Genomic DNA, 112,602 nt, shown 5'->3' on the forward strand with positions numbered 1-112,602 from the left:
TGATTACGCCACCCTGGATCACCTTATGTTGAGTTTTGAGAACCACTGATGTAAGGGAAGACTTGGTTGACCATCCAATGTCCCAGTTATGGATTAAGTGAACACTTGTTATATGTCTGGCACATATTGCCATTTCATTTGTAAAGCAAAGTCTGTAGGTAGTTCTAGACGATGAAGCTGACGGACAATGAGATCTTTCCCAGGGCAAACTGTCCACGTGGAGAAATAGCCAAACCAGTTCTACTTGCTTTCAGTGTCCAAACTTTTCACACAATGCCTACGGCTCTGTCACCTAGACTGTGCTATGGCTACCATGTGTGGTAATAACAGTAACATCTGTCCTATGAGTCCATATGCCATAGAATTTAGATCTAAACCTTCTCATAACCCAAACTGGTGAACTGGTGCTCTTGCCACATCATACACAACTAACATGGAGTGATATTTATACAGGATTTCAAAGTGACCTTCAACCCTGTGGTAGTTTGCATAGATGCCCCCCCAATATATTCACTGTTTTATTAGTTTGCAGTTTGCATCTGCAGCCACCTGGCTGGAGGCAGTGTCACTGGGCGGATCTTAAGGTGTGATGGTGTATTTAAGATTTCAATCTAAAGGTATGCAAAGTGTGCCTAGCTGGAGTTCCTGAAGTGTGCTATGCTGTGTGGCTTTTGGCTTGTGCCTCTCTCTGTGTGTTTGGGCCTGTGAAAGCAGGCCAGCTTCTCATGCCATTACGGAACTTCCCCTGGATCTGTAAGCTTCAATAAATCCCTTCCTCCATAACTGTGCCTGGTCTGGACGTTCATCTAGGGGAACCTGAAGCTGTCTGCTACAAACCCACTGGGAACAAATTTTCTTTCAGTTTTATACATGACAGTTTTTAAAATCTTTTCCAGCTCTGCTAGAACTTCCTTTCCTTGGTGTAATGTATCCCAAGCTTGGAATGGCACACGATGAGCTAAAATTCTAGCCTTCATTTCTAACAGACACCACATGTGTTTTTTGATGGCACAAGAATGGAGAGCGGCTAGCTGAAGTGGAGAAGAAAATGTCAATTGCTTGAATAACCTTCTGCTGATCTTATGACTTCCAAAAGACAACTTCATCATGGAAACCTCTCCTGGGAGGGGAGAATCACACCATCCCATGTGAGAGCTCCTTCTGGGGTGTGCATACTTGTATCATAAATCATTTTCAGGGAGCATTATAAGGCCCAGGGAAACCCAAGCAGACAGTGGGACAAAGGGTTGTGTTCATTGGTGACTCCACCCTAATTTGCCTTGAAGCTCTCAGAAGGGGTTTGTGAAAAAAAGATAATACTCTCTTTCAAATGTGATGACAATACAATTCATTCAGAGTACAATTTAATACAATATAGCTAGAGCCAAGTCAATGTGTGAAACATTTCACCTAATGATATTCTCCAGGGAATTTATCTCCAGAAAGTAATGCAAGAGAAGAAAACAAGCTGTGTGAACAACAACAAAAGTGTTTCAGTGGCATTATTTTTTAAGAATAAAAAATCCTTAGCCCAGTGTTGTGGTACACACCTTCAATCCTAGCACTTGGGAGACAGAGGTAGGAGGATCGCCATGAATTTGAGGCCATCCTGAGACTACATGGTGAATTCTATCTCAGCCTGAACCAGAGTAAGACCCTATCCTGAAAAACAAAACAAAACAAAAAACCTTAAGCAAATTAAATGTCCAAGAATAGAGGCTGGATGAGTGACCATGGCCTAACAGTAGAATAGAGTGGTATGTCATGAGTATATAGAAACAAAAGCTGGCATGGAATCTCATGCCTTTAACCCCAGCCCTTTGGAGGCTGAGGTAGACATTTTCATATACCCTATTTAAGAAGTGTGCACATGTTGTTGGATGTGGGGGCTCATAAACTCAGAAGGCTGAGATAGAAAGATCATTGTGAGTTTGAGGCCTGGTTGAGTTTACAGAGTTAGGATCAGGTTAGCCTGGGCTACAGCGAGACCCGAACTTATGGGGAAAGTGGGGGGGAGGGAGGGAGGGAATTACCATGGGATTTTTTTTTATAATCATGGAAAATGCTAATAAAAATTTAAAATTAATAATCATTTTATTTATTTGTTTGAAAATACAGAGAGAGAATGAAGATGGGCATGTCACTGCAAATGAACTCCAAACATATAAGCTGCTTTGTGCATCTGGGTTTACTTGGGTACTGAGGACTCTAACCTAGGCCTTCAGGCTTTGCAAGAAAGCACCTTTAACCTCTGAGCCATCTCTCCAGCCTGAAATGAAATATTTTCTTTAAGTCAATTCATACTGGGTATGCTGTCTGAATCAAATATTGTGTTTGTCAATTATGAATAGATACAGACTGAGCCAGTTGAAATATGTTTCCAAAATCAGGCTTCAGAATCTTCCAGAAAACTTCCACTGCAGTAATGTTGACATAGGAAAAAGAATTGGTAAATTCAACATGGTGCTGCAAACCTAAAATTCCAGCACTGAGAAGGCTGAGGCAGGAGGATTGTGAATTTGAGACCAGCTTAGGCAGTATAATGAGATTCCATCAAAAAGAGAGACAGAGGGTTGGAGAGATGGCTTAGCAGTTAAGGCGCTTGCCTGCGAAGCCTAAGGACCCATGTCCAACTCTCCAGGTCCCATGTAAACCAGACACACAAGGTTGCACATGCACACAAGTTATTGCACACATCTGGAGTTCCATTACAGTGGCTGGTGGCCCTGCCTCACCAATTCTCTCTCTCACTCTCCTCTCTCACTCTCACTTTCTTGCACAGCCACCAAAAGGCCAGTTTGTTGGGCTTGCCTCAAAAAAAAAAAAAAGAGGGCTGGAGAGATGGCTTAGCGGTTAAGCGCTTGCCTGTGAAGTCTAAGGACTCCGGTTCGAGGCTCGGTTCCCCAGGTCCCACGTTAGCCAGATGCACAAGGGGGAGTTCGTCTGGAGTTCGTTTGCAGAGGCTGGAAGCCCTGGCGCGCCCATTCTCTCTCTCTCCCTCTATCTGTCTTTCTCTCTGTGTCTGTCGCTCTCAAATAAATAAATAAATAAATAAATAAATAAATAAATAAATAAATAAATAAATGAAAGAAAGAAAGAAAGAGAGAGACGGAAGAGAAAGAAAGGAAGGAAGGAAGCAAGGAAGGGGAAGAGAAGGGAGGGAGGGATTGACAGGTTTTCATCTACCTATCTTTCTGTGTCCAGGATTGGCCCAGAGAGTTATACCTATTGTGAGGTGATTCTAGGAGATTAGGAAATAAATGAAGACAACTCCAGCTGAACTGTCAGGTAATATGGTGGACAAAAGAAATAACTATTCAGACTTGGAAAAGCAATACTAGTCTACTAATCTTAGTGATGAACTATGGCAAAACTATGTCCAGGGCTGCTTCTAGAAAGCTCTGGGTCATTTACACTTAATTTTTTTTTTTGAAAATCTTATTCTCCCACTTAGCAGTAAAATAAAGATTATCGCTGTTTGAAGTTATATCAAATTCTCTTTAAGTGATTGCTTTTCCTCCCCAGGCTCAGCATACTCACAGCCAGGAATGCCACTGATGAAATATTCAGCATTGGGATGATACTTGATGTATAATTAAGTAGGGTGCATTTAGAAATTCAATTTTACATAGACCTTTAATCCTCAGGTTAATATTTCTTCATGTAGACAATCTCATAAGCAAAAACACAACCTTGTAAATATTATATCCTTTTGAAAAACTATATATACTTCTGAATGAGCGTAATTATTATAAATAGAAAAGAAGACATTATTAAGCATGCCTTACTTTAATACATTTTACTCTTCAAAACCCTGGGAGATAGGTACTATTGACCCCTATGTACAGGTGAAGTGATTGAAGCTATGGGAAGTTGAATGATTTGCCTAATATCATGAAATTAGTACACACCCCATCTAGGACTGGAGCTCAGATTAGATTGTCTGTGACTCCCTTGCTTTTCTGCAGATTCTTACAAGATTTATATTTCTAAAAACTTTCACATGCTATGACTAGCTTATTCTCCCAACAGCTTGGTAAGGTTGAGTACAGGTAAAGGATTCTTTCTTTTCTTTTTCATTTTTTTCTTAAAGGGAGGTAGGATTTACTTTGGCTCACAGTTTTGGAGGCTTCAGTCCACAGTCCTTGGCTCCCTTGGTTATGGGCCTCTGGTGAGGTGCATCATTGTGGTGGGAGCATGTGGCAGAGGCTATTTACCTATGGTGGATAGTGGGGACAAGGGACAAAATGTTCTCAAGCACCCAACTACCAGTGACCTACATCTCTGGCTGGGTCTTGTCTCTTAAAGTTTCAAGCACTTACTCCCCAAACAAGGTCACCAGCTGGAACAAGCCTTCAGTATATGATCAGCTGTGGAAGAACACTTCCTATGCAAACCGTATCATTCCTTCCCTGGCCTCAAAAGGCTCATATCCATCTCATAGCGTGTATGCATTTAGTGCCTCTCTAAGAGTCAATATCATAGTCTTAACAGTTCCAGCATTGTTGAAAAGTTCAAGTTCAAAGTCTCCTCTGAGACTGGGAACCCATACCAATGAGAAGAAGAAGAGGAGGAGGAGGAGGAGGAGGAGGAGGAGGAGGAGGAGGAGGAGGAGGAGGAGGAGGAGGAAGAAGAAGAAGGAGAAGAAGAAGAAGAAGAAGAGGAAGAAGAAGAAGAAGGAGGGGGAAAAAAATTGTCTCTGAGAATCCTGACTTTCAGTTGACCATTTTTGGCCTTACAATCTTTCCGTAGATCAAGATCGTGTGACCAAGTTTTGGTCAATGAGGTGGAAGTAGAATCGCTGTATGCAACTACTAGGGCATGTTCTTAAATAGCACTGCTTCTCAAAAAAAAAGATTTTTAAAACAGGGCTGGAGGATGGCTTAGGGGTCAAGGCATTTGCCTGCAAAGCCAAAGGACCCACGTTCAATTCCCCAGGACCCACGTTAGCCAGATGCAGAAGGGGCACACACATTTGGAGTTTGTTTGCAGTGGCTGGAGGCCCTGGCATGTGCCCATTCTGTCTCTCTCTCTCTCCCTCTTTCTCTGTCAAATAAGTAATAAATAAAAAATAAAAATTTTTTTAAAGTTAAAAAAGAACCAAGTCACATGCTCCCAAGACACAATGATACAGGGTAAACATCTACATTTCCAAAATCAAGTAATGGGGGAATAGAATGGATCAGATCAATTCCAAACCAAAATCCAGCAGTGCCAACATTAAATCTTGTACCTCTATGTCCAGCATGTTTGGGTAACGCTGTCTCTGTGTCCTAGCCACATAGCCTCTCTCTTGAACTGGCTTCACGTGCTGTCTATAGCTTTCCTCAGAAAGCATTCCATGTTTCTAGCATCTCCACCTTCCTTGGCTATCCACTGAAGCGTAGGCATCACCATCGCAGTTTTACACATCATCCATCGGGGACTGCCTGGAGGGATCCTCACCTTGGCACACATTTTGCCTGGTCTACCAAGCCTTCCTTTGAAATTTGGGTGGAAGCCTCCATGACCCCACAACTGTTGTATTCTGCCTATCTGCAAAATCAGGATCATGCAGTTGATGCCACAGTCTGCCACCCGCTTCTCAATGGACCATAACTACATTTGTTTCTGGTGCCTGGGCATTGAGCACCAGGAAAAGAATCCTGGGGAAACAGGTTCCTTGGTGTTGTGATGGGAGCTCATACTCTCAAGAAAGTATTCCAAATGACTTTACCCTGTCATACCTTTCAGCTTGCAATGAGTTGGGCTAATGCTTGAGACACTGTGAGGCACCTTTCCTGTCATTCTGATGGAAAATATGTGGCTTTCTTCTTATGGCACTAATCTTTTCAGAAACCATGCCTTACTTGCCTTTAACTTTACACAGATTTTTCTCAACAGTTTCTCAAGTCTTTCTTCTCTATTTTTTTTTCTTTTCCTTAAAACATTGCATTTATTTAGTTGAGAAAGAGAGAGACAGAAAGAATGGGTATGCCAGGGCCTTCTGTTGGGGCCTTCAGTTGCTGCAAACAAATTCCAGGTGCATCTGGGTCTACATGGGTACTGGGAAATCAATCCCAGGCCATCAAGCTTTACAAGCCTTTAACTGCTGAGCCATCTCCCCAGTACCACCTTCCTTTTGAGGTAAGGTCTTACTCTGGCCCAGGTTGGCCTCAAACTCACACTGTAGTCCAGGATGGCCTCAAACTCACAGGGATCCACCTAACTCAGCCTTCCATTTGCAGGGATTAAAGGCATGAGCCACCATACTAGACTTTCTTTTTTTTTTTTTTTTTAATTTTCTTCTACTCCTCCTCTTCCTCATTCTTTCATCTGCCTCCTTCTTTTATATGGTCTCATGTGTCCCAGGCTAGCCTCAAACTTGCTATGTGGCCAAAGATGACCTCAAACTTCTAAGCTTCTTGCCTCATCTACTCAGCGCTGGGATTGTAGGTTTGTATCAGCATGTCCACTTCATATGGTGCTGGGAATTGAATTCAGGACTTCATGCATGCTAGGCAAGCACTCTACCAGCTGAGTGACATTCCTGCAACTCCTCTGATCTGCTTTGATTCTCACTATAAACTGGCCAAGAGCAACCAGCAAACACCATACCACACTCTGAATGCCAGCATGCCTTGTAATTTCCTGTGCCAGATTTATTAACCTTTAAATTGAGCCTCCCTCAAAGTCTCAAAGCATGCATACAATGTAAACAAGTTATTTGCCAGAATGTAACACGAATGACCTTTATTCTTTTTAAAAACTGTTTTATTGACAACTTCCATAAATATAAACAATGTAACATGATCACAATCCCCTCCCATAACCCTTCCTTTTCCCCCTCCCCAAACCCCCACCCACTGAATCCCTTCTTCTTTCCAACTACTCTCACTTTTATTTTTATTTTTTTATTTTTTATTTTTGAGAGCAACAGACACAGAGAGAAAGACAGATAGAGGGAGAGAGAGAGAATGGTGCGCCAGGGCTTCCAGCCTCTGCAAACGAACTCCAGACGCGTGCGCCCCCTTGTGCATCTGGCTAACGTGGGTCCTGGGGAACCGAGCCTCGAACCGGGGTCCGTAGGCTTCACAGGCAAGCGCTTAACCACTAAGCCATCTCTCCAGCCCTCACTTTTATTTTGATGCTACTATTCCCCCCCCCCCCTATTATGCAGGAGTTGTGTAAGTAGCATCAGCCACTGAGAAGTCATGAATATCAAGGCTACTTTGTGTCTAGAAGACGCTGTTGTAAGCTCCTCTCTTTTCTTTAGGTCTTACGTTCTTTCCACAATCTTCCACATTGGTTCCTGAGCCTTGGAGGGTAGGATATCTCATTTAGTGCTGAACACTCCACTGTCACTTCTCACACTTTGGTGAGTTTTTAAAAAACATTATTTGAGAGAGAGAGAGAAAATGAGGACATGCCAGGGCCTCCAGCTACTGCAAATGAACTCCAGATGAAAGCACCACCATGTGCAGCTGGCTTAAGTGGGTACTGGGGAATCAAACCTAGGTCCCTAGGCTTCACAGTCAAGCAAGCAACTTAACTGCTAAGCCATCTCTCCAGCCCCACTTTGGTGAGTTGTGAGTGACCCCAGTGGTCACCACCATCTGAAAAGAGAAGCTTCTCTGACCAAAAGTGAGAGTAGCATTAATATATGGCCATATACATAAGTATTTAGAGGACGGTTTGGTGGGCATAATGTATCTATTTATCCAGACAACAGTAGTAGTTCTCCTCCTAGGGCTTATGGCCTCCCAAGCCATAGGCTGGCTTGCTTGCTTGCTTTCTTTCTTTCTTTCTTTCTTTCTTTCTTTCTTTCTTTCTTTCTTTCTTTCTTTCTTTTGAGGTAAGGTCTCACTCTAGTCCAGGCTGACCTGGAATTCACTATGTAGTCTCAGGGTTTCAGTAACAGGCATAAATTTCCTCCCATGGAGTGGACCTCAAGTCCAAACGACAGCGCCATCATTTTCCCCATTACAGACATGCCAGCATTGCGCCAGATGGTACCTTTGGCCTGGCTGGCTAGGTGTAAGCTTGCAGGGTACTCTGCTGATTAACATCATTAATGACTTTTCTCCCCCAACAGGCTGCATAGATATTTCCAGCATCATGACAACTAGTCAATAGGAAAGAGGCTTTTAGCTCAGCTCCAGCTTGACTCCTCAGGGCCCCATAGCCCAAGAATGTGGTGTCTTTAGCAATAGGGTCTTGTCATCTAGTGCTGGTGGGCAACTAAGAGCTTTGGCAATAGCCTGTAATGTTTTGGGGGCATCAGTGGCCTTCCTGGCCAACAACTCACTGGCAGGTATGCCACCTCACCTCTGGCACTGAGGTTTTTCTACTAATGATCTATGGCTTCTGGGTATAACAGTATCCACTATCCACTTTGGGAAGATATTTTTGGCCCCCGAATAGCCTCTATTCTAATACTAAATAGCATCCTCATTTCTACATGAAGCCTCATAAACAACTCTTTATTGTCTACATACCCATTAACATTCTGGTCTTCTGAGCTCCCACTGTAGGCTTTCTCTAGCCTGCTTTTCCAAATTCCTCCCACTAACCAGCTCCAAAGCCTTAAGAACCACATGGTAGGATTTAGTCCCAGTAACAACCCCACTTTTCTAGAACTAATACTTTTCATAGTCTTTTCAGCTCTGACAAAATACTTGACATAATTTCCGGGGAACTTATTTCTGAAACTCTTAAGTTTCAGAGGTTTCATTCCATACTCTGTTGATTCCAGATCCTTACTGAGGCAGAGCGTCACAGTGGCTGGAGCTTGTGGTAGAGGCTGTTGACTGTACCGTGGACGGGAAGTAGAGAGAACAGATTCTTCCTTTCAGCAGAGGCCACAGAACTAGCATTAGACCCCAAGTTCTTCCTTCTCCTCCTCCTCTTTGTCATCATCATCATCATCACCATTATCATTGCCATCTCAGTTCCTTTTACTCTGTGATCTATGGACTCCAATTTGGGCAGCATGGATGTAAGAATGCATTGCAGACATCAGTGAAGCCTCATGGTTAAAGAAATATGCCTGACACTTAAAGAAACCTGTATTTAAGTCCTAGTTCTACCCTCTTCCTATTTGTATGCCCTTGGAGATGTCACTTATTTTCTGAGTCTTAGTTTCTTACCTGTAAAATGGGAATAATAGTATTTTCCTTAAAGAATAACTTTACTAGAAGAGCAATGCCTATTCATTTCAAAGTAGGCCAAGATATCACTGGGGATTGTTGAGGAATAGCAGCTCCAGGTTGAGGGAGAGACCTCATCTCAAGGAAATATCAAAAGAACCATAAGAGAAGGACACCAGATGTTCCCCTTTGGCCTCTGTGCATGCAACTCACACATGTGGGGTACATGAATCTACATACATACACACACACACATGGGCAGTGTGTGGTGTAACTCACCACACACACCACACCACACACATACTCTACACACACACAAACAAAAACTCATAAACAAATAGCTGGGATTGGTGGCACAGTCCAGTAATCTCAGCTATGGGGGAGGCTGAATCAGGAGGGTTGAATGTTCCAGGCTTACCTGGGCAACAAAGTGACTTCAAATACAATCTGGGCAACTTGGTGATACCCTGTATCAAAACAAAAGGTAAAAAGAGGACTGGGTAGGGTCTGCAGAGAAGGCTGAATAGTTAAGGCATGCTTGCCTGCAAAGCTTAACAACCCGGGTTGGATTCCCTAGTACCCACATAAAGCCACATGCACAAAGTGGTGCATGTATCTGGAGTTTGCACCTATGCCCATCCTCTCTCTCTCTCTTTCTTGCTCTCTCTCCCTTCCTCCCTCCCTCTCTGTTTCTCTCTGCTTGCAAATAAATAAATAAAATTAAGTTAGAAGAAGAGGACAGGCTATATTGCTCAGTTCTAGAGTGCTTGCTTAGCAGGTGTAAGGTTCAATCCCACAAAACAAACCAAAACCCATTTGTGTGTGTGTGTGTGTGTGTGTGTGTGTGTGTGTGTTCTTTTCCTCTTTCATAATTTCTTGAATGTTCAGAAATGTCTACAAATGAACATTCATTCTTCCAACAAATATCTAGTGAGCACCTACCAAATGATACTTAGCAGGTGCTGGCTTAGATGTTGGAAATGTAGCAGTGAACAAAACAGATTTTAAAACATATCACTGTTCTGAGTCTTTCTTCCTAGCTAGAGTCCTTGAAGAAGACACCTCCAGTTTCCACTTTGGTAAGTAAACATTCAGTAGCCAAAAACCCAGGAACTGGATGGACAGAGAGAATATTCGATTTCTTTCTATCCAGTTACCCTTTCTATTGAGACAGAGAACTCCTATGTAATGCTATCTGGAGAATAAATCCTTCTGTTTTCTTTGGGCCTCAGCACTTCAAGTACCTAAGGCTTCTGCTGCTCTTGAACAACTTTCAAAATCCTTGTTTTAATTCCTGACTCTAGTCCCTGAACAACCTATACTTCCCGAGTGGCACGAGGGGCTAACTGCCGCCACCTCCTAACCCTTGGGCCTCAGCCAGCCTCACTCTGTGTTTGGGGTTTACGTTTCTGTAGGTTTGTAACTCAGGTGAGACTTGGCCACTTGCTTTCCACCTTTTACTGATCTTTAATTTTTTTAAACTCCTGGCCACCCTTATTCTTGTGACTTTATGCTTGTAAGAAATCTCCTTGAGGTAGGCCTGGTGATACTTGGGAGGCTGAGGCAGGATTAAGGGTTCCAGGCCATCTTGGGTCATAGTGAGTTCCAGAGATCACAGATCTCACAGAACTTAGTGAGATCGTGTCTCCAGCTTTTTCTCTTTTTGTCATTTAAATGGCATTCTAGGAGGAAATCTGTATTTATCTCCAGTAAGTGTTTAATTCATCACTTTTTTTTTGTTTTGCTTTTTGAGGTAGAGTCTCACTCTAGCCCAGGCTGACCAGGAATTTACTATGTAGTCTCAGGGTGGCCTCGAACTCATGGAGATCCTCCTACCTCTGCCTCCCAAGTGCTGGGATTAAAGGTGTGCACCACCATGCCCAGCTAATTCATAACTTTTAAAATTTTATTTATTATTTTTTATTAACAACTTCCATGATTGTAAACAATATCCCAGGTAATGCCCTCCCTCCCCCCACTTTCCCCTTTGACACTCCACTCTCCATCATATCCCCTCCCCCTCTCAATCAGTCTCTCTTTTATTTTGATGTCATGATCTTTTCCTCCTATTATGATGGTCTTGTGTAGGTAGTGTCAGGCACTGTGAGGTCATGGATATCCAAGCCATTTTGTGTTGGAGGAGCACATTGTAAGGAGTCCTACCCTTCCTTTGGCTCTTACATTCTTTCTGCCACCTCTTCTGCATTAGACCCTGAGCCTTGGAAGGTGTGATAGAGATATTTCAGTGCTGAGCACTCCTGTCACTTCTTTCCAGCACCATGATGCCTTCTGGGTCATCCCAAGGTCACTGCCATCTGAAAAGAGAAGGTTCTCTAACCAAAAGTGAGAGTAGCATTAATATATGGGTGTGAACATTAACAGAAGTGCTTACTGGGCAGTTTCATCACTTTTTTTATACTGACAAATCCGCTCTTCTTCCCATTAAACCTTTATTTCCCTCATTTGTCCTTTGAATTAAGTATTTGCATAAAATGTTTACTTTTACTGGTCTGGTAGATGGTTATATATGAAAAGAGTTAACTATTGCAGCGTTTCAGATTTTAAATAACAAAGAAGACTGATTTCTTCAGATTAAAAGTAGCTGTGAAGGGTTGGGTAAGTGGATAAAACACTTGCAGCTAAAGTTCTATTGTCCGAGTCCAATCCCCAGACTCCAGGTAAGAAATAAAAATAGGAAGCCATGGTGGGCTTCAGCACTCCCACCATGAAGACACTGAAGGAGTGGAGGAAGGTAGAGACAGAGAATTTCCTGGAAGCAGATGAAGAACAGAAAAGTGAGAAGAAGCAGTACAAGAAACTGCCTCTAATTGAGGTGCGTGGTGATGCATGCTGTGGCATGTACGTCACCCACACGCACACACCGTAAAATTTAAAAATGGTACTAAGCTGCACTTACACAAATTCAAAATGACGTATGTTAGGTTAGTTACTGTAGCAAAACCCCAAAGGTCCATCAACAAAAGACTTGGTCAATCAAACAGGCCAACCCTATGATCAAATACTATACAATTCAGAAGAATGAAGCCAGGGCTGGGGAAATGGCTTAGCAGTTAAGGCGCTTGCCTGCGAAGCCTAAGGACCCTGGTTCAATTCCCCAGGACCCACGTAAGCCAGATACACAAGGGGCGTATGCATCTGGATTTGTAGTGGCTACGGGCCCTGACATGCCCATTCTCTTTCAATCTGCCTCTCTCTCTCAAATAAATAAATAAAATATTTTAAAAAAGAATGATGTTAAAAAAAAGAATGAAGCAAATTTTTAGGTTTTGGTGTGGAAGTCTTCAAGGTCATAACAGTATGTGCAGTGTGCTGTCATTTATGATTAAAATACATATATAAAGCCAGGCGTGGTGGTGCATGCCTTTAATCTTAATCCCAGCACTTGGGAGGCAGAGGTAGGATGATTGCCATGAGTTCGAGTCCAGCCTCAGACTACATAGTTAAGGTTAACCTGGGCTAGAGTGAGACCCTATCTTGAAAAACAAAACAAAACAAAAGACATATATAATCTCTACAACAGTGGTTGCCTTCTGAGGGGAGCTAGGTGACTGGGAGACTTAAGGGACAGAAAAGCTAAGGGAAGCCAGGCTTGGTGGTGCAGCACCAAGCATTACCTCTTCAAAAAACAGTGTGTGTGTGTAATATGCACACGTGTGTGTCCTGTGCCTGTGTGTATGGAAGCCAGAGAAGACTGTTGGGGGTCTTCCTCTGTTGCTGTTCCATAATATTTCCTTGAGATAATGTCTCTCACTGAATCTGGAGCTGCCAGTTTTTGATCAGACTGGCTGACCAACGAGCACCAGTCATTCTCTGTCTCTGCTTCCCTCAGCACTGGGGTTTCAGGCATTTGTGGCCATGCCTAGTTTTTTATGTGGGTGCTGGGGATTCCAATTCAGGCCTCATGCCTGTGCAGCAAGTTTTCTTTCCTACTGAACCATCTCTCCAGCCCCATCTCTTCTGTGTGTGTGTGTGTGTGTGTGTGTGTGTGTGTGTGTGTTGTACCATATGCTCAGCTGCAGCAGGGCACACATAACTTGCAGTGGCCAGAGGGGAATGTCAGGTGCCTCTCTGCATTGCTCTTCTGCTAGCTCTTCTATTTTTTTAAAATATTTTTATTTTTGCGGCTGCAAACAAACTCCAGATGCATGTACCACCTTGTGCACCTGGCTTATGTGGGTCCTGAGGAAGTGAATCTGAGTCCTTTGGCTTTGCAGGAAGGTGCCTTAACTGCTAAGATATCTCTCAGGCCCTAGCTCTTCTATTTTTAAGTGTCAACCTTCTTTTATTGGAATTCCTATTTTATATTTTCATTTGTGTTTTATTGGCCTTTTGGAGTGGTGCATGGGGAATACAGTCTTGCAAAGAAGAGGAATGGCCATGGAGAATACGCCACCACTGTGAAAGAGGAGTAAGTGAGAAGCATAAGCTTCCCTCCTTGCTACCAGCCTTTACATCACAGGTTCACAAGCTTCATTTGAATTAATGACCCCTTTAAAAATGTGCTAGAAGAGCTGGAGAGATGGCTTAGTGGCTAAGCGCTTGCCTGTGAAGCCCAAGGACCCCGGTTCGAGGTTTGATTCCCCAGGACCCACGTTAGCCAGATGCACGAGGGGACGCATGCATCTGGAGTTCATTTGCAGTGGCTGGAGGTCCTGGTGCTCCCATTCTCTCTCTCTCTCCCCCTCCCCACTTTCTCACTCTGTCTGTTGCTCTCAAATAAATAAATAAAAATAGCCGGGCGTGGTGACATATACCTTTAATCCCAGCACTGGGGAGGCAGAGGTAGGAAGACTGCCATGAGTTCAAGGCCACCCTGAGACTACATAGTAAATTCCAGGTCAGCCTGGGCTACAGCAAAAACCTATCTTGAAAAACCAATAAAATAAAATAAAACAATAAATAAATAAATAAAAATTAAAAAAATTTTTAAAGTGCTAGGAATCTCTGGTACGACTTTCACATTTTATATTGAATTGATCTGAATATCATGACATGGTTTAGTTAAGAGCCACAGTTACTTAAGATGAAATCTGAGGTGAAGATACAGAAGGTACATTTTTGAATTAGGAGTCATAGATCTGTAAGGGCTCAAAGAAGCCCATAATAGGGCTGAAGAGATGGCTTAGCAGTTAAGGTGCTTGCCTGAGAAGCTTAAGGACCCAGGTTTGATTTCCCAGTACCCATGTAAAGCCAGATGCACAAGGTGTTACATGTGTTGGAAGTTTGTTTGCAGTGGCTAGGGGCTCTGGTGCACCCATTCTCTCTCGCGCTCTCTCTCTCAAAATAAACAAACAAATAAGTAAAAATAAGCCCATAATGGCGAAAGCTTATAATCTTAGCACTCGAGAAGTGGAGGCTGGAGGATGAGTCCAAGGGTCATCTTTAGCTACATAGTGAATTTGAGGCTAACCTGGGATACTTTACTCATTGTATTAAAATAAAAAGGACTTAAAGATCAGATAGTTCAAACTTACTTTATACATGATACATGGTCTTGCCCAAGGTTATAAGACAAGGCCCGTGGGGAGGGAACATCCAGATGCAAGCTCAACTCTCCTCTTAAATTCAGTTGAGTAACTACATCATCCAGGCTCTCAGAGAAACAAGAGGTAATAAAAGATGAGCCGGGCATGGTGGTATACACCTTTAATCCTAGCACTTGGGAGGCAGAGGTAGGAGGACCACTGTGAGTTCAAGGCCAGCCTGAGGCTCCATAGTGAATTCCAAGATTCCAGGTCAGTCTGGGCTACAGTGAGACCCTACCTCAAAACATAAAAAGAAAAAAAAAGAGGTAAAAGATGGGTCTTGCCATATGAAAGACACATGGGCTGGGTCCATGTGGTGGTGTAAGTCTGTAATTCCAGCACTCAGAAGGCAGAGGCAGGAGGATCACAAATTGAAGGCCAGCCTGCGCTCTATGTTAGATAGACTTTGTCAAAAGAAAAGGAGGAGGAAGCGGAGGACTACAAAGACAGACATAGGTAGTGGGCTGTGTGCTCGGTGAAGAAAGGTGGAGGAATGGGGAGAAGTGCAGAGGTGACTGGTGTTAAGTCCTGTCACCTTCGTGATTGTGTCCTGGGTTCCGTGGACAGTCTTTGTCAGTGGAAGTCTTGCATATTGTCAGAAGTGTAGTTAAAATAACCAGAAATGGAAGATTACAAACCTCAACTTCCCCTTATCCAGCCAGCTCTCTGTACTTCAAGAAGTCAATTGTTCTTTCTGTTAGGTCTTACCCAGCCCCCCACATCCTCTTTCCACACCTGGAGCAGGAAAGTCAGGAAAGGAAAGCATGATACAAACAGGAGAGATTTCTCTATTCCCAGGGTCTTGTCAATGGATCCCCCAGTATCTGCTGTGTCAGGAAAGTGAGAGACATTTAGGGTAACCATAGAGATATTACTGGCCTTGGTCTTATTTCCTTCCTTTTCTTTGCTATTAATATCTTTGGCTCTGATTTGAGGCAAGCCACTTAAATTTTTTTTTATTGCTAATTTCAAAAATTTCATTTTTTAATCTATTCAAGAGGGAGAGAGAGAAAAAGGGGGAGAATTTTATTGCTAATTTTTATACATGCATGTATATACAATGTATTTGGTCATAATCACCTCCCATTACCTTCTCTTTTCCCCATCCTCCCGAATCTCATCCGCTTGTCCTTCTACCTTGATGTCACTGTGTATGCTTGTGTGTGTGATGTGGGGGGAACTCACTGCATTTAATTGGGGTTGTTGCATGAGCATGTGTGTGTGGGGGAGTTACCAGAGTACATGCAATTTACCAGTTTCTACACCACTGAAGAAAACGACTTCTCTTGCCCCAGCCCCTCCCCCCGCAACCACTGACTGTCAATAACTCCTCAGGGTGGGATGGGGGCCTCACGCCCTCTTCCACCATCCATCCATGATTGAATTTTGCTGGGCCCAGTGTTGAAGGCACAACAGTTTTGCTGACGTCTAGATTCCACAAGTTCCTCCTTCTCCTCCAGGACTCGTGCAAGAACACATTTTTCCACGAGGGCAGAGTGTTAAGCACAAGGATAGGTTGAAGTTTCCACCAAAGGAGGGATCAGTCCCATCCACTGTTTCCCGAGTTTCACCATTGGCATTCCGGCCCTCGGCCTCAGCGCACACTACAAGTCCCAGGAGCCCACGCGGCGACAGCGCCCTCCTTGAGTTTTCCCCTCGCTCTGCCGCAGCGCGGAGAGGAAGGTTCCGTGTGCGTCGTGCCCAGCTTGTTTGTCGAAGCCGTGACGAAGGCTGGAAGCCTGAGCGTGCAGGCGGGGGCGTCGGGAGGCCGATTCCGTCTTCCTTGAGCACTAGGGGGCGGGGAGGAGGGAGGCCGGGCCAGCGGCGGGGAGCGAGCCGCGGAGACAGCGGGCTTGACACCGGCGATGGAGGGCGACGGGCTGCCGCGCGCCAGCGAGCCCGTGTCGGGTCCCGGCCCGGGAGGAGGCGGCGGCGGAATGATCCGCGAGCTGTGCCGGAGTTTCGGTCGCTACCGCCGCTACCTGGGGAGGCTGCGGCAGAACCTGCGCGAAACCCAGAAGTTCTTCCGCGACATCGAGTGCTCCCACAACCACGGTGCTCCCTCCTCCCCCACGGGCGGCGGGCCCGAGCTCGGCCCTGCCGGCGATGTCGCGGAGACCGGGCTGCCGGCGGGTAAGGAGGAGGACAGGCCTTGCGGGACGGGGGGAAGCTGGAGCGTGGCCCGGCCACCCGCGCCCCGTGCAAGACGGCGAGAGGGAGGGCGGGCGTGGCGTGGGGCCGCGTGGCGGGGCCCGGGCCTGGGGGACCGGCGACGGGGCGGGAGGACATCCCTGGGGGAGGGCCGCGGGCCGCTGGCGCCCGGGCAGAAGCCGGCTTGGGGGCTCTCCGAGGGCGTGTGTTCAGCGGAGGAGTGGGAACGTCGCTCTGAGTTTGGGGGTGCGGGACACAGTTGTGGGTGTGAGCCCCATGTAGGCGGGGTGACCCTGGAGCGCGAGGAAGCCTTGATGCTGTGTGTGCGCGTGTGCATGTGTGCGTGTGTGCGTGTGTTTAAGTGTGTCAAATGCTTGACTCCCCCACACCCCAGGCACAGGGCAGCCCCGTGAAGAGGGGATGTTTTTTAAAATAGAGTTGAGAGTTGTCAACGGAAAACATTGCTGATGGGCGCCAGGGAATTAATTGCCCAGAGATGTTATTTGTGCTTATGGTGAAAAAGTTAGAAAAGAAAGGGACCTTTAAAAAAAATTTTTTTTTTTTTTGGATGGGGGCGGGAGGCGTCCTGAACCCTTGGAAAATTAGCTACTCTAGCCCATCTTGATGTTCTTTTTTTGGGATATGCCGTAGGTCCCAAAGCACTTTAAATCCTGCCCGGTCTTTTATCTTTCCCGTTCCCTTTTAAACTGCTATTGGCGGGGGAAGTAGACAGTTTAACTACTGTGTCTTATTAGGAAATAGAATGGGAGGGAGAAACTACCGGCGTCCCATACATATAGATAGTTTGTGGCCAATACAGCAAATAGGTCCATGGGTTTTTATTTAGTGATTCTCAAGTGAAAGTGTGGATTGAAACAACTCCAGGAGTGCATTAAAAATACCACATCCCAGGCCTATCTCACAGATTCTGATTGTAAGTGGGTCCTGAGAATCTAATTTAACATTAAAAAAAATGCTGGAATTCTGATGCAGGTGGTCTGCAAACACACTTTCAGAAACATGGATTTAGATGCTGATAACAAATCTGGAGTTGAGGTGAGTTTGTATGTTGGACCCTATGTCCCCAAAGGTTCATGTTTAATATCTTAAAATTTGTCCGAGATTCTGGAAGTGGTGATAAAGATGAGCTGGTAAGATTCTGAGATTGACACTGTTGGATGATACTATCCCACATATTTGTCCTGGATATCAATGTAAAGGCTTTTATTTTATCTCAGGGAATAAAAGATATAAGGTGATGACTAGCATTTCTGAAGTTATGGTTTCAATATCTTATGCCAGAGCTTTACTATCCTTGAGATGAATTTGTGGAGGGAACCGGCTTTGTGAAGCTTTCAGAAAAACAACTGGTGAAAAGGCTCCCCAGGATATGGACTTTCACCCCTAACAGTTTATTTGAAGCTGCTTTCCCTGCACAGAAGTTTCTCCCATAGGGTGTCATAAAAAGCACCCTCCTGTTTAAAATTATTTGAAAACAACTAATTCAAAGTTAACACCTTAAACAAAATCAGAGGATTTACCTTACATGGACATTTTCGAATTTTCAGGAATCTTGGTTGGCTTTTTTTTTTTAATTTCTTAAAAGCCAATCTAAGAAATACAAGTATCCCTTTGTATTTTTGCTTCATAGCTTTTCTGGTTGATTGCATCATGAACTAATTTTTGCCTATGTAACTCTTCACCCTTTGGAGTGTGTCCATCCTAAATAAAATCTGGGAGGGTGCCGATAACACGATCAGGAGCAGTTTGATTTTGTTCTATATGATACTTCCCTCCTGTTAGACTGGAGGATTCTATCTTTGGGAGTGAAGCTGCACCAGGGAAAATTAGGTGGCTGTTTCTGTTTGTGGGGTGCCATCTTCCTAGCTGCTTAGGTAATCATGTTAGCAAGTAGAATCACTGGAGCTGGGGAGATGGCTCAGTGGTTAAAAAACAGGTACTTGCTTGCAAAGCCTGGAAGCCTGGATTCATTTCTCCAGCACCCACGTAAAGCCAGACACAAAAAGTAGCACATATGTCTAGCATTCCTTCGCATTGGCAAGAGATTCTGGTGGACACACACACACATTTCAAAAGACAGTAGAACCACACCATAAAAGCTCTTGTTCTCTTCCTTTGCAGGAGAGAAACTTTGTGAGGTCAAAGTCACTCAGAAACTATCTGAACTTTCTTTTGTGACTGTTGGTTTCTGATTAATAGGAACCTGGAATGTGAAGGAAAGTAGTCAATTCTTAACCTAATAAACCTTTGGAAGGTTATGATCATTTCAGAATGGCAGTTCCCTTCTAAGTTAAATGCAATATAACATTTGTGCAGCTGAATACGAGGGACTAGCTGTAAATTTGAAATTGGAGAATAAGGATGACAAGAGCTAAACAGCTTTTCTTTTTCTTTTTTTTATATATGTTTTTTATTTTTATTTATTTATCTGACAGAGAAAGAAGGAGAGAGAAAGAGAGAGAGAAAGAATGGGCACATCAGGGTCTCCAGCCATTGCAAACAAACTCCAGACATGTGCGCCCCCTTGTGCATCTGGCTAATGTGGGTCCTGGGGAATTGAACCAGAGTCCTTTGGCTTTGCAGGCAAACGCCTTAACGGTTAAGCCATCCCTCCAGCCCTCTTTTTCTTTATATATTATTTATAGTGACATACCAGAGCTTTGTATTTTAATTTCAATCATAGAGAACTGGAAGAACCCTAAAACAATATTTATCTCCTAAATTTGATAGTTTTTTTTTTTTTATTTTTTGGTTTTTCCAAGTAGGGTCTCACTCTGGCTCATGCTGACCTGGAATTCACTGTGCGGTCTCAGGGTGGCCTTGAACTCGCGGCAGATCCTCCTACCTCTGCCTCCCCAGTGCTGGGATTAAAGATGTTCGCCACCATACCCAGCACTAAGTTTGATAGTTTTATTATCCCTCATGTCAGTGTATAGAATATAATGTCCCCAATGTTTTAGAAATTAAGAAGTTAAAAAAAAAGTTAAGATGGAAGGCCAGGCTTGCTGGTGAATGCGTGCAGTGTGGTCACTAAAGGCAGAGTAGGGGATCACTGTCAGGAGAATCATTGCAAGTCTGAGGACAGCCTGCACTCCATAGAAGGTTCCATGCCAGCCAGGTCTATGTAGTAAAGCACTAGTGAAAAAGGAGATGGAGGGGCTGGGGAGATGGCTTAGTGGTTAAAGGCATTGGCTTGCAAAGCCTGTAGGCCTGTATTAAATCCCTGCCACTCACGTAAAGCCTGACAGGCATTCGTTTACAGTGTATTTACTTAGAGTGGGTATTGTCTTAGAAATTTATATGAATAAAATAGTTTATCCAGGCATGGTGGCATGGTTCTAATCCCAGCACACTGAAGTGGCCGAGGCAGTGGGATCTTGGGTTCAAGGCCAGCCTGAGCTATACATCGAGAATTCCAGCTAGCCTCTGCTATGTAACTGTCCCCAAAAGTCACAACAGCAAACAAACAAAACAGGGTTAATGAAGGCTGGAGAGATGGCTCAGCGGTTAAGGTGCTTTCCTATAAGGTCTAACAACCTAGATTCGATTCCCTGATATCCACATAAAGCCAGATGCCCAAAGTGGAACATGCATCTGGAGTTTGTAGCAGCTGGAGGCCCTGATGTGCCCATTCTCTCTCACTGTTTCTCTTTATCTCTTTCTGCTTGCAAATAAATAAATTATTTTTTAAAAAGAGGGTTAATGAGCCAGGAATGGTGGTGCACACCTTTAATCTCAGTACTTTGGAGGCAGAGGTAGGATTGCTGTGAGATTGAGGCTACCCTGAGACTACATAGTGATTCCAGGTCAGCCTGAGCTAGAGCGAGACCCTACCTCGGGAAAAAAAAAGGCCAGTGAATCTCAATGAAATTTCAGTGATAATGCCATCCTTACAAAGTTGAGACATTTAGCGACCATGTACATTACAGCTCAGGTATATAATTTCATATGTAATATGTGTATTGCATTAGGGAGTTGGAGCATGGGTTTTGGGGAAACTAAGGCAGGAAGATGGATTGTGGGACAGAGCAGTTTTGCATGGAGCCAGATCTAGACCCAGATCCCCAGACTTGCAGGCCATTTCCAACTCTGCAGCTCCTGGTCCTTTCCTGCTGTGGCAGTGGGAACACAAAGGCCCTCTGCAGTGGAGGCTTTGTTACAGATGAGTCATTCACAGGCTCCCTTGCTTTCTGTGAAGCTCTGATTTAGTGGGAGACTTGATCTAATTCAGCGAATATAAATGTGACATGGTCTCCTTAGTTCCCTTACTCCAGGTTCCACTCCCTGACATTCAGAGCATCCATTGTGTGCCTCTTTACTCATCAGAAACTTGGGAGGAAATAACCTTCCTAAACACAGTAGCTCTCGGCACCTTCCCCTTTTAGTCTTTCTTCCCCTCCCTTATTTTCCTTTCCTGAGAAAATCGGTTCCTCACAGCACAGGGCACTATGCTACTAAAAACGTTATACAGGGCTGGAGAGATGGCTCAGTGGTTAAGGCACTTGCCTGCAAAGCCAAAGGACTCAGGTTTGATTCCCTAGGACCCTTGTAAGCTAGATGCACAAAGAGGTGTGTGTGTCTGGAGTTTGCAGTGCATGGAGGCCCTGATGTGCCCATCCTCCCCTACGCCCCAAATAAATAAAATAAAATAAAAAGGTTATGCAGTTCTGCCTGCTCTTAGCAGAAAAAGCCTTTAAGTTTGTTATCAGTTGCAGTATGTTTTGTTTTAAAAGTCATTATTTCTGTTATTGTTATTTTATTTTACTATTTACTTGAGACAGAGAAATAGGCATAGAGAGAGAGAGTGAGCTTAAGTGAGCATGAACATGCCAGGGTCTCCGGCTGCTGTAAACAAACTCCAGATGCACGTGCCACTATGCGCATCTGGCTTTATGTGGGTACTGGGGAATTGAACCTGGGCCATAGGTGTTGCAAGCAAGTGCCTTTAACTGATGAACTATCTCTCCAGCCCTGTTACTGTTATCTTTTGAGACAAGATTTCCTTATGTAGCTCAGGCTGGCCTCAGACTTTCGGTAATCCTCCTGAACCTTGAGTGATCCAGTATGGTTGTGAAATTTTGTTTTGCTCTTTCTCTTTTCCTCACCTCATCCTGTGTTCTCTGCTTCACTAGGTTGAGAGAAAAAAAGTCTCTTCCTGTGATAAGTGTACCTCAGAAACAGTGTTCTGGGCCCAAGGATGTACCTCATTAGTAGAATACTTGCTTAGCATTTGCAAAGTTGTGGGTTTAGTACTCAGAATTAAAAATAAAACCTCAAAAAATGTGTCACTGAAGGTGGGCATGGTGGCGCACACCTTTAATCCCAGCACTTGGGAGGCAGAGGAAGGAGGATTGCCATGAGTTCGAGGCCACCCTGAGACTCCATAGTGAATTCCAGGTCAGCCTGGGCTACAGTGAGACCCTGCCTCGGAAAAAAAAAAAAAATGTGTCACTGGATGGGAGTGGTGGTGCATGCCTTTAATCCCATTATTTGGGAGGCAGAGGTAGGAAGATCATCATGGGTTTGAGGCTACCCTGAGACTATGTAATGAATTCTAGGTTAGCCTGGGCTGGAGCAAAACCCTACCTTGAAAAAAAAATGTCATTGAAATAAAGGGAAATAAAAATTTCACATTGTGCATATTACTTAATTCCTGTAGGTTCTGTCTTAGAATTCCTTCTGCCTCTGCCTCCTGAGTGCCGGGATTCCAGGTGTGCCTGTGCATGCTGGGCTAAAAGGCCTTACTGCTTCAGTGTGATTGTTTTCTTCCTTGCATAATAACTAAGATACATTATCTTATTCATCTGGCTGGATTATGAGCCCCTAAGGATGAAGACTGTTTTACACATCTCTATAACACCTGTAATGTTTCATATAATAGAGACATAATTAATTTACTTCCATTTCTAGTAAATATTGCAGTGATACTTTGAAATTAAAGACAATTTAATATTTATTGCAGAAGAGCATTTTTCTCCCTATAGAAGATACAGCATTTTGTAAAATCACCCACATCTTACTGTATGGACCCCTAGAAAAAGAGCAGTGATCTGCATTCGGTAGATGGTTAGACCTGAGGTATTCTTTTATCTTAATTGTTTTGAGATGGCGTTCAAGGCCAGCTCAGACAAAACAGTGAGCTCCCCATCCCCCCCCCCCGCAGTGATAAGGAGTTGAGTGCTGACTGTGCAAGACCCTGGCTTTCATCTCCAGCACTGCAATCAACAAATAAATAAAGAAGAATTGAGTCACTCTTCTCGTTTGGTGACTGAGTGTAAGAATGAGCTCTATTCTCTGTGGTAGAGTAATGATAGTTGTCTTGTTTTATGGAATGCACTGATAACTATTACTTTTAGAGCGTCTTTCATCTCTGTGTCTTCCTCAGAGGTTATTTACAGAGAAGCCAATAGCAAGAGTGTGAAGTGTGTGCAAGGATGTGTGTGTGTGTGTGTGTGTGTGTGTGTGTCTGTGTGTGTGTTTCTAACAGTTGGAAGGCTCATTGAGTTTGCCCTTTTTGTAGGAAATTAGCCTCTTGGGATGGTGGATTTGCTTCCTACTTGGTGCTGGGATAGGTGTATAGAAGATGTAATTTTTCTTTCTTAATCTCTCGGAACTGTCTAGAGTCCCCTGTGGGGATGTCCAGTGTCAGGATAGGTCATTTCTATATTTCAGTAATGATTGAGTTCTTTGCCAAATGAAGAGTTTGGTGTTTTGGTATCCTGGTCACCTGACAGAGAGCAGGGATCCCAGCAGTGGTTGAGATATGTGTCCCCCTGCTTTGAGATGCATAAATCAGGCTCTGAGAACAATGTTCATCTGAAGCCCAGAACAAAACTCTGAAGGAAAGCCAGTCATAGCATGGGGACCCACTGGTCCCCAGTTGAAATGCCCATCGTGTGCAGTATGTGTTTCTGTCTCTTTGCTAGGTAATGTGAATGGCTTGGATGTATTTCTCAGCTGTGGGCCATGTGGCAGTAGGAAACTTTGAACCACAGCTCTGTCCCATGGGGGGCCTTTCTCTAGACCGGAAGGTAGAAAGTGGGATTTGAGGATTGTTTGCTTTTCACATGTCTAGCTAAATGAAGTGTCAGAATTGTCTTGAAGAGTCATGTCTAGTTATTTATTCATAAAAGCCTTTGATTTTTAAAATTTTACATTTCTTTTTTAAAATATGCTTTTATCTCTTTCTTTTACTTGGACAGAAAGTATCTAAATTTAGCTTCAACAGATTAAGGGCTTTAATGCCTTATTTATGTCAGGCAGCTTTCACTTTGGTTTTTTTTTTTTTTTTAATCCTTTCCAGTCCAAATAATGGGGAATAAAACAGAATTAATTCTCATTCATTCACTCTTTTTCCTTCCCTCCCACTCTCCTTCCTTCCCTCCTCTCATTCTTTAAAGTAAAACCACACTTTCCAGATCAAGGACCCAGGTTCTGTACTCGATGCAGCTACGTTACAAGTCTAGTTTCTATGAAAACTCCCTCTGTCCAGATTGGGGAACTGACTGAACTGTGATGGATGTTACTTTTCAGAAATATTCCAGAAAATATACTAGTCTAGCTCTTGTTATTTTGAAGATATGGAAATGCAAGGAAGGTTGTCAGGAAAAATAGCTAGTTGGGAGTAGTCATCCTTGTTTTTTGGCATAGAAAACCCAGCTAGGAAAGCAGTTTCAGTTTCTGCTGGCTAAAGAGCGGGCCAGATCTTCTGGTACTTGTTCCATAGAGTTCTATCACTTTAACTTGGAAAAGTGGTTTGTTAGCGTAGACTTAAACTGGTTAAATGTCATAGGGAGGAGGTCTGCGACCTTGAAGAGCTGGTGAATTGTTTCTACGCTGGAGTACACAGAAGGCGCCACTGTAGGCCCTGCAGGGTCGTTTCCTCCACTGCTGCCTTTGAGCTTATAGGAAGCTCTGTCAGAGTGCCTGTGCCGCAGTGATGCTGCTCAGCGTGTGGACTTGGATTCGAAATCTCATTCTCAACCACTGGTGTCCTGCACTCTCCAGCCAAGAGGCACCAGTTAGCTGCAGGATGATTGAAGCCATGGACAGGAATATACCAGATCCTGTTATTGTATTTAGTGTTTTCTGAGATCCAGATCTGACTCTTTACTAAACTATTCCTTTGGATCATTAAAAAAAAAAATATTTTGAGCTGGATGTGATGTCACACATCTTTAATCCCAGCACAAAGGAGGCTGAGGTAGGTGAGTTGAGGCCAGCCTGGGGCTATAGAGTGAGTTCCAGGTTAGCCTGGGCTAGAGTGAGATCCTGCATTAAAAACAACAACAAAAAATTGAAATAATTACAAAGATACATAAATGCTGTCAGAACAATGAAAAGTGTTCTCATATGTGCTTCATACTGATTTTCTGGTGAAAATTTTAATAGTTTGATCCATAACCAACCCCTCCTCTCATATAAATTATCTTTTCAGAGTTGTTGCAGTACAAGGTGCAGTCTCTAAGCATTCCAATGTGCATTTGTCCCAAACAAGAACCTGCTTTTGCATATCAGCAACAACTCTCGTCAGGAAGTTAACACAGATTCTTTGCCACCATCCAGTACTCAAATTCTGCTCACTATCCCGGTGAGCATCCCTGATGTTTCCCCAAAAGCATGTCACATTTATTTCCATGTCACTCCAGACTTCCAGACTCCCTTTGGCCTTTCCCTGATGTTCATATCTTTAATAAGTTTTAAGAGTTGCATTCTATAAGATGACCTACACCTGGGTCCATATATTTGAAATGAATAGATTCAGTCATGAGTCCTTACCAGGATTTGCAGAGAAATGGCATGATGTTCTCCACCCTAGAGAGCACATGATACTACTCCCATGCCAGAGATATTAAGCTTGGTCACAATCAGGCGAGTGTCTTCTGGATTTCTCCTCCATAACTTTACCATTTTCCCCTTTGCACTTGATGAATCTTTTGTGGGAGGGTCTTCTCAGAGTGGTGGGTTTCATATCCTCCTTTACTAGTTTGTATTCTGGTATGAAGAGCTTTCCTTTATTCCTTGTTTAGATCAGCTATAGACTGGTGAATTTTTTTTCTGGTGGTTTATGGCTTTTAGTACCATTTTTATTTTTGTCCATAAATTACTCCTTGTTTGATCAATGATCCCCCCTTCAGGCTGGTTCCAGTATCGTTTTGACATATCCCTACTTTTGAATCATTCCTAATTGTATATGCTTTCTTGTAAAACCATTTAAAATGTTAACAAGTAGGAGTCAGTATGAAGCGCATTGTTCCGACAGCATTTATGTTTCTTTGTAATTATTTCAAAAAATTTTTTGAAGCCCTCAGTGGAGCATGGGTTTGGCTTCCTTCAGAAAACTGCTTCCATTTCTGCATCCCATAAATGACAGCCTCAGCTGCCAGCTGTGTTTCTGTTCCCTCTCTAGCATGACCTGCCTCTGGAGCATTTTGCTTTGAAAGGAATTTGTCAGCAGGCTGCTGCCTTCTCATCTTTCCATGGCTCCCAAGGAGTGTAAGCCTCTAGGGAGGCTCTTTCTTACCAGGTACCGAAACAATCTACTTCTTAAAAATAGGGTCTGAGGAGATGGCTTAGTGGTTAAAGAGCCTTGCTTGCAAAACCTGCCAGCCCTAGTTCAATTCCTTAGCCATCCATGTAAGCCAAATGCAAAATATGGTGCAAGCGCCTGGCATTGGTTTGTAGTGGCAAGAGACTTGGCCTGCCCTCCCCACCCCATGCACCTGCACCTATGTGCCCATGCACAGAAATAATTAAATACATAAGCGGGGCATGGTGGTGCACACCTTTAATCTCAGCATTCAGGAGGCAAAGATAAGATCTCTGTGAGTTTCAGGCCAGCCTGAGGCTACATGGTGAATTCCAGGTCAGCCTGAGCTAGAGCGAGACCCTACCTTGAAACCCCCCCCTCCAAAAACTTAAATATATAAATAAAAATTAAAAAAAATTTAGTCATCTCTCCTGAGCCACCAGATACTTAGTTTGATGAAGAAGGAAGAGCTGTGTAGAAGTATGATTAGACAAGGTATAATAATCTAGTAGAATTCATCTGAGGGTACCTAACAAGGCCTGTCTTCTTGGACTTTCTTCCCAGGTATGGGCAGTACCCTACTAGAGTTAAGAAAGAAGGGAGATGAGCCGCTGTGGTGGCTCACACCTATCATCCCAGCATTCAGGAGGCTGAATGTAGGAGAAAGTAGAATTGCCATGTTCAATGTTAGCCTGGGCTATGTATTGAGATCCTGTTTCAAAACAAGAAATGCTGACACCCCCCCCCAAAAAAAGAGGGGAGAGTGAATATTCTAGGTTTCATGGCTGGCTTTGAGATAACGGGTTGCTAACTTTACATGACAACCTTGGGGAAGAGGATTTCTGGTCTCTGTGACTCACTCTGGGGGAGAAAGGAGGATGACATACAGGAGGGCAAGAGAAAATTGGAAGAAGACTTTATTTCAGAGGTCTTCCAGTCTTCTTTCATTCAAAGTATTCAGCATGCTACAGTGCCATACTTTGGGCACTACTTTTGGGTTCCAATAAGTTGTAATTGTATACCAAGGCAAAGGTGCAGACTTGTACTTCCTCCAAATAGTGCCTTCCGGCTGGAGAGAAGGCTGTGTGGTTAAAAGGCACTTGCTTCCAAGTAGTGTCGTGTCTACCTTGGCCACAGGCTGTCCTTGCTCTGTCCTTGGCTCACCTTTCACAGGCATATATTATTGATTGGGATGGAAGATAGGCGAGAAGGGGTGTGCATTGGTATAGTTGCCATTACTGCAAAAATCAGTGTTCTGCTGGGCGTGGTAGCTCACACCTTTAATCCCAGCACTTGGGAGGCAGAGGTAGGATTGCCATGAGTTCAAGGCCACCCTGAGACTCTACCTTGAAAAACAAAACAAACAAAATATAAAAGTTTCCTAATAGGTCACTAGTGACATAAATATGTCATTAGCATTTCTTTGAAACACTTCTTTTTTTAAAAGTCTCAACTTCAAATGCAAATACTAGTATAGCCTGGTTGATGAGTAAAATGTTAAGAACTTCTTGGAGGGGTGGGGCGATGGCTCAGAGGATAAAGTGCTTGCCATGCAAGTGCGAGGCCCTGTGTTTGGGTCCCCAGGCCCCATATACAACTGGACTTCGGTGCTTGCAGCTGTAATCCCTGCGCACCCTAGGGCTGGAAGGGAGATGGAGACAGGAGAATCGCCTGGAAGCTCACAGGCCAGCTAGGCTGGCAAACACAGTGGTGAACAAGAAATGAGTGACCCTGCCTCAAACGAAGTGGGAGGTGAGGACTGACACACAAAGTTGTCCCTTGGCCTCCACAGACATGCTGTACACGCACACTCACACAACTTCTTGGAAAAGTACTTATAGTTTCTTTTACAGAAGTGACTAGAAATTTTGTATAAAATAACTTAGCCTTTTTTTTTTGCTTTTTGCAAGATAAGGTCTCACTCTAGCCCAGGATGACCTGGAGTTCACTATGTAGTATCAGGCTGGCCTCAAACTCACAGCGATCCTCCTTCCTTGGCTTCCTGAGTGCTGGGATTCAAGGCGTGCGCCACCACACCTGGGAGAGAGAGAGAATGAGAATGGGCACACCAGGGCCTCTAGCTGCTGCAAATGAACTCCAGACACATGTGCCATCCTGTGCATGTGGCTTTACGTGGGTAATGGGGAACTGAACCTATGTAATAAGGCTTTTGTAGGCAAGCACCTTAACTGCTTGAGCCATCTCTGCAGCCTAATAACCTAACATTTTTGAATGTACATCAGCTAGTAGAAATTCTGATTTGTTGTTGTTGTTGTTGTTTGCTTGCTTATAAGACAGGATTTCATGTGGCCTGTGCTGGCTCAGACTCCTGCTCCTCTTGCCTCTACTTCCCAAGTGCTGGGATTACAAGAGTGCACTACCATAATTTGTTGGCTATTCTGTTTTTCTGCCCAGGTCTTATTCCTTATTGTTTGGGGCAACTTTCATAGGGCTCATGTTGCAGTCCGGTTCACATTGCTGGTAGAAATCACCCAACCAAGAGCAGCTTCTGGGAAAAAGAGATTTATTTTGGCTTACAGGCTCGAGGGGAAGCTCCACGATGGCAGGGGAAAACGATGACATGAGCAGAGGGTGGATATCACCCCCTGGCCTACATAAGGTGGACCACAGCAACAGGAGGGTGTGCCAAACAATGGCATGGGGAAACTGGCTATAAAGCCCATAAGCCCGCACCCAACAATACACTCCCTCCAGGAGGCATTAATTCCCAAATCTCCATCAGCTGGGAACCTAGCATTCAGAACACCTAAGTTTATGGGGGACACCTGAATCAAACCACCACAGCTCATATCAGTTAGTTTTAGATTGGAGTCCAACAACTATTAGAACTTTTTTTCTGTGGTTAGCCCTAGACTGGGAAACAATGTGCTGGGACATTTTCTAGTACCCACTGAGATCAAGGTGCAGTTTTTACATAGCCCTGTTGTCTTCTTACGTAAGTGGAGAAGCCACCTGCCTAAGTGGGCTTTTTTTTTTTTTAATCTTCTGTCTCATTTATAAATGAGGACCATAGTCTTTGGTAGAATCTCATGCATTGAGATGAGGCAAATAAAAAAAAAATCAACGTTTAGAAACAGATCAAAAATGGTATGTAGAACAGATAAACCGAATGACTTGCTTTTCTTCCTTCTAACTTGAACCTTTATTTATAAGGAACTTGAGTCAAGATATTCTGTGTTTAAGAACCACCACCACAAGGAGAGAGACTAAGCCTTGATTTGCATTTAGGAAAATTTCATATGAATTTTCCTGCAGCCAGAGTTGGCAGGGTTAATGTGCGCCAGCTGAGAGGCCCTGCTGTTACCTTCTGGCAGCCCATATGCAGATGCTGTTGTATTAATTACAAAGGAAAACCTGATTAACTCAGAAGTCCTTTAACTGTCAGTGAGGCAGTTCTGAAGCAGGTTTCCTTCCTCCCTCCTACAGTCAGTCTACAGCTTTAAGTTTCTTCTTTAGAGTACTCCTTAGAGCACCTGGCTAGTCCAGTTAACTTTGATCTGTTCTTCCAGTAGTCCAGGGGGAGCTTGCATAATGAAGTTTGCTTATAATTTAAAAAACCAAAACAACCAGATCCACCTTCCAGCTCTCTGGCATGTTACTTTTCCAACAGTTGAAACTAGATTTGAGAAATAGAGAAAATGCTGAAGATGGTCTAACTCCCTCGGTTACTGGATGAGCAATTCTAGGACCAGCAAGATCAGGTGGACCATCAGGGTCACTAGCATCAGAAAATGACCAGTGCTGTTCATGTTGCCATGCACACACTTGTCACAATGCAGTGTGCCTAAAGGAAGAGTAAAGCCGTCTGCCGTCAGCTTCATTTCTCTCATGCTGTTACTCAATTCTTAGACATGTTGGAGATGGTGGAAAAAGCTAAAGAAAGCTTCGTGGGAGGAGGAGCACGGGGGGGGGGGGGCTTGGGTAGTGGCAGGCTGGAAACGCAGAGAGCTGCGGTGCCTGTGTTGAAGGCTTTCTTCAGAGCCGTAGTTTGCACTGGCACCCGACGGAGTGCCTGGAAATGGGAGCTCCAGCTGAGCTCAGCCTCAGCCCCTTTCCATGGCAATGGATTTTGGCTGCTTCAGTTGTAGCAGCTTTATTTCTAGTGACTGTTGTTGCAGACACGGAGCAGGGGAGGAAGGTGATAATTTGGCGGAGATGAATAATGGGGTGTGCCTGCTGTGGTTTTGCTGATGCAGCATGTCTTATTGGTTTTCCTGCTGCTGACACTTTGTCTCGGAGGTGTTTACTCCTCTCTGTGCTCCTGAAAAGTGGTTCTGTTGGCTTTCTTCCCTATTATCTGCACGCCTAGTAGTAGCAACAGTAACAGAGCTCACTTGGATTTTTATAAAACTGCTCTTATAGTAGGAATTCTTTTCTACATTTTTGCTTACTGACAATTTAAAAAATGTTTATTTATTTGAGAGAGAAAGAGGCAGGGAGAATGGGCACACAGGGCCTCTAGTCACTGCAAATGAACACCAGACGCATGTGCCACCTTGTGCTTCTGGCTTACATGGGTACTGGGGAATTGAACCTGGGTCCTTAGGCTTTGCAGACTTTACAGGCAAGTGCTTTAACCACTTAGCCATCTCTCTAGCCCTGCTGACAATTCTTTAGCATGTACATAATATATTTTGATCATAATCACTTCCCACTATCTCTTTTTCCCTCTCCATCCTGCTGCACTCCTTCTTTCCTCTTGTACTTTGACATTCGTGTGTGTACGGGAGAAAGACCTGGAGTTTAATTAGGGCTGCTTGTGTGAGCACGGGTGAGGCAGCATTTGTCAGAGCACATGCAACTTAACTAGTGGCTGTGTCACTAAAGAAGATGTATTCCCCCAACCCTAGCAACCATTAACTGCCATGAGTCCTCAAGGAGGAATGAGGGTCTCATGCCCTCCCCCACCACCCATGACAGAATGTTGATGGGCCCAATATTGTGCAGGTAACCACAGCAGCTGTGAGCTGTGTGAGATAGTGTTCTTTAGCACTCATCCTTATCCTCTGGCTCTTACATTCTTTCTGTACCCTCTTCTGCAATGTTCCCTGAGACTTGGGGGGCGGGGGTGATATACACATCTCACTTGATGCTGAGCATTCTACAATCACTTATTTAAACATTTGAATAAATTTTGAGTAGTAGTCACTGCCAACTGCAGAAAGATGCTTCCCTGACCGAAGCTGAGAGCAGCACTAATCTATGGGTATGAACATACATATTCAAATGGCAGTTTGATGTGCACAACACATCCATTTAGCCAAACATCAGGAGTAGCTTCCCTCCTAGGCTTTATGACCTCCGTAGGCTTTTGAACAGGTTTTCAGTACCAAGCATGAATGCCCTCCTGTAGAGCAGGCCTCAAATTCAGTTAGAGTATTTGTTTATTGCCATAATAGTCATGCCACTATTGCACAAGTGGGCACATCTTGCTTGTATGGTCAGTCATATAGCACGCAGAGTATAGTGCTAGGTAAGAGTGTTGATTTTTCTCCCCAGCAGCCTGCAAAGTACCTTCCAATACTATGAAAGGGAGCCAGCAGGGGGAAGTTTCCAGCTCAGTTCCAGTTTATCAGTCCTGCTACCAAAGTGTGTTGTGTCTTCAGCATTGGAGTCTTACCATCTAATTCTGGTGGGCAGCCAAGAACAGTAGCAATAGCCTATATTCTTTGGGGCCTCAGGGGACTCTGCCCAGCAAGCAACTCACTGGTATCCCACTGCCCTGGCACTGGGACTTTAAAAATTTTTTTCTTTGGTGTTTTTTTTTTTTTTTTTTTTTTTTGAGGTAGGGTGTCATGCTAGCCCAGGCTGAACTGGAATTTACTCTGTAGCCCCAGACTGGCTTTAAACTCATGTGAAACCTCCCACCTCAGTCTACTGAGTGCTGGAGTGAAAGGTGTGCACCATCATGCCTGGCTTGATCAAGCTACTTAGAAATTTTTTTTCAGCTGGGCTTTGTATCAGAGGTATGAAGATTGCTATGAGTTTGAGGCTAGCCTGAGGCTATAGAGTGAGTCCAGGTCAGTATGGGCTACAGTGAGATTACCTCGAAAATACCAAAAGAAAAGTTTTCTGTTTTTATTTGTGAAGGGAGAGAGAGAAAGGAGAGAGAGATAATGAGTGGGTACACTAGGCTTTCTTGCTGCTGCAAACAAACTGCAGATGCATGCACCGCTTTGTGCATCTAGCTTTACATAGGTACTGGGGAACTGAACCTAGGCTGGCAGGCTTTGCAAACAAGAAAGTGCCTTGAACTTCTGATCCATCTGCCTAGAAAAATAGCCCTCAAGCTATTTTTTTATATGTATATGTGTGTGCATATATGTGTGTGTGTGTGTGTGTGTGTGTATATATATACATATATATGTGTATATATACATACACACATATATACATATATGTATGTGTGTATACATATATATAACTTACGTCAAATATAAATATATATATATGCATTTATATTTGAAACCTTACCTCAAATATATATATGTGTATATATACATGTATTTATATTTATATTTGAGGTAGGGTTTCACTGTAGCTCAGGCTGACCTGGAATTCATTATGTGGTCTCAGGATGGCCTCGAACTCACAGAGATCCTCCTACCTCTGCCTCCTAAGAATTGGGATTAAAGGTGTATGCCACCATACCCGGCTTTAATTATTAGCTAACAAAAGAAGTAGGTTTTCATATGGCTTTTTTGTCTATCTTTAGTTTTTATTAACCTGCCCCTAAACCCCTCCTCTCCTCTACCCCCCACCCTCATCTCGCCTTAAACCTTTCCACTCTCAGTCCCTTGGCTTTCATATCACATGACTTCTACCCTTCCTTAAGCACCCTTTCTCCCTTTTCATGGCTTCTTTCTAGATTCCTGGCCTCTACTGACTCTCACTCCAAACAACAACAACAACAAATCCTTGTTCTGCTTTGAAGGTCTGGTGAAATTCACCAGGGCATCCATCTGGGCATTTTTCAGTTGGGAGATTGTTTTTATATAACTGCTTCTTCAGTCTTACTGCTTGTGTAAGATTTATTTAAATGATTTATCTCATCATGGTTTAATTTTGGTAGGTCATATGTATCTAGAAATTCATACATTTCTTTTAGATTTTCCACTTTAGTGGATTATATGTTTTTTAAGGCATATCCTTATGAATTTCTGATTTTCATTGGTATCTGTCCTAATGGCTCCCTTATCATCTCTATTTTTATTAATTTGGGTCTTCAGGCTTTACTAAGGATTTATCAATCTTGTGTACCCTTTCAAAACACCAATTCTTTGTTTCATTGATTCATTGTATTACTTTTTATTTGTTTCATTAATTTCTGCCTTGATCACAATTATTTCTTTACATTTACTGGTTTTTGGTTTGTCATAAGGTATATCATTAAATTATTTATTTGAGACTTCCATGGTTTATTATCTTTTTTTTTTTTTTTTTTTTTTTTGAGGTAGAGTCTCATTCTAGCCCAGGCTGTCCTTGAACTCATAGTGATCCTTCTACCTCTGCCTTCTTAGTGCTGGGATTAATGGCATGTACTATACCTAATGCTCTATGATTTCTTAATATAGGTACTTAAAGCTATAAGGTTACCTCTTAGGACTCTGTTCATTGTGTCCCAAAGGTTTTGGTATGTTGTGTTTTCATTACCATTTGGTTCTAGGAATTTTTTTTTTTCCCTTGGTTTCTTCAGTGTCCCATTGATCATTCAGTCATGTACTGTTGAAGTTCCATAAGTTTGTGTATGTTCTATAGTCTCTCTTGCTGTTGACCAGTAGTTTTATTCCATTGTGATCAGGTAAAATACAAGGAATTATTTCACTCTTCTTTGTTAAGGTTTGCTTTGTGTCCTAATACATGATTTATTTTAGAGAATGTCCATGTCCCGCTGAGAAGTATGTGTATTCTGCAGCATTTGGATGGAATGTCTTGTATATGTCTGTTAAATTCATTTGTTCTATGTCATTTATTCCAGATGCTTTTCTGTTTACTTTTGGTAAGACAACCTGTCGATAGGTGAGAGTGGAATATTGAAATTACCTACTCTTATTGTGCTGGGGATAAGACTTTACATGTGGAAGTGTTTGTCTGATGCAATTACGTGCACCCATGTTTAGTGTATGTGTATTTAGAATTTTAATGTCCTCTTGTTGGATTGCTCCCTTAATCAGTAAAGTAGCCTACTTTATCTCCTCTGACTACTGTTGGCTCGAAGTCTCTCCGGTCAGATATTAGAACAGCAACACATACTTGTTTCCTGGCCCCATTTGCTTGAAGTTATTTTCCATCCTTTCACCCAAAGGCACCTACATCTGTCTTCTATGGAGAGGTGAATTTCTTGGAGTCTTGGAGATCAGAAGCTTCCTGCCTTCAATCCATTCTGTTAGCCTTTGTGTGTTTTGATAGATTCATGGTCATTACTGAAAGGTGTGTATTACCTTCTATCATTCCTGTTGATTTTATAGTGCCTGGTGTCTTTCTTGTCTCTTGACATCAACTATTATTCATGCATCTTACATTAGTGGTGAAGAATTGAATTTGGGCAGTCCCAGGAGTTCTCAGGACCTCATGCTTATGTGACAAACATTCTTACCTGCTAAGCCATCTCCTCAGCCCCAATAAATAGATTCTTACACAGAGCAGACATATGTAACTTTCAAGTACTTGCTGTGTGTTGGTGTGTTAGAATCGGAGGTGCAGAAAGAAATAGGGTGATTATTTATGCTTTTGATAATTAGAGACAGATATTAACATATAATTAGAACAAGCTGTGCTGAGTATAGTATGTAGTGAACAAGGTACCTTGGAGGGATTCAGGACTTTCTTGTTGTTACTTGCCATGTGGTCACACAGACAACTGGCTTGGATTGTTGGCCAGAGGTTAGACCAGTATCCTTGTGCTTGTTAAGTACCTTGCATATGCTTAGGCCCTCAGGGAATGCTCTTCTTTTTTTCTTTAATGTAGGGTCTCACTCTAGCCCAGGCTGACCTGGAATTCACTATGTACTCTCAGGGTGGCCTCAAACTCAACGTGATCCTCCTGCCTCTGTCTCCCAAAGGCTGGGATTAAAGGTGTGTGCCACCATGCCTGGCTTCTCTTTACTTTTTTTTGAAGTGGTCCATCTCTTTCTCAGAAGAACAGGTTGCCTTGCTCCCTTTTTTGGTGTTTCTGGTATGTATGAACGTACATACCAGGGCAATACACTTGGAGATAGACATGAGAGAAAGGACCATAATGAGAGGGGCCTACATCAGCACAGACCTTTTTGGTGGTGCCACTTGTGGAAGAGAAGGAATCAAGGAATTGAAATAGTAGCAGGGCAGGTACATTCTGAAGTAGAACTACCATTTTTAAGAAAAAAAAAAAAAAACCAATAACAACAATTGTGAGGCTGAGGTAGGAGGATCACCGCAAGTTTGAGGTTACCCTGCGACTATATAGTAAATTCCAGGTTAGCTTGGGCTAGAGTGAAACATTACCTCGAAAAATTTAAAAAAAATTTATTTATTTATTTATTTATGAGCAGGAAGAGAGAGAATGAGAATGGGTATCCCAGGGCCTTTGCCACTTCAAACGAACCTCAGATACATGCGCCCTTTTGTGCATTTGGCTTTATGTCACTACTGAGGAATCTTGATAAAGTCAGATGCACATAAGGGAGCATGGCCTGGCAGGCTTTGCAAGCAAGCACCTTTAACTACTGATCTATCTCCTTTGCCCAGACCTTTTAAATGAGTCAGGCCTCTTGCTTCAATTATATGAACAACAACAACAACAAAAATCAGCCTATAAATGGTTTAATGTGATTTATGGTTATGTGACTAAAGTGAATAGTATTTGAGTTAGTAATACCACCTAAAACTGCAAGTGTGATGTATGTGTTTGGCTCAAAAATTAGCTTTTCTGAATCATAGATGTTGGCAGATTATGGTGCTGAAGAAATGGGAGAGTAATTGAGTTCTGTCCTGAGAGTGTAAGGGAACTTTTCCCCCAAACAGGTTCTCATTGCTTTAGAAGCAGTTAGAGAATGTTTTTTGTTGTTGTTGTTTTTTGAGGTAGGGTCTGGTTCTAGCCTAGGCTGACCTGAAATTCGCTCTGTAGTTCAGGCAAGCTTTAAACTCACACAGTGATCCTTCTACTTTTGCTTCCTGGATGCTAGGATTCAAGGCAAGCACCACCACTCCTGGCTTTGAAAAAATATATTTATATTTATTTATTTATTTATTTGTAAGCAGAGAGAGATAGGGAGGCGAGAGACAGACTGGGGGTGGGTGGGTGGAGAGAATAGGCGTGCCAGGGCATCCAGCCACTGCAAATGAACTCCAGGTGCATGCGCCACTGTGCACACGGCTGTACGTGGGTACTGGGGAATGGAACCTGGGATACAGCGAGACTCAACCTTGAAAAAATAAAACAAAAAAAAATAGAATAAATTATTGAAATCTGTTGAGGAAGTGAGTTACTTAGATTAGTGGTGGTATCCTCTAATAGTACTTTTTAGAAATATTATTTATTGTGTGAGGGTGGGGCGGGGCGGGAGGGAATTACCATGGGATATATTTTATAATCATGGAAAATGTTAATAAAAATTAAAAAAAGAAATATTATTTATTTATTTATTATTTGAGAGAGAGAGAGAAAAAAAGAAAAGAGAGGCAGATAGAGAGAGAATCGGCACACCAGGGCTGCTAGCCACTGCAAACGAACTCCACATACATGCATCAACTTGTACATCTGGCTTATGAGTCCTGGGGAATTGAACCTGGGTCCTTTGGTTTTGAAGGCAAGCACCTTAACCACTATGCCATCTCTCCAGCCCTCAAGTAGTGTTTTTTTTTTTTTGTTTTTGAGTTTTTGAGGTAGGGTCTCACTCTAGCTCAGGCTGACCTGAAAGTTACTCTGTAGTCTCAGGGTGGCCTCGAACACATGGTGATCCTCCTACCTCAGTCTCCCGAGTGCTGGGATTAAAGGCATGCGTCACCACACCCAGCTTCAGGTAGTATTTTTGAGAGGTCTCATCTCTTCCTAGATTTGCCTAGATGTTATCCTCTGCACACTTCTCTCCCTTTGTCTTGCTCAGGGTCTTGTCATCTATAAACAGAAGGGACATGACTTGATAGGAAGTGTAGGAAGACCACTTGGCAGCTGGGATGCTGTCACCAGCTATCAGACAGATGAACTGGAACACTCTCTGGAGCTCATGTGGTCTTGGAGATGTTCTCACTTCAGTATGTATGTGTATGCAGTAATGAGGAGCCTAATCAGCTAAAGCTGCATCGGGTAGGGAGATCTAAAAGCGCTGTGCGTTAGGTATTAGGTCTTCTGTCAGAAGGAAGGTTTTAACATTGTGACATATTCACATGTCATTTCTCCCTGGGCTCATGTCCCAATTATTGCCATTTTGATAACTGTGTTTGTAATGGAATACTTACAGACTCTTTAAGCTGTCTTTCCACTGGATGACAAAGAAGGCAGGGAGACTGCAGGTCACTTCTACCTACCTACCTTTCTTCCCCATCCCCACCCCCTCTCTTTCTTTCTTTTTTTCCTGAGGTAGGGTCTTGCTGCTTAGCTGGAATTCACTATGTAGTCTCAGGCTGGCCTCAAACTCACAGTGATCCTCTTACTTTGGCCTCCCGAGTGCTGGGATTAAAGGTGTGTGTAACCATACCTGGTTACTGCCCCCCCCCCCCGAGGTAGGGTTTCATTCTAGCCCAGGCTGACCTAAAATTCACTATGTAGTCTCAGGTGGCCTTGAACTCATGGTGATCCTCTTACCTTTGCCTCCCAAGTGCTGGGATTAAAGGCATGCACCACCATGTCCAGCTCACCTTTCTTAATAATTATAACAGTTTTGTTCCCTGAGGATAAGCTGGAGAGATGATTCTGTTTGATATTTGAAGAACCTCTTTCTTTCTCTCTCTCTCTCTCTCTCTCTCTTTCTTTCTTTCTTTCTCTCTTTCTTTCTTTTTTTCTGTAGTCTTAGGGTGACCTTGAACTCATGGCAATACTCCTACCTGTGCCTCCCAAGTGCTGGGATTAAAGGTGTGCACCACCACACCTGGCTTCTTTTGCTTTTTAAAAATATTTTTATTTATTTATTTGAAAGCAAGAAAGAGGCAGATACAGAGAGAGGGAAAGAGAGAGAGAGAGAATATGAAGGGCTCACTAGGGCCTCTAGCCACTGCAAAGAAACTCCAGATACATGTGCCTTCTTGTATATCTGGTTTGCATGGATCCTGGGGAATCAAACCTGGGTTTTTAGGCTTTGCAGGCAAGCGCCTTAACTGCTAAGACATCTCTCCAGCCCCCGAAGAACCTTTTTTGAGAAGTACATTTTCCCAATATCTTTTTTTTTTTTAAAGGCAAGCCCAACAGACTGGCCTTCTTTTAAATGTGAGGTGGAGGGGGAAAATATTGGCACACCAGGTCCTCTAGCCACTGCAGTCGAACTCCAGGCATGTGTGTCACCTTGCTTGCACACATGTGCAACCTTGCATACTTGTGTCACCTTGTGTGTCTGGCTTACGTGGAGCCTGGAGAGTCCAACATGAGTCCTTACACTTTGCAGACTTTGCCTTAACCAGTAAGCAATCTCTTCAGCCCCCCAATACCTTTTCTTTTTATAAACTTTATTTTTATTTATTTATTTGAGAGAGAGAGAAAAAGGAAGAGAGAGGGAGAGAGAGAATGGGCACACCAGGGCCTTCAGTTACTGCAAATGAACTCCAGATGCATGCACCCCTTTGTGCATCTGGCTTACGTGGGTTCTGGAGAGTCGAACTGGGATTCTTTGGCTTTGCAGGCAAGTGCCTTAACCACTAAGCCATTTCTGTATCCCCCCCCCCACTCCAAATACCTTTTTAAACCAAGAGTTTCCTGTAAGTTTTCCTCTAGGACTCTAAAATCTTAATGGAATCTGTAGTGATCCTCGTTTCTATTCCTTTCTCACTCTTCTCTCTACTCCTTTCTCTTCCACTCTCCCTGTCCCCCAACTAGGCCAGCTGAGCTGCATTTCCTTCCCACCCAAGGAAGAAAAGTATCTCCAGCAGACTGTGGACTGCCTGCCCTGCATATTGATCCTTGGCCAGGACTGCAGCGTCAAGTGCCAGCTATTGAACCGGCTGTTGGGGATGCAGGTGCTTCCCACCACCAAGCTGGGCAGTGAAGAGCGCTGCAAGCTTCGGCGTCTCCGCTTCACCTATGGGACTCAGACTCGGGTCAGCCTGGCGCTGCCTGGACAGTATGAACTAGTGCACACGCTGGCTGCTCACCAGGGCAACTGGGAGACCATTCCTGAGGAGGACTTGGAGGTACAAGAAGACAGTGAGGACGCTGCTCATGTTTTAGCGGAACTGGAGGTGACAATGCACCACGCCCTCTTGCAGGTACCAATCTTAAACATCAGTTGTATGCATCTGTATCAGCTTTTCTTTTTTTGACTTGAAAAGCAGTCTCAGCCTGGCATGGTGGCTCACACCTTTAATTCCAGCATTCAAGAGGGCAATAGCCTTGGATGTAAGGTCAGCCTAGGCTTGAGTGAGACTTTGCCTCAAAAGAAAATAAACAAACACACAAATAAATGTAAAAAGTAGTACTTTGGGCACTGGACAGCAACTGATGGAGCCAGAGGCATGTAACCCAGGAAGCTGAAATCAGACAAGCAGTGCCATCTCTGCCTATGCTCACCATGCTGCAGGACGCTGGCCAATGTGCCCGTCTCTCTGCTGGGCAGGAAAGGACATTTGATCATTGCACCTTGACAAGCTTTTTACAAAAGAGCTGTCATCAGAGTTAGGAAGCTTTTTTCATTTCTTAGTAGGAAGATGATGTTGAATCTGCCTCTAGCCATTCTTTTCTGAAAGGATGATAAGTTGGTGAATAATTAATATTCATACTTGAGTTGAGACCAAGTGAAAAATTTTGTTATTTTTTCCTCAGATCTAGCCATTAATTTACTGAGTGGGCAGCTCATTTATCCTACTTTATATGGAGTCCAGTTCTGGTTCAGTGTAAGGAGACATAGAACCCTGTCATTTGAGAATATCTTGGCTTTGGTCTTAAGTAAACTCTCAAAGAGAGCACAGATGCTATAGTATCTCCTACCAGGTCATGTTGTGTATCCCCTGTTTCTCTTTCTACTAGGAGGATTCCTCATTTTCCTCCTTTGCTACTGGGTAGCCAGGTTGAGGCCAGTTGGTTCGAATGAAATGGGGATTGGCAAAAGATACTGGGTCAGGAAGGGGTAGAAATAAAAGAGCAGGATCATGGTCAGATTTGGGTTCATTGCTTTGGGTGGCTATGAAGGAAGAATGGGCTAGTCTGACAGATTTGAGGAAGGATGATCTTGTAGACTCTCCATCTACCCTTCTTCTAAGAGACTTAGTCTCTAGTCAATGAATGTGTCCTTTGGTTGTGACCATGCCTTTAAGACTAAACAGAAACTGTCTTCTCATATCCTTTCACTTGTTTCTCTTAACTTTATATGCTAGAGGGGCATATGTCACAAGACACTGTTTTCTCTCATTAAGTTTTAGTGGTAGGTGTCTTACAGCTCAGATTGAGAGTTCACACTTCTAATCTCTAAGACAATGTGGACATTCTTGGATGACTCTGATACTATGTGCTCACAAATAAATATATATGCCTAAGAAATAGTCAAATGTTCAGAGGTAGAGACTGAAAACTTGTTCTGAGGGGTGAAGACTAAGGTGGAAATTGGGAGAAGCACAAGAAATACAGGTTAGCCGGACATGGTGGCACACGCCTTTAATCCTAGCACTTGGGAAGCAGAGGTAGGAGGACCACTGTGAGTTTGAGACCAGCCTGGGACTACAGAATGAGTTCCAGGTCAGCCTGGGCTAGAGTGAGACCCTACCTTAAAAAAAAAAAAAGAAATGTAGGTTAAAGTGTATAAAGTAGGTACATAGGATAAGCAAGTGAAGAGCTAAAGTCTGATCAGGAACTTGTATTAAGAGCCTTTTGTCAAATAACTAGACTTTAGGCGTTCTTATAAAACATTTATGTAAGACGACAAATATATTGATTTGCTTCACTATAGTAAATTTTTATTTTATTTGTATTTATTTGAGAGAGAGGCAGAGAGAGAGAATGGGTGTGTAAGGGCTTCTAACTGTTGCAAACAAACTCCAGATGCATGCACTGCCTTATACATCTGGCTTATGTGAGTCTTGGGGGCTTGAACCTGGGTCCTTCGGCTTTGCAGGCAAGCACCTTAACTGCTAAGCCATCTCTCCAGCCCTATAGTAGCTTTTTATTGTGTATTTACCCCATATGCAATATGTTGTAAACCTTAAATATGCACAGCAAATTAGTTTTTAGGAGAAGTACTTTACTTTTTTTTTTTAAGGTAGGGTTTTACTGTAGCCCAGGATGGCCTGGAATTCACTGTAGTACCAGACTGGCTTCCACTTATGGTAATCCTCCTACCCTAGTCTCCCAAGTGCTGGGAGTAAAGGCATGTGCCACCACACCTGGCTAAGCAGTAAATTTTCTATCATGATCCAATATAGAAATATGTATCTTTTTCCTTTCTTCGTTGGGGGAAGAGAATAGTACTAGGGATTGAACTCAGAGCCTCACATATAGTAGGCAAGTACTCTACCACTGAGTGGCATCCTCAGCCCTCTTCTTTTTTACTTTGAGATAGGGTCTCACTAAATCACATAGGCTGGCCTTGAATGTGACAGCCTTCCTGACTTAGCCTCTGTAGCTGGGATTACAGGCCTCCTGGGTAGTGTAGACACTTGAAGGAAAAGTTCCATCACGTAGTAGTGTTTCCGACAATATATCCTGACAGTTCCTTCTCTGTTTGACTTCATTTAAAAAAAATGGTGGTAGCTGCTCAGTGAATTGATGCCATGACCTGATCCAGTATGTCTTTTAGCTTAACAAACACATTAAATAGCTGAAATGACTGCTGTGCGTCCAGTAGTGATTTCTCCCATTCTTCCTGGGAGCTCACTCTGTTTGCTTTGGACAGGTCCTATGCATGCAAACTGAGAACTCGATTGAGGAGGACACTGAGATTACAATATCAAATTAGCTTTTGTTTTGGCACAGCTAAAATGTAGATTCCCACTCTTCTTAAGGAATTCTCTAGCCTCTCATGTTTCCATGTGGTTGGTGAGGCTTTCTCAGGCTGTCTCTCCGGATTTGCTTTCTTCTCCAGTGGTTTTGATGTCCAGCCAGGAACCGACCCCAGGGGTTCTAAGTTTAGCACCCTGTGATGTGGAGTTGCAGGGGCCCTTGCGGCCTTCGTGGACTTGGGTACTACCCATTCACCACAGTCAGGCTTCTGTGTGGTGAACACACCGGAGATGCTTAACTCACTGCTGGGAGCAATGCACGGCCACCTCAAAGTTGTTCATGCCTGTGAGAAAGATCTTTTTGTTTAGCTCCAGCTATATTTAGGACCAGTGAGTTCCCTCTAAATTGTTCTTCTCTTTAATGTGGACAGGGGTGGCAAAGAAAGGAAACATTTAGCTAAAGGGAAACCAAGATTGAATTAGGGGAAATGAGATGTTCCTTTTGAACTGTCAAGTTATCAAGGCAGAATTTCCCTCTGCCTTCGTATACAATGGCCATTCTTCTATTACTAAAGCCCTCATGAGCTAGCCTTTTTCAGCTTGTTCCAGAATAGGCCACCTCATGTGGACTCAACTGCTTGGTATTCCCAATTTGTTAGTTCTGGGTCCCCTGAGAGTATTGGTTCATACTTCAAACAGAGAGGAACAGTGTCAAGCTCTTAGTATCTGAGACCTTGTTTAGTGTTAAAACACGGTATTTTTCCAGCACATTTCATCATTCCTGATACTAATTCTATCTTCATATGTAAAAGTTCTTCCCTTCCCTACCCTCACCTTCTTTCTAGCACCTATTCCTACCCACCTGTTGTTTTTTTTTTTTTAATTTCTTTTTACAGGTTTATTGTCTGCCTCGCACTTTCTTATTCTGGTGTATGCGTGCATGTCCCCCTCTCCTCAGAACACCTGTCAGGAAGGGAATGCAAGACAGCAGAGGTGACTACACTTGCTCAGCCTGAGGGAGGCTCCTGCAGCCTGGCCTCGTGCTTCACGCACTGTGGCAGTTGCAGAGCTTCCATTGTTCTGCTGCTCTTCTTCATCCCCTCATCATCATCATCATCGTCAGATCTGGGTAGCCCAGACTAGCAATCCTCTTGCCTCAGCCTCTCAAGTGATGGGATTATAGGCATGAGCAACCATGCCCAACACTGTTGTTCTGCCCTTTTCAGTAGCTTGCTCATCCCACCAGGTACTTCCTGGCCCTTTGGACATGCCACTTTTATACGTGACACTTGGCAAACAACCTGCAACCTAGCTGACAGGATTATTGGCTCATCTTGATGTCCGGCAAGGTATATATATTTTTTAAATTTATTTTTATTTGAGACAGAGAGAGGGAGAAAGACAGTGGGCATGCCAGGGCCTCTAGCCATGTAGATAAACTCCAGACACATGTGCTACCTTGTACATCTGGCTCACATGGGACCTGGAGAATTGAAGCTGGGTCCTTAGGCTTCGCAGGCAAGCACTTTTGCTGGTAAGCCATCTCTCCAGCCTCCTTTTTATTCTAAAGTTTAAAAATTTTATTTTTATTTGATACAGAGGGAGAAAGAAAGAGGGACAGAGAATGGGTTCCAGCAAGGAATATTTCAGGGTACTGTGGAAGACTAATATTTTCAGACAAGGTCCATGACTTACAAGTTACTTTTTAAAAAAGAAAAAAAAATTTTTTTTGAGGCAGGTTCTCATTCTACTCCACACTGACCTGGAGTTCACTTTGGCAAACGTGTATTTTTTTTTTAAGGCAAGGTCTCTGTAGCCCATTTAGACCTCTTCTGTAGCCCAGGCTGGCCTGAACTTGCAGTGATCCTCCTACCTAGCTTCCTGAGTGCTGGGATTAAAGGTATGAGCCACCATGCCCAGCTTTATAGCTAACCAGTTAAAGTTACAAAATCTTCTCTGTATAACCTTAAGTTAATAGCTATCAGTAGAAATAACCTGTCCCTGTTTTCCTTTTCTTTTTTTTATTATTTTTATTTATTATTTTAAAAATTTATTTATTTTGTTTTTTTGAGGTAGGGTCTCACTATGGTCCAAGCTGACCTGGAGCTTTGAGTGCAAGGTTGGCTTTGAACTCTCGGCAATCCTCCTATCTCTGCCTCCCTAGTGCTGGTATTAAAGGCATGTGCCACCATGGCCAGCTCTTTTTATTTTTTTAAGGCAGGGTCTAACTATATCCCTTGGTGACTTGGAACTCACTGTATAGCCCCAGGCTGGCCTCAAACTGACAGTGATCCTCCTACCTTGGTCTCCTGATTGTTGGGATTATAGGCATAAGCAACATACTGGGCTTATAACCTGTCTTTATTTTATCATATAGATACTGGTTAAAATTTTTTAAAATTTATTTGAGAGAGAGAGAAAGAGGCAGATAGAGAGAGAATGGGCATACTAGTGCCTCTAGCCACTGCAACAAACTCCAGGCACATGTGCTACCTTATGTGGCTTATGTGGGAACTGGAGAATGGAACTTGGGTCTTTAGACTTCACAGCAAATACCTTAACTACTAAGCCATCTCTCCAGTCCTGAGATATATATATACATACACATACATACACACACACACACACACACACACACACACACACACATAGCAGTTACTGTTTTAAAAATTCAAAATCATTATAAATGAGTTTAAAATGACAAAATCTTTGAAAATTTAGCCCCTATATTTCCTTAAATTGTTTATTGTTAGAGAATTAGCTTTTCTCGGTTTTTATATAGCTATTGACATTATGATGCTTTGTAAAACAAATTTTATGTATTACCTTTAGTTAGATATTGTATAGTCTTTAGAATATAGTAGTAGGTTAAAAGATAAGTTGAGGGCTGGAGAGATAGTTCAGTGGTTAAGGCACTTGCCTGTGAAGCCTAAGAACTCAGGTTCAAATCTCCAGGTCCAACATAGCCAGATGCACAGTGATGCAAGTGCACAATATCACACATATGTTATAAGGGAGCACATATATTTAGAGTTCATTTGCTGTGGCTGATGGCTCTGGCATGCCCATTTTTCTATTTCTCTTTCAAAATAAAAAAGATTTATTTTAAAGTGAGTTGAGTCTCCTGGTTCCTTGACACCGAGTTCCCCTGCTGCTGGTGTGGGGCTGCTGGGACTCTGTGCACATGCAGTGTGAGTAAGCCTGGACTCTTGGTTCCCTGTGCTGGTGGGTGCACACATGCAGCAAGGCAGCAAGACCTGAGGAGATAAACCACCCTGTGCACATCAGCCAGCACCCAGGTGAAACCACAGAGGAACTGGAGAGACAAGCAAGAGTGCTGCTTCCTCAGCAAGCCTGGCAACCAGTGCTAGGTTGATAAAGACAGACACTGAGGACACTCAATATGTACCAAAGTAAGGTCCAGAAACTGCTGAAAGCACAACCCTAGTACACTTAAAATACATCCACCACGGCTCAGGGAACTTTGCAGAAGAGGAGATGGAAAGATGGTGGAAGGGAATGTCCAGAGGCATTCTTCCCTGTCCCCCTTACCATGACTGACTGATGCTCTCACAGCTCACATCCACAGCTCCAGGGAGAATACCAGCAATCCCACTAAGGAGGGCCCTCAGCAGAATGGGAGCAGAGAGGAGGGAAATGATGGTACCAACACATGTTGAATCCAAACACAGTGTCTACCTAATTTAAAAAAAAAAAAAGATGAGGCACACTCTCCTGTTGCTGTTTTCCCCATTTGATTTTGGCCAGGAGGTGATGCCCATAACAAAAAAAAAAAAGAAAGAATGTTTAATTGATAGTTAAGAAGTAGGAAAGGTTAGGGAAAGAGGATTCTGTTGGGAGGAGGGAATATAAGGAATTAGGCTCTGAACACTTATTTCAAGAGAAAAGAAACATGAATATGATAGGATGTACAAGGCAGAGAAGTAAAGAATGCTATCTTATAGGCATAATTAAAGTATTATTTTATGAGGCAAGGAAAGAGAATTCAGAGTGATGTATCATAAAGGATATGGGAAGTTTAGGCAGACATTAAATCATAAATACCTTGTTAGTGGTAATCTTGTGTTCTTGGAATTTAGCTGTCTTACCTTTCTCCTAGTATACACTAGCATATAGTAAAATGTAGCCAGTTATCTTACATACATTGTCCTTTGCTAAACAAAAGCTGGTAATCCCTCTTATCGTAGACTGTACCTAGTGTTGCAGTTGCTCCTTGTGGCTGGGACACACATACAACCGGAAGCAGTTTATGGGAGGAAAGGGTTTATTTTACATTTACAGAATCCAGGGGCAGTGCCATCATGGCAAAAGAAGCTGGCTCACTTCCACAGATCCATAGCAGAGACACCATCCACAGCTAGTAAACACGAACAGCCAGAGCTCCAACTCTTCATATGCTTTAGGGCTGGACTAAAAGATCCACTGCCAGGGACACCTCCTCCAGCAGGCTACTGGAAACTTCAGTTGCTAGCTTAATCAAAAATACCTCAGGCTATGGGGGACATGCATTTATATTGAAAGCACCACAGCTATTAAGGACATGTATGGCGTAGAGGCAGGTGTTTTGCTTTGCTGCTGGGGATGGAGCCCAAGACCAGAGCATGTAGCTCTCTTCTAGAAGTTGGGAATACAACTTAGCTGACAGTGCTTGCCCAGCATGCACAAAGCCATGGGTTCTATCCCCAATACTGCAGTGACATACACCGTAATCCTAACACTCAGGAGGTTGAGGTAAAAGTAGAGGCAGGGGACTCAGAAGTTCAAGATCAGAGTTGGGGAGGAGCTCAGTCAGTAAAGTGCTTGCCTTGCAAACATGAAGACCTAACTTTGACATCTAGAACCCACATGAAAGCCTCAGGTGCAGATTATAGCACTTGTAGTACTGGCATTGAGGAGGAAGAAATAGGTGAATTCCTGGGATTTACTGTTCAGCCAGTCTAGTCTAATTATCAAGCTCTAGGCCAGTGAGAGACTTTGTTTCAAAAAAGGTAGATAGTGCGTAGGGGGTGACACTCAAGATTGTCCTCAGGCCTCCACACACCCGTGCTTGCATTCATGTGTACACACTGAAAAATGCTCATGATCATCTTCAGCCAACATAGCAGGTTTGAGGCCAGCCTGGTATACATGAACCCTGTTTCAAAAAAAAATCTTAACAATTCTTATTCATACCATAATTGCTTTGATGTCTCTGATAAAGAATAGTACAGGACCGACGCCTTCTGTTCTCAGTGTGAATGAGTCATTCACCACTGGCCTTCCAAGATAGCTCTTTGGGGTGAAAAATCTAGCAGAAATAGCAGTGGTGTGTGTGTGTGTGTGTGTGTGTGTTCATATGAGTGAGTGCAGATGTGCATGTGCCATGGTGCATATGTGGAGGCCAGTGGACAACTCTCGAGGTCAGTCCCTGTCTTGTACCTCATTTGAAGTAGAGTCTCACTTTTTATTTTTTGCTCACTGCTGGGTTCTCCAAGCTAGCTGGCCTGTGAGCTTTTCAGGCAATTCTCTCTCCACCTGCCAACTTGTAGTTCGTATGCTGGGATTATGGAAGCTTCCCCTAGTTTCTGGCTTTTACATGGAGTCTGGGTATCCACACTCAGGTACTCATACTTGCATGGCAAATGTGTTGTCTACCGAGCCATCCTGCTAGGCCATGGTGCTAATTTTTTTTTTTTTCAAGGTAGGGTCTTACGATAGCCCAGACTGACCTGGAACTCACTATATAGTCCTGGGGTGGCTCAAGGTGATCCTCCCTCTGCCTTTTGACTGCTGGGACTGAAGGCATGTGTCACCACTTGGGGCTCAAGATTATTATAATTTTTGGGGGGGCTATTTTCTAGGTAGGGCCTCACTCTAGCCCAGGCTGACCTGGAATTCACTATATAGTCTCAGGGTAGCTTCAAACTCATGGCTATCCTCCTACCTCTGCTGGGATTAAAGGAGTGCACCACCATGCCCGGCCAGATTATTATAATCTTAATCCTTCACTTTTGCTAGGATTCTTATCTCCCACTCTCCTTTACCAAATGGGCTATTTCTTCTCTGTGAAGAGAGGTCTGGGGCATGGGGGAGTCTTCCCAATTCAGTCTCAGAGACTGAAAGGATTGTCAGTAGACACAAACTTGATTTGGGGGGGATCTGGAAAATATTTTCTGTGATTTCTTTCATGACCTCTGTCAGTCCTTAGAAATGTTATCTTGCTTCATAGTAGAGTCTACTTTGCAGCTAACATACTTTTTTAAAAAACAGAACCCTAGGATTTGCTTAGTGTTAAGTTTTCTGTTTATTGTTTCTTGTCCATCCCTAACTTCTCATTAAGAACTTTCTTGACATCAGATCAGACAGTTCTGATGCACAGTGGACCTTCATTGACTCACTAAATCTGGATTTTGTAGTTAGGTAGCTATCTTGAATTTGTCACTTAGCTGACACTCTAAACCCTTATTTGTAAGATAAGTTTAGGCAGTTATCCCTATCTTTGGGGATTGATAGGAAGTGAAAGTGAGGCAATATATGTACAAAGCTCCCAGAATCTAGCACATAGAAAGCAGTTCCTTCTTCCTTGTAAGAGGCTTTTCCTACTCTGTTAAGTCATTCTTCCCTTAACTGAAGTCTTGTGCCAGGTAACTTTTGGTTTTTATCCAGTCTTACTAGAGATAAAATTCCATATAATTCATTGTGACTTATTTTTGTAACAATGTGAAAGGAAATGTTATAAAAGGGCAAATAATTCACAAGTGTGTAAAAGTTAAAAAGCCAAGTCTGTTTCATTTCCATCTCTTATTTTCTCTTTGTCCTCTAAGAGTCTAGTACGTGGTGTGATAGGAGAATAAAGCTTCAGATTCTACTTTATTTGCCTCCATGGGTACCTGGGTGTGTGCCTGTTCTCCAGGTAGAATGCCTAGAGGTTATACTTTGTTAATGTCTTGTCTGTTACCTAATTGGTTATAGTGTGAGTCAGAGAAGAGGTGTCAGATCCTTAAGGCTCTGGGTGTTTGGGAGGATCAGTTTGTTTCTACTTCTAGGTTGATGGTCTCATGCTTCCTGTGGCTTGTTCAGAGCTTGATTATGGTTGCATTTCCCCAGGTCTTTTTTTCTGGCATCAGCATGTGATGGTTTCATTAGGTACAGAGATGAGCTTATATCCATTCTGTGTTGTTGGGATAAGGCTCTGGCTTATTCCTATTCCTAGTTTGCTAGAAGGCATGTTATAGATTAGAAACCCATTTATTTGCAGCTGCTCTGTGGAGAGTATTTATACTAACCATAATGGAAGCATTTTCTATAATGTAACCAGAATAGAGAGGTATTTTGTTTACTATGCAATTAATACTTAAAGTGGAAGTGAATTCAGGAAACTATATGTAAAAATGAAAAAACAAACTGAAAAAACAAATAGGAAAAGTTCTACATGCCCCGTGAGAATGGCATGGGAGGAGAACTGGCAGGAAAGGAATAAGATGGAGGCCTGCAAAAGTCGAGGTAAGAGAGTTGCTGTGGAAGGGCAACATGTTCGCTGTGTGCTTCTTTCCTGTGCGACATAAACCTGGAGGTTTGGAATGGGAGAGAAAGCAAAACATTTGCTTCCTCCTGACTTTTAGCCTGAGTGTGTAACTGTTTTCTGTTTGAATCATCAGTGTGCTCACCCTTTGCTATAACTGAGCTTTATAATGTCCTGTGGGCTCTAGAGTCCCCACCAGTAGGAGCCAATATTCTTAGGAAGCAGTCAGCCTTCTGCAGGGATTTATTACTTATTGCATTTGTCATTTAAAAAAGTAGTGATTTATTTATTTGAGGGGGGGAGATAGGGAGGGAGGGAGGGAGAATGGGCACGCCAGGGCCTCTAGCTGCTGCAAATGAACTCCAGACACATATGCTCTTTGTGCATCTGGCTTAATGTGGGTCCCGGGTAATCGAACCTGGATCCTTTGGCTTTGCAGGCAAGTGCCTTAACCACTAGCCATCTCTCCAGCCCTGGTATTTTTTTCTTAGATAAAATGACAAATGCCAGGGCTGGAGAGATGGCTTAGCGGTTAAGGTGCTTGCCTACAAAGCCAAAGGACCCAGGTTCAATTCCCTAGGACCCACGTGAACTAGATATACAATGGGTGCATGCATCTGGAGTTCGTTTGCAGTAGTTGGAGGTCCTGGTGTGCCTATTCTCTCTCTCTGCCTATGTTTCTCTCTCTCTCTCTCTCAAGTAAATAAACAAAATAAAAAACAAAGCCATTCCAGGCATGGTGGTATACATCTTTAATCTCAGTACTCAGTGGGTAGAGGTAGGAGGATTGCCATGAGTTTGAGGCCACCCTGAGACTACATAGTGAATTCCAGGTCAGCCTGGGCTAGAGACAAACCCTACCTCGAACCCCCTCTCCCCGATAAATAAAAATAAAAAACAAAATATATAAATAATAAAGCCAAAGAGGTGGTATTCTGATATTTGGAGTATAGCAAGTACCTTTCTATTGCATTCTCTTAATCATGCTAGGGAGATTGATGATAACATCAGCTTCTGAAATTCCATGGAGTTGTGCAGAATGTATTCTGCAAGAGAAATTTCTTATTGTGATTCAAAATGGAAATTAAAGGATGCCATCATGATTCTCTGAGATTTTTTTTTTCTTGATTTTAGCAAAATGCTTATTCTGCTGCGTTCTTGGAGTGGAGGCAAACAGCAATTTCAGATAAGTGTGTGGGATGTGGTTTGGAAGGTACTTTATGTGATGATCGTATATGGCTTTGGGCAAACAGTAAAGGTATCTTTTTTTATTAATTCACTCTACACTTAATTAGTGGATGCTTACTAAGTTACAGGCACTCTCCTGGGTGCTAGGATGGTGTATAGCCTTCCACGAACTAGACAGTGTGAGGTCAGACTTCTGGTTCAAGATAGCTGTGGTTTATCCACTTGATACAAATTTTTATTTCTTATTCCCTATCTCCAGGAGACAGGGATGGCTTCTCTTTTTGGCTATAACCATCAAACATGAGTCGTTTCTTAGCCATCAGTATTGCACAGTCACAAATCACATTCTGTCTCGTTGTGTTGCTGCCAGATCCTCAGCCTGCATCTCCGAGTCTTGTTACAGTCATGACAGAACAGTGAGACCAACTGCACAAGTGTGTTAACCGGGGAAGGGAGAAGAGAACATTTTATTTGCCCATTTTTGATTAACACTAGAGATAGACATGTTGGGCATAGTAGTACATGCTTATAATCCCAGGACTGAGGACAGTAGGATTGAAGATTTGAGCCCTGCCTCTGTTACATAAGTGAGTTCAAGGCCAGCCTGGCATACATATGGAGAACCTGTTTCAAATAAATAAATAAACAAATAAACAAACAAAAACAAAACAACAAAAATATATATTTAGGAGTATAGACCTTTTTTCCTAGAGGCCAGTATATTAAGCTATACCCTAACATTAGAAAGCTCTTAATCCAGGTCTGGAGAGAGAGCTCAGCTAACCTCTGAGGTGCTTGCCTGCAAAGCCTAATAACTTGGGTTCAGTTCCCCAGTATGCATATAAAGGCAGATGCATAAAGTGGCATTAGCAGTGGCTGGAGGCCCTGTCATGCCTTCCCTCTCTGCAAATATGTATGTATGTATGTAATATACATATACATACATACATATCTCCATATCTTTTAGTCCTGTTGGCTTGGGTTTGATTCCCCAGTGCCCATGTAAAGCCAGATACACAAAGTGGCATGTGTACATTTGGAGTTTGTTTACAGTGGCAGGAGCTCTTGGTACCCCTATACTCACTCTCATCCTGTCTTTTTCTCAAATAAATAAATAAAAATATTTGAGCATTTTTTTTTTTTTTTTTTCAAGGGTCTTGCTCTAGCCAAGGCTGATCTGAAATTCACTATGTAGTCACAGGGCGGCCTTGAACTCATGGTAATTCTCCTACCTCTGCCTCCCAAGTGCTGGGGTTAAAGGCGTGCACCACCATGCCCAGCCTGCAAAATATTTTGTAATATTTATCTTTATTTCTATTTATTTATTTGAGAGAGAGAGAAAAAAAATGGGCACACCAGGGCCTCCAGCTGCTGCAAATGACCTTCAGACACATGCACTACCTTGTGAATCTGGCTTATGTGGGTCCTGGGGAATCAAACTTGGGTCTTTTGATTTTATAGGCAAGCACCTTAACCACTAAGCCATCTCTCTAGCCCTCAACAAATGAATTTTTTTTTTTTTGATTTTTTGTTTTTTGAGGTAGGGTCTTGCTCTATTCTAGAGCTGACCTGGAATTCACTATGTAGCCTCAGGTGGCCTTGAACTCATGGTGATCCTTCTACCTCTGCTTCCCGAGTGTTGGGATTAAAGGCATGGTGGCAATCCTCCTACCTCTGCCTCCTGAGTGCTGGGATTAAAGGCGTGCGCTGCCACAGCCAGCTGGAACAAAATATTTTTTAAGAAAGCCCTTAGTCTGGGCTGAAGAGATGGTTTAGCAGTTAAGCACTTGCCTGTGACACTTAAGGACCCCGGTTTGAGGATTCATTCACCAGTACTCACGTAAGCCAGATGCATAACGTGGCACATGTATCTGGAGTTCATTTGCAGTGGCTGGAGGCCCTGGTGTGCCCATTCTCTCTCTCTTTCTCTTTCTCTGTGCCTCTTTGTCTGTCACTGTCAAATAAAAACAAATAAACAAACAAACAAAAAAAGCCCTGAGTCGACTAGAAGTGGTGCATGCTTGTCATCCCAGTTCTTGGAAGTCAGAGACAGGAGCCTTACCACACATTTAAGGCCAAAACCCCTTAATTCATTTTTTTTCTGATTTTTTTAAATGTAAGATTTTGTTTTGTATTTATGATTTTACCATACTTTTATTTTTATATTTTTATTATCTATTTGTAAGGGGGGAGAGAGAGAGAAGAAAAGAAAGAAAGAAAGGACACACCAGGTTCTTTTACCACTGTAAATGAACTTCAGATGTGTGTGCCGTTTTGTGCATCTGGATTTATGCGAGTACTGGCAATTTGAATCCAGGCCATCAGATTTTGCAAGAAAGCACCTTAAACCATTGAGCCATCTCTCCAGCACACCCCCTTTTTAATGACTTTGTACATACTGAACAAATAAAGTCAACTAGACTCTTAAAAGGTTGTTCAAAAGGCCTTGGCAGCTTTGGCTGATGGCTCTATTATTCCCAGAGAATGGTCCTTTAAAAGCTACTTTTAGGGCTGGAGAGATGGCTTAGCAGTTAGGCACTTGCCTACAAAATTAAAGAACCCAGGTTCAACTCTCCAGGACCCAGATAAGCCAGATACACAAGGTAGCACATGCATCTGGAGTTCATTTGCAGTGGCTGAAGACCCTGGCACACCCATCCTCTCCCTCTCCCTCTCTCTCTCTCTCTCTCTCTCTCTCTCTCTGTCTCTTCCTCTGGAATAAATAAAATGTTTTTATTTTTTTAAGAATCATCTTTAAAAAAGTAAAAGTTTATTTTAGAATTTAAGAACACTTATAGTCCAGGGCTGGGGTGATGTCTCAGTGGGTAAGAGCACCTAGTGCACAAGCATGAAGACCTGAGTTTTATGCCTAACGCCTGTGTAAAAGCCAGGCATGGCCCCACACATCTATCACCCCACCACTGATGATGGCAGAAACAGGAGAATCACTGGGGCTATCTGGTCAGACCAGTCTAACTGAAAAGTGGCTAGCTGTAGGTTCTGGGAGAGAACCTGTATCAAAGAAATGAGGCAGAGGAGTGATGGAGAATTCCTGATGTCCTCCTCTGACCTTTGCATGTACACATACGCATGTATGCATCCTACACATGCACAGCAAATAAGAAGGAAAATAACTAGTTCAACAAGTAAATAATTTTTTTTCTGAAAATTTTCTACATTCATTTTGAGTAATTGAGATTTCCTCCTACAAAATGATTAATTGATTTATGGCCTTCAAAATAATAGATATTGGGGACTGTAGAGCTGCTTAGTCAGTAAAATGCCCACTGTGCAAGCATGAAAACCTGAGTTCAATGTCCGGCAACTTTATAAAATGCTGGTTGCACATGTTTGTAAGCTCAGCTCTGGAGAAGTAGAGATAGGAGGATCTGTGGGACTTGCTGGCTAGCTAGTCTAGCTAATGGAGAGACCCTAGCTGAAAGGTGTTGGATGGCATTGCAGAACATACCAAGGCTGTCCTCTGGCCTCTGTATGTATACGTTAACACAGATGCATTAAAAAAAAAAAAAACCAAAGGGCTGGAAAGATGGCTTAGTGGTTAAGGCGTTTGCATACAAAGCCAAAAGAGACCCTGGTTTCAATTCCCCAGGACCTATGTAAGCCAGATGCACAAGGTGGCGCATGTGTCTGGAGTTGTTTATAGTGGCTGAAGGCCCTAGCACCTGTTCTCTTTAAAATATTTTATTTTTATTTATTTATTTGACAGAGAGAATGGGTGCGTCAGGGCCTCCAGCCACTGCAAACAAACTCCAGACACATGTACCACCTTGTGCATTGGCTAATGTGGGTCCTGGGGAATCAAGCCTGGATCCTTTGGCTTTGGAGGCAAACACCTTAACCGCTAAGCCATCCCTCCAGCCACACCTGTTCTCTTTATCTACCTGCTTCTTTCTCTTTCTCTTTCTCTCAATAAATAATAATAAGAGATAAAAAGTAAAATGTATATATTGAGCTGGAAATGTAGTTGGTAAAGAAGTAGATCAGTTGGTAAAGTGCTTGCCTAGGATGCATATGAAAACCGTGGGTTTGAGCCTAGCATTTAATAAACCCAGCATGCTGGCGTATGTAATCCTAGCACTCGAGAAGTGGAAACAGAGGGATAAGGAGTTCAAGGACATCACTGTACATATTGAACCCTGTTTCCAAAAAAAGTGTAGTATTTAGAGGAATGTGTAGCTTTTTTTAAATTTACATATAATTTTCTACTTAAATAGTTTTTCATTCTTTGTTTTTTTTAGTCTTTATCTCATTATTACATTATTACATCTGATTATGATATTGACATTTAGGCAGTTGTATACTCCATTCTGAATCTTGTGTACCTACCAGCTTTTTGAAAATGCCTCTCTGAAGTGACTCACATTCTAGCATGTGTGTCTCAGGGTTAGTGAACAGGGTTGTTTTGAGCAGTGAGATGCCCTGTGTCAGACTAGTTTGCTAACCAAAATAGATGCCCTGAAATTTGAGGCACAGATGAAACAGCAAATTCCTCTTGGGTGAAGTGTGGGCAGATTTATGCAGTGTTTGCTCAAATTACAAATGGGGAGATGCTGAAAGGCCTTGCTCTTTTCTAGAGTTCAAAGTGCCTACCCAAAATGAAAGTCATGTGACCTACCTGAAACTAGCTTATTCTTTGCTGAAAAGAAGGGGAAACCTTTATGCTTTGCTTGGGAGAGAAAAGAAGAAGAGAAGAAGAACAAGGCAAAAACAGTTCACTAGAAAATAAGTATCCGTGTCAAAAGAAATAGATGGTAGATGTGGCAGGCCAGCAGTTCATCCTTTCTTACCTTGAGAAAGATAGCACAGAGGGAAATGTTTGTGGATTTTATTTTTAAAGTCTTTTCATCAGCCAGGTGAGGTGGTGCATGCCTTTAATCTCAGCACTCAGGAGGCACAGGCAAGACAATCGTCGTATGTTTGAAGCCATCCTGGGAGTACAGAGTGTGTTTAAGATCAGCCTGGGCTAGAGAGATGTAGAGGAAGACCCTACATCAAAAAAAAATATTTTTTTTCTTTTTTTAAAAAATTTTTTATTTATTTATTTGAGAGCGACAGACACAGAGAGAAAGACAGGTAGAGGGAGAGAGAGAGAATGGGCGCGCCAGGGCTTCCAGCCACTGCAAACAAACTCCAGATGCGTGCGCCCCCTTGTGCATCTGGCTAACGTGGGACCTGGGGAACCGAGCCTTGAACTGGGGTCCTTAGGCTTCACAGGCAAGCGCTTAACCACTAAGCCATCTCTCCAGCCCTTTTTTTTTTTTAATTCTTTTTATCAAAAGTATCGAAGCTGGGTGTGGTGGTGCACGCCTTTAATCCCAGCAGTCTAGGAGGCAGAGGTAGGAGGATAGCTGTGAGTTCGAGGACACCCTGAGAATTAAAAGTATCAACTGGGCTGGGAAGATTGCTCAGTGGTTAAAGACACTTGCTTGCAAAGTCTGCTGGCCTGGAATTCCCCAATACCCACGTAAAGACAGATGCACAAAGTGGTGCATGTGTCTGGAGCACCCATACTCTCTCCTATCTCTCACAATTAAATTTTTTAAATGTTTTTAAAAATTTGGCTTCCAGCCAGGTGTGGTAGCATACACCTGGAATTTCTTGGAAGGTGGAAGCATGAGGATCAAGAGTTCAAGGCAAGCCTCTGCTACATAGTATAAGTTAGAGGCCAGACTGGGCTACATGAAACCCTGACACACATACACACACACCAAATGCAACAAAACCAAAATACAAATGTGTGTTTCTCAAATAAGGTAAGGAGTGAAAGATACTGCTTTGAAAGTAATAAGCAAAATTGCATAATTTACTTATTTAAATTTCAAATATTCATGTTCTTTTTAGGTTTTCTGAGGTATGGTCTTACTCTAGCCTACACTAACCTGGAACTCACCCTGTAGTCCCAGGCTGGCCTCGAGCGCACAGCTATTCTCCTACCTCTGTTTCCTGAGTGCTGGAATTAAAGGCATGTGCCACAACATGTGGCAAGTATTAAGTTCTTAAATTTATAACTCTGTAAGGTACTCTCAGGGTGCTGTGAAGAGCTGGCTTTGGGTTGGTACACTTTGGGAGACATCAGTAGTTTGTTCATACATACTAGTGATATCGGATAGTCCTGGCCACACCTTTACGTAGACACTTTCAGAACTAAAAGGACTATAGAAATATATGATACTCAGGAAAGAAGTACAGACCAAAAGTATAAATTCTAGGGTAGGGAAAGGACCTGTCGAAGGTTATCGAAACCAGAGATAATTCCAGAAACTCATTTTACAAACTTGGGTTCTGTTGTGAGTAACAGATCATCACAAAAACAAATGCTTAATTCTCTCACATTGCAGAAATCTGCTGATAGGCAGTTGAGAGCTGGCTCACTGTTTGTGTAGACTTGCTCTCCACTCTCTCTTGCTTCAGTGTGCTCAGAGCTGCTTTTATCTGCAGGTTTGTCTAGGTCAGCTGCTTGGTGTTGCTGTTCCAGCTGTCACATCTGCACTCCAGGCAAGAAGATGAACAAGGCCAAAGTGCCCATGTGCACACACGCGTGCATGCACATACAGTCGGGGTGGGGCTTATAGAGGAGCTTGCCCTCCTCAAAATATAAAGGCTTAATATTGGTTAGGCAAACATTCTTCCAATACAAGTGATCATAGTTTGAATGGTATTATCACAATTTAAATGGCTGAGATTTTAGGATACCTGTAAAATGTTAGAATAGGACAGAAATAATGGTTGGTGAACTTGGTTATTAGTTTACTGGTTACTTGGTTATTAGCTGGTTCGACAACCAATTCTATGAAGGGCTTATTTGTGCTAGGTATTGGAGCTCCAGCAATGAATAAGAAAATGAGGTTCCTATCTTCAAAGGGTTTACAGATTAATGGGGAGCAATATTTCATTTTTGTTTTGTTTTGAGACAGGATCTCACTAGGCTCTGGCCCAGGCTAGCCACTCACTGTCAGTCCTTCTGCCTCCAGCTCCCAAGGACTGATATCGCAGGTGTGTGCCCCCATGCCTGGGTGAAAATGTAGGGTTTAAAATAGGTAAATTATGATGCTGTTGAACGTGGGTTAAGGCAAAGTAAAGAGTGTCAGGGACTGTAAAAGAGGAAAGATTTTAATATACACATCAAGAGATAAAGGATGCCACAACAATTCTTTTTTCTTTCATTATTTGTTTTAAAGAAAGGCAGGCAAGGGCTAAATATTCTAAGATGGCTGAAGAGAATGCCATCCTTCCCACTTGTTTTTTTCTGTCTAAATGAGGGCTTGCCTTTGTCAGGCTGCTGGGGGTGTTGGGAACTGAGGAAGGAAATGACCAGTGATTAGAGTGCATGTAAACCCAGCCGCTCCACCATGCTCTGGATTTTGGTCTCAGTGTGAGTGGGACTTGAGGGAGGCAAGGATTGGTTCTGACCCTAAAATGCTGATTTGACTCCTTTCTCCTGCCAGGAAGTGGACATTGTGGTGGCACCGTGCCATGGCCTCCGGCCTGCAGTGGATGTTCTGGGTGACTTGGTGAATGATTTCTTGCCTGTGATAACATACGCACTCCACAAAGATGAACTCTCTGAGAGGGATGAGCAGGAGCTTCAGGAAATTCGAAAGTATTTCTCCTTTCCCGTGTTCTTTTTCAAAGTACCCAACCTGGAGATAATAGATTCCTCTTCTGGGAGAATGGAGAGTGATAGGTCTCCACTGTATTACCAGCTAATTGACCTGGGCTATCTGAGTAGTGGTCACTGGAACTGTGTGGCCCCTGGTCAGGACAGCAAAGCTCAGAGCATGTTGGTGGAGCAGAGTGAGAAGCTGAGACACTTGAGTACATTTTCTCACCAGCTGCTCCAGACTCGCCTGGTGGAGGCAGCCAAGGCCCTGAACCTGGTACATAGCCACTGCCTTGACATCTTTATTAACCAGGCCTTTGACATGCAGCGGGACCTGCAGATCACTCCCAAACGTCTAGAATACACTAGGAAAAAGGAGAATGAGTTGTATGAATCATTGATGAACATTGCCAACCGAAAGCAGGAGGAAATGAAGGATATGATTGTTGAGACACTTAACACTATGAAGGAAGAACTTTTGGATGATGCTGCCAACATGGAATTTAAAGGTAGGTTCTGGAGAACTCAGTGGGGTGCCGAAAGCTCCAATCCTTCTAACTTTAATTTGAATACTTGATTCCTAAGGTTGAGCAGAAGGCCACCCTGAATCATTCAGACGAGGTGGCCTGTCTTGCTTTCATGGATCTTCCTGAAGATTTGCTGTCTGCCATTCCTTCCTAGGGCCATTAGCTCACCTTTTTGTATGTTTGTCCTTAGGGCTCTCTAATGTTCATTTTCTGTCCTGTATCCCTGTATCTCTGAAGGAACACTGCTTGAAGAATGTCACTACCTCCTGCTTTATTTATCCTTTACACTGTCCCTGTGGCTCACCTCTGGTACTTAGGTCTCATGGTCATACTTTCTTTTCAGGCTGCTCTTGAAACTTAGTTCAAAAGAATTTCCCAAAGTGGTTTTTTAAATTAATTAATTTATTTATTTAAATTTTTTTGGTGGTCCCATTCATCACAAATGGCTGCTATCAAAATTGGACAAAAGCCACTGGTCAGGGTTTTTGGTGTCTGAGGTTTAGATGTTGCTCACTTACACCGGTGACTGTATGAAGCTCCATGCATGGACATTAACTCTGCCACATGGTCATTAAGATGACTCAGTTACTCTTTATGAGCACACGTCCTGGCTCTCACTGTGTCACCCAGGCTGGTGTTGAACTCAGTATCCTCGGCTCGCAAGTGCTTGGATAATAAGCATGTGCTCCTGCTACTTCTTCTGTCCTGTGGTCTGTGTTCTGTGGTCTGACTGGACGACTCAACCCTAATCGTGCCCTCTCACTTGTTGTCTTCTTGCTTTAGTGCATCTCTGCTGGCTTCCTATGTCTACAGACGAGTACTAAGCTCCAAAGCCCTTACTAACTTTGCCATTCTTCACCTTCCTATGATTTTAGTTATTGAGTTGATCGTAATTGCTTTTGTCCTTCATATACTCCCTTAACTTTGTTTTTGCTTATGCCCTGCTGTTGTGGTTACCTTCTTATGGCTGTGACAAAACAAACACCCAACACAAAGCAGCTGATGGGAGGAGTTTTTAGTCGCAGGTAGAAGCTTCATGATGGCAGGGGCAGTATGGCATGAACAGGGAGGGGCTGGGCATCAGCTCTCTCAGAGCAGGTGGAAAATAACAACAGGAGAGTGAGCCAGTCTCTGGCAAGGGGGAGCTGGTTCTAACATCCCTAAGCCCACCTCCAGAAACACACCTCCTCTAGCAAGACTTCACCTCTCAAATTGCTGCCGGCTGGAGATCAAACATTCAGAGCACGTGGGTGAGTTTATGGGCGACATCTGACTCAAACCACACCTGCCTTAAGTCTTTTTACCTACAGATTTCCAAATCCCACCTACATTTCATATGCCACTTTTCATGAAGTGTTGAGTTCTCTCACCTACCACAGTTATACTCCTGAACTTCTGCACACTTTCATCCATAACTTTTGGGAACTTTTGCTTATCCTTTATTATGGTTTTTTTCCCTAAAATTCCCAAATTGAAGAAAATATGATCTAGGGACTATTTATTATCTTATACCTTGTAACAAATGACTCCAAATCAACCTACTGACACCCCCCTCTGTCTGTCTGTCTCTCTCTCTCTCTTCCTCTCTCTCTCTCTCTCTCACACACATTTTCTTTCTTTTTTGTGGTGCTTATAGGGATTGGACCCTTACTCATATTAGCCAAGCACTCTACCAGAGTTACATCCTCAACCCAACATAGATTCTTGCATATAGCACATCTTTGGAGACCAAGTGAGTTTGTGAATAATAGTATCTAGTTATGTTATACTTACAAATACAAAGGAAATACAGTTGACTTATGCAAGGATAGGGACCTGATTTCTTATGACTCTTTCCAAAAATTAACAAAGGTACTCTAGAGAACTTCCACTGCAGGTAAGAATGGCTGAGAAAAACTCACTTTCAATAGAATTTCAAAGGGGAAAGTGGGCGGGGGGAAGGAGGGTATTATCATGGGATATTTTTTATAATCATGGAAAATGTTAATAAAAATTAAGAAAAAAAAAGCTCACTTTCAGTGGAGGTTCTAAAAGCCTCTGAATATTTGATTGAGGACCTGGAGCATTAGTGCTGGCATTGTGCACGTGCTGAAGGTAGGTCAGGACAGCTAGGTTAAGTGGACAGTGAAATGTTTGATTGTCTGTACTGTGGCAGGCATGCCATGTTAGTTTAAACAAGTAGGTCAAATGGATGGCTGAGTTAACTGCATGGTAGGTTTGTGGATCACTTACCTAGATGGCTACAGATGAGAAGCAATTTGCATCTCTGAATCTGGTCCTGTTTAGCTGAAAGAAGTTAGAGCAATTGTTGCCCTATTTCCCTAACACCAATTTAAGTTTCCTCTCAGGAGTGGACAATGACAGAAGTTAAGAGCAAAGAACATGGGTGCTGCCCTGTCCTACCCTGGTGAGACTAGAACTCTGGTCTGATCCAAAATGGCGATAAGGAGAAGCTTTCCTAATTCTTCCTCCTTAAATTTTCCTGGGTTTGTACCCACATTGGAGGGCCCTTTCTGAGTGAGTGCTCCTCCCAAGCCCACCAGCCAATCATGTTTCTTCATATAAATTTGAATTTGGCAATAAGGTGTATCCCAATTGGGTGCCTAATTTATAAGATCTGATCCAAGTTGCCAGGTGGATTTTTCTAGATTTTATCTCTGTGAACGCCTCATTGGCTCAGCTTGAGAGCTTTTTGCTCATTTCTACTCAAAATAAATCACTCATAATTTAAAAAAAAAATGCAGGAATGCTTGGTAGCAGGATATACATACTTCAAAGTTTAGAAAATATTCATGTTTTAAGGTGGGTGTGGTGGCACATACCTATAATCCAAGCTTCTGGGAAGCAGAGATCACAGAGTTTGAGGCCAGCCTCGGCTACATAGGGAGTTTACAGGTCAGTCCCAGCTACACAGTGAGACTCTCAATACCTTCCACAAAGTTTATCTTGGGTACTGGGGATTGAACCTAAGGCCTCTCACTTGTTAAGCAAGCACCACCACTGAGTTTTTCTTTTTCAAGATAAATGTACATACATGGTATTTATATTCAGAGATACAAAGACACTGTCCCACTGTCCTCGTCTTAAGATTTTTGTACCTTGATATTTTTTTTTACCTTTCCATGTGTATCTTGGAGAGCTTTCTGAAAATGTGCATTCAGATCTATCTTCTAATGGACATACTGCAGTTTACTTTTTCTCTTGATGTTTAGGTTGGTTGCTCTTTTTCTTTTGCTATTACAAATTACTGCATTGGTCATCACTGTGCATAGTCTTGGAGATTTATAAGGATATAGTTCTAGAAAATTAATTTCTAGAAGCAGAATAGTTATGTCAAAGGCTAAGTGGAGTTTCATGGCTGGTTGGTTGCTTTAAATTTCTGATATCCCCATCTGTGCTAGTATAAATTTCCAACATAAACTTGAGGTTACCTTCCTGGAAAAATATCTGTTTTGATTTTCCTTCTGTGTTTTGGCTTTCAAAATAGATTTTATGTATTTACTTATTTTTATTTGAGAGAGAGAGAGAGAATGAGAATGGGTACACCAGAACCTCTTGCCACTGCAAACTAACTCCAGACACGTGTGCCACTTTGTGCATCCGGCTTTATGTTGGTACTGGTGAATTGAACCCAGGCTGGCTGGCTTTTCAAGAAGTTGCCTTAATCACTAAGCCATCTTTCCAACCCCAAAATAAGATTTTTAAGAAGAATTTATTTATTTAAGGGAGGGGAGAAAGAGAGAGAGAGAAAATATGGGCACACCAGAGTCTCTTGCCAGTGTAAATGAATTCCAGATGCATGTACCACTTTGTGTGTCTGGCTTTTACATGGCTACTGAGGAGTAGAATCCTGATTGTCATGCTCTAGTCCCCAAATAGACTTTTTTTTTTTTAAAGGCTGCCATCATGCCAGTCTTTTCTAATTTTAATTTTAATTTTATTTATTTATTTGAGAGAGAAGCAGAGAGAGAGAGAGAGAGAGAGAGAGAGAGAGAGAATGGGCATGCCAGGCCAGGGCCTCCAGCCATTGTAGACGAACTCCAGATGCATGCGCCCCCTTTTGCATCTGGCTTATCTGGGTCCTGAAGAGTCGAACTGGGATCCTTTGGCTTTGCAGGCAAACTGCTAAGCCATCTCTCCAGCCCCCAAATAGACTTTTTAAACATTTTACTTATTAAGAGAGAGAAAGAGGCAGAGATGGTGGGGGGAGAGAGAGAGAGCATGCAAATGGGCGCGTCAGGGCATCCAGCCACTGCAAACAAACTCCAGACACACGTGCCACCTTTTGGGTCATGAGGAATCGAACCGAGGTCCTTTGGCTTTGCAGGCAAATGCCTTAATTGCTAAGCCATCTCTCCAGACCTTAAATCTTTTGAAAAATATATTTATTTATTTGCAAGCAGAGGGAGACTGAGAAGAGATATGGAGAGAGAATGGGCACACTAGAGCTTCTAGCCACTGCAGACGAACTCCAGATGCATGTGATACATTGTTCATCTTGTTTTACGTGGCACACAAGAGTCAAACCAGGGTTGTTAGGCTTTACAGGCAAGCACCTTAACTGCTGAGCCATCTCTCTAGCCCAATTTTATTTTATTTATTTATTTATTTTGGTTTTTCAAGGTAGGGTCTCACTCTAGCCCAAGCTGACCTGGAATTCACTATGTAGTCTCAGGGTGGGTTCAAACTCATGGCGATCCTCCTACTTCTGCCTCCAGAGTGCTGGGATTAAAGGCGTGCACCACCATGCCTGGCTTTCAATTTTACTTTTTATTTATCTAATAATTTTTTAGAATAAAATTTCTGACACTTGGACTCATAAATAAGCTCAGCAGCCTGAAATTTTACCAAGGTCTTGGGTTTTGAAACCAACCATTTGACCTGTGTGCTCAAATATTACCTGTTTTACTCCTAACTATAATATCTCCTCTCCACTGCCCACTTTGTCCTATCTACAGAATATAACCAGTAATACCCATACAACAAAATTAAAAATGAAGTTAGATTACTTTTACAAAATGCTTATTATTTATCTTTCATATAGTTTTCACTCAATAAAAATATTTCCTCTCAGCTGGGCGTGGTGGCGCACGCCTTTAATCCCAGCACTCGGGAGGCAGAGATAGGAGGATCACTGTGAGTTTGAGGCCACCCTGAGACTACATAGTGAATTCCAGGTCAGCCTGAGCCAGAGTGAGACCCTACCTCGAAAAACCAAAAAAAAAAAAAAAAAAATTTCCTCTCTTCCTATACTTGCAACATAAAAGATGACAGAATCACCAGGTTATGTTAGATTTATCCTCCACATTCATGGTCTTATTTGCCTTAAGTAGTTGAGCATTATGTGGCCTCCTGATCGCACTGAGGGTTAGAGTTCATCAGCCAGCTATGTCTTTGTAGCCATTATCATGGGAGTTCATTGGCTATGACTTGGGAGATACCCTTATTTAGTGTATCGGCCCTTTCCTTCACAGTTAACTACCACAGTCTCTACTTCTATAGATGTCATTATCCCTGAGAATGGAGAACCAGTGGGCACCAGAGAGATCAAATGCTGCATCCGACAGATCCAAGAACTTATCATCTCCCGGCTTAATCAGGCGGTGGCTAACAAGCTAATCAGCTCAGTGGATTACCTACGAGAGAGCTTCGTTGGGACCCTGGAACGGTGTCTGCAAAGCCTGGAGAAATCACAGGATGTCTCAGTTCATATTACCAGTAATTATCTCAAACAGGTGCGCACAGAATGGTTGCTAAGACACTGCATCATGGATAACACCTGCAACAATTCATAGACAAGCCCACCTTCAAATCAGCCAGGGAATTCACTTTCAACCTTTGTGCCAGTCCAATTTGAGTTCCATTTTGGTTTCCTGTCACATGATAATTTGCCTTAAAAACTACAGTTCCAGATGGTAGATTGATAGTTGATAAAAATGACGAGAAAGTAAAAGGCCTACTTACAAAATAGGTGATCAGTTGAGTTGACTGTGTGTGTGCGTGTGTTTTTTGAGGGATAAATTGAGGAACCTTGAAACTGGACTGTAATTCTTTCTTTCCTTTGGGCAGGGGCTTTGGGACGGGGTCTTATGTAGCCCAGGTTGGTCTTGAACCTGCTCTATAGCCCAGGCTGGGCTTGAGCACCTGATCTTCCTGCCTCTATCTCCTAAGTGCTGGGATTGCAGGCATGTGCCATGCCTGGCTAGATTATGATTCTTGAAGTAAATAACACTTATACCATTTTTATAATTAGCTATCTCCCTGTGTTCCCTTTCAGATTTTAAATGCCGCCTACCACGTTGAAGTCACATTTCACTCTGGGTCCTCAGTTACAAGGATGCTGTGGGAGCAAATCAAACAGGTACAGATTCCTTGAGGAAATTATTTTCAGTCCTTAGTTCATACACATCCTAGTCCTTCCAACAGAGAAAAAGTTCCTAGGACCCACTGTTAAAGTAGGGTAGGCATTGTTCTGGCTTACTTGCCTGAGTGAATTCTGGCTGTACTTAGTCTCAAATAAAGACTGCCAGTAATTTTTTCAACTCTGGAAAAAGGGTGGGCTTAAATGATATTTCATGGAGCCACAAGCTTCTACCTCACTTGCTTCTTCATATTTCATTAAAAAAAAAATTTATTGGGGCTGGAGAGATGGCTTAGCGGTTAAGCGCTTACCTGTGAAGCCTAAGGACCCGGTTCGAGGCTTGATTCCCCAGGACCCACGTTAGCCAAATGCACAAGGGGGCGCATGCGTCTGGAGTTTGTTTACAGTGGTTGGAGACCCTGGCGTGCCCATTCTCTATCTGCCTCTCTCTCTCTGTGTCTGCCACTCTCAAATAAATAAATAAAAATAAACAAAAATAAAAAAATTTATTGGACTAGAGAGATTGCTTAGTGGTTAAGGCACTTGCCTACAAAGCCAAAGGATCCAGTTTCAATTCCCCAGGTCCCATGTAATCCAGATGCACAAGGTGGTGCATGTGTCTGGAATTTGTTTGTAGCAGCTGGAGGCCTGGCACACCTATGATCTACCTGTCCCCCCCACCAACTAAATAAATAAAAGTATATTTTAAAAATAAGAGCTGGAGAGATGGCTTAGTGGTTAAGGCACTTGCCTGTGAAGCCTAAAGACCCATGTACTCTCCAGATCCCACATTAGTCAGATGCACAAAGGTGAGGCAAGCACAAGGTCTCACATGCCCACTAGTTGGCAGAGGCATCTGGAGTTTGATTGCAGTGGCTGAAGCCTTGGTGTGCCAATTCTCTCTCTCTCCTCTCTGTCTCTAAAAAAAATTAAAAAATAAATAAAATATGTATTTATTTAGGAGAGAAAGAGAGAGAATGAATGAGAATGAGCATGCCAGGGCTTCCTGCCACTGCAGATAAACTCTAGACACATGTACTGCTTTGTACATCTGGCTTTGTGTGGGGATTGGGGAATCAAACCCCAGTTGTCAAGGCTTTGCAAGCTACACCTTTAGCCACTGAGCCATTTCTCCAGCCCTTACATTTCTTTTATTCAGCTTAAATGTTTTCTCAAAACTAGGCATTGCTGGGGCTAGGTATGTGGTTCAACTGTATAGTGCTTGCATATGCAAGGCCTTAGATTTAGTCCTCAGCACCACAAAACAAGTTTAAAACAACAACAACAAAAATACCAAAACCAAACAAACAACAACAATAAAAAACTAGGTATTGTGAGGTCAAGAATGTGATTCCCATGTAGGCCTTGAATGTAGTTCTTATGTAGACTTACATAACTGCTTCAGAAAGATTCATTGGGCACTCTCTGGCCCCCAGTGTGACATATTGAGGATCTGTGAGCATGTAGATTAGGCCTACTTAATCTTTGATATATTCCTGTTGGCTAAGCTCTGATTTTCAGGTAGATGAACTTAGAGAAGTCCTTGAACTTAATATGGCTCCTATCTTCAGAGTCACTCCTAATGAATGAGTAACCCAGTGAAGGAAAGGCATTATGAGGTCTTCTAGCAGCTCCTTTCTCCATCCTTCAATGATCTCACTGTCCTCATCTTGGCAGATCATCCAGCGTATCACATGGGTGAGCCCACCAGCCATCACTCCAGAGTGGAAGAGGAAGGTGGCCCAGGAAGCCATTGAGAGCCTTAGTGCCTCCAAGTTGGCGAAGAGCATTTGCAGCCAGTTCCGAACTCGGCTCAACAGTTCTCATGAGGCTTTTGCAGCATCCTTGCGGCAGGTTGGTACATAGGAGAGGAAATGGAGCCAGAAGCAGCAGAGAAGAGCCTCATTCAGAGAACATATGTCACCATCTGCTCGCTTCATAATGTTTTTTTTTGGGGGGGGTTCTAGGTAGGGTCTCACCCTGGCCCAGGACGGCCTAGAATTCACTATGTAGTCTCAGGGTGGCCTCGAACTCATGTTGATCCTTCTACCTCTGCCTCCTGAGTGTTGGGATTAAAGGCGTGTGCCACCACACCCAGCTGCCTTGTAATTTTTTAAAACTTCTTTTTATTCTGCTAAAGAATAATATAATGTTAGCTAGCCAAGGTGGTTCATACCTTTAATCCCAGCACTCAAGAGGCTGAGGTAGGAGGCCTGGGCTTTAGAGTGAGTTCCAGGTTGACCACTACTAACATGAGACCCTACTTTGAAATTTAAAAAAATAAAAGGAGTTTCATTAATACTTTTAGTAATGTGGTAATAGTAGCAGCATGGGCGGTGGTGATGTGTGTGGTGTGTGCATGTGCATGTGCAGATGTGCTTGCAGGCATGCCGAGGCCAGACAAGAATGTCTGCTCTCCTTCCTCTATCACTCAACTGCTTATTTGCTTGAGAAAGAGTCTCTGAACATAGACCTGCAGTTCTGTTAGGCCCAACAGTTCTCTGGTCTCCGCGCTCCACAGGTATAGGGTTACAGACATGCATGGCCATGCCCAGTTCTTTACATGGGTCCTAGGGAATAGAGCTCAGGCCCTCATGCTTGTAGCGAGTGCTCTTACTATGGTTGATTTTGGGTTGTCAATATGATAGGATTTAGAATCACCATGAAAACAAATCATTGGTCATGTCTGTGAGGGATTTTTTTAGATTAGATGGGATGAACCACCCTGACTTGTGGGCACATCATCCATGGCTGAGTTCTTTGACTGTATAAAAAAGAGAAAGTTGTTGGGCATGGTGGCACATGCCTTTAATCCAAGCACTCAGGAGGCAGAGGTAGGAGGATCGCCATGACTTCAAGGCTACCCTGCGACTACATAGTGAATTCTAGGTCAGTCTGGACTAGAGTGAGACCCTACCTGGAAAAACCAAAAATAAATAAATAAATAAATAAAGAGAGAAAGCTGGCTAAGTATTAAACATTCACTGTGTTTTCTACTACCCCTGCTGATGTGACGATGCAGGATCTGCTTCCTTGCTCCCCTCATGCTTTCCTCACCACAATGGACTCTACCAGCTGTGAACTGAAGTAACCTTTTTTTTTCTTCCTTTTTCTTCTGGTCCAGTATTTTGTCCCAACAACAAGAAAGTTACTGATAGACCTCCTAAACCATCTCCCCAGCTCATGTGAATATTTTCTAACTCTACGGAGGATAGATAGAGCTCAGTTATTATCTTCCCATTTCAGTGAATAAGAAGATACAGAGAGGGCTGGAGAGATGGCTTTGTGGTTAAGATGCTCACCTGTGAAGGTTAAGGACCCAGGTTTGATTCTCCAGTACCCACATAAACCAGATACACAAGGTGGCACGTGTGTCTGGAATTTGTTTGCAGTGGTTAGAGGCCCTGGCATGCCCATATTCTCTCTTTCATCTATGTGCTTCTTTCAAATAAATAAAAATTATTTTTAAAAAGCTTTTTTAAAAAGATACAGAGAAATAGAAACTTTATATATAAGCTTATATGGTATTTTGGGAAAGGGTGGCTTTCTAATTTCATACCAGTTCACAATTATGTACCATGTGCTTGTCTGTTTAGTATATGTGGTTAGAGAGAATAGATGTGATTGTGCATCCAAGAGGAAAACCACTATTTATTCACTATGTGCTTGTCACTTGTGTTAAACATGTCCTATTCATGCCATTCAGTTCTCATAAATGTCCACATGAGCTAGATACTGTTACTCTTATATAACAGGTGGGGAAGCTGAGGCTAGGAACTTGACAAATCATTTTTCTTCTTCTGTTCCCCCCCCCCCCCCAAGCTGGAAGCAGGCCACTCTGGCCGGCTAGAGAAGACTGAAGACCTGTGGCTGAAGGTTAGAAAAGATCATGCTCCCCGCCTGGCCCGCCTTTCTCTGGAGAGCCGTTCTTTACAAGATGTCTTGCTACACCGTGAGTCCTTGTTTTTTTCCCAAGTAGATTGGAGGATGGTTCATGATCCCCAGCCTACTTATGCCCAGACACCAAGACTCCCTGCATCTGAAGATACCACTTTGCAAAGCTACCTCAGCACTCCCTCGTATGTTTTTAAATTCCTGAAGTTAGCTTGGTTTTGCTATTTATATAGTATAAATATCATGACTGAAGTTATTGAAAGCAGGCTGGAGAAATGGCTTAGCAGTTAAGGTGCATGCTTGCAAAGCATAAGGACCCAGGTTCGATTCTCCAGGTCCCACATAAGCCAGATGCACATGGTGGCGCATACGTCTGGGGTTTGTTTGCAGTGGCTAGAGGCCCTGGCATACCCATTCTCACTCACTCACTCTCTCTCTCTGCCTCTCTCTAATATATAAATAAAAATAAATCTTTTTTAAAAAGTTGCTGAAAGCAATCCAGTTCAGTTATTTTCTTTAAAAAAAATTTTTTAAGCTGGGTGTGGTGGCACATACATTTAATATCAGAATTTGGGAGGTGAGGTAGGAGGATCACGGTGAGTTCAAGGCCAGCCTGAGACTACAGAGTAAGTTCCAGGTCAGCCTGAGCTAGACTGAGACCCTACTTGAAAAAACAAAGAAACTTTTTTTAAATTTGTGTGTATATGGATATGAGTACCCAGGTCAGAGGACAACCTCGGGTGTTTGTCCTCTACTGTTGCCTTCTTTTTAGTTTATTTATTTTAGAGAGAGACAGGCAGAGAGAGGAAAGAGGGAGAGAGAATGGGCGTGCCAGGGCCTGTAGCCATAGCAAATGAACTCCAGACGCATGTGTTACCTTGTGCATCTGGTTTATGTGGGAATTGAACCTGGGTCCTTGTGTTTCACAGATAGGCACCTCTCCAGCTTTATCACCTTCTTTTCAAGACAGGGTCTCTCTTGTTTTGTTTTTGATTTTTTTTTTTAAAGTGCAGAGTACACAGGTGTGCTAGCACATGCCTTTTTTTTAAAATTTAATTTATTTATTTATTTGACAGCGACAGACACAGAGAGAAAGACAGATAGAGGGAGAGAGAGAGAATGGGCGTGCCAGGGCTTCCAGCCTCTGCAAACGAACTCCAGACGCGTGCGGCCCCTTGTGCATCTGGCTAACGTGGGACCTGGGGAACCGAGCCTTGAACCGGGGTCCTTAGGCTTCACAGGCAAGCGCTTAACCGCTACGCCATCTCTCCAGCCCTGTTTTTGATTTTTCATACTCTAGCCCAGGCTGACCTGGAACTCATTCTGAAGTTCCATGCTGGCCTTGAACTCACAGTGATCCTACCTCTGCCTCCCAAATGCTGGGATTAAAGGTGTGCATCACCATGCTCGGCTCTCTTACTGTTTTTGCTGCTTTGCGTGTATCAGCCTAGCTGGCCTGCAAACTTCCAGATTCTCATGTGCCCATTGACATAAAAAGCACATTAGGATCACAGGCACATGTACCACTCTGCTTCTGGCTTCACATGGTGCTGGGCATCAAGCTCAGGCTATCAGATTTGTAGGCAGATGCCTTAGCTGTTAAGTCTTCCCAGCCCCAGTTCAGTTATTTTGTATTAGATGACACTAGAATTTCTTCCCATAGCGTGATTATGACTTCCTCTCCTCTAGGCAGGTACACATCTAAGAGGTTGCGTTACTTCTCTCTCTCTTTGTATCTTACAGGTAAACCTAAATTAGGACAGGAACTGGGCCGGGGACAGTATGGTGTGGTATACCTTTGTGACAACTGGGGAGGACATTTCCCTTGTGCCCTCAAGTCAGTTGTGCCTCCAGATGAGAAACACTGGAATGATCTGGCTTTGGAGTTTCACTACATGAGGTGGGTGCTGGTCGTGTTCATCCCTATGGAAAAGATCTAGAGAAGCAGCGAAAGGCTTAATACTTCCGACTGGCTTTTGTGTGTCTAGTCCAGACATGCTCTTTTAAGACTTCTACCATTTTTGCTCTTTTCCTACCATTGTCATTTCTCAAATTCTTCATTGAGTTATCGTTCTCAGTTTATAATTAAGTTTATCTGCAGTTAGTCTGTTATTCTTTGACCTTGGTGGAGAGAGAGTTCCATTTTCCCTGTGAACCTGAACTAAATGTGGCTTTGAGAGTCTTCCTATATCGTGGCATCTCATGCAGGATTAGAGCCCAATCTCTTTCCTTCCCCACAGGTCTCTGCCGAAGCATGAGCGACTGGTGGATCTTCATGGTTCAGTCATTGACTACAGCTATGGCGGCGGCTCCAGCATCGCTGTGCTGCTCATTATGGAGCGGCTGCACCGGGACCTCTACACGGGGCTGAAGGTGAGGCAAGGCTGGGGCTTGAGAGCAGCTCGGAGCCAGGTCCAGCACTTCCTTTTTGGACTCCCATCCTTTCCTGCTTATTCAGAGCTCCTCACTGTCATAGGAATTGTTGGGGGTAATCAGGCTTTATTGCATTTTTTTTTTCAGAAAACAAAACATTTCTCAGAACCTATTTTTGTGGCAAGTGCATATGCAGAATGCTGTCCCTCACTACCTGGATGGCCTGTGGTGGTGATAAAAATCTAGTCTCCTTAGAAGAGTAGAACAGCTTCCTGCCTGTCACTGTGTCTAAAGAGTTTTGGCTTAGTCCGCAGGTATTTATTAGTGACTATTTTGTGCAAGGCCCTGTATTAGGCCTCATTAGAATAGCAAGCAGTGGAGTTTCCAGGAACTTTGAATTGTAGTCTTGAATCTTTCATGAAGATGGAGAGTTTGAGTTTGACATGTACATCTTGATGTGTAGAAACTGGATAGTTGGCAAGCAGAAGAGGGCAAAGGAATAGCACTGTACCAGGGTAGTTGAAAGCCAGGCTTCTAGACACATTGGGACAGTGAGCCCAATTTGGGAATGGGGAAATAAGGTGCAAAGAGATACTAAGGACAAACATACAGAACTCAAAGTGTTAAGAATTCAAATTTATTTCAAACATTGATAAGCTACACAGTAAGAGTGAAAGTAGAAATCACTTGTAGGGGGCTGTAGCTCAATGACTGAGCACAAGGTCTCAAGTTCAATCTCAGAACCAGCAAAAAAAAAAAAGTCACTTACAAGATCTCGTTATATATAATCTCAGTTTTTAAAATTTGAATTGGGATTTGTCACTGAAGAATTTCATTTGAATAAAGGTGAAGCCCTCAGTTGAATGCTGTTTCCAACTCTCATCTATAACACTCACTTAAGGGAATTAGACTCCTCTTATCTGTTCCCTATGTTCTGCTGCATAGAAGAGAAAAGCTGACCTGAGAGTATCGTGGTAGTCCCTTCTCACAGAGTCAGTCCCCTTGCTTGCTTTATATGGAGGCTTACCGAAGCAAGGCTTAGAAATGCTTCCAAGGAGTCAGTGAGATGAAGGCAGCTCTGAGTGGTTTTCCCGCTTCATCTCAGAGGAGTAAACACACTAGCAGCTGAGGTTTTTCCTTAAGTGGGATAGAGGACCACATTTGTTCTTTTGGAGAAATGATAGGACATTTTCCAGAATCCCAAAGACCCTAAGTTAATGTAAGTGACTTATAATAATGTAATAATATAAGAATGTAAATGACCCATAATATCAAACCTTGGTTCCCTAGGCCTGTAAAGCATGCAAGTATATCTGCCTGAGGGACATAGAAATGCTTGTTTAAGTCACAAGGGCAGTTCCAGAGTTGCTCTAATGGTAGAAATGAGCTCATGCCATTGGTCATCCTCTTCTGCTCACATCTGGGGATTGTCCCTTAGGCCAACTGCAGCCTGTAAGGGCTTTTAATTTGGCTTTTTGTCCTTCCCAGCTTGCTCTTCCCTGCTGCTTTTCCTCTTCCCTTTCTCAACTGCCTTCCTCTTCCTTTACCCTTCCATTCACTTCTCTGGCCTTCTATGCCACAGTAAGTCACTGGGTTCCTCACAAGTGGAAATATCAGCTGGTTTAAGCAGGCTGAGTTCAGGAGTTGGGCTCTTACAGCATGTTGGCTCTTTTGTCCCCTGAAGGCTGGACTGAACCTAGAGACACGTCTGCAGATAGCTCTAGATGTGGTGGAGGGAATCCGCTTCCTGCACAGCCAGGGCCTTGTCCACCGTGACATCAAATTGAAAAATGTGCTGGTAAGTAAGAGCTGTTTTGAGAAGACTCCTCACCCCTGTGGGTTAGGATATGCTGCAAGTCAGCTTGGTCCTAGGAAAGGTCCACAGGGAAAGTAATAGAATTCACAGTATAGTGGATGGTAGTATTGACTTAAGCTAAAGAAGGCCTTACAACAGACTTGACTTTATTGCATAGATTTTTGTCCTCACTATTGAGAAGTCTTAAACTTTACAGAAAAGTTAAGAATAGCACAATGGAAAGCTGGGTCTGGTGGCACACGCCTTCCTTTAATCCCAGCAACTTGGGAGGCAGAGGTAGGAGGATCACCGTGGGTTCAAGACCGCCCTGAGACTACATAGTGAATTCCTGGTCAGCCTGGGCTACCCTACCTTGGAGGAAAAAAAAAAGCATAATGGAGTCCTACACGCCCTTCATCCGGGTTCACATTCTTTGTTTCTCCTGGAGTGCTTATTTGTAGTCTTGCTTTCTTTTTTCTTTTTAATTTTTATTAATTTATTTGAGAGAGAAAAAGAGAGAGAGGGAGAGAAAATGGGTACACCAGGGTCTCTGGCCATTGCAGACAGACTCCAGATAAGTGCACCACCTTGTGCATCTGGCTTATGTGGGTTCTGGGGAATTGAACTAAGGTCCTTTGGCTTTGCAGACAAGTACCTTAACCACTAAGCCATCTCTGCAGCTCCTGTAGTCTTGCTTTCTATTTATACACATTAATGTACACATACAGACTTTTTTCCTGAACTATGTGGACACCAGCATGTATCTCCTGAAGAAGAGGCTTGTCTATGAATAAAAGAATGTTATTATTATACTCAAGAAATTTAACATTGATACAGTACTGTTATTTAATATATAATCTATGTTTTTAAACTTATATACTATATTAATATGCTTAATTATCTCCAATCAATGCAGCTCCTCCTAATATAGTCTGTTTATTTTATCTGGGATCTAAACCTAGAATGATAACTGCATTTTGCTGTCATGTTTCTGTCGTCGTCTTCAATCTAGAATAGCCTTTCTGTCTTTTTTCTTTTCTGGCATTGATTTTTTTTTTTTTTGAGGTAGGGGCTCACTTTAGTCCAGGCTGACCTAGAATTCACTCTGTAGTCTCAGGGTGACCTTGAACTCATGGCAATCCTCCTACCTCTGCCTCCCGAGTTCTGGGATTAAAGGCATGCACTGCCATGCCCAGCATTGGCATTCATATTTTTGAGGAGTCCAGGTCTTTGTTATTATTCAGGGCTTAATCAGAGATACTGGATGTGAGGTGAAATGAGTTAAATACACCTTAAAAAGTTACTGGAATTATAATCTTTTGACATACTATTAGTGATGGTCGTCAACTCGACAGAATTTAGAATACCATGGAAATAAATCTCTGGCAGTGTCTATGAGGGATTTTCTAGATTAAATTAGTTCAGGTGGGAAGACACACTTTACCTGTGGGTGGGGCCATACCATGGGTTTTTGGACTGTATAAAAAGGAGAAAACCAGCTAAACATTCAGCATTCATTGTTCTGCTTGGCTTCTGTACTGTGGGCTGACGGTGTCCAAATTCCTCTGCCGTGCCTTCCCAGCCATGATGGACTGTAACCTGGAACTAGCACTTTAAACTGATTTTTGTCAGGCATTTTGTCTCTGCAATGAGAAGGTAACTGATACGCTCTTCTTGAAAACACATTAGAGTGTCATGTTTCTGGTAATACCTCAGTGACATACAAAGACGACAGCAGTTTGGGGGAAGAGAAGAGAAGGCCCGCTGAAATTGTAGGCAGAGGCCTAAGAGGCCGATCAGTAATTACATAAGACGCATTTATTCTTTTGGGAATTGTTTACTTGTTTGTGCTTTGTTGTTGCACTGGGATAGAACCTGGGGCCTCCACCTGCTAGGCAAGCTCTCTGCAAGAGAGCTACATTTCCAATTTTGGATTAATTGGATCTTTAGGAATTTTAGGAATTTCCTGAGGTGACTTGAAAACCTCAACTTAAAATTTCTTTTTTAATTTTTATTTTTTTAAAATTTATTCATTTATTTGCAAGCAGAGAGAGAGAGAATGGGCACTCCAGGGCCTCCAGCCACTGCAAACAAACTCCCGACACATGTGTCCCCTTTGTCTATCTGGCTTACGGGGGTGCTGGGGAATCAGACCTGGGTCCTTTGGCTTTGCTGGCAAGCACCTTAACCACTAAGCCATCTCTCCAGCCCAAGCCTCACCTTTCTTATCAGTTGTCTGCCCTGGAGTCAGAAGGAAAACCAAGAGCTGAGATGTTTTTGTTAGTGTCCTTTCATGGACTTTTACCCACTGTTCTTCACGATCTGTAAAAAGATCCTCGTATGTGCTGGGGACTATGCTAGAGCCGGGATACAAAGGTAAGGGGAAAAAAGTCTCGGTCCCCAGGTGGTTCACATGGGGAGGAGGCAGTGATGGCGGTGAGTCTGGAGGTGATGAGGTTGCAGGCAGGGTTTACTTACTAAGTGCTGCGTTGAGGGCGAGCACGCACTTGACTGCTGTATGCAGCACGAGACAAGTTAATTCCTACCCTGCTTTTTTGGCAGCTGGACAAACAGAACCGTGCCAAGATCACTGACTTAGGATTCTGCAAACCAGAGGCCATGATGTCAGGCAGCATTGTGGGAACGCCAATTCATATGGCCCCTGAACTTTTCACAGGTAAGGAAGGCTAGAAGGCAGGGAGTAGGTGTGGCAGAGCTCCTGATGCACACCTTGAGCGCCAGTCTTCAGGACAGATAGTGTGCACAAATGCTCCTGGCAGGTCTGCTACAAACAAGGATGAAAACAAAGCCAGGGAAATAAATGTCAGTCACCAAGTGTTCTTTTGGATGCATCTCTGCATTATTAGTGCCAAAATTGCCTGGGTTAGCCAACTGTTTGATCACAAAGTATTTGCTGATCTCCTGTATGATAGAAGTTGTTCATATTAAAGAATTTTAGCCAACATAGAGATGTATTGAAAGAGGGAAAATAAGTTGGAAGTAATGTAAGGCAGTAATAAATGCTAAGTTAAGGGTGATATAAGGTCCTATTGGTACTCAGGATAAATGAAGGTTGAAATGCTTGATGGTTTTGAGGTTGAAGTGAGACTTGGGGTAAAACTTGAATAAAATCTGGAAATATTGTTTGGTGGGAAGGGAACTCAAATATACACTTTTAAACAGGCACTGTATTTCTTTTTTTTTTTAATTTTTATTTATTTATTTATTTATTTGAGAACGACAGACACAGAGAGAAAGACAGATAGAGGGAGAGAGAGAGAATGGGCGCGCCAGGGCTTCCAGCCTCTGCAAACGAACTCCAGACGCGTGTGCCCCCTTGTGCATCTGGCTAACGTGGGACCTGGGGAACCGAGCCTTGAACCGGGGTCCTTAGGCTTCACAGGCAAGCGCTTAACCGCTAAGCCATCTCTCCAGCCCCAGGCACTGTATTTCTAAATCTCTTGTTTTATTTAATCCTCACAACAATCTTCTGATGATGCTGATGCATTTTTTATGTCCGTTTTATGGATAAAGTGGGGACTGGATGGATGAAGTTACTCACCCCAACACACTTAGCTAGAAGGTAATGGGCCTGGGATTTGAGTCAGGTCTTTCTGCACAGTCAGCATGTATCATGAGAGCAGAAACTTCTGGAGTTTGGTAAGGGAAATACTGAGGGAAATTTAGGGTAAAAATAAGCATGATAGGTGCCCACTGTGGCAGCACATGTATCAAAATTGGAATCATACAGAGATTAACATGGCCCTTGCAAAAATATATGTAAATTTGCAAAGCAGTCCATATTTTTAATCGGAAAATGACATGGAGGATGCCTGTCATGAGCACCAGGCAAATCTTTTGCACCAACATCTGATGAGATGCCAGGAAGAATTAAGATGCATGGAAGAACGTCACAATCAAGAAACGCAGAAACATTGCTGGACCTGGTGGTGCATGCCTTTAATCCCAGCACTCAGGAAGCAGAGGTAGGAGGTTTGCTGTAAGTTTCAGGCCACCCTGAAACTACATAGTGAATTGCAGGTCAGCCTGGACTAGAGCGAGACCCTACCTTGAAAAACTAAAATAAATAAATAAATTTCAGAAACAAAGAAATGCATTTGGGGCAAGAAGAAGAATGGTGTAGAAGAGAGGAAGAGATAATTAGCCAACGTGAGATGGAAGAGCAAATGAGAAGCCATGAGGAAAGTTCCACCAGAATGGGCTACATGGATCCAACAAAGAGAAAGAGAACAAGCAAGAGTGAGCGAGCGACCTGTGAATGGGTAGTGGAGGAGCAGTGAACACGAGAGATCTCTTTGCAAGAGATCTCTGTTCAGGAGGCCAGAAATTTCTACCTGTAGGTGGTGGTGGTGGTGGTATAGGCTATGAAGCTAATCCTGGAGTTCCACCAGCAACCAGGAGTGGTTCCATGATGGGAAGCAACATGTGTACTAAATGCTTGGGGCAGGGAGGTGTGGGCCTGTGGGTGGACAGGGTTCTAGAGGAGAGGGGCCTGGAACCCCAGTAGGATATACTAGAGGGAGAGAAAGGTATCAAGGGCCAAGAACTCCATCCTAGATGTGATCCCTAGGCTTTCATTCAGTGTTTGTTTATATACTACTTCTAAATTCTTGCATCTTAGTAAGAAAGCTACCTTCGTATGGCTGTTGGCAGTTTATTGACCTGATGTTTGTAAATGGTCTGTTTGGGCAGGTAGAATTATGTAATGCAGGGTTCAAAGCAGGAACATTTTCTTTCTTTTTTTCTTTTTTTTTTTGGGGGGGGGGTTTGAGGTAGGGTCTCACTCTATCCCGGGCTGACCTGGAATTCACTCTTAGTCTCAGGGTGGACTTGAACTCACAGTGATCCTTCTACCTCTGCCTCCCAAGTGTTAGGATTAAAGGCATACACCACCACGCCTGGCTTTTTAAAAAAATATTTTATTTTTATTTATTTATTTGACAGAGAAAGGGAGGGGGGAGAGAGAGAGAGAGACAGAGAGAGAGAGAATGGGTACACCAAGGCCTCCAGCCACTGCACCCAAACTACGGACACATGGGCCCCCTTGTGCATCTGGCTAACGTGGATCCTGGGGAATCAAACCTAGGTCCTTTGGCTTTGCAGGGAAATGCCTTAACCACTAAGCCATCCCTCCAGCCCCTCCCCCTTTTTAAATTTCCCTTTCAAAAACTGTTTAATGTTCCCTAAGTTAATGGCAGTGTAAGTTATGTCACTGAATTTCCAAAGTATACCAGTTCTGTTTTTGCTGTGCTTCAAATAAATAGGAAAATAGTTATAGGGCTGGAGAGATGGCTTAGCGGTTAAGACGCTTGCCTGAAATATAGTTACAAAAAAGAAATAAGCATGATAGGAAAGAAATCCATGTGGGGAATAGAAGCAGTCAAGATCAGAGAAAAGTACACTGAGCTTGAAAATTTTGCAGAGGAATTAGGCTTGCAAGAAGTAGGGGACTGCTGAGCTTTTGAGCAAGGGAGAGATGCGAAGAAAATGCACTTAGAAGATGAGCTCTGCAATAGCAGGTAGAAGAGACATGGGCTTAAAAGAAAGTCAGAGTAAGGAAATAAGCAGTGGTTTGTCTGGAAGCTTAGGTAAGTATTGATGCTGAAACAAAACAGTGTGACAGATTTGAGAGTAATTCAATAAAGAATGAGAAAGCTTTTGTTTCTGTCTTGATGTGAGTGATAAACAGGAAAGACTGACTGAGAGTCTGAGTGAATAGGAATGGCTGTTTGTGCCAGGGAAGGTGGCAAGGGAATCACAGGACAGTTGTTGGCACACACTAAAATTTGCAGTGCATTTGCGTTTCTTTCCTTTCACATATAAGTTGTCCCCTGGCTCTTATCAAGTGACCCACAGAAGGATTGGAAGTTGGGTAGACAGCTGTAGTCCTACCCACATCTGAACCAAGCAGCCATTGTTTGTCTGCTCCTAGGTTTACTTGATGATTGTTTCTCTGTTCTTGCTACTGATACTCTATTTTGGCTACTTCACATTTAGGTTCCTTTGGTTATTTCTACTATAGTCCATGCTATTGTCAGAATATTCTTCTTTTCACTCCTGTTCCAAAAAATAAATTAGTTTCTGTTGCTCACTGGATCAGAACTCTTTTCTCTGCCTTAAAAAATTTTTTTTGAGGTCTGGAGAGATGGCTTAGTGGTTAAGGTGCTTGTCTGCAAGGCCTAAGGACCCAGGTTTGATTCCCCATTACCCACATAAGCCAGATGCACATGGTGGGTGCATGTGTCTGGAGTTTGTTTTCAGTGGCTAGATGGCTAGAGGCCCTGGGCATGCCCATTCTCTTTCTCTCTTCATCTCTCTCTCTCTCTCTAATAAGTAAAACTTAAAAAATCTTTTGCAACAAGGTCTTACTAGGGCTTCAAACACTGATTCTCCTTCCCCTAGAATGCTAGGGTGACAGGCATATATCACCATGCTTGCCTAAAAATCATCATATTCTAGTTCCAGTGTATCCATCCACCCATATTTCCATAATAAGGCCTTTTATAATTAATCTTACAGATAGTTCTATTAAAATCAAAGGCTAAGAATGTACCTTTTGACTTCCTAGGGCCATAGTTTCCTATATTATAAAATGGGCATTATAAGTATTTCCTGCTTTCCTGGCCAGGTTGTGTGAAGGACAATTGATGCCAAAAGATTTATTTCATTTTATTTATCATTATTATTATTGTTGTTGGTGTTTTGTTTTTTTTTTTTTTTTTTTTTGGTTTTTCGAGGTAGGGTTTCACTGTAGTCCAGGCTAACCTGGAATTTACTATGTAGTCTCAGAGTAGCCTCAAACTCACAGTAATCCTAACTTCTTCTGCCTCCTAAGTGCTGGTATTAATGGCATGCGCCACCATGCCTTGCAGTTAAAAGATATATAAACAATGTGTAAGGACCTGGCCAGGCTTGGTCGCACATGCCTTAATCCTACCACTTGGGAGGCAAAGTAGGAGGATCGCCATGAGTTTAACACCACCCTGAGACTACACAGTGAAATTTAGGTCAGCCTACCTCAAAAAAGGTAGGTAGAGGACTGGAGAGATGGCTTAGCAGTTAAGGCACTTGCTTGTAAAGCTAAAGGACCCAGGTTTGATTCCTCAGGACCCATGTAAAGCCAGTTGCACAATGTGGTGCATGTGCCTGGAGTTTGTTTGCAGTGGCTAGAGACACTAGTGTGCCCATTCTTTCTCTCTCTCTCAAATAAATAAATAAATAAATTTTTTAAAAGGGTAGGTAGAAGTAAGTAGAACAAGACTCTTCCTCAAGAAAACTTTAAAAAAAGGATGTAGAGCTGGATGTGGTGGCGCACGCCTTTAATCCCAGCATTCAGGAGGCCGAGGTAGGAGGATTGCCTTGAGTTCAAGGCCACCCTGAGACTACATAGTGAATTCCAAGTCAGTCTGGTCTAGAGAGAGACCCTAGCTCAAAAAACTTAAAAAAAAAAAGAAAAAGAAAAAAGAAAAAAGAAAAGAAAAGAAAAGAAAGAAAGAAAAGGCTGTGTTGGGAGCTGCAGAGGGAAGGTGCTGGTCGCACTGCCTTCCCCTCTGCCTCACTCTTTCATCTCTTCCCACTACAGGGAAGTACGACAACTCTGTGGATGTCTATGCTTTTGGGATTCTTTTCTGGTATATCTGCTCAGGCTCTGTCAAGCTCCCCGAGGCATTTGAGAGGTGTGCCAGCAAAGACCATCTCTGGAACAATGTGCGTAGAGGTAAGAGCCACAGTGCTGTCTTTCATTCCCCAGTGAGAGCAGACTAAGCCCAGGCACGGCAGCGGGGCCGTCACCCCGGTCACTCACTCCATAGCAGGACCACATACACAGATCATTGTAGAATACAGCACAGACATTTTAAGCCAAACCTTTGCTGGCAGTCAGAACTAGAGTGAACTATCTCAGACAGGGTTTTGGGGAGTGAGGGGTCTGGGGAGATGGCTCAGCAGTTGAAGGTGCTTGCTTGCAAACCTGCCAACCTTAATTGTGTTTGTAATTGTGTTTGCATTGAGATATGTGTAAAATCTGGAAGCTCACAAGTTGGGCAAACAACAAGAAACCCTGTCTTAAAGGGAAGGTAGAGAGAGGTGGCTCTGCAGTTTAAGGCATGTGCTTACAACACCTGATAGCCTGGGTTCAATTCCCCAGTACCCATGCAAAGCCAGATGCACAAAGGAGTGTATGTGTCTGGAGTTTACAGAAGCATGTGTCGCTGGTACGCTCATTCTCTCTCTCTCTGTCTACCTTGTTCTCTCTGTCTTAAAAATATTTTAAAAGAAGGAGGTTTGGAAGGAGAGGACTGTCCTCTGACCTCCACACTTGCAGGTACTCCTCCCATGCATGCACACAGAGAAACTTGAAGAAGAAATGAAAAAAAGGCCTTGACTTTAATTTTTTCAGTTCTTTAGTTTCCTAAGATAATCTGTCCATGTTTGTTACAGTTTTAAAGCCACTATTCCTGGTAGATTAATGGCTTGATATTTGCAATGACAGTCCAAGTTTCCTGCATTCCTTAACACCCTGGACCTCAACAGGAACTTGGCTCTGTCCCCCAGACTGTGCTTAATTCTCTCTAGGGGCCCGCCCAGAACGGCTGCCTGTGTTCGACGAGGAGTGCTGGCAGCTGATGGAAGCGTGTTGGGACGGCGACCCTTCTCAGAGGCCTCTCCTGGGCATCGTCCAGCCTATGCTTCAGGGCATCATGGACCGCCTCTGCAGGTACACTTTGGAGCGACCAAACCGAGGACTGGATGATTCCACTTGAAGACCTCTTCCTCCTCCACTCCATTTCTTTCCTACCCTCTCTCTCACCTTTTGGCCATGGGGAGATTTTGACAGTCATTAAGGGAGCTCCCAAGGGAATTGGTGCTTGCTGCAACATGTGACCTTCCTGGGTAGAGATATCTTCTGGACAGTGAAGAACTGGATGGCTGTGTGAGTATGTTGGACAGTTCACACCATGACACCTCACACTGTCCCTTTGGCAAAAGATTGTTTGAAATGTAAAAGCTGAAGAATGTGGTGTTCCGGCCTCAGAACTGAAAAGGAGGTGACTGTTACCATTGTCTATTCACTGTATTATGTTTCTAAAACAAGCGGGATGCTGCAGTGGCACAGTAGTATTACAAATGTATCCTTTTCGTAATTCAGCTCTAGACACGAAGAGTTTGATTCTACCTGTGGTAAAGACCACTTGGAAAACGTGACCTTAGTTCAGGATTGTGTGAACATAAGGGTAAAACAGAAGCCATCCAACCAACCCTTGTTGCCTGGTTCTCAGTTTCTGTAACTATGAACCTCGGGTTGTTACAGTTGGAAGTCCCAGGAGAAAGCTAGAAGGAAGCTGTCTGTCCTCACAACACAGTGTGTTTACATTTACAGGGCCACCTACCCCAGACTTTTGGGGGGCAGGGCTCACTGCAAACAGAACCTGCTCTACTTGTGGGTCTTCTTCCCACCACATACCCTTCTTTTGTCAAAAGGAGAAAACTCTGCGGATAACATGGTACTTAGGAGTATGTGTCTGACCAGAAATGGAACCTATAATTAGTCATTGTCTGTTGTTGTTTTGTTGAAGTAGGACATATGGCCTAGGCTGGTCTTAAACTCTTGACCCTCCTGCTTCAGCCATGAAAATGTTGGGAATACAGGTATACACTACTATGTCCAAATAATAATAATATCACTTTTTTCCTTTTTCTCCCCTTCATGGTAGGGATCAAGCCTGTGACCTCACACATGCTGGCAAGTGCTCTTCCACAAGCTACACCCCAGCTTTATATAACTCAACTCTAGGTATCCTGGATTCTGATAATGGCATATTATAACAGTGGTCCCTCCAAGCACTTTCAGCCTTTCAGAAAAGCCATGTAATGTTTTTTAAAACTTTTAAAATATATGTTATAACAGGTTATACACTTTTATCCCCTTGCCTCAACTCTTGTTACCCTGGGGGCCATCCTCTGTAGGGTTATGGTAAGCACTGTGGAATTATGAAGGCCTTAGTCAATCCCTGTTGGGTAGCATGGGACCATGCCTCAGGGTATTCCTACCCACTCCATGGCTCTTACAATCTTTATGCCTCCTCTTCCACAATGTTCCTTGAGCCTTGGCAGACATGTTGGCAGTCTGATTTAGTGTTGAATTCTTTGTAGTCTCTGTATTTCTGCTTTCATTGGTTTTGATTCATCTTCATGTCTGTTACCATCGCCTTGGGGTTGGTTGTCAGGCTAGCAGTAAGAGCAGTATTCATTATATCGCTTCCTCTGCAATTTCTACTGGGCCCTGGCAGGTATGGTAGAGGTGGCAAGCCTCATAATGAACAGTTGGCTATCTTCTTGTCTTAGCAGTGGATCTAGGCTCCCCTCCATAAAGGCGGGACATGAGACCCTGGTATGCCCATAAAGATAAGGTGCCCTGCTTGTACCTGAACTTCAGCCAGTTCATCCCTTCCCAGGCAGTAGCCCTGGAATGGAGTCTAGCCCTGATGCAAAACTACCATACTCTGCCATGTAATGTTTTGAAAATGGCAGTGACCCAGTGTCTTTGGTCTCATTTGCCTCAGCTTTGTTTAGGTAGAACCTTCAGTTTATCTCTTAGAATTTTAATACCTACTCAGCTATACTTAGTCATTGTCCTCAGTATTAACTTAGTGCCCTTCTGAGGACAGCAATGGCTTACAGGAAGCCATGTGTTGAGTTAAAGGAGGAGTGAATATTCTCTACTTGCTCAAAAATCACTATAGCCCAGTCTGGTGGTGCACACCTTTAATCCCAGCACTCAAGAGATAGAGGCAGGAGGATGGCTGTGAGTTCGAGGCCACTGAGACTACATAGTGAATTCCAGGTCAGCCTGGGTTACAGCAAGACCCTACCTCAAAAAAATCACTATAATTTATTCTGTATGAAATTTCAAGAAAAGTCTTATATAGGGAATTGCAGACCCTTGTCTTTTAATTAGCTGTCGTTAGGAGTGTCCTTCCAGTATGGAGACTATATTCCTAACTTTCTTTGAAAGTTTTAGTTCATAGAATGTTAGTTTTGTCCCCACCCATAGTCACTTTTCAATTTATCTTCTCTTATGTATTAGTTTTCTCACTGATTCCCTACATTTTTCTGCCTGATAGGAGGAAAAGAGAGAATAATACTAAGCAAGGAGATGTGTGGTTTTATAGTTTAAAAAAAAGTATTCTGAGAAATGTACAAGATATTTGCAAACTTCTCCAGGCCAGCCAAAGACCACAGAGAGATACTTGGTGGTGTTCCTTAAAATACTCAGCAGGCTGAGTATGGTAATACATACATATAATCTATGTACACTTTACATTTATTGCATAACATTGTAAGCTAATTTTAGATTCTTTGTTCCTTGGTACCCATTATTATAGTGATGGGATGCCATGAAATGTACTGTATTGTGTATCATTTGGGAAGACATTAGGTATTTGGAGAAATGTGCTGGCACTTGGGCAGTACAGAGTTTATCATGGCCAAAGTCCTAACGATTTTACCTCCTGGCTTTGGTTATGTTCCCAATATGGTAAGATGAGTCTGTGGCTGAGGGTGAAAGAAGGATAGCACAAATTATTGCCCTTACTGTGTGCTGTCTTTCTAAAAAACACTTCATGAGGGCAGTTTACCCCAAATGATGACCTGGCCATGATTAAAGTCTGGTTAGTCATTTTGCTGTAGAAAAAAGCAAGAGGTCTTCCTTCAGAGCAATCAGAAGAAATGCTGTTGGGGCCCAGGGCCCTGCATGGCTAGCCTATAAAACATCAATCAGGGGTGGTGCCCACAGGCAGGCCCTGGGCCTCTGCAAAGTGGCTTCTTGACTGAGCAAGCCTTTCATGTCTCTCAGAAGGACTGCATTGCTTGTTCCCAATCCAAAGAGAGTCACTTTTGACTCCATCAGTTTTAAGGAGACAGAGACCAGGCAGCCACTGCTCCTACTTTTTAACATTAAAGCTCAATGAAACTGGAGGAAAAGATGATTACTACCACAGATAGATCAGGAGAATGTTAGAACTCTGAACCAGTACCTGTCAGCTCCCCAAATGCTTTTTGTCTTTTTTTTTGAGCTGCCAAAGATGTAGTTCATGGTAGTGCATGTGCTTAGCATGTGCATGGCCTTGAGGCCAACCCCTAGCACCTAGAAAACCCAAAAGAAAAATCAAAGAGGGGTTGGAAAATGTTCTTCCTGACAGAAGTGGCTTAGCGTGGTGGAGCTGCAGAATGACAACTGCACTGAGTGACACTTTATTTTTTTGGCCATATTATTTAGCACTGAGAAACCTAGGGCTGTGGTGATTACAGTCTTACTTAGGGAAATGGAGGCACCTCTGGCCTTGCTCTGGTGTGATGCCAGGCTTGTTTGGTTTGGCTAACTGGGGAACTGCCAAGTCCATACTGTATCGCCGGAAGAGGAGGTGCTTTCTTTGAGTTTTCAAAGCTTGCTTCATGGATTTGTTGACTTAGATAGCTCACCTTTAAATTCAGGGTGGGTGGGGTAGAGCTAGTGTGATTGTACTACAGAAAGAGTGGCCTTGAGACATTTGTATTGGAAACTCCCCTGGAAGTTTTATGTAGCACTGTTTTCTTAAACATTTTATCTTTAACTTCCTATGTCTTGTTAACACCTAATGTGACTGAGGCACTGGCAGAGGCTATGAGAACACCTGACGTTGAGGAGGCCAACTTGCCCAGACAGTCAACAGAAAATTGCTCTGGATGGCTTGCTATCTTCTGTCTTTATGTGATGTTTTTATTTGTTTTAAATGACTAATGTTTATTACAGTGTTATATAAAAGTGTAACATACTAAGTGTGTAGAATAAAAGTGCAATAACAAGACAATTACTTTGACACGAACTTCAGTCTATCCCCGTCCATTGTTGTGCTATGTGGCTCTTTCCTTGACATTGTTACATGGGACCGTATTAATCGTGTATATTTTTTTAAGAGATACAACTATAAGTTTTGTCTTCATTCAGTGTAATTTGAATGGTTGGGATGGGTTTTATAGTGTTCTATATAATTGTTAGGGTACACAAATACCAAGTGTGCTGTTATAATAAAGACCACATTAACGTTTGGAGTTACCTGTTTGGTTTGGCCTGGCCCTCACTTCATCGTTCACGTTCACAAGCCCTTCTTTCCACAGTTACCTGCACTCAGGTGTCTTCCATGTGGCGAGGTTGGTGAAACATTTGCTGCCCAATGCAGAAGCTTTCTGTGGATGTGATAGCTGCTCTTTGTGGATGGGTACTGTATGTTATCACTACTGGAGGGTGGGCCCAGGAAAAATGGGAGTCAGGAGAGCTAGATTTGGGCATAGTGGGATGAGGGCAGTTTAGTTTCCAAATATGTCCTAGGGAAGACCTTTTTCTTCAACTTCCTTTTAGCACACACGAGCAGTTCACACAGGAGCCCAGCTACCCCGTTATACAGTGAGAGAATCTAGGGCTCTAATCTATAGGACAGCCTGTCTGCATGTAGGAAGCTTTGAGTTTTGTGCTTAGGTTCATCTCCCTATTCAAGTTGGCTTGTTCAGCACTGGCCACAACTATGAACGCAGCACTGTCTAGCGACCAGAGAGGATTAGCAGACCACCTCCCCCTTGGGCTGTTTTTTGTTTTGAGTCTGGTCTCCAACCCTTTTCCTTTCCTTTGTTCACACTGGGCTCAAACTCATGGTCCCCTGCCTCTGCCTGAGTCACAAGAATGTACCACGTGGCTGGCTTCGGTTTGTTTGTCATAGTAGGCTCATGTGCTTGTTATATTTCCTTGTAACTGCTGATGAGTTCACTGCACAAGGCTGGCCAGGAGGTGTGGCACATCTGATGTGTGGTGTGTTTGTGCCCTTAACCCACCAGTGCTGAGCTGCTGCTACGAGTGTTCGTGCAAAGAAGCTTCTTGCGCTTGTGAGGCTCGCTGCCTCCGCCATCCTTCACAGTTAAATTGTCCTGCCTTGGACGCACACGGCCTGCCTTCTCCAACAGAGACCAGAGTGACTTGAATTCGCTTAACACCCTGTCTGCTTCCTGTCATCAATATATCTTATGCTGTCGACATTTTTAGATTGAATGTGCTTTTGCAAGAATTCATCCCTGAGTAGGCATAGCACTTGAAAAGGCAACTTAGGGAGGCAGAGAATTACCATGGGATATTATTTACAATTATGGAAGTTGTCAATAAAAAAAAAAATGAAAGAAAAGCTGGGCACGGTGGGGCACGCCTTTAATCCCAGAACTTGGGAGGCAGAGGTAGGAGGATCACCAAGAGTTAGAGGCCACCCTGAGACTCCATAGTGAATTCCAGGTCAGCCTGGACTACAGTGAAACTCTACTTTGGAAAAAACAAAAGAACAAACAAAAAGAAAGAAAGAAAAAAAGGAAACTTACATGGCCTTTTTGGTCCTGTGTTTGGGTGGGGCCTACAGGGGAAGGGCTGCCAAATTTCCAAACATTATTAAATTTAACTTCAAAATTTCTATGTTTAGTGGAATCCCAAGGACTCCATAAAGTGCTAATTGAATAGCTTCCTTTTCGGGCAGTACAGTTATCGAGGGTGGTCATGCACACTTGAGGCCTCTTAGGGTTCCTGGGAACAGCTTGTTCCTTTATACATTCTGAGTGTAGCATTTCAAGTCAATGGAGGAACAACACTGGTTATCAGCCTGTCTTGGTACATTACTGTAAGAAAATACCATAGGATGGGTGATTTATAAACTTACTTCTCACAATTTTGGAGGCTAAGTCCAAGATAAGGCACAAGAAGATTGGGTGCCTGGTGAGGACTGCTCTGTACCAAGATGGTGCCTTGATGTTGAATCTTCCAGAGGTGAGTGCTGTGTCTTCAGAGTGGAAGAGCAGGAGGACAGAAAGGGCAGCTTTACATGGTGGAAGACATGGAAAGATCCAGTAGCTCTCTGGAGAGCTATTAGAGATATTGAAGATCTGGATATCTCTTTTACCCCAGTTATTATGGAATATAGATATCTGGAGATCTAGATACCTATTTTGCCCCAGTCACAAGGGAACAAAGCTTTCTGGAGATCTAGGTATCTATTTTACCCCAGTCACGAGGGAGGAGCCCGCCTGGCCCAGCTTAATCACAGCAGCAGCAGTCAGCTTTCTGTGACTATAACAAGTCTCTGAGGTAGTTAAAGGAAAAGGCAAGCCAAGCACAGCTGCAGGGACATGGTTTCCTGGCACAAGGAGAGGAAACAAATGCCTCATCCTATAGGAAAGCTAGGCAGAAGGGTCAAAGGCTGGCAGTGCTGCCCTCAGGTCAAACCCACAGCTCCCTCAATCCTCAAACAGAGCCATCAGTCTTGCTGAGACAGTGACTTCTCTGGGAGGGTGGATCAGAAGTGGAGAGGAGTTCCCCACTTCAAAGGGTTGCATCAGGGTACCATCTTGAGAAGGAACCTATGTGTTGAGTTAAAGGAGAAGTGAATATTCTCCACTTGCTCAAAAATCACTATAGCTCGGTATGGTGGCACATGCCTTTAATCCCAGCACTTGGGAGGCAGAGGTAGGAGAACTGCTATAAGTTTGAGGCCAGACTGGGGCTACTGAGTGAATTCCAGATCAGCCTGGGCTCCAGTGAGACCCTACCTTGGAAAAAAAAAAATGAAAGAGCTGCCCTGTGAACCAGAGAACAGTGAATGAACAGTCACAAGTACAGGACACTTAATTCAACTTGCCATAACCCCAGAGTAAGAGACAATGCTGGGGGACAACTGTGGACATCAGGATTTCTGGACACTGGCCATCAGAAAAGTGCAGGTGGCCTGAAGCTTGGCTGAGACTGAAGTGTATAAGGAAAGATAGTCCTTCTCTGGGTATGAGTCAGCCTCAGAATAACTCTGGTGTTGGGTAGCCCTGACCCTGAAGCCAGGGGTGGATCAATCTCTGGGCCATCTACCTGTCATTCACTGCTGTAATCTAAGAACTCAGGCCATGTGATCTCCACAGCCATATCCCTCCAATCAGATGATTAATGCCTACTGGGCTTTGAAAATATGAACAGGTCTATCTATACAAAACTCAGTGCCATGGTTGCTTCCACCAATCCCAATGCACCTGGGGGAGAGCCCCAGCTAGAACATCAAGTCACCCAAGAGGGTATAATCATCTGGAGGCCCTGGGTGGTGGGAGAACCTGCCAAGTGCACAGACTTCAAAGCTAAGTTTGGCCAGCAGAGACCTCTGGTACTCAAAGAAGAGAGGCCACTAAGGACAGTTCTTGTAGGCATCAGACATTTGTCCAGTGCAGGCTCAGCACCAGCTAAGTCACAGGAAAGACAAACTGAACTGACCCCCCTTCGCACAGGCACAATCAAGTTCTCAAAGACCCAACCAGAAAGAAATACTTAATTTTCTTTTCTTTTCCTCCCTCCCTCCCTTTTTGGCCCTTTGTGTTTACCCCTTTTCAAAAAATGTTTTATTTATTTTTATATTTTGGTTTTTAGAGATAGAGTCTCACTCTAGCCTAGGCTGACCTGGAATTCACTGTGTCGTCTCAGGGTGGCCTTGAATTCATGGAAATCCTCCTACCTGTGCCTCCCAAGTGCTGAGATTAAAGGTGTGTGTCACCATGCCCTGCCATTAATTATTTTTTTATTTTAGAGAGAGAATTGGTATGCCAGGGCCTCAACCACCGAAATGGAAGTCCAGATGCTTGCGCCAACTAGTGATCATGTGTGATCTTGCACTTGCCTCACCTTTGCGCATCTGGCGTACGTGGCATCTGGGGACTTGAACATGGGTGTTCAGGCTTCACAGGCAAGCGCCTTAACCACTAAGCCATCTTTCCAGCCCTATCCCCCCCATTTTATTGTACTTCACTATCACCTTCACTTTAATTACATATTTTTTAGAATAACCTGAAACCAGGTGTGGTAGGGCACGCCATTAATCCCAGCCCTTGGGAGGCAGAGGTAGAAGGATTGCTATGAGTTCAGGGCCACCCTGAGACTACACAGTGAATTCCATGTCAACTTGGGCTGGAATGAGACCCTACCTCAAAAAATAAAATAAAATAAACAAGGGGCTGGAGAGCTGGCTTAGCAGTTAAGACGTTTGCCTATGAAGCCAAATAACCCAGGTTCAATTTCCTAAGACATACATAAGCCAGATGCACAAGGGGGTGCATGCATCTGGAGTTTGTTCACAGTGGCTAAAGGACCTGGCATGTCCATTCTCTCTCCTCTCTTCTCTCTCTTTGCATATAAACAAAATAATAAAAATAAAAAATAATTGATTAAAAAATTAAAAACCAACCCTCCAAATAGAATAATCTTTTAAAAACTTATTTATTTGTTTGAGAGAGAGAGAGAATGGGTGCACCATGACCTCTAGCCACTGCAAATAAACTCCAGACACATGTACCACCATGTGTATCTAATGAAATGTGGGTACTTGGGAATTGAACCTGGGTCCTTAGGCTTTGCAGGCAAGCACCTTAGCCACGGAGCCATCTCTCCGGCCTCCACAGCCCTGTTTTTGTTTTTTCAAGGTAGGGTCTCACTTTAAGTCCAGGCTGACCTAGAACTCACTCTGTAGTACAATGCTGGCCTCGAATTCATGCTGGTCCTTCAGAGTGCTGGGATTAAAGGTGTGCACCACCATACCTGGCCTTTCATCATTTTAAAATTATGTTTTGTTTTTTATTTCTCTCCATACCTTACGTAATTTTGTTTGTGTCTTTCTCATTGGGCAATCTTTTTCCTTTTTCTTTCTTGGCCTCCCCCTAGTATTCCTTTTTTTCTTTCTATTATGCTTTGACTTTATCATGATTTTTAATCCTTTATATATTTTATTCAACTTCTTACATTTATCTAATTTTGGTTCCAAATCTCATTTGTGGGAAATAATTTTTAAATTTTTTTTTGCTCTTTTCCCTTTAATAACATTCTCTTACTTCTCTTCTTTTTCCTTTCTTTAACACTACTTCTCCTATATTTTCTATTTTTCCTGCCCCTGTCCCTTATCTCATTCATTTACTGTTTGTTCTTGTACCCTAAATAAGGTTTGTGTTTTGAGGTAGGGTCTCATTCTAGCCCAAGATGACCCGGAATTCACACTGTCATCTCAGGCTAGCCTTGAACTCATAGTGATCCTCCTACCTGTGCCTCCCAAGTGCTGGTATTAAAGGTGTGCACCACAATGCTCAGCTGGCCCTAAATAATTTTTAACTTCATAGCACACTATGTTAGTTTTGGCACTTGCTGTTTTATGGTCACTGGTAATGTATCAATGGGCTGTAGTTGATCTTAAGTGTATTTTTGCTCACTTCCTCCATCCTTTCTCTTCTCCCCTCCTCAACCCTTTCCATTTCCTGTCCTGCCCTCCAGGAGGTGAGGAGCTCTGCTCCACGAACCCTCCTCTCCGCCCTGATGTTCTTGCCTCACCCCAAGTCCGTCAATTGAAACCTGTGAGATGGAGCCAAAGGCAAGCCTTCCTCCCTTGTGTTCTCAGAATCCTGAGTCTAGCAGGGACGGGAGCAGGCACAACACACCAAGGGACCTGGCCTAGCCAAGGACAGCTTTTGTTTCTATTCTGATGACTATCACAGGCAGATGCTTCATGGCAGTGAACAGAACAGTGAATGTGGAGAGACAGTGGCTGGATTAGGGTCGCTTCTTGCCACTGCCTGGTGGTGGCTTCAGGAGGCTGCCAGGGCCCCAGAGCAGCCTCCTCGCCATTGTTCTCCCTCCATCCTCAGGAAGCCAGCTTTTTCCGCTGAATGGGACCAATGTTCTGAGGAGCAAAGCCCCTCTTCTCCAGGTTGGCTATTATTATTATTATTATTATTATTATTATTATTATTACTATTCTTTTAAGCACTGGCTTTGAAATCAGGAAGTACAAACAAATGGAATCCCAGCCAGCAAGCAGATATATCTGGATGTCTTCCATTCATCAGAGCCATTGCTAAGGTGCTCATTAGTTTAACTTAATTTGATTTATTTATTTTGGGAAGGGTTTTGAGGGTCTCACTATAGGCCAGGCTGACCTGGTACTCACACACCCAGTTTGGGCTGGCCTCAAACTCACTACCATCCTCTTACCTCAGCCTCCTGAGTGTTGAGAGTGAAGGCATCCATCACCAAACCCAGCTAGTATAGTTTTTTTTAAAAAAATTAATTTAATTTTTGGGCTGGAGAGATGGCTTAGTGGTTAAGTGCTTGCCTGTGAAGCCTAAGGACCCCAGTTCAAGGCTCAACTCTCCAGGACCCACGTTAGCCAGATGCACAAGGGGGCACATGTGTCTGGAGTTCATTTGCAGTGGCTGGAGGCCCTGGCGCGCCCATTCTCTCTCTCTCTGTCTGTTTGCCTCTTTCTCTCTCTGTCTGTTGCTCTCAAATAAATAAATAAACAGTAAAAAAAATTTTAAAAAATTAATTTTATTTTTTATCTTTTCTCAATTTTTATTAACATTTTCCATGATTATAAAAAATATCCCATGGTTGGACTTCCGGTTAAGATGGCGGTGTAGGTACCACGCCAAAGCAGCCTGGGGGGGGAAAGACCAAAAAAAACTCAGCAAAATACACACTTTTACTAAAAAGTGAGGTGTATAGGAAGTTGAGGCGGCAGCGGAGAAGTGGAAGAGTTATAGAGCATCCAGAGCCTGCACAGGCGGGAACAGCGGCTCCGGGGCGGCTCGGCCACCCGCCGCAGCCGCGGAGCGGCAGAAAACCGCCGGACTCTCGGCTTGAGCCGCAGGACAAGCCAGGTGCGGGATTTTCCCCTCACACCGCGCTCTCCGCAACTCGGGAAACGTGAGGGGAGAGCGGCAGCGAGCAACGGAGGGAGGAGCAGACCGCGAGGTAAAAGCACACGTGGAGAAGCGATACAACCAGAGCAGCCGCAGCTCCCTCCCCTCCCCCGCCGCCTGAACCCAGCTCCAGCGAACACAGCAGCGGCCCGGGACCCGGCCACGCCAACTTGGGCTGACGGCGGGACCCAAGCAGGAGCAGAATTCGGCAGCAACTTCAGCGGTTCCAGCACCGGTACCAGTGGCCCCAGCAGCAGCGGACCCAGGAGCGGCAGCGGCGGCAGATCCCGCAGCAGCGGCTTCGGGGTGAGCAGCAGCGGTGGACACGGCAACGGCAGCTTCAGCAGCGGTGGTGGCTCCGGGGGTGGCAGCTACAACAGCTGCAGAGGCGGCAGCAGCGGCTCAGTTTTCCCCGTAGGAAAAGCAAGTGCCCAGCTCCAGAAATCAGAACAGCAGCCCGACGACCCAGGCAGCAACTTGACTGAGACCAAAATCACCCAAGGTAACTGGGATTGCACCAGAGAAGGGTCTCACTTGGTCACAAGCTGACTTGGATACCTCAACAGACCAGAAATCTAAACCTCTTTGTTGATAGAGGATCTGGTCATTATAATAACTACTCTTGCATACATACTCGGGGCTGTTTTTGATGGAATGGGTACAGTGTTTAGTTAAATTTTAGAATCTACCAGTATATTATTCCACTCAGCCTGCTTGAATACTCCTATAGCAGGGAAACTCAACCCCTAAGAACATCTTTGTAGATACTCTGAGAGTCTTAAGAGCCACACCTAATACCTTAAGGTCCTACCCTGAAAATATATTACATCAAATCAATTGATACAGCTAAGAATACACAGCTAGCTAGAAAATCCAAGCATTAACTTAATCCAAGATGGAAAAATATATACATTATAACACAAGAAACACTAAAAAGCAAGACGATATAAATCCACCTAAAAGTATTAATGCATCAGAAATGTCCTCCAGTGAGAAAGAGTTAGAGGAAATGCCTGAGAAAGAGTTCAAAAGAATAATTATAAATATGTTCAAAGAGGTCAAAGAACACATGAAAACAATCAAAGAAGAAATCAAAGAGGAAATCAAAGAGGAAATCAAAGGAATCAAAGAAGAGGCAGGACACCAATTTAATGAAATAAAGAAGGCAATACAAGACATAAATAGAGAAATAGAAATAATAAAGAAAAACCAGTCAGAATTACTAGCAATGAAGAACACAGTTAATGAAATAAAAAACTCTGTAGAAAATCTCACCAGTAGGATGGATGAGGGAGAGGACAGAATATCTAAGCTAGAAGATTAGGTGGCAGACCTAATGCAGTCCAACAAAGAGAAAGACAAACTTATAGAAAAGTATGAGTGGGAATTTCAAGATATTCGGGACACTATGAAAAGATCCAATATAAGAATTCAGGGCATAGTAGAAGGAGAAGAACTCCACTCCAGAGGCATAGTAGGCATCTTCAACAAAATCATAGAGGAAAATTTTCCCCAAATTGGGAAAGAGGTGCCAATACAGATACAGGAAGCCTTTAGAACCCCAGCCAGACAAAACCCAGAAAGAAACTCTCCTCGCCACATTATACTCAAACTTCCAAACACACAAACCAAAGAAAAAATATTGAAAGCAGTTAGAGAGAAAAATCAAGTTACCTACAAAAGCAAGCCCATCAGGATTACAGCAGATTATTCAACACAAACTTTTAAAGCCAGAAGGGCCTGGAGTGATATATTCCAAGTTCTGAAAGATAACAACTGTCAACCAAGGTTACTTTATCCTGCAAAGTTATCCATCCAAATAGATGGAGAAATAAAGACATTCCATGACAAAAGCAGGTTAAAGGAATATCTGAAGACAAAACCAGCTCTACAGAAAATACTTGATAGAATCCTCCATGCTGAACAAAAGGAAAAGCACACATATAAGGAACCTAGAAAAAACCAGCCATACTCAAATACCAGTTAACAGAAGAGAGCACAGGTAGAACAAGTAACACACACACACACACACACAAATGGCAAACATAAATACACACCTTTCAATAATATCTCTTAATATCAACGGTCTCAATGCCCCAACGAAAAGACATAGATTTGCAGACTGGGTTAAAAAGCAGGATCCTACAATTTGTTGTCTCCAAGAAACTCACCTTTCTACAAAGGATAGACATTATCTTAGGGTGAAAGGTTGGAAGACGGTGTTTCAAGCAAATGGGCCTAGAAAACAAGCACGGGTTGCTATCCTAATATCAGACAGGGTGGACTTTAGTCCGAAGTTAGTCAAAAAAGATAAGGAAGGTCACTTTATATTGATTAAGGGCACACTACAACAGGAGGACATTACAATCCTAAACATATATGCACCTAACATGGGGGCTCCCAAATTCGTCAAACAAACACTATTAGAACTAAGGTCACAGATAACACCAAACACGGTGGTGGTGGGTGACTTTAACACCCCACTCTCATCAATTGACAGGTCATCCAGGGAAAGAATAAACAGAGAGGCATCTGGACTAAATGAGGTCATAGAAGGAATGGACCTAACAGATATATACAGGACATTTCATCCAAAGGCTGCAGAATATACATTCTTTTCAGCAGCACATGGAACATTCTCTAAAATAGACCATATATTAGGACACAAAGCAAATCTTAACAAATTCAGGAAAATTGAAATAATTCCTTGCATTCTATCTGACCACAATGGAATTAAACTACAAATCAGTAGCAAGAAAGGCTATAGAGCATACACAAAATCATGGAAACTAAACAATACACTACTAAATGATGAGTGGGTCAATGAAGAAATCAAAAAGGAAATCAAAAAATTTATAGAGTCAAATGATAATGAGAACACAACATACCAAAATCTCTGGGACACAATGAAGGCAGTTCTAAGAGGTAAATTTATAGCCTTAAGTGCCTATATTAAGAAATTAGAAAGATCGCAAGTAAACGACCTAATGCTTCGCCTTAAAGCCTTGGAAAAAGAAGAACAAGGCAAACCAAAAAGTAGTAGACGGGAAGAAATAATAAAGATTAGGGCAGAAATTAATGAAATAGAAACAAAAAGAACAATCCAAAGAATTAATGAAACAAAGAGTTGGTTCTTTGAAAGGATAAACAAGATAGATAAACCCTTAGCAAATCTGACCAAAAGAAAGAGAGAAGAGACACAAATTAATAAAATCAGAGATGAACAAGGTAACATCACAACAGATTCCAGAGAAATTCAAAAAATTATAGGGACATACTATAAAAGCATATACTCCACAAAGTATGAAAATCTGAAAGAAATGGATGATTTCCTTGATCTATATGACCTACCTAAATTAAATCAAAATGAGATTAATCACTTAAATAGACCTATAACAAACATGGAGATCCGAGCAGTTATCAATAATCTCCCAACTAAAAAAAGCCCAGGCCCGGATGGATTCACTGCTGAATTTTACCAGACTTTCAAGGAAGAGCTAACACCATTGCTTCTTAAGCTTTTCCAGGAAATAGAAAAAGAAGGAATCATACCAAACTCCTTCTATGAGGCCAGCATCACCCTGATACCAAAACCAGGCAAAGATAGAACAAAAAAAGAAAATTACAGACCAATCTCCCTCATGAACATAGATGCAAAAATTCTCAACAAAATATTGGCAAACAGAATACAAGAGTATATCAAAAAGATCATTCACCCTGACCAAGTAGGCTTTATCCCAGAGATGCAGGGATGGTTCAACATACGCAAATCTATAAATGTAATACATTACATAAATGGGTTGAAGGACAAAAATCACATGATCATCTCATTAGATGCAGAGAAAGCATTTGACAAAATCCAACATCCCTTCATGATAAAAGTCCTACAGAGACTGGGAATAGAAGGAACATATCTCAATATAATAAAGGCTATTTATGACAAGCCTACAGCCAACATATTACTAAATGGGGAAAAACTGGAAGCTTTTCCACTAAAATCAGGAACAAGACAAGGGTGTCCACTGTCTCCACTTCTATTTAATATAGTTTTGGAAGTCTTAGCCATAGCAATAAGGCAAGAGACACACATAAAAGGGATACAAATTGGAAAGGAAGAAATCAAGTTATCATTATTTGCAGATGACATGATTCTATACATAAAGGACCCTAAAGACTCTACTAGCAAGCTGTAGAGCTGATCAAAACCTACAGCAATGTAGCAGGATACAAAATAAATACACAGAAATCAGTAGCCTTCATATATGCTAACAACAAACACACAGAGGATGAAATCAGAGAATCACTCCCATTCACAATTGCATCAAAAAAAATAAAATACCTTGGAATAAACCTAACTAAGGAAGTAAAGAATCTATACAATGAGAACTTTAAGACACTCAAGCGAGAAATTGCAGAAGACACTAGAAAGTGGAGAAACATCCCTTGTTCCTGGCTTGGAAGAATCAATATCGTGAAAATGGCAATCTTACCTAAAGCAATCTACACATTTAATGCAATCCCTATCAAAATTCCAAAGGCTTTCTTCATGGAAATAGAAAAAACAATCCAAAAATTCATTTGGAATCATAAAAAACCTCGAATATCTAAAATAATACTGAGCAACAAAAAAGAGGCTGGTGGTATCACCATACCTGATTTTAACCTATACTACAGAGCCATGGTAACAAAAACAGCATGGTACTGGCACAAAAACAGACATGTAGATCAGTGGAACAGAATAGAGGACCCAGATGTAAGCCCAAGTAGCTATAGCCACCTGATATTCGATAAAAATGCCAAAAATACTCATTGGAGAAGAGACAGCCTCTTCAGCAAATGGTGTTTTGAAAACTGGATAAATATCTGCAGAAGGATGAAAATAGATTCTTCTCTCTCGCCATGCACAAGAATTAAGTCCAAATGGATTAAAGACCTTAACATCAGACCGGAAACTTTGAAACTGCTAGAGGAAAAAGTAGGGGAAACCCTTCAACATATTGGTCTTGGCAAAGACTTTCTGAATACAACCCCAATTGCTCAGGCAATAAAACCACAGATTAACCACTGGGACCTAATGAAATTACAAAGATTTTGCACCGCAAAGGACACAGTGAAAAAAGCAAAGAGGCAACCTACAGAATGGGAAAAAATCTTCGCCAGCTATATATCTGATAGAGGATTAATATCTAGGATATACAAAGAACTCAAAAAGTTAACTAATAAGGAATCAAACAAGCCAATCAAAAAATGGGCTAAGGAGCTAAATAGAGAGTTCTCAAAGGAAGAAATACGAATGGCATATAAGCACCTAAAAAAATGTTCTACGTCACTAGTCATCAGGGAAATGCAGATTAAAACTACATTGAGATTCCATCTCACTCCTGTCAGATTGGCCACCATCATGAAAACAAATGATTATAAATGTTGGCGGGGATGTGGAAAAAAAGGAACCCTTCTGCACTGCTGGTGGGAATGCAATCTGGTCCAGCCATTGTGGAAAACAGTGTGGAGGTTCCTAAAGCAGCTAGAGATTGATCTACCATATGACCCAGCTATAGCACTCCTAGGCATATATCCAAAGGACTCATCTCATTTCCTTAGAAGTACATGCTCAACCATGTTTATTGCTGCTCAATTTATAATAGCTGGGAAATGGAACCAGCCTAGATGTCCCTCAACAGATGAGTGGATAATGAAGATGTGGTACATTTATACAATGGAGTTCTACTCAGCGGTAAAGAAAAATGAAGTTATGAAATTTGCAGAAAAATGGATGGACCTGGAAAGTATTATACTAAGTCAGGTAACCCAGGCCCAGAAAGCCAAGCGCCACATGTTCTCCCTCATATGGGGATCCTAGCTACAGATGACTGGGCTTCTGTGTGAGAATGAAAATACTTAGTAGCAGAGGCCAGTAAGTTGAAAAGGAGACATAAAGGGTGGAGAAAGGAAGGGAGGAGGATACTTAATAGGTTGATATTGTATATATGTAATTACAATGATTGTAATGGGGAGGTAATATGATTGAGAATGGAATTTCAAATGGGAAAGTGTGGGGGTGGGGAGGGAGGGAATTACCATGGGATATATTTTATAATCATGGAAAATGTTAATAAAAATTAAAAAAAAAATATCCCATGGTAATACCTCCCCCCCACACTTTCCCCTTTGAAATTCCATTCTCCATCATATTACCTCCCCATCTCAATCATTCTGTCATTATGTCTTGTATTGCTTTCTTTATTTCATTAAATTGGTGTCCTGCATCTTCTTTCATTTCCTCTTTGATTCCTTTGATTTCCTCTTTGATTCCTTTGATTTGTTCTTTGACTTCTTTGAATATATTTACAATCATTTTTTTGAAATCTTTCTCAGGCATTTTCTAACTCATTCTCACTGGAGGTCATTTCTGATGAATTAACACTTTTAGGTGGATTTATATTGTCTTTCTTTTTAGTGTTTCTTGTTTTATAATGTATACATTTTTCCATCTTGGATTAAGTTAATGCTTGGATTTTCTAGCTAGCTGGGTATTCTTAGCTGTATCAATTGATTTGATGTTATATATCTTCATGGTAGGAGCTTAAGGTGTAAGGCGTGGCTCTTAAGACTCTCAGAGTATCTACAAACGTGTTCCTAGGGGTTGAGTTTCCCTGCTATGGGAGTATTCAAGTAGGCTGAGTAGAATAACATGCAGGCAGATTCTAAAATTTAACTAAACACTGTACACATTCAATCAAGAACAGCACCGAGTATTTATGCAATAGTAGTTATTATAACAACCAGATCCTCTATCAACAAAGAGGTTTAGATTTCTGGTCTGTTGAGGGATCCAAGTCAGCTTGTGACCAAGTGAGACCCTTCCCTGGTGCAATCCCAGTTACCTTGGATGATTTTGGTCTCAGTCAAGTTGCTGGCTGGGTCATTGGGCTGCTGTTCTGATTTCTGGAGCTAGGCACTGGCTTCTCCTATGGGGCAAACTGGGCCTGGCAACTGTGGCCCTGCAGAATTGCACCCCCGCTGCTGGAACTGCTACTGCTGCTGCTAAAGCTGCCACTGCTGGGTCTGTCGCTGCTGCTGCTGAAACTGATGCTGCTGGATCCACTGCTGCTGTTGCCACTTCTGCTGCTGCTGTAGCTTCCACTGCTGGAGCTGCTGCTGCTGCTGGATCTGCTGCTGCCACCTCTGAAGCTGCAGCTGCTGGATCTGCTGTTGCTGCCACTACTGGATCCGCAGCTGCTGGGGGCGTTGTTGCCGGTGCTGGCGCCGCTGATGTTGCTGCCAGACTCTGCTCCTGCTTGGGTTCTGCTGTCGGCTCAAGTTGGCGTGTCCAGGTCCCGGACTGCTGCTCTGTTCGCTGGAGCTGGGCTCAGGCGGTGGGGGAGGGGAGGGAGCCGCAGCTGCTCTGGTTCTCTCACTGTTCCACGTGTTCTTCTACCTCGTGGTCTGCTCCTCCGTTGTTCACTGCTGCTCTCACTTCATGTTTCTTGAGTTTGCGGAGAGTTCCAGTGTGAGTGGAAGCTCCCCTCACCTGGCTTTTCCTGCAGCTCAAGCCAAGCCTGGCGGCTTTCTGGTGCACTGCCGCCGCCATCGCCACCGCAGTCACAGTCCTGCCTGGTCCGCTTTTGCCGGCCTTGTGCAGGCTCTGGATGCTCTGGATCTCTTCTACTTCTCCACTACCATTTCAATTTCCTATACACCTCACTTTTTAGTAAAAGTGTGTATTTTGCTGAGTTGTTTTTGGTCTTTTCCCCCCCTAGGCTGCTTTGGCGAGGTACCTACATTGCCATCTTAACCAGAAGTCACCTAGTATAGTTTTATTACTATTGTGAACTAACATTCCAGAAAAGCAGCTGCATCTACTCAAACAAGGCTGGCTGAGTGATAGAACTCCTGTGATTGTGGCGAGATGGCACAATTACAGGTTCAGAGACAAATTACCTTGGACTATCTTTTTTTAAAAAGAAAAGATTTTATTTTATATTTATTTATTAGAGTCAGAGAGAGGGATAGAGAATGGGCATGCCAGGACCTCTAGTCACTGCAAATGAACTCCAGATGCATGTGCCACCATGTACATCTGGCTTATGTGGGACCTGGAGAATCAAACCTGGGTTCTTAGGCTTTGCAGGCATGTACCTTAATCACTAAGCCATCTCTCCAGCTCTGGACTATCTTTAATTCCCTTCATAGCTATTTGTTGCCCATCCTTGTGTCTTATCAACATTTTTGTGACTACCAGGTGAAACCTTTGGAATGTACTAATAGACTCCTGCATTCCACCAACTCAAAGGTTAAGAATGTCATCAGGGGGCTGGAGAGATGGCTTAGTGGTTAAGCGCTTGCCTGTGAAGCCTAAGGACCCCGGTTCGAGGCTCGGTTCCCCAGGTCCCACGTTAGCCAGATGCACAAGGGGGCACACGCGTCTGGAGTTCGTTTGTAGAGGCTGGAAGCCCTGGCGCGCCCATTCTTTCTCTCTTCTTCTATCTGTCTTTCTCTCTGTGTCTGTCGCTCTCAAATAAAAAAAAAAAAAAGAATGTCATCAGGGGATTGGAGGGATGGCTTAGTGGTAAAGGTGCTTGCCTGCAAAGCTAAAGGACCCAGGTTCTATTCCCCAGGACAGGACCTATGTTAGCCAGATGCATAAGAAGTTTGTTTGCAGTGGCTGGAGGCCCTGCACAACCCATTCTCTCTCTCTCTCTCCCTCTCTCTTTCTCTGTCAAATAAATAAACAAATTAAATTTTTTTTAAATGGATGTCATCAGATAACATCACTGCTTTGCTGTAACCCTCCTACCTGATGTTCCCACCAATGTATTAAAAGCATCTTGATTTATACCTTGGTTCTATTACTATACAAGTTCATGTTGGGCTAGAGAGATGGTTTAGTGGTTAACTGCAAAGCCAAAGGACCCAAGTTCACTTCACCAGTACCCACGTAAACGAGATACACAAGGTGGTGCATGTGTCTGAAGTTTATTTACAGTGGATGGAGGCCCTGCTGCACCCATTCTCTATCTGTCCCTCTCTCTCTCCTCCCCTCCTCTGTCAAACAAATAAATAAATAAGTAAATAAAATATTTTTAAAAAACTTTATGACACTGTTACTATGCTGGGACATGAAATTTAATGTAACCTTCATCTGTGTTTCTGGGCCATGGTCAGTCTATTTAGCACCAAAACAGACTCTTACTTTCTTTGAGGTTAAAAAAAAAATTTCTTGCTAGACATAGTGGCACATGCCTTTAATCTCAGCACTTGGGAGGCCAAGGTAGAAGGATCACTGTGAGTTCCAGAGCAGCCTGAGACTATATAGTGAATTCAGGTCAGCCTGGGCTAGAGCAAGACCCTACTTAGAAAACCACAAGAAAAAAAAAAATTCAATTTCTCTATCTTGTATGGCTCAGTGTTGTTGCTATTTAACTCTACAGCAGTTTGTTTTCTTCTCTCTGGGGGGTACTGAGGACTGAGTCTTCAAGGGTAGCTACTCACTAGAAAGATCCCCTGATAAAACTGGAAGATTTATCCCAACTGACAGATGTGCAGATCATAACATGGACACATGAGAAACATGACAAGACAGACAACAGTATTTCTCCAAAAGATCATAACTTAACTACTGAATTCAAAAATACTGAAGTAGACTGGAGAGACAGATGGCTTAGCGGTTAATTTTCATGCCTATGAAGCCTAAGGACCCTGATTCAATTCTCCAGGTCCCATGTAAGCCAGATGCACATGGCAGCACATGCATCTGGAGTTTGTTTGCAGTGGCTGGAGGCCCTCACATGCCCATTCTCTCTCTCTCTCTCTCTCCCTCCCCTTCTCTCTATCTCTAGTAAATAAATAAATTAATTAAAAAATACTGCAGTCAGTAAAGTGCCACATGAAGCACTCAAAAGCTTACTTGTAAAAGTGATCAATGACCTCAACAAAAACAACAAAAAACAAGTAGATGACGAAAGTGAGACTGATCTAGGTATGATTTGGAGAGGAAAGTCAGCAATACAGACAAGGAAGTAAGCAAAATAGATGAGAAAATCAGCAATGGGGGTGAAAATACAGCAAGGAACAGTTTTTTGGGGGGGAGGGTCGTGTGCTAGCCCAGGCTGACCTGGAACTCACTATGCAGTCTCAGGGTGGCCTTGAACTCATAGCAATCCTCCTACCTCAGCCTCCCAAGAGCTGTGATTAAAGGCGTGTGTCTCCACACCTGGCTAAGGAACAGTTTTTGAAGAAAAAAAAAGAAATGCTGGAAATGAGCTGAACAAATCAAATCAAAGACACAGTGGAATGCATCACCAACAGACTTCACCAAGCAGAAGCTCAGAGATGAGGATGAGGTTGAGGAAATACCACGTTTAAACCTTAATAAACACAAAAAAAGGAACAGAAAAAGCATGGTCACGGTATCTGTTACATGACTTTTCTGGAGAGATGTGAACAAATTCAGGCTTCAGTGACAGACCAAAAGGAGATTCCACCCAAGGCTAGCTTATTATGTGAGTTTATTTGGGGTTGTTTAGAGAAGTATGGGTGATCGGTTATTTATAGGAGCATGGAGACTCAAAGACAACTGTTCTGCCAAAAGGCCCCTCACTATATGTGATGACTCACAAAAGCGGCAACCCTGGAGCCCTCTGCACAACTTGCAAGCAACTTGGCTAGTTGGAGTTTTTCTCTGCCCAGCAATGATGTGCTGCTTTTATAACTTTGGGGAGGGCCTTGTAAATCTTGTTTCAGGGTGTTCGTGGGTGTTTCTGAGCCTCTGTTTTCCCTCTAGGAGGGAAGTTTTCAATTTAGAAGAAATAAATACATAAGAACATTCAATAACTCTAGGATATGATCAAGAGAACAAACTTGGGCTGGAGAGATGGCTTAGTGGTCAAGGCACTTGCCTGCAAAGCCTAAGGACCCACATTTGACTGTCCAGGTCCCATGTAAGCCAGATACACAAAGTGGCACAAGGTGGCAGACATATCTGGAGTTCAATTGAAGTGGCTGGAGGCCCTGGTGCACCAATTCTCTCTCTCTCTCTCTCTCTCTCTCTCTCTCTCTCTCTCTCTCACACACACACACACACACACACACACACACACATTTAAAAAAAAAAGCCAGGCATGGTGGCGCACACCTTTAATCCCAGCACTCGGGAGGCAGAGGTAGAAGGATTGCCTTGAGTTTGAGGCCACCCTGAGATTCCATAGTGAATTCCAGGTCAGCCTGGGCTACAGTGAGACCCTACCTCGAAAAACCACAAGAAAAAAAAAAAAGTGAACAAACCTAAGAACCCACTAGGTAGAAGGAGCTGAGATTAAAAACTAAAGGCAGGGCTGGAGAGATGGCTTAGCGGTTAAGCGCTTGCCTGTGAAGCCTAAGGACCCCGGTTTGAGGCTCGGTTCCCCAGGTCCCACGTTAGCCAGATGCACAAGGGGGTGCACGCGTCTGGAGTTCGTTTGCAGAGGCTGGAAGCCCTGGCGCGCCCATTCTCTCTCTCTCCCTCTATCTGTCTTTCTCTCTGTGTCTGTCGCTCTCAAATAAAAAATTGAAAAAAAAAACCCAAAAAACTAAAGGCATAAAAAAATCTATTCAACAAAACTATAGCCAAAAGTTTCTAAATCATGAGATATGCAAATACAATTTAGAACCCCAAGTAGACATAACCAGAAAACCCTTTAGGACACCTAGCTAAGATACCAAAAATACAATGCAAAGAAACAATGTTAAAAGACATAAGAGATGCCAAACACAGTGGCGCACGTCTTTAATCCCAGCACTCGGGAGGCAGAGGTAGGAGGATTTTATATGTTCAAGGCCACCCTAAGACTACATAGTGAATTCCAGGTCAGCCTGGGCTAGAGCAAGATCCTACCTTAAAACAAAACAAAACAAACAACAACAAAAAAGACATAAGAGGAGGGGGTGCTTACAATACTGTCTTCCAGATACAAAATGGCCTTGATATTCATGACTTCACAGTGGCTGACATAACCTATGTAAGACCTACATTACAGAAGGAAAAAATGATGACATCAAAATAGAAAGACTAGTTGGAAAGCAGAAGGGATTCAGTGGAGGGGGGAGAGAGGGCCAAAGAAAGGGTGGTAGGGGCAGATTATGATCATGGTATATTGATTATATTTATGGAAGTTGTCAATAAAAAAATTAAAGCTGAGCATGGTGGCACTCACCTTTAATCCCAGCACTCGGGAGGCAGAGGTAGGAGGATTGTTGTGAGTTCAAGGCTACCCTGAGACTCCATCGTGAATTCCAGGTCATCCTGGGCTAGAATGAGAATCTACCTTGGAAAACAAAATTAAATTAAAAGCAGATAGAAGGGAAAGGTTGGGAAGATGAATCAGTGGTTAAGAGGCTGAGCACTTAAGCCTGAGGGCCTGGGAGGGCCTGAGATGGGCCACGTTTGACTACCCAGAACCCATAACCCCAGTGGGGTTGGGAGAGGTGGTGGACGTGGATAGATACTGGAGAATCACTGGGGTTCACTGACTGAAAACAACAGCTCTGGGCTGAGGGAGAGCAATAAAGAAGGCTACCCGAAATACGTGGTTGAGCAACAGAGATTACCTGAAGTTCTCCTCTGGCCTCTGCGTGCACACACACACATCATACATTCATCTACACACCCATGTGCATACACCACATGCCTACACACACAATAATAATAACAAAAGATGTAAGGGGAAAACAGCTCATCTACAAAGGTAAACAGAGTCACACCAGATCTCTCATCAGCAACCACAAAAGCAGGAAAACAGGAAAAAATATATTTGAAGCCCTGACAGAAAATCATTGCCAAATGAGCTTGCTATAGCCAGCAAAATTACCATTACAATTATTGAAAGAGAAATGCAAATATTTAAAGATAATTACAAACTGAGGCCATCCATGACCACCAGCAAGCACTGTAGAAAGTACTTACAGGAAGAATGTACATAGAAGAGAAAGACAGCCTCAATCATGCATGCATAGGACAGGCTAAATTAAACAAGAGGAATAGATGAACAAAAGATAGCTGGGGTCTGGAGAGATGGCTTAGTGGTTAAGGTGCTTGCCTACAAAGCCAAAGGACCCAGGTTCAGTTCCTCAGAATCCATGTAAACCAGATACTCAAGGTGGCACATGTGCCTGGAGTTCATTTACAGTGGCTGGAGGCCCTGGTGTACCCATTCTTTCCCTTTCTCTCTCTCTCTCATAAATATAAATATTTTTTAAAAAAGATAGGTAGGAAGGAATCCATCACGTCAAACAAGTAAACCAGCCAACCACTGATACTAACGGGGGAGAAAGAAAACAATCTAACGAACCAGAAAAACCACCACCGAACCTCTCTCAATAACCCTAAATGTTCATGACCTCAACTCATCAATAAAAACACAGACTAGATGACCTCAAAAACAAGATCCCACTATCTTTTCTTTCCAAGAAACACTTCTGATTGGCAAAGACTTTTACAGACTGATAGTCAAAGATGGAAGTCAGTTTATTGAGCCAATGGTAAGCTGGTGCAGCTATTGTGGTACTTGATAAGATACAGATCAAGCCAAAAGGAAGACTTTCAGAAACAAAGATTCAGTGAAGGGGGACAGGAGAAAGTAGACAAGAGAAGGTAATGGGAAGGGATTACTCTCCAAATACACTGCACACATGTATGAAAACTGTCTATAAAATAGTTAAGAGTGTTAATAAATACAAACATGTATTTGCATATATGCATATATTTCTTAACTATTTTTATTTATTTTAAAGAGAAAAAGGCAGGTACAGAGAGAAAGAGTAAGTATAGGTGCATCAGGGCCTCCTGCCACTGCAAACAAAGTCCAGACACATGTGCCACTTTTTGCACCTGGCTTTACTTGGGTACTGGGTAATCAAACCCAGGCCATGCAGCTCTGCAAGCAAGTACCTTTAACGACTGAGCTATCTCTCCAGCCCACGTCTACTTACATTTTAAATGACATTTAAAAGCATCAATATTTCCTATAGCTATTAGTCTGCCTTCTCTTCTTGTTGGATTAGCTTTGACAGTTCATAAATATTCCCCCCAATCATCAATTTCCTGTGGTTTTTATATAGTTTCTTACCACGAAGTTGTACAAAGTGGTTATTTTTGTTTTTATGATGCTGAGGATTGAAGCTGGGACTTCTCATACACACTAGGCAAGAGCTCTACCTCTGAGCTACAGTCCCACATCCCCATTCCCAAAGTGGTAATTTTGTTTATTTTAAGGCAGCACTATACTGAAGGCCATGAACTCACAGTAATCTTCTGTCAGGGGCTCCTGAGCACCAGGATCATAGGTGTGACTCACCACAGCTGGCAGAAAAAGTGATGTTTTACAATTATCTTATGCTCATCTTTGGACTGAAGTTTTTCTTTTTTCCTTTTCTTTTCTTTTTATGGTTTTTCTGAAATAGGGTCTCACTCTAGCCCAGGTTGACCTGGAATTCACTATGTTGTCTCAGGGTGGCCTTGAACTCGGGGCAGTCCTCCTACCTCTGCCTCCCAAGTGCTGGGATTAAAGGTGTGTGCCACTACACCCAGCCTGGGCCGAAGTTTTTAAGTGACAAATTTCTACTGTATTTGTTTGTGTTGGTTTATTTGAGAGAGAAAGAGGGACATAGAGAGAGAATAGGCACATCAGAGCATTCAGCCACTGCAAACAAACTCCAGATGTATGTGCCACCTTGTGCATTTGGCTTGCATGGGTCTTGGGAAATCGAACCTGGGTCCTTTGGCTTTACAGGCAAGCACCTTAGCCACTAAGCCATCTCTCCAACTCCTGTTTTTGTTGTTGTTGTTGTTTATTTTAAACTCTGTAATGGGCAGGGTTTCTTACTGGCACATAATTTTTTATTACCAATCTAAAATATATGCCTCATTTGCTGGATGTGACACATGCCTTTAATCCCAGCACTTGGGAGGTTGAGGTAGGAGGATCACTGTGAGTTTGAAGCCAGCCTGGGGCTACAAAGTGAGTTCTAGGTCATTCTGGGTTAGAGTTAGATTGTGCCTTAGGGGGAGAAAAAAAGCCCTGAAAATAAATACATAAAAATATATGCTGGGCTGGAGAGATGGCTTAGCAATTAAGTTGCTTGCCTGCAAAGCCAAAGGACCCAGGCTTGATTCCCCAGGATCCATGTAAGCCAGCTGCACAAAGTGGTGCATGTGTCTGGCATTCATTTGCCTTTCTCCTCCCCACTTCTCTCAAATAAATAAGTAAGGATTTAAACAATTTAAATTATTAAAACCATATGGCTTATTTTATTACAAATCATTAAGACATGTTTTCAGTAGTTAAGTGTTACAGAGCATAGCTAGTGTGAAATAACAATGAAATATAAGTTACTTCCCGGCAATCATACATAAACTGAGATCACAACAAACTTCTCTTTAACAAACTTAGCTGTTTGAGAGTGTATGCATGTGTGCGTGCACGTGCCTGTGGTGTATAAGTGGGTGTGTCCTGTGCACATGTGTAAAGAGGCCAGAGGAAGGTTAGCCTTGCTAAAAACCAATTTTGTTTTCAGAGTCAGACTGATATGTACAGGTTGCTCCAGGCCAAGAAGAGAGTATTGAATTTTTCTACCCCCCTCTCAACGTACACATCCAGGTGCCCTCCTCTGACAGCTGGTAGTATTAATAAGCTCTAACTCTCTTAAAGCAAAGGCCATCAATTATAGTTTTTCATCAAAGGAGAGACACAAGGGATTACAAGACACACGTCTATCTTACACCACACTAGAAAGAAAAAAAAAAACACTGCTAATTAATTATGAGATATAATCAAATGTAAGCTACACCCTTAATTCAGATGAGATCAGGCACACTCATGGTGGTATGGCTGTAGAGAACATCCTTAATTCAGATATTTTAATATGTAAACAAGTGTGCATATTAAAATTGGGAATGCAGGACATCTTTCACCTGCCTGGACTATTTTGAATTCCATGCTTATAGGGTCCTGGTTTTCTCATACACACTCACTCTCTCTCTCTCTCTCTCTCTTTTGTTTTTTCGAGGTAGGTTCTCACTCTAGTCCAGGCTGACCTGGAACTCACTATGTAGTCTCAGGGTGGCCTCAAACTCACGGCAATCCACCTACCTCTGCCTCCCAAGTGGTGGGATTAAAGGCATGCGCCACCGCGCCCAGCTCCTTCTCATACACTCTTTAAGTCTAATGTCTGATACTTGAATCTTCTATTTACCTTGTCAACATGGTTCCTTCTTCTGAATTTATGCTCTGAAAATACAGTCCCTAAACTAGAAACATGGATCACATGAGACTCATGACAACCCATTAATTTCCTCATACAACCCCCCCACCTCCAGGGTAGGGTCTCACTCTGGCCTAGGCTGACCTGGAATTCACTATGCATTGTTTCAGGGAGGCCTCGAACTCAAAGGCAGTCCTTCTACCTCTGCCTCCCAAGTGCTGGGATTAAAGGCATATGCCACCACGCCCAGCTCAAAAGGTCTTCTATTGTGTCTTTTTCAGGCATGTTTCCTCATCTCTTTTGAATTTATTTATTCAGTTATTTATTTTACTCTACTGTAACTTTGATTCAGATCATTCTCATCCCTGGGCAAGATTTCTACTGTACAATTCTAAAGTATTTTCACATCTCAAATCTGCTTTTATCCTTTAGTCTTATTTTGGGGCTAGAGAGATGGCTCAGTGGGTAAATTCTTTGTTGTGAAGCATGAGGCCCTGAGTTCAAATCCATAGAACCCATATATAACCAGACACGGTAGCACACATCTATAATCCCAGTGCTGTACTTCAATGGAAGGTGAGATAGGAGGATCCCCAGAAGCTCACAGGTCAGCTAGCCTGCAGTATGCAGGAATGAACAAGAGATCTTGCCTCAAATAAGGTGGAGGCAAGGCTCTTCTTGACATGTGTGCCTTGGCATGCACATGCCTGTGCATGTGCATGTACACACACACACACAGTGACTTTACAAGAGTTTTATTTGGGGGGGCTGGACTAAAGCTTTGTGGTAGAGCATATGGGTAAGGAAGACTCTGGGTTCAATTGTCAATACAAAAGAAAAGTTTATATCTTTCCCTTCCTCCCAGTATCTCTCAATGTAGTTCAGTCTCCCAAGTACCAGGATTACAAAAATGGGGCACTATGTCAGAGTAAGAGCTTAACCTTTTTTTTTTTTAGCTTAATCTCTTAAACACACATTTGGTTATATTATTTTTTCCTTGAAAAAAATCCTAGAAAATGCATGTTCCATTCAAAAAAAATCAGCAAAGGCCATCAACAGGCTGCCTCATAGAACAGAACGACAATGCATGTGAAAAGTTGTTCACCTTCTTTAGAAAATTAATGTAAGAGCCGGGCGTGGTGGTGCTCACCTTTAATCCCAGCACTCGGGAGGCAGAGGTAGGAGGATCACTGTGAGTTCAAGGCCACCCTGAGACTACAGGGTGAATTCCAGGTCAGCTAGAGCTAGAGTGAGATCCTACCTCGAAAAACCAAAAAAAAAAAAAAAAAAATTAATGCAAGATTATTTTCACTTATCCAATGAGTACAGCTAAAGATGAGAAAAATCATTGAGTATGCAGAAGTGCACCTATATACTATAAATTGTTGGTAGTCAAATATTTGCATGGCGTTTTGTGGAAATTTTTGGATATGTGAAGGACTGCAAATTGCCCAACATCTCTGAGCCTCAATTATTATGTTGGATCAAAGAGCTGTATTAGCTACCCTAGTGGCTTCAGAAAGTTATCTACTTATAGAAAGATTATTAGTAAATAATAGTTAATATTTGTTATGACCTACTATTTTAGGTGCTTTATGTTAATTCTTTTTTTTTAAATTTATTTATTTATTTATTTATTTGAGAGCGACAGACACAGAGAGAAAGTCAGATAGAGGGAGAGAGAGAGAATGGGCGCGCCAGGGCTTCCAGCCTCTGCAAACGAACTCCAGACGCGTGCGCCCCCTTGTGCATCTGGCTAACGTGGGACCTGGGGAACCGAGCCTCGAACCGGGGTCCTTAGGCTTCACAGGCAAGCGCTTAACCGCTAAGCCATCTCTCCAGCCCATGTTAATTCTTTTAATACAATAATCTATAAACATATTATCAGTACCATTTCATTTTCTTTCAGTTTTTGAATGATTTTATTATTTTATTTTTGAGAGACACACACAAAAATATGTACATGTATATATATATAGAGAGAGAGAGAATGGGCATGCCAGGGCCTTTTCAGTCGCTGTGAAGAATTCCAGATGTGTGTGTGCGTGTGTCCCCTTGTGCGCATGTGCAACATTGCACACTTGCATCACTTTGCATCTGGCTACATGGGCCCTGGAGATTCAAACATGCATTCTTAGGCTTCGTAGGCAAGCACCTTAACTGCTAAGCCATCTCTCCAGCCCTCAACTTTTATTTTTTACGTGCAAGCAGAGAGAGAAAAGGAGAGAGAAGTGGCGTGTCAGGGCCTCTTGCAGCTACAAATGAACTCCAAATGCATGTGCCACTTTGTGCATCCGGCTTTATGTGGATACTGGGGAATCGAACCAAGGCCTTCAGGGTTTGCAAGCAAGTGCCTTTAATGACAGAGCCACTTCTCCAGCCCACCCCCATTTTATATATAGAAACCTGAGGCGCAGAGAATTAAATATGCTCAAGAGGTAGAGCCAGTGATCCTTTTGAGACTGACACCTAGATAGGAGACTCTAGCCTGACTCCTGTTTTCTGCAGCCAGTCTTCCTACCTTTTCGTGATAGCCCATTGCATCCATAGTTGGCTAAAAACTTCCCCTCTGTTACTTACCATCATCAGCTGGCCTGTTTTAATTGTTCTGTGGATGTCATCAATGTCCCACTGAATTTCATGGAACTCAGCCCATCTCTCTTGACAATCTCAGTGTCCCAATCAACGCTGCACACACTGTAAAACCTTAGGAAAGGGGCTAACAAATGATGTCGTATCTTTCTGTGGTATCAATGATGTTTCCACAAATATGAAAGTTTTCACGAAAGTGAGTTGGACACATGTTGACTCTCCTACATAGAAAGTGAGCGGGCAC

The 112,602-nt window shown here is 42.9% G+C and overlaps 1 protein-coding gene and 1 pseudogene across 3 annotated transcripts; both read left to right on the plus strand.

The window, feature by feature from the left end:
• Positions 1 to 16,539: 16,539 nt before the first annotated feature.
• Dstyk (dual serine/threonine and tyrosine protein kinase) lies at positions 16,540 to 86,840 on the plus strand. Of its 3 annotated transcripts, none has more exons than XR_006637813.1 (14): positions 16,540 to 16,807; positions 39,400 to 39,788; positions 58,626 to 59,289; positions 64,810 to 65,042; positions 65,585 to 65,668; positions 67,346 to 67,522; positions 69,491 to 69,620; positions 71,306 to 71,462; positions 71,803 to 71,935; positions 73,620 to 73,733; positions 76,293 to 76,407; positions 81,334 to 81,468; positions 82,326 to 82,798; positions 83,465 to 86,840. XR_006637813.1 is itself a non-coding variant. In XM_004663550.2 (13 exons), exons 1-13 carry the CDS (start codon positions 16,540 to 16,542, stop codon positions 82,511 to 82,513), a joined length of 2,787 nt encoding a protein of 928 aa, XP_004663607.1. In that variant the 3' UTR covers positions 82,514 to 86,840. The 3 variants fall into 3 exon arrangements, 1 of the variants encoding a protein (XP_004663607.1); XR_006637814.1 differs by having other exon boundaries at positions 82,326 to 82,683; XM_004663550.2 differs by having other exon boundaries at positions 82,326 to 86,840.
• On the plus strand, positions 77,438 to 77,538 carry LOC123458361 (annotated as a pseudogene).
• Positions 86,841 to 112,602: the final 25,762 nt, after the last annotated feature.

The sequence above is a fragment of the Jaculus jaculus genome, chromosome 1 (genome assembly GCF_020740685.1).
Source record: "Jaculus jaculus isolate mJacJac1 chromosome 1, mJacJac1.mat.Y.cur, whole genome shotgun sequence".
NCBI lineage: Eukaryota > Metazoa > Chordata > Mammalia > Rodentia > Dipodidae > Jaculus > Jaculus jaculus.

Excerpts from the sequence above, each read along its gene's own strand:
- Dstyk (XM_004663550.2), top strand. The coding sequence starts at position 16,540 with ATGGAGGGCGACGGGCTGCCGCGCGCCAGCGAGCCCGTGTCGGGTCCC. Across the intron at positions 65,043-65,584 it reads CCAGTAATTATCTCAAACAG|ATTTTAAATGCCGCCTACCA; the intron begins GTGCGCACAGAA and ends GTTCCCTTTCAG. Across the intron at positions 73,734-76,292 it reads TCAAATTGAAAAATGTGCTG|CTGGACAAACAGAACCGTGC; the intron begins GTAAGTAAGAGC and ends CTTTTTTGGCAG.